Source organism: Thamnophis elegans, chromosome 13 (assembly GCF_009769535.1).
Source record: "Thamnophis elegans isolate rThaEle1 chromosome 13, rThaEle1.pri, whole genome shotgun sequence".
In the NCBI taxonomy this organism is placed as follows: Eukaryota; Metazoa; Chordata; class Lepidosauria; order Squamata; family Colubridae; genus Thamnophis; species Thamnophis elegans.
In genome coordinates, this window is record NC_045553.1 from 6,888,323 (window position 1) to 7,031,639 (window position 143,317).

A 143,317-nucleotide genomic window follows, 5' to 3' on the forward strand; every position below is an offset into this window, starting at 1 on the left:
GGTTGCACAGGCTCCAGCCCACAAGGGATGATGGGGTCGTTAAGTGATGGTGATGATTTGCAGTTCTTGTCATGGCACCATTTATATATATATATATATTCATCTAGCAAAGGACCCTTTTTTTATACATTAATCTAGCACAGTTCGACTGACTTGCCAGGTAACAGCTGCGGCTGCTCCTCCTACAATTCACAGACCACTGAAGATCCCAGAAACGAGCCATGAAGTTTAGTGATGCCAAATCCTCTTCCTGGGAAGAAGACCATCAGGTTCAATACACGCGTAGAGCTGAGATCGCCTCCTGCCCGAAGCCCCCCACTCCCAACTGTCTGCCTCTCGTCTTGTGTGACCTCAGACACAATCTTTCTCAGTGACTTCCTACATTTCAAGCCTTAGATCAGGTTTCGGACCTCAGGGACCACTAAATTCAGAATTTTAAAACCCACGGACCACTAATATGATCTGCCTAATGACCGGCTGAGTGGGCGTGGCTAGGTGGTCATGTGACTGGATAGGTGTGTCCAACTCAATGTCACTCATATCAAGGGGTGCCTCGCCAGCCTCTACTCACCCCTCCCCTCCCAGCCACTCCTTGCCTGCCAGGCTCCTTAGGGCCCCAACAGGAAGCAGTTGCTGGAGCTAAGCAGCCCCCAGGAGAAAGAGTTGGCAAAAGAGCTCAGTTCAAATTGGATCTGACCGAGAAGGAGGCTCAGCAGAAGCATCTCACTGAGAACTACCAGCATAGGCTTTCCAAGCAGAGGGAAGACCTGCGGGAGGGCAAGGCCAGGTGCCGGCGCCTGGAAGCTCAGTGGGCTGAGATGGTCAGCCAGTCCCAGGCTATGATGCAGTCCCACTGGAACGAGGCCCTCTGGCTCTTTGCCACCAACGGCGCTTCCCTCCAGCCTTGGCCCAAAGCCCCCCCCACCAGGAGGCTGAAGCAGACCCCAAGTTGGAATTTCTGCCCCCCTCCGACCCCCACAAAAAGACCCAAAAGGTGGAGACTCTCTACAGCAACACAAGCGTTCATTGCACGTATCCGTCCCAGGGGGCGTAGTTTGAGGACCCCTGATTTAGTGCAATATAAAAAATGCAAATACGTTTTCTGCAGACCACCAAAATTTTCTCGTGGACCACCAGTTGGTGACCGCTGCTCTAGAGGACACAAAGTGTTGTTAGATGCCTCAAGGAATCTGAAACTAGACAAGACAATGATACCTCCCCCAACCCACCCCAAACAGGAACTGCTGTGATGCTTCCTCCCCTGAAAAAGACCCTAAGAGCTTTGACTCCTATTAAGAGTTCTATCCAAAGAGAATCTAAGCTGGGAACGGGAGGGGGAGATCCAGGACCAGCTGGGAAATCTCTCCCTGCCCCTCCAGCTCTTCCGCTGGGCCGCAAGCCTTTTTCTCCACGGAAAATTGTCCCCGCAATGCTTCTTCCTCCGGTTCCGAAAAAGCCACTCCATACTTTATCCTCGTCCTACGTCACAAATGTTGTTTCAGATTCCGCAGGGCACACAGCTCAGCCGAGCCGCAGCAGCACGGGAAGGAATACAAGGAAAAGCAAAAAAGATGGGGATAATGTTGCAGGAATCCTTTGTGGCCCAGTTCCGGCCGCTCTGCGAGACACACTTCCGTTTCTTAGTACATAAAGCATAAAGGAAGAGATGATCCGCTCTACGACGTGGGTTGGGACCTCTGGATTTCCTCCAGGGAGATGGACGTTCCTGGAAATGAGCCTGAAAAACATGAACCTAAATTTAAAACCGGAGCAAGGTATGGTTAGTGATGTGGCCCAGCAGGAGCCGTTGGAGCTGCCGATGGACTCCGATGGCGAGGAATCCTATGAGTCTGCTATGGAAGATGTGGAGGACCGTGGGTAGGGTTCAGACTCAGAGCGGGGACCAGAGAGGCGGGTTGGCCACCAGGAAGCACCTGAGGCTTGGAGCAGTGGGGAAGATCAAAGGGAGTTTGCCCCTGGCGCCAGGCAACGAAGGGCAGAAAAAAGGAGGCAGCAGTTATGGAGACAGACTCATAAGAGATAATCAAACCCAGGTGGTTGAGGCTTGGCCCTTCCCAAGAGAGTATATAAGAAGAGACTTTGGGAGGAGTCTTTTTGCAGGACACAACCGTTCATAACAATCTGGAGAAGCTCTTGTTTGTATTGTATCTCTTGTCTGTGGGAGTCTGGGTTGCTGCCAACGTCTTGCCTGTGAGTCGTGTGTGGGCTTTCAGCCAATAGGATTGTAATTGCTGTGGATAAAGCGTGGCTAACAGTAAGCCTGTGTCGGCGTTAATCACCGGGGGTCAGAACAGGTTAGCATCTTAGGCATGAAATCTGATGCTAACCAACTTAACACAAGAAGTCTATTTCTCCTCGAAATAGGTCTAAGAAATGCACAGAAGTATTTTTTTTAAAAAAAATGGTAAAGATGTCCTTCCCTTTTGGGATTCAGCCCTGGAAACTGTGGGGACAAAAGGAAACCGAATAATTACTGCCTCAACCTCACTCAGCTTACTTTCAGTTGATCTGGTAGAACATCCGTTCCCTATCCCTTCCGTCTGATGTAACGTTGGTTCGCTGGTGGACTCCAAATACAGGTCTTCTTCGTCTGAGTCTATAAGTTCAAGGATGTCCCCTTCGTCTTGATTCCTGCAATGAAGACAACTATGATTAGAAGGAAGGAAGGAAGGGACTACTACTACTACTACTACTACTACTACTACTACTACTACTACTACTACTACTTCTTCTCCTCCTCCTCCTCCTCCTCCTCCTCCTCCTCCTCCTCCTCCTCCTCCTCCTTGCTTGAAGGACCATCCCAGCCACATCATGTTCAATAAAGAGCACCTCGACCTGTGACCCAACTTGGCAGGCAGGTGACATTTTCCAGATGGAAACCATGGGAGATATTATCAAGGATCCTTGATATTCTCCAAGCTTGTTTGTCTTCTTGCAGATGTGTCATTACCCAATTAGGTCTAGCATTGATGATGTTACCTAGTTGGGAAATGAAACATCTGCAAGAAAACAACCAAGCTCAGGGAGCACCAAGGATCTCACAGACCTCCTCCTTCTCCTCCAATTCTTGCTAGAGGTGTATTGTAATGGAGGTAAAAGAGCAAGAATGTGAAGCATTATGGTATGAATCATTAAAAAAGGGTGGGATGAATCTTCTAAATATTAGAAATTATTGGGTAGCTGATCAATTAAAGGTGGTCCCAGATATTATAGTAGTAACTAGAAATTTAATATGGAGGGATATAGAGTTGAAAGAATTAAGGGAAATAGATGGTCCTTATAGAAACATATTGGTTTAAAAAGGATATTAAAAAATAGTTAGGAGGATTCAAAATCCCCTTTTTTAAAAAAATGATAGAATAATGGAATAGTTGGAGATATCGGCTAATGCCAGGAATTTCTCCTTTAACACCGGTGGTAGAAATGGAGAAATTCTCTACGATTGAATTGAAAGAATGGATTAGTAAACTAAAAGAAAATCAGATATATAAATGGGAAGACTGGAAGAACAAGGTAAATAATATAACACAACTAAAGAACATTTTAGCAGATATTAAATTAAATTCGTGACATAGAATCTAAAGTATTATACTCAAAAATACTTATAAGTGGCAAATTTCTTTTTTGCCCAACCCTAACCCTGATGAAATTGTTGGGTTTTATTCCCTGGGTGAAGTTTTATACAAATTCATGCACTGTCTTGTTTTAAGAGAGTCACGCTACCACTAGGTTTGACAATCCCTTCTCCAAATGACGGTTTCTATAGATGAAACAGGTTGAGAGTTAAGAAATAAAGAGACTTACCGAAGCACGTTCACTGGAAACATGAAAGAGAGAAAAGGAGAAAAGTACTTTTATTAAAGTTACTCATTTGCTTTCTGTTCATACAGTAAGCATCAAATGCAATGTCAAAACTCTGTAATCGATCTACGTACAGTATCTATCTATCCATCATATCTCTCTCTCTCTCATCTCCTCATCTATATCATCCTTCCATCCATGTAGTCTGCCTGCCTGCCTGCCTATCATATCCATCCATCTACCTCCCTACTTCCCTACCTCCCTACCTCCCTACCTCCCTACATACATACATACATACATACATACATACATACATACATACATACATATATATTCCAACCAACCAATCCATACATCCATATCATCTGTCTGTCTGTCTAACATCTATAACTATCATCTATATATCTTTCTAACATCTATATCTATCTATCAGTCTGTCAATGTCTTTGCCTGCCTGCCTATTATCTATGTCTGTCTGTCTGTCTATGTCAGTTTGCCTGCCTGCCTGCCTACCTACCTAACATATCTATCTATCTATCTATCTATCTATCTATCTATCTATCTATCTATCTATCTATCTATCTATCATCTATCTATCATCTATCATCTATCTATCTATCTATCTATCTCTATCTATCTATCTATCTATCTATCTATCTATCTATCTATCGTATCTATCTATCTATCTTATCTATCTTATCTATCTATCTAAAGTATCTATCTATCTATCTATCTATCTATCTATCTATCTAAAGTATCTATCTATCTATCTATCTATCTATCTATCTATCTATCTATCTATCTATCTATCTAAAGTATCTATCTATCTACAGTATCTATCTATCTATCTATCTATCTATCTATCTATCTACCTACCTACCTACCTACCTACCTACCTACCTACCTACCTACCTATCTATCTATCTATCTATCCTCTCTCTCATCTATCTATCTATCTATCTATCTATCTATCTATCTATCTATCTATCATCTATCTATCTATCTATCTATCTATCTATCTATCTATCTATCTATCTATCCTCTCTCTCTTCTATCTATCTATCTATCTATCTATCTATCTATCTATCTATCTATCTATCTATCTATCTATCTATCTATCTATCAACCTACCTACCTACCTACCTACCCACCCATCCACCCATCTATCCATCCATCCATCCATCTATCCATCATCTACCTACCTACCTACCTACCTACCTACCTACTTACCTACCTTCCTATCATCGAATATATTGGCCGCCTATCTTAGCAACACACATATCACATTTAGAAACCTTTGGTTATCTTTTATTTAATGATTGGAAGGGTGTGCCAATATATTCAAAATATTTTCTTTTTCAAAGTTCTTACAAGATTACCTAAGGCTCAATCCAAGAAAGACACATTTTGAAAACCCAAATGCATTCCGTTGGTTCGATTACTCTGATGAGCATTTTTTCTCCTCTCTCACCTTTGAGGCACACCTGAGGTCCTGCGTAGAGAAGGATTCCAGAAAAGACCAAAACTCCCAACAATAAAAGGACTACAACAGATCCCACAATTCCAGCAATGTTCACAGGCTCTGCAGGGAAAATTGGAAAGAAAAAAGTGTTGAGGTGGGAAAAGACACACAGAAAGAGAGAGATGGAAATGCTAAGAACCAACTTCTCCTCTTCCTCCAATGGAGCTATCACCATTTTTCATACTTATGACTGTTGCAGCATCCCTGAGTGGTCATAAGATCAAAATTTGGATGCTTGGCAACTGGTTTATATTTATGACGGGTGTTGAACTTCTGACAAAGTCAATGGAAGAGCCAGATTCACTTTACAACCATATGATTCCCTTAACAGTAGCAGGTAGGACAACACTCCAGAGTCATTGCCCAGAGGATCACGGGTTGCCCTCTCCCCTCTTTGGAAGAGCTTTATAGCTCCCACTGGCTTAAGAAAGCTCAAAACGTTCTTAAAGATCCATCTCATCCCGGGCACCTTTTTTTTTTTGAACTATTACCATCTGGCAGCCGGTACAGGGCAATAAAAACAAGGAGAAATAGGCTGAAAAACAGCTTCTATCCCAGGGCAGTAACCATATTGAATTCTACTGTAGAGTGCAACATCGGGTTTTCAGTTTCAATTATATAGCATGTGAAGAAGGTGTGTTTGTGTTTTTATTTTTATAGATATAATGTACACTGAAGACGGCATTTAATTTCGTCATTGTACCATGTGCAATGACAATAAACTCAACTCAACTCAACAACTGCAGTGACTCCCTTAACCCCTGCGGCGAGGGGAAGTAAGAGTAGGCAAGAGGGGAAGAAGGAGGAGAAGAGAGGAGGAGTGGGGGCAAGAGAGGGGAAGAAGAAAAGAGGAAGGAGAGGAGGAAAGAAGAAAGGAGACAAGGGAGGTTGAGAAAGAGGAAGGAGTAGGGTTGTTGCAAATCAAGATGGAGGTACGGGGAGGCAAGAAAGTGACCCCAACTGTGCTTTCTATATTTTTTTACAAATGATGATAAATGATACAGTGATAAACGTTAATAGTTATTAGATAAATGTTAATAATATTTACAAGTGTATATTTGTAAATGTATATGAAAGGGGGAAAAAAACTTTATACCAAATATGTAAGTTAAGGATTGCCAGTACTTCCAACAGGCCAAAGTGCCACTGTTTCGTTTCAGTGGTTACTTACCTGTCACCTTCAGGTGGACGAACACTTCCCGCAGGCCTAGGGGGTTCTTTGCCTTGCAGATGTAGTACCCTTGGTCTCTGCTGGTGGAGCAGTTCTGGATGACAAGGGTGGAGACCTTGTCCTTTTGGCTGACGAGAAACCTCCCACCCGACCGGATCTCTACCTCCGCCTTGGAGAGGTTGCGCAGCCAGGTGATCCTCGCAAGTGGGTTGCCAGCGGTCAGTTCACAAGTCATCTCTACGGATCTCCCCACAAAGCAGCTCTTCATTGGGTTGGACATGACCATGGGCCTCTCTGACGCAGGAGGGAAGCAAAGTGGAGTTGGAACAGGGCTGGGTTCCTGCCAGTCCTAACCTCTTCTATAGAAGAGGTTCCACAAATCTACCGTGCCGTTTAGAACCGGTTCCAGCTCCCTCCCCCCGCCCGTCCGCACATCATCAAGATGAAGGAGGCATTCCAGAGGAGGAATTCTGGGAGCTGAAGTCTTAAAGCTGTCAAGTTTGAACACCCCTGGTTTTTTTTCTAAAGGGTTAGGGGTGCAAGGGTCTTGTAACTTGACAGCTTTAAGACTTGTGTGCTTCAAATGCCAGAGTTTCTGAGCCAACATTTTGGTTGCTAAGCCATTTTACAAGTTGGCCACACCCACTCAGTCACATGGCCAGTAAGCCACTCCCACCCAGTCACATGGCCGGCAAGCCACTCCCACAAAGCAGGCCACACCTACAGAAGAGGTTCTAAAAATTTTGAAACCCACCACTGAGTTGGAAGGACAGGAAGGGCATCTTTGAACAGATGAACAGAGTTGGAAGAGACCTTAGAGGTCATTTAGGCCAACACCCCACCCAAGCAGGAGACCCTACACCATTTCTGACTGATGGTGGTCCAGTCTCTCCTTGAAAGCTTCCAGTGATGAAGCTCCCACAACTTCTCAAGGCTCAAGAAGGAAAAATCAAACTTTAGCCAGATTGCTTTCAGATAATCCAATATCCTTGTCTGACAGCTTTATTAAGAGGAGGCGGAGGAAAGAGGAGGAAGAGGAGGAGGAGAAAGAAGAGGAGGAGGAAGCGAAAGAAAAGGAGGAGGAGGAGGAAGGAGAAGGAAGAGGAGGAGGAGGTGAAGGCAAAAAATCAAACTTTGGCCAGATTGCTTCAGATAATCCAATATCCTTGTCTGACTGCTTTATTGAGAGGAAGAGGAGGAAGGAGGAAGAAGGGGAGGAGAAAGAAGAGGAGGAGGAAGGAGAAGGAAGAGGGGGAAGAGGGAGAAGGAAGAAAAGGAGGTGAAGGTAAAAAATCAAACTTTGGCCAGATTGTTTTCAGATAATCCAATATCCTTGTCTGACAGCTTTATTAAGAGGAGGTGGAGGAAAGAGGAGGAAGAGGCGGAGGAGAAAGAAGAGGAGGAGGAAGCGAAAGAAAAGGAGGAGGAGGAGGAAGGAGAAGGAAGAGGAGGAGGAGGTGAAGGTGAAAAATCAAACTTTGGCCAGATTGCTTTCAGATAATCCAATATCCTTGTCTGACTGCTTTATTGAGAGGAGGCGGAGGAAAGTGGAGGAAGAGGAGGAGGAGAAAGAAGAGGAGGAGGAAGCGAAAGAAAAAGAGGAGGAGGAGGAAGGAGAAGGAAGAGGAGGAGGAGGTGAAGGTGAAAAATCAAACTTTGGCCAGATTGCTTTCAGATAATCCAATATCCTTGTCTGACTGCTTTATTGAGAGGAGGCGGAGGAAAGTGGAGGAAGAGGAGGAGGAGAAAGAAGAGGAGGAGGAAGCGAAAGAAAAAGAGGAGGAGGAGGAAGGAGAAGGAAGAGGAGGAGGAGGTGAAGGTGAAAAATCAAACTTTGGCCAGATTGCTTTCAGATAATCCAATATCCTTGTCTGACTGCTTTGTTAAGAGGAGGAGGAGGAGGAAGTGAAAGAAAAGGTGGAGGAGGAGGAAGGAGAAGGAAGAGAAGGAGGAGAAGGAGGAAGAGGAGGAAGTGAAAAATCAAACTTTGCCCAGACTGCTTTCAGATAATCCAATATCCTTGCCTGACTGCTTTATTAAGTGGAGGAGGAAGAAGGAGGAGGAACTGTTTGGAGAAGTATAGGGAAAAAGAACCTCAAATGGAAGGCAAAAGAACAAGGCTCCAAAGAGTAAAACAAGAACTTAAAATCAGCCATCCCTTACATCCGGAGCATGGAAAGAGAGGAAGGGAGAAGGCAGAGAAATCCCTCCCAGTTCTTTAACATTCGGAGTCTTGGAATGTACCATGAAATGGTGCAATTCAGGAGTCTCATCCTTCACTCACCCAAGCGCAAGCTGCAGTTCCGGTTGTCCATCTCATTGGCAATATGGTTCCCACGACAGATAAAATCCTTGCCCCAAAGCTGGCGGGATCCTTGCAGAGACACCACAGTAGCGTTGGCTGGATGGGTAGTGTTGGAATCCATGACTAGATCCTCTGGGTTGATCCACTGGAGCGTAGGGAGTGGGTAGCCCCCGGGCCAACTGCAGGACAGTTGAACCTCCTGAGAATTTTCCATGGAAGTCTTGGCCCAGCATTTCGGTGACAATGGTGGGGGATCTGAAGAGAGAAGCTTGCAAAAGGACTGGGAAGTAGCTAGGGTCTTATTTATTTACATTTTTATGGCCTACGATCCGATAACTCAGCGTTGACCGGGTTTTTATTTATAGGGGGGAAAATGTCTGGACCAAACGTAATTTCTAATGTTGGATTTTCCCCCTTACCAGAAGGAGCCCCCTTGTGGAGTACTGTGAAGCCGTTACCGTGACAACTCCACTGCTGTACAGTAGAAGCCATTGTAAGGCACGACAGGCTGTATCTTAACAGAACACACACCCCCCGATGGGTGTCTTACCCCTCACAGTACTTGTTTCCAGAGAGTAAGTCATCTGTGTACCAAGATTGGTTGAAATTGCTTGAGGCGTTCCAAAGTTATGCTGGAATACACACACACACACACACACACACACACACATGATAGATATATAGATAGATAGATAGATAGATAGATAGATAGATAGATAGGAGATAGGTAGAAAGAAAGAAAGAAAGAAAGAAAGATAGATAGACAGACAGACAGACAGACAGACAGACAGACAGATAGACAGACAGACAGACAGACGGACAGACAGATGATGGATCTTTAAGCACTGGAGACAAATATTAAAAGTAGGGATCTAGGATCAATTCTGACCATGACAGAAAACGGACTTCTAGTGGCCAGAGGACAAGAGATTGAGGAGAGAAAGCAGAAACAGAATCTCGTGAAAAGCAAACTCAGACAATAAGGAACGTTTGGGAGAGAAGAGGAGGTTGGATTTAGACTTTAGGAAAGTTAATAGTTGGGGATGATAGACTTTGTAGTTCAGAACACCTTCTGCTAACTATTCCACTGATCTTTGTGGAACCACCAAGTAGATTAGGAGGAGATCCCACCTCATCCTGGTTGTGCTTGGGTCCTTTTTATCTACAGAATAACAGAGTTTGAAGGGACCTTGGAGGTCTTCTTCCAACCTTCTGCTGAAGCAGGAGACCCTATAATATCTCCAACAAATGGTTGTTCCATCTCTCTTTGAAACCCCTCCCCCCAATGATGGAGCACCCAAAACTGGAGACAAGTCTTTCTACTGATTAATCATTCTCATTATTGTTAAAATATTCATGACTGGCAGAGACATGGGAACAAGGTCAGCCAATGAATAGGCATAGCAACAAGGTCCGCCAATGGGAGCTGAAACAGCTAGGGGCCAGGGCGTGGTTTAGCCTGCAACCTTCTGAGTCTGTGCAAAGAATGGAAACAGAAACTTAAGCAGTCTGCTGCTCTGAGAAGTAAACTAGCAGTCTGTCTGGGCTTGTCTGCTGAAAATGAAGCTAACTGCTTGTGTTTGCCTGTAACTCTCCTGCCTCGTGCTTACTTGGAAGAAGCAGCTGTTGGTATTGTACATTTATTCACCTATTCTTATGTATATAAAGAAGTTAATGGACCCAGCTGAATCAGTTATCTGTCTGTGCTTTCTGGATTTGAATTTATGCAACAAACTTTGACAATTATCAGGAAATCTCTCCTTGGTTCTAGGTTGGCTCTTTGGTAAGCTTCCATCCGTTATCATTTCATTCTTGCTGACTTCAAAAGCTTTAATTCCTCATGCTGGGTGCCCTTAATCTTTTTTAAATGCTTCAAGGAAATAACTCCTTAAGAGAAAGGCACAGAGCCAACAATTCTGTGCATTTCCAGAAATGCAACATTTCCCTGGGAAAAACGACACCCTGCCACTATTTTCCGTCATACGTACAGTAGACCAGGAGTTCGCGGACGACGGACTTCTGACGTTGGCTCAACAAGTTGGTGGCCAGGCACGAGTAATTCCCTTGGTAGTTGGGCGCAATGTTCTCTAGCACGAAATAACTCTGCGAGCTGTTAACCTTGGTGAAGGGTTCCTGCGCAGAGCCAAGGGGGTTAAAATCCCACTTAGTGGCCGAATCAGGCCTGGAGTCACTGCTGCAGGTGAAGTTCAAGATGTCGTATCTTCGGGCGTAAAGCGTGCCATTTGGCAATGTCCCGGTGGGTGATATGCTGACCTCCATCCGGTCTGGTCCACCTGAAAGCAAAATAAAAGTGTTATTGATCACGTTGATGTAAAAAAAAAGATTTTTGGAGCTTGAATGACGGAAGTTGGATCTTAGGCATCTGCAAGGCTCAAAGGTCCTGCAATCCTCATCCGCATTCTTGCAGTCACAATTTAACACAGACATTAAGATCGGAAGGTTGGAAAGGACCTTGGAGGTCTTCTAGTCCAACCCCCTGCTCAAGGTTCGGTTCAGGGTGCTAATTATTACTTATAAAGCCCTACATGGTATTGGACCTGGGTACTTGAGAGACCGTCTGCCGATTACCTCCCACAGACCCATTCGATCCCACAGATTAGGCCTCCTCCGTATTCCATCTGCCAGCCAATATCGACTGGCGACTACTCGGAGGAGGGCCTTCTCTGTGGCTGCCCCGGCCCTTTGGAACGAGCTCCCCGTGGAGATTCAGACCCTCTCCACCCTTCAGGCCTTCTGGACGGCCGTTAAGACCTGGCTGTCCCAGCAAGCCTGGGGTTGAGTTCCCCCCCCCCCACTCGAAATTGCTGTGTCTGTTGTGCTTTTAAACTGTTCGTATTGTCTGATTGTCTTTGTCTTACTTTTTGTAATTTCCCCTCCCTTGGTTTTGTTCAGCTGCCCTGAGTCCCTTCGGGGAATAGGGTGGCCTACAAATTGAATAAACTCCAACTCCAACTCCAACCTTATACCGAGGGGCCCATTAGGGTTGTGTTTGACCTTGGTGTGTGTGTGTGTGTGTGGACATGGCCAGGGTGGGTATGGCCAGCTCAACATTACTTGGCATCTTTGGCGGCCAAATGCTAAGGCAGGACTTCCCTCAGTCTCCCCCCGCCCCCTCATTCTAATCTCCTTCCTTCCTTTCTTCCTTCCTTCCTTCCCTCCCTCCCTCCCTCCCTCCCTCCCTCCTTCTCTTCTTTTCCCTTCCATCTTACTTCTCCTTTCTTCTTCCTTCCCCTCTTTCCTTTTTCCTTCCTCGCTCTCTTCCCGTCTTCCCTTCTTTTTTTTGCCTTTCCTCTTTCCCTTTCTCCTTTCCTGTCCCTTCTCAAATGCAAAAGGAGAAACGTTTCTCCTTTTCTATTGTTCTGCTTTTTAGTTTGCTTTGCTAGCCCTTTGCCAGTTAAAACGGAGCTCGGAGTGGGGGGAAGCTCCATTTTCGCTGACAGAGGCACCGTGGGCCGGTTGTTTGCTATTTCCACGGGGGGGGGGAGAGATCTAAGCACCCCCAGCCATATCCAGCCCTCAGGCCTTGATTTTGACACCCCTGCCTTATACCATCCCTATCAAACAGTTGTAACAAGTGAGCAGAGAGAAATTGGAGAAAGTGGTTTCCCCCCCAGGTAATCAGGTATGCCACAGAAAGCTTTCCAGGTAACAACCAACAACTTGAATTGCACCGGAAGGCCAGCTGGCAGCCAACACAATTGTTGTGACACACGGGCAGAACCACAATCACCCGCTACAGGTGATCCTCAACTTCCAACCATTTATTTAGTGACGTTTGAAGTTACAACCGCAGAGACGAGTTGCTCCCGGATTGGCCCGGATCGGGCGAACCAGTAGTAGCGGCGGCGGGAGGCTCTGCCCACCTGCCCGTACGCTTCTGGGCAGAACCGTCGTGCACCTGGACCGGTAGTGAAAAAAATTGGCAACCCACCACTGTACAACGGCACTGAAAATGTGACTTAGGGTTGTTTTTCACACTTACGACCGTTTCAGCATCCCCATGGTCACGTGATCAAAATGGCAACTGACTCATATTTACGACGGTTGCAGCATCCCCATGGTCACGTGATCAAAATGGCAACTGACTCATATTTACGACGGTTGCAGCATCCTGGGGTTACGTGCTCCCCTTGACAAGCAAAGTCCATGGGGAAGCCGGATTCACTTAACAACTGGGATACTGACTTAACAATGGCAGGGATTCACTTAGCCACAGCGGCAAGAAAGGTCGCAAAATGGGGCAAAGCTCCCTTAACAGCTGTCTCGTTTAGCAAGGGAAATGTTGGGCTCGGTGGTGGTCGAAGACAACCAGGGTTGCGTTTTGAACTAGTGAAGCGGGCATAACCTCAGCATGGCAAGCAAAGCTTTTCTCCACAACCACAACAGCAGGCGGAGCTGCCAGGAGCAGGTGGCTGTGGCCAACTAGGATCTGAGCCAAGGACAAATCCTGGCAATGCAATTCCCCCGTGGGAATTGAGGCGGCTGCAGACATTTTCCGATACACCCCTTAAACTTCCTGCCCTGTTTTCTTATCTGAATCGAAAAATCTAAACCTGGCATCATGCCACAAACCAAAACCCCACCTTGGTCAGCCCCTTCCTCTTTCCTCTGTTCAAGGGAGCCCCAGAGATGCTCTCCTGGTGTTCAGAAGATATAAGATGAGATAGATAAGAAAACCTTTGTTGTCATTTTTTGGCACAAATTAAAAATGACACACACAAATATACACACAGAGTGAGATACATAGATAGAGATATAAAGATATAAAGATATAAAGATATAAAGATATAAAGATATAAAGATATAAAGATATAAAGATATAAAGATAGATAGATAGATAGATAGATAGATAGATAGATAGATAGATAGATAGATAGATAGACAGACAGACAGACAGACAGACAGACATTAGATAAAATAGAGAGAGGGAGAGAGAGAGAGAGAGAGAGAGAGAGAGAGAGGGAGGGAGAGAAAGAAGATGATAGATAGATAGATAGATAGATAGATAGATAGATAGATAGATAGATAGATAGATAGACAGACAGACAGACAGACAGACAGACATTAGATAAAATAGAGAGAGGGAGAGAGAGAGAGAGAGAGAGAGAGAGGGAGGGAGAGAAAGAAGATGATGATAGATAGATAGATAGATAGATAGATAGATAGATAGATAGATAGATAGATAGATAGATATAGAGAAAGATAAGATAGATAGACAGATAGATAGCTAGACAGATAGCTAGATAGAGATAGATAGATAGACAGACAGACAGACAGATATAGATTAGATAGATAGATAGATTAGATAGATAGATAGATCAATAGAGTGACAGACAGAAAGCTAAGATAGATAGATAAGAGATAGATTAGATAAGATAAATATAGATAGATAGATGATAGATAGATAGATAGATAAGATAGATAAGATAAAATAAGATGATAGAAAGAAAGATAGAAAGGAAGAAATAAAGATAGATAGATAGACAGAAAGCTAAGATAGATAGATAAGATAGATAGACAGATAAGATAAGATAAATAGATATAGATAGATGGATGGATGGATGGATGGATGGATAGATAGATGATAGATAGATAGATAGATAGATAGATAGATAGATAGATAGATAGGATAGATAGAGATAGATAGATATTAATCATTGTCCATTTTGAATCCATAGCGGAAAGAGGAAATTTGAGAATTCACAAGGTCGATGCTATATGGAATCTGCATGTTCTGCTTCGGATGCCACAAAGCCCCCTCCCAGAAGGTAACAAAGAAAATACATCGTGAAAAGGATGTGTAGCAATCCCAGACAATACAGAATAACTGACTAACAAGAGCTGAAAGGGACCTTGGAGGTCTTCTAGTCCAACCCCTTCCTCAGGCAGGAAACCCTATACCATTTCAGGCACATGGTTGCCCAATCTAAAGATTTGTTGGAGAAACATTGGGATGGAGAAAAAACAAACCCTTATCTTTCTGATGCTGGAAAAAATAATAATTCCATGTACAGGTAGTCCTCGACTTATGACCATAATGGAGTCCAGAATTTCCTTTGCTAAGTAAGGAATAATGGCTGATTTTATGACCTTTTTGTGCCCCAGTTGTTAAGCAAATCACTGCACCATGCAGTTGACGATTGCTTTAACAATTAAAACGATTTGCGTAATAACTGTAACATGGGGGGTGTGATTCACCTTTCTAAGCAAGTGATCTTCTGATCTCAATTGTTGTCGCAAGTCAATGATTACCTGCCTCGCACACCTATAAATCTGCCCAGTTTGGTCGCCGCTGTTGTGCACCAGTCAAAATGGGTGCGGCTCTCACATTCCATAAGCAAACAGCAGGACTACTGCCCAGCCACACCTTGAAAGAAAACAAGAAGTTGAAACAGGGGTTGTATCTGGCAACTGCAGGAAAGGTTTATTGTGCGCACAACGCTGGGAGAATGCGGAAATCTCGTGGAAGGAGATGGTGTAAGTGTCGGTGTAAGTAAGTTCGGAGAAATGGCAAACTTGGCTTGTTTGATTTGAGGAGAGAAACAATAGAATAACAGAGTTGGAAGGGACCTTGGAGGTCTTCTAGGCCAACCCCCTGCTCAAGCTGGGGACTCCATACCATCTTGGACAAATGGCTGTCCAGTCTTGAAATCCTCCAGCGAGGGAGCACCCACTCCAATTTATCATAGTTTTTGTTAATTTACCCAGGTTATAATAGAACATAGAACAATAAGGTTGAAAGGGACATTGGAGATCTCCTAGTCCAACCCCCTGGTCCACCAGGAGACCCCATATCATGTCCAGTCTCTTCTTGAAAACCTCCATGGATGGAGCTTTCCCCACCACTTCTGGAGGCTAGTCATTTCACTGATTAATTGCTCTCACTGTCGGGGAATTTCTCCTTAGTTCTAGGTTGGATCTCTCTTTGATAAGCTTCCATCTGTTACTTCCCGTCCTGCCCTCAGGTGCTTTGGAGAACAGGTTGACCTCCTCTTCTTCGTGACAGCTGCTCAGGTATTGGAGGACTGCTAGCATATCACCCTACAGGTGGCTCAGTGGCTAAGACACTGAGCTTGTTGATCAGAAAGGTCGGCAGTTTGGCGGTTCGAATCCTTAACGGAGTGAACTCCTGTTACTTGTCCCAGCTTCTGCCAACCTAGCAGTTCGAAAGCAGGTAAAAAATGCAAGTAGACAAATAGGAACCACCTTTGGTGGGAAGGGAACAGCACTCCGTGCGCCTTCGGCGTTTAATCATGCCGGCCACATGACCACGGAGACACCTTCGGACAGCGCTGGCTTCTTCGGCTTTGAAACGGAGATGAGCACCGCCCCCTAGAGCCGGGAATGACTAGCATGTATGTGCGAGGGGAACCTTTACCTTATCATCTCACCCTAACCCTTCTCTTTGTTAGACTGGACACACACACAAAATGTTTTTCCAAAGCATTTGCATGAATTTCCATGGCAATCTTTACGGGCTTATCCGGCTAATATTTTCACTCCGATTGCCAAAGTGGAATTTTCCCTTTCTTCTCCCAGCAGACTGCTTCCTTATCTAGCCTCCTTTCGCCCTTACTTGCTCCACCTGGAAACCTAACACTGAAAATAAAGAACCAATTTCCCAGCCTTTCTTCATTTTCGGAGCTCAGCTTCCTGCTACCTTTTCAGAAAGGTTCGATGGGGCCAGCCGCTTGTTTATCCTCCTTCTCAGCTTGCACAGCAATAACATATGGAAGCTTGATGTAGACTCATCCAGGTCACAGTTGTCCCAAAGGTGCTTTTTTAATGGGGCTTTCTTGGTTTTTCTTCGAAGGCGTTTCACTTCTCATCCAAGAAGCTTCTTCAGTTCTAACTGCATGGTGGAGGTGGGAAGGATTTATGTTCCTTAGCAGCCCTCTGGTCGTTAGCACTCTTTCTGAGCATTGTTGAGGCCCCTTGGGGGTTTATCTGTGCCCTCAGGGGTCACCTGGATAGTGCAAATGTGTGCAGAGACTTTTTGGAACTGTTTTTTTGCACTATTCAGGTGAGCAAATCACCCAGCCAGCTTTCATGCCTAAGGCGGGACTAGAACTCACCATCTCCTGGTGATTGGCCCAAAGGGACCCAGCCAGCTTTCATGTCTTAGGCGGGACTAGAACTCACCATCTCCTGGTGATTGGCCCATAGAGACCCAGCCAGCTTTCATGCCTTAGGCGGGACTAGAACTCACCATCTCCTGGTGATTGGCTGAAAGGGACCCAGCCAGCTTTCATGCCTAAGGCAGGACTAGAACTCACCATCTCCTATTGATTGGCCCAAAGTCACCTAGCCAGCTCTGATGCTGAAGGTGGAAGTAGAATTCTTAGTTTCCTGGTGACAGCTTCAAAATCACCCTGCCGCCTTTCATGTCTAAGACAGGACTAGAACTTACCGCCTCCTGGTGATTGGCTCAAAGTCACCTAACTAGCTTTCATGCCCAAGGCAGGATGAGAACTCAAGCATCTCCTGGTAACTGGTTGCTAGGCCAGGACTTTAACTACAAGAAAAGCTTTATAATAAAACTAGCCCTGACCAATATCGCAGTGAGCTGTTGGTTCCCCACCCCGCATATGACCTAACTTGTTGGGTTGGCAATTGTGGACTTAATGCAACATCTGTACTCACATACATCTCTCTATATAAAAACAGCTCTGTCTATGTGTGTGTTCCAGCATAACTCTGGAACGCCTCAGGCAATTTCAACCAAACTTGGTACACTGATGACTTACTCCCTGGAAACAAATAACTGTTGGGGATAAGACACCCTTAAAATCCCTCGGGGTGTGTGTATACTGTTAAGATGCAGCCTGTTGTTTCTTAAAATGGCTCGTACTGTACTGCTGTAAAATGACTTCTACTGTACAGCGCAGTGGAGTTGCCATGCTAACGGCTTCACAGTGCTCCACAAGGGCGCTCCCTCGGGTAAGGGGGAAAACCCAACATTAGAAATTACATTTGGTCCTGACATTCCCCCCCTATAAATAAATACCCAGGCAATGCTGAGTTATCGGCTAGTTGTTTACATTTTCCCCTGTTTATATTTGCCGAACATCCACACCACAACCCTTTAAACAAAGTGAAGCAAGACTTACTGGCCATCCGTAACTGGATCCTGTGGGTATGGTTGGACTCAGCGAGGATCTCCCTGCACACGTAATGACCTTCATCTTCCCAACGCAGCCCCGAAATATGCAGGGAGCTGTTTTCCACCAGGGAAAAGCGACTGTCTGAAGGCAACTTTCCATCCGAGGAGAAGAGCATGGGAACTTTACCCGGCTGGCCTTGAAACCACTGGACCACCAAGACTTGAGAAGAGGCATTCCAGCATCGTAGGGACACTTCCCCATCCAGTTCGCCAACGGCCACTTCTTCGGTTTCTGGGGGAGACAAAAGTTTTGTTTATGTACATTTTCTAATTTCTGGAAGCAGAAGTCCTACATGCCTTAAAGGTTGCCAAGGTGGCAGAACAGGGAGCTAGGATTTCCGTCCATCTAGGCCAGTGTTTTTCAACCTTTTTTGTGCAAAGGCACACTTTTTTCATGAAAAAAATCACGAGGCACACCACCATTAGAAAATGTTAAAAATTTTTAACTCTGTGCCTATATTGACTATATATAAAGTAATTCTCCCATGGCACACCTTATACTATGTCACGGCACACTAGTGTGCCGCGGCACAGTGGTTGAAAAACACTGATCTAGGCTGCCAATGAGGGCCAGTTTGGTCCAGTGGTTAAGGTAGCAGGCTAGAAACCAGGAGGCTGTGAGTTCTAATCCTGCCTTAGCCATGAAAGCCAGCTGGGTAACCTTTGGACCAACCAGCAGGAGACTGTGAGTTCTAGTCTCGTTTTAGGCATGAAAGTCAATTGGTGACTTTGGGCCAATCAACAGGGAGACTGTGAGTTCTAGTCCTGCTTTAGCCATGATAGCCAGCTGGGTGACTTTTGGACCAATCAGTAGATGCCTGGGAGTCATAGTCCTGCCTTAGCCATGAAAGCCAGCTTGGGGGGGGGGACTTTGGTCCCCTCCCTCCCTCTCAGCCCAACCCACCTCACAGGGTTGTTGTTGTGGGGAAAACAGGACGAAGAAAGTGTGCTGGGTATGTTCGCCAAGTTATATGTACAATAAAGACGGGATATAAACACAAAATAGATTGGGCATGCCATCCTAAGCCACGATTTAGACACCCTGGAGTGAATCAAATAGGGTGTGCTAAGTTTTAACAAAGTGCACCGAAATCCTAGCAACTCTTGGAAGCTGATATGAGAGAAGAGCAGAGCATTCACAGTTGCACTAAAAGCATCGCCTGGGCTTTTATCCTTGCCAAGCAGAATGCAGACTCATCCTGCACTGTTAAGTCTGCCTCCAACAGTCCCATTCCAGCCTCAGAACTCTGCGTACAAAAGAGCAAATTTTTCATTCTGTCAGGCTGCTTAGCTTGGTTGAATGGGTCAGGCTGAAAAGCATTGAGAAATTGCCTATACATTCATAGTCACCTGGTTATTTTTTGTAATTCTACCTGTCTTCTATTCACAGGTCCTTCCTTCCTTCCTTCCTTCCTTCCTTCCTTCCTTCCTTCCTTCCCTTTCTCTTTCCTTCCTTCCTACTACCTACCTACCTACCTTTCTTTTTCTTTCTTTTTTTCCTTCTTTCTTTCTTCTTTCTTTCTCTTTCCTTCCTACTAATTACCTCTTTCTTTCTTTTTTGTTCTTTCTCTTCCTTCCTATTTTCTTTCATTTTCCTTCCTCTTTCTTTCTTTGTTTTTCTTTGTTTTTCTTTCTCTTTCTTCTTTCTTTCTCTCTCTCTCTTCCTTTCTCTCCCTTTTTCTTTTTCTTTCCTTTTTTGCTTGCATTCTCTCTGTCTCTCTCTCTGTCTCTCTCTCTCTGTGTCAGTCTCTCTCTTTCTGTCAATCTCTCTCTATCTATGTGTGTGTGTCTGCCTCTCCCTCCCTCCCTCCCTCCCTCCCTCCCTCCCTCCCCCTCTCTCTCCTTTTCCTTTCTCACCAAAGTGTTTTGCTTCTTGTGTCCTTTCCTAACCGAAACAGGGCAAACCTATCAATTGCCCCCCTCCCCGCTTCACCCTAACCCAACAGTTAGAAACACAACTATAAAACAATCGTAGAAAAACTATCCATCCGACAGCCCCCCCCCCCTTCTTCTCCTCCCCAACTTTAGACTTCAGAAGAAGAGAGCAGGCAGTTGTGACCGGAAGCGGTTTTGAAGATTAGGGAAACAAAAAACAAACAAACAACAACCAAGCATCCAGTATTCCTGAAAATTTTGGAGCTGTGGGTCGGGAGGGAAAAAAGAGACGAAGGACGTCATAAATCCGACTAAATCCCGACTGGTCTAAAAGTCGGCGGAACGAGCGATCTCTTTACGCAAAACGGTTCCCCCGATCGTTGCCAATCAATCCCGCGCGTTCGGTCGGATTTTATGCAGGCAGGCGAAGGCGAAAGGGACGCGGGAGCGGGGGACCGGAGGGTCGCGGGGAGAGGGGCGGCGGCGGCGATCCCGTCCCGCAGAAACTTCGGAAGGGAGGCGAGAGTGATATCCTTGTTTGGGCAGAAAAACTAAAGTTGAAGGCGATCTCTCCTTCGTCCGTAGTGGAGACGAAGGAAGGATTCTGGCGAGGCGTTAAGATGCTTTCGAGGGGTCTCCTTCTAGTTTACCCCCTCATCCCGGAGAATCTCCTCGTGGTCTCCTATCCAAATGGGACACCCACCCTCCCGTCGACCTCTCTTCGCCTCTTCCCGGCTCAACTGCCATCTCCAACCTTGCCATCTGCTTTGCCCACTCGCCCTGCCCTCTCCCGCCCCGCTCATCGCCCCGGCCGAGGGGTACCTGCAGCGCCGCTGCCCCCGGAGAGAGCCAGCACCAAAAGAACGCAGACGGCCACCCCGCTCGCCATGGCAGCAGCTCCGACTGAGGGAACCGAAGCCAGCCGGCTCAGCTCCGCGGATTTACGGCTGGGAGGGCGGGCAGCCTGGATGGAGAGGCGGGGAAACTTTCCCCGCGGGAGGCGGAGCGGCTGCGGGCGACGCGCTTCGCTCCCGCTTGCTCTACCTGGCGCCGGCAGGTAACTGGGAAGTTCCCAGCCACCCAGTGCAGGTAGTCCTCGACTTACGGCCAGAATCGAGCCCGACCATCGATGTGGCTGTGTGTGTGAGACCTTTCTTGAGTGAGTTTAGCTTTTATGGCCGCCGTTGTTAAGGGAATCCTCGCCGTTGTTAAGCGAGTAGCCCGGTTGTTAAGTGAATCTGGCTTCTCCCTTGGACTTGGCTTGTCAGAAAGTGGAGAAAGGGGATCTCGCGACCTCCGTAAATATGAAGCAGTTGCCAAGCAGCTGAATTTTGATCACATAGCAATGGGGACCCAATGAACAGTCCGCAATTGTGAAAACGGTCAGAAGTCACTTTTTTCAATGCGGCTCTAACTTTGAACGGTCAGTAAATGAACGGGTTGTAAGTCAGGGAATACCTGTAGGACCAAGGACGCAGCCGTGAACCTCATTGAGTTACAAATAGAGAATGACAGAATTGGAAGGGGCCTTGGAGGTCTTCTAGTCCAACCCCCTGCTCGAGCGGAAGAACCTGGCCTATGCCATTCTAAGACTGTCCAATCTCTTCTTGAAAACCTGAACCAGTGATGGAGGAGCCACAATTTCTGGAAGTTATGCTGATTAATTGTTCTCACGGATAGGAAATTTCTCCTCCATTCTAGGTTAATGCTGATGCCGTTTTAATTTGGCTGGGAAGGTGGTTTAAGTCCCTAATCTGTTTAGGAACCTCACTTTGGATTGCTGGCAGTGGTGAAATTCATTTTTTTTTGTTCCAAAGGTTTTATTTCTTTTAAAAAACACAAATATTTCATCATTCGTCAATCATTAAAACATTGAAGTACAATTTTTTTGTATGCCCCTCCCTCCCTCCCCCCCAACCCCCCTCCTCCTCCCCCCCCCCGACTTCCCAGAACCCGTACACGGTATGGATTTTTAACTAACACAGTCTTAAACTTTATCCTTCTTTTAAAGATATTTTGCATAACCCACCATATTTTTATCTAGAATGCCTTAACCTTTTGGCAGGTCCACCATATATGATAATATGTAGCATCGAGAGAACCACACCTCCAACATTTAGGCTGTACATTCGGATACATAGAAGCCAACTTTTTAGGATCTAAATGCCATCTATAGAACATCTTGTAAAATTTTTCTCTCAGATTTTGAGCTTGTGTAAATTTCACATTTCTTACCCAGATTCTTTCCCATGTCTCCAACATTATTGGTTCTTCAATATTTTGAGCCCATTTTATCATACAATCTTTAACTAATTCTGTTTCCGAATCCATCTGTATTAATACATTATATATCCTCTTTATATGCATTAAGCATTTTTTTTTTTACTACTGGTCTGTAGGCGTGGTGTGGCTTGGTGGGCGTGACTTGGTGGGTGTGGCAAGGGGAAGGATATTGCAAAATCCCCATTCACTCCCGATCAGCTGGGACTTGGAAGGCAGAGAATAGATGGGGGCGAGGCCAGCCAGAGGCGGTATTTGCCGGTTTTCCGAACTACTCAAAATTTCTGCTACCGGTTCTCCAGAACCTCTCAGAACCCGCTGGATTTCACCCCTGGTTGCTGGGGTGTAAGGCTGGAAGTGGGTTTGTTAGCACCTGTATTATAGAAGCATCACTGGAAGTTTTCCAAAATTGAGCCTGACTAGGTGGCTCAGTGGCTAAGACATTGAGCTTGTCGGTCAGAAAGGTTGGCAGTTCGGTGGTTCAAATCCCTAGTACAGGTCTCCCTTCCAATTCTGTTACTGTTACTGACTGGAAAAATCAGTTGACAGGGATGCAATAAGCACTCCTGCCTTGGGCAGGGGTACCGTGTGTGTGTGTGTGTGTGTGTGTGTGTGTGTGTGTGTGTGTGTGTGTGTGTGTGGACCTCCAAGGTCCCTTCCAGCCATATGATTTTGTGGTCCTGAGCCTAGTGAATCCATGACAGGGCAGGGCCAGGCTCTGAATCCATCAGGATTGACTCTCCTTGCTTATTCTGGAGTCATCCCTCCTGAGTCATTCACCTTTGGCACAGTGTGCCAAGCAAGAAACGTGTGTTGACTCTTGACTCTGCAGGCATGGCTGCTAATGGTGGGTGAGCATGTGAAGAGAGATGCCAGGGTGTAGTGCCTGGGGTCTGGAGGGAACCCACAGTCTTGGGTCTCCGCCTGCTGATGTTAACTAGCTAGGTAGTGAAACGTCTTGAAGAAGACAACCGACCTTAGACAGCACCCAAACCTCTTCCTCCTCTTCACACACTCAACTCCCTTCCACCACTGATGATGTTACATAGTTGGGTAATAAAATATCTACAAGAAAACAACCAACGTCAGACCGCACCATGGATCCCACAGCCTTGCCCCTGTTCCTCCACATCTTCCCTTCCTCCTCCTCTCTGTAAACCCCACTCCTTTTTGGATTGATGATGTTACCTAATTGGGTAATAAAATATCTACAAGAAAACAACCAACTTCAGACAGCACCATGGATCCCACAGTCCTCCTCCTCCTCTTCCCTGCAAACCCCAATCCTAGGACTGATGATGTTACCTAGTTTGGTAATAAAACTTCTGCAAGAAAACAACCAAGCTCAGAGAGCACCAAGGACCCCATAAAACACAACCTGATAAGATTTATTAACATCTTCTGTAAACAGGGTTTCGTTGACAGAACTCAATGAGATTCGGGACATTTATTTGAAAGAAAGCCCTTGAAGAAGCTAAATTATACTATCAAATCCCAAAGTGTGCAAAGACTTTAGAAAAAATATTTCATCATTTTTCCCCCTTTTGCTATCATTAATGGAGGAAGGTTTCACAGGTGAATTATCATCATAGTTTGCTAAAATTGGCAATGCCCGTATGCTTTTAATCTTACGAAAACAGCTTCTCAACTTCAGTACCTTGAAAGTTTCTGGGTTTCAACTCCCAGACTACCCTAGAAACCATTGCGGGACTTCAACTCCCAGAGTTCCCTTCTCCCGACAGGGCCGAGCCTCTGTCCCCCCCCACCTCGGCCAATAGGAGCAAAGAAGGAGATGTTCCGCTGCTTCGGATTGGCGGAGCAACCTGCCACTCGGAAAGCGCCCCCCTCCCCCGCATGAGTCTGGATGAGTCTCGCGCGCTGCGTTTGCTGGCTGCAGCGAGCTGGGAAGAAGATCTTGGGGACTCGTCACTTTGGTGCAATCATGCCGGTAGACTTGAGCGGCTGGGGAGGCTCCTTAAGCCTCCCGGAGGTGGAAGACAAGCCGGCGCAACCTCTGCGGGTCCGCTACGGGTCGGTGGAAATTGAGGAGCTCGGTCAAATACTTACACCGACCCAGGTAGTAAGGGCCGCCTGCGCTGGGGACGTCCCGTTGTCGTCCTTTTGGGCGGGAGCTGGGGCTTTTGCACAACCCCTCTTAAAATTAGGGGACCCCCGCCCAATAAAGGAGCTCGGAAACGCTCCTCTTTGCAGGATTCAATTCATGGGCTGATCTGCATGTGGATCATTTCGGGGCATTATAGATTTTCTCTCCCCCCCCTCCAAATTTGCAATTCCGTTATATAGGATCCCACAGTCTCCCTTGTTGCAAATTTGCCAACGTGCCACAATTGCAACCGGGAGGCAAGTCCCGTTTGGATGCCCTCTCGGGGACTCGGGTTATTTGCAAGGGAACCCCCAATAAATAAATTTTAAAAAAAGCATGCATCTGAACGTATATAAATCCAATTAACCTAACCTAATCTAACGTGCATTATGGTCTCCAGCTTGGCCGCATGACCCCTTAGGAGGCCCGAGAATCCTGCATGGCCTTTTGGGGAAGAAAAAAAAAAGGCACGCGATCGTTTTTTAATGCAAACGATTCGTTGCAAAATTGTTTTTGTTTTAGCCTGGCCTTAAAAATAGAAGAGAGAAGAGAGCAAAGTGCAATTTGGAAAGAAAAAAAAAGGCCACCCTAAAAATACAAAGGCGGCCATGGCCAAGTTGGCATCTTCCCAAAGAGAGGCGGAGACCAGCAAGCAAAGCGGCTGGGGGTGGGGGCTCAGTTCTCCCCGTTCCCTCGTTTGCAAGGCCGGTGCAAGGCTCGGGAGCGCGTGCCCGCTGGGAGGTGAAGGCCGCGCGCGTTGCAACATTCGTGGAGGCGGATCTGGATGAGAGTTGACACCACAGTTTAATTTCTAACCCAAAAGGTGGCTTGTTTTTCTTTTTTTAATCCAACCGGCTTCCACACTTGCAGATGTCCAGCTCTCCCATGTTTTATCAAATCGATTGCCTTTCAATATAATTGTGATGATGTAAGGTTTGAGAATAAGTTTTAGACCCATAGAAGTTTGAGCATACATCCAAGTCACAATGAGAATAGAATAGGAATCGAATTTAGAATGGAATAGAATATGAATAAATAAGAATTAGAATAATTATCAGGATTAGAAATTGGAAATAGAAATAGAATAAGAAATAGAAATGAATAGAATTGGAGTAGAATATAAATAGAATAAAAGAGAATGGAATAGAATATGGAATAGGAATAGAATAAGGAATAGGAGTAGAATAGAATACGGAATAGGAGTAGAATAGAATACGGAATAGGAATAGAATAAGAAATAGGAATAGAATAAGGAATAGGAGTAGAATAGAATACGGAATAGGAGTAGAATACGGAATAGGAATAGAATAAGGAATAGGAGTAGAATAGAATATGGAATAGGAGTAGAATAGAATACGGAATAGGAATAGAATAAGAAATAGGAATAGAATAAGGAATAGGAGTAGAATAGAATACGGAATAGGAGTAGAATACGGAATAGGAATAGAATACGGAATAGGAGTAGAATAGAATATGGAATAGGAATAGAATACGGAATAGGAAAGAATAAGGAATAGGAGTAGAATGGAATAGGAATAGAATAAGGAATAGAATAGAATTATTTATTGGACAAGTGTGATTGGATGATTGAATGAGCCAAAAATGAAACCTTAGACCAGGGGTTCTCAAGTTTTTGATCAGGGGGGTTGTCTCTTACACTGTTGGGGGGGGGGGAACTAGCTGGGTGGGCGTGGCTAAGTGGTCATGTAACTGGGGGGGCATCACCAATTTAGCAGTCCATTTTGCCTTTGTCCTTGCTGCACTTGCTCAAACCAAGGAATCTTTACTTAAGAACACCCCCCCCCCGCCCCCAAAGGGAAAAAGAGTGCAAACTCCTCTCCGCACACACCCCACTCCCTTTAGCACTGATGTTACCTCGTTTAGGTAATGAAACGCCTGCAAGAAAACCACCAAGCTCAGAGAGACCACCACAGTTCAACCCTGAGCTAACCAATATTCTCTTTTATCAATTGGGGAATTCTGGGAGCAAAAGTCCAAATACCTTAAAAGTGGCTGAGATTGAGAAACGGTGCTTTAAGCATCAGTTTCCACCTTCTGGAATAGAAAATGCTTAAAAAAAAATTTTTTTTTTTGCCTGTTTGTCGTTTGCTGAAAATGCAGAGGGAGAAAAAAAATTAGCAATTCTTAACTAGAGAGCTGACTTAGTCCATGGATATTTCTTCTCCCCTGTCTTTCTTTTGTTTTGTTTTTTCCTGTTTTAAAGAGGAGCAAAATGGTTATTCTTGTTTATTTGGGCAGGTCAAGAATCGGCCCACCCTGATCGAGTGGGAGAATTGCAACCCGGATAAATTCTACACTTTGGCTCTTACGGATCCTGATGCTCCCAGTAGGAAAACCCCCAAATTCAGGTGGGTTGAATTGGGCGTGCTTGGAAAATGATCCCCGCGAAGAGGAACATTCCTTCGCAGGTTGCAAGATGGGATTTGCAAGCATGAAAACCCAATTCTCTTCTTCTTTTTTTAGGGAGTGGCACCACTTTTTGGTGACCAACATGAGAGGCAATGATATCAGCAGTGGGCAGGTTTTGTCTGACTATGTTGGAGCTGGGCCACCCAAAGGAACAGGTAAATGGCCAGAGATAATCTTTCAAGGCAAAGTGGCTTTATCTTTCAAAAAGTGGCTGCTGAACCAAATATCTCAACTAGATAGATAGATAGATAGATAGATAGATAGATAGATAGATAGATAGATAGATAGATAGATAGATAGATAGATAGATGCATGATAGGAGATGCATGGATGGATGATAGATCCATCATCTTCCTCTCATCTATCCATACTATCTATCCATCCATCCAATTCACATCCATCCCTCCATGCAATCTTCCATCCCTCCCATCTTCCCATCCATCCTCCTCCTCTTATCCTTCCTACCATTCATCCATCCTCCCACACATCCATCCAATTCCAGCCCATCCCTCTATGCAATCTTCCATCCCTCCTCCCATCCTCCTCCTCTTATCCCTCCTCTCATCCATCCATCCATCTTCCCACCCACCCACCCAATTCCAATCCATCCCTCCATGCAATCTTCCATCCCTCCATCCATCAGCATCCTTTTATTCTTCCTCACATCCATCAATCCACCCATCCATCTCTCCATCCATCGTCATCCTCTTATCCATCCTCCCACCCATCCATCCAATTCCAGTCCATCCCTCCATGCAATCTTCCATCCCTCCTCCCATCCTCCTCCTCTTATCCTTCCTCTCATCCATCCATCCATCTTCCCACCCACCCACCCAATTCCAATCCATCCCTCCATGCAATCTTCCATCCCTCCATCCATCAGCATCCTTTTATCCTTCCTCCCACCCATCCATCCATCATCTTTCCATCTCTCCATGCAATCTTGTCCTTCCTTCCTTCCATCCATCCATCCATCCATCCATCCATCCATCCATCCATCCATCCTCCATCTTCTTATCCATTCTCCTATCTATCCATCCCTCCATCCATCAGCATCCTCTTATCCTTCCTCCCACCCACCCACCCATCCACCTATCCATAATCTATCAATCTCTCCATGCAATCTTCCATCCATCCATCCTCTCATCCATTCTTCCATTCCTCCCATCCATCCATCCCTTCCTCACTCCCTGCCTCCATTGTCCCGTCCCCTCCATCCAATCCATCCTCAGATTTGCATGCTGCTTGAGTCCCGAACAGCTCTGAGGAGGTGGGCAGAGGGCTGGATTGAACCCTCCTTAAAAAGGGTTTCTGCTTCTTATTTTGCTCCTGTGCATTTTCAGGCCTTCACCGCTACGTCTGGTTGGTTTACGAGCAGTCCCAGCAGCTGACCTGCAACGAGCCCACCCTGAGCAACCGTTCGGGGGACAAACGTGGAAACTTCAAAATATTGGCCTTCCGCAAGAAATACAAGCTGCCTTCCCCCGTCGCGGGCACCTGCTTCCAAGCCGAGTGGGACGACTACGTCCCCAAACTCTACGAGCAGCTGTCTGGGAAATAAAATCACCTCCGTTTTAGTGCCCTAGTTCCTCTTTCTTGGAAATCCTTCCCTTAGGATAAATGGCCTGGTTGACTCCGGATGCATTAGTGAAAATGAATTGCCATTGAATCTGTAACACGAATTAATCTAGGTTAATTTGTGACGGGGCCCTTTAATCAGCAGTCTTTATGGTTTAAGAAGTTTTTTTCTTTTAAAACCTGCAGTTGAATTGTACCTCACATTTGCTACTTTTCAGAAGTTTTGATCCTGAGAATAGAAAACACCTCTATTTCCTATAACCATCTTAAATATTATCAGAGCAACTTAGCTTGTTGTGAAGGTGAATTGCATGTCTACCTTACCTTAAAAAAAGGGGGGGGGGGGTTTGCACAAGTGTCAAACATTTTATGTAGAACACTCCAACCTGCACTCCCATAGAGTCAGTAGTAACTGCAGTATTTCTAGCCAGCAATGGGATTATGGAGCCCGATGCATCTGGAAGATGCCAGAGAAATCAAGAATCTCATAAAATTGGAATATAAGCATCTCTTACCGTAAGTTAAGAGGGGCAGAGCTGGTTCAGCGTGGTTTGCAACCAAAGCATCCTGTAATCTCCCTGATTTTTCCATTAAAGAGGAATGTGGCTACCGATCCCACAACTTGACCTTTAGAGTTTGTTTAGAGATTTTGGTTATCTCGAACTCCTGCTGTTACTGGATATTTCAAGTTCTCGTGTCTGTTTTAGAAGGCCGGTTATTGTTCCAAGTTGGATTTCTCTCGTTTTGCAGATAATAAGTTCTGGATATCATTGTTACTGTCTCTCCTGTAAATTGCGGTTAAATGGAGTATATAGCAACCCTTGGATGTTTTCCCATTTCCACATTTAGTATACATATTCACTAATACTGGCAAGCGAAAGCTTCTGTCTTTATGGATTTGCTTTGCTCTTGTTGAGAAATTTTCAATTAAAAATGAAGGTTGCCTTCACTTTTTATGCTGTTCCTTTATAGAGAACCTAGGCTGGATTAACTCAGAATAGGTCCATTCTAAAACCTGGCTCATTAGGGACGTGGTGGCTCAGTGGCTAAGACGCTGAGCTTGTCGATCAGAAAGGTCGGCAGTTCGGTGGTTCGAATCCCCAGCGCTGCATAATGGAGTGAGCTCCCGTGACTTGTCCCAGCTTCTGCCAATCTAGCAGTTCAAAAGCATGTAAAAATGCAAGTAGAAAAATAGGAACCACCTTTGGTGGGAAGGTAACAACGTTCTGTGCCCCTTTGATATTGAGTCATGCCAGCCACATGACCACGGAGACGTCTTCGGACAGCGCTGGCTCTTTGGCTTTGAAACGGAGGTGAGCAATGCCCCCTAGAGTCGGGAACGACTAGCACATGTGTGCGAGGGGAACTTTTACCTTTATCTTAAAGCTTGGCTCATTAACCTTAGTTAGGCTTTTGATGGCTTAATCATTCCCATAAACCCAGTTCCTTCTGGTAGCTAGGTGACTCTACAGGTAGTCCTCAACCTATCACCACAATTGAGCCCCAAATTTTTGTTAAGTGAAACATTTGTTAAGTGAGTTTTGCCCCATTTTACGACCATTCTTGCCGCAGTTGTCAAATGAGCCAGTGCCGCTGTTTAGTAACAGGACTGTTAAGTGAATCAGGCTACCCCTTTGCTTGTCAAAAGGTCACCAAAGGTCATCATGTGAGCCCCCCCCCCCAAGGACACTGCAACCGTCATAAATACGAGTCTCTTGCCAAGGATCTGGATTTTGATCACATGAGCAATAGCTGTGAGGGTGAAAAACTCATTAAGTCACTTTTCAGTGCCATTGTAACTTCGAATGGTCACTAAGTGAACTGTTTTAAGTTGAGGACTTCCTGTATTGTGTGATATCAGAGAATTGGTTCGTTTGGTAACCAAGTTAACTTAGTTATGAGGTGTGAGGGATCTATTCCAAACTCTGGTCTTTAAAACTCCTCGTCCTGAACAGGTTTTATTTTGATAATTGTTTCAATTATTGTTTGGGAAATCCCCCCCAATTTGCTATAAGGTGGGAGGTTGTATAAATGTTTGAAATGAAAGGAAGAAGTGATTGTCCATCCTTGCCAAAAAAAACTTGTGTGAAGAAGAGTAGAACACTATTTTTAATTGTTGAGTGACTTTCAAAGAAAAAACATTTGTCCTTCCTGCCAGCTTGGAAAGTAGAAAACATCTTTTTTTTCCTTACAAATCTACAAAAGACTATTTCTCCTCGCATCCCCTCTCCCCAATCTTGGTTGACACCCCTGAGCAAAAATTAGGTATTCAGGCCATTACTTGTCAAAGTGAAATGTTAAAGAGTTAGCCACAACTGTGGCAAGTGAGGTCGAAAACAGGGCAAAACTCACTGAACAAATATCCCACTTAGCAACAGAAATTTTGGCCTCCCCTGTGGAGTGTAAGGAAAGGATAGGCAGTACACAATAACAGAGTTGGAAGGGATCTTGGAGGTCATCTAGTCCAACCCCCTGCTTAGGCAGCAAACACTATAACATTTCAGACAAATGGATAGCCAGTCTCTTCTTAAGAACTTCCATTGTTGGAGCATTCACAACTTCTGGAGCATTCACAACTTCTGGTGGCAAGCTGTTCCACTGGTTAATTGTCACGGTCAGGAAATTTCTCCTCAGTTCTAGGACCGTTGCTTCTCTCCTTGGTTAATTTCCACCCATTGTTTCTTGTCCTGCCCTCAGGTGGTTTGGAGAATAGGTTGACCCCCTCTTAACAGAATAACAGGGTTGGGAGGGACCTTGGCGGTCCTCTAGTCGAACCCCCTGCTTAGGCAGGAAACCCTTCACCTCTTCAGGCAAATGGTTATCCAACATTTCCTTAAAAACTTCCAGTGTTGGAGCATTCACAACTTCTGGAGGCCAGTTGTTCCACTGATTAATTGTTCTCACTGTCAGGAAATTTCTCCTCAGTCCTAAATTGCTTCTCTCCTTGATTAGTTTCCACCCATTGCTTCTTGTCCTGCCCTCAGGTGCTTTGGAGAATAGTTTGACTCCCCCTTTGTTTGTGGCAGCCCCTCAAATATCAGAAGTAGTTGTGTTCAGGCCTTCTATTTCCCAATGAGGCCAGGACTCTGGTGCCCAGTTTTAAAAAAAGCCCCCATTAAATGACAGTTTTGTGCTAGGCCTCAGACCAGAAAATGCAAAAGGAGCCATAGAAACACAAAGAGGGAAGAGTGGACACTTCTCAGTTCCTCTGAAGTAGGGAGTCAGAATGCTGGATCCCCTATTTAAATTCCCTTCCTTACTAATTTCCTTCCATTTCCCTTTTTCCCTTCCATCCTCCCTGCCATCTTCCTTCCATCCATCCATCCCCCCGTTTTCCTTTTTGCCTTCCATTCTCTCGCGTTTTCCTTCCTTCCATCCAACCATCCTCCCATTTTCCTTCCTCCTATTTTCCTTCTTTCCTTCCTTCTCTCATTTTTCTTCCATCCAACCATCCTCCCATTTTTCTTCCTTCCACTCTACTTCCTGTTTTCCTTCCATCCATCTCTCCCATTTTCCTCCCTCCCATTTTCCTTTTTCCTTCCATCCTCCCATTTTCCTTCCTCCCATTTTCCTTCTTCCATTATCCCTCCTGTTTTCCTTTTTCCTTCCATTCTCTCTCATTTTTCTTCCTTCCATCTAACCATCCTCCCATTTTCCTTCCTCCCATTTTCCTTCTTTCCTTCCATTATCCCTCCTGTTTTCCTTATTTCCTTCCTTCTCTCATTTTTCCATCCATCCAACCATCCTCCCATTTTTCTTCCTTCCATTCTAATTCCTGTTTTCCTTCCATCCATCTCTCCCATTTTCCTCCCTCCCATTTTCCTTTTTCCTTCCATCCTCCCATTTTCCTTCCTCCTATTTTCCTTCTTCCATTATCCCTCCTGTTTTCCTTTTTCCTTCCATTCTCTCATTTTTCTTCCTTCCATCCAACCATCCTCCCATGTTCCTTCCTCCCATTTTCCTTCTTTCCTTCCATTATCCCTCCTATTTTCCTTTTTCCTTCCATTCTCTCTCATTTTTCTTCCTTCCATCCAACCATCCTCCCATTTTCCTTCCATTCTACTTCCTGTTTTCCTTCCATCCATCCCCTCCCATTTTCCTCCCTCCCATTTTCCTCTTTTTCCATCCTCCCATTTTCCTTCCTCCTATTTTCCTTCTTTCCTTCCTTCCTTCCATTTACCCTCCTGTATTCCTTCCATCCAACCATCCTCCCATTTTCCTCCCTCCCATTTTCCTCCTTCCTCTCGGCTTCTTTTTTATTGCATTGCAAAATTTCAATGGCGTTGTTGTTTTTATTTAAAAAAAAAAAACGTTAAGAAAGAAAAGATGCCGGAGGTATATTCTCCACTTAAAAAAAAAAAAAAAGTCCCGTGAGAATGCGTACGTCGTTTGGTCACCACTCTAACTTTTCCTAGCTCTCTGCGTCCGGGACGGGGGAGGGTGTGGGGGACGGAGGGGAGGAGCTCCTGTCATGCGCCTGCGCAGAAGAGCCTTCCCGACTTCTCTTTGAACCACGTGTGTGGGGGGTGTGTGTTCCAGAACGCGATTGCGTCACAGCGAGTTTCAAGGAGATTCCGGGCGTCTCTTTCGCAGCGACTGCCGGAGCGAAGCCGGTGCAATCGCAGCAGCCAGCGACCTCACCATGCCCAGGGGCAGCCGGAGCGTGCCGTCTCGCTCGACCAGGTAGGCGTGGGAGAGGTAGCCCACCCACCCAACTCTCGAAGCCCCCTCCTCAAAAAAGGACACGAGCTTTGCTCCTGCCACTCTTTCGCCTTCTTCCTCCCATCGGGTTAGAAGCCCAACGACTCCTGTCCAAGGTCAGAAGGCAGGAGAAGCACTCTGTGCATGCTCAGGAGAGCCCCGTCTTGGGGAGGACAAGGGGGTCCTTGTGTTTAAAAGAGTCTCGGCCAATTCCAAACGTTTTGGGGTTTTTTCTCTTGGACTCTTGCCTTCCGTGACGGGGAAGCGCTCTGTGCATGCTCAGGAGCCCCGTCTTGGGGAGGACAAGGGGCGGGCGGGGTTTAAAAAGCCACGGGTAGGGGGTCTCAGCCGATTTCAAAAGTTTTTGGGTCCCCCCCCTCGGACTTTTTCCTCCGAGGAAGGGAGATGGGGAGCGCTCTGTACATGCTCAGGAGAGCCCCGTCTTGGGGAGGACAAGGGGGTCCTTGTGTTTAAAAGGGTCTCGGCCAATTCCAAACGTTTTGGGGTTTTTTCTCTTGGACTCTTCCCTTCCGTGACGGGGAAGAGCTCTGTGCATGCTCAGGAGCCCCGTCTTGGGGAGGACAAGAGGCGGGCGGGGTTTAAAAAGCCACGGGTGGGGTTCTCAGCCGATTTCAAAAGTTTTTGGGTTCCCCCCACTCTCTCTCGAACTCTTTCCACCGAGGAAGGGAGACGGGGAGCGCTCTGTGCATGCTCAGGAGCCCCGTCTTGGGTAGAACAGGGGGGGGGGTATGTTTAAAAGGCCACGAGTGGGGTCTCAACCAATTTCAAAAGCTTTGGGGGTTTTCCCTCTCTCTCTCCTGGACTCTTTCCTCCGAGGAAGGGAGACGGGGAGCGCTCTGTGCATGCTCAGGAGCATTATCTTGGGGAGGATGGAGATTGTTTGTGTTTAAAAAGCCACAGGTGGGGTTTCAGCCAGTTTCAAAAGCTTTTGGGTTTCTTGGCCTCTTCCCTCCGAGGGAGGAAGACTTGGAGTGCTCTGTGCATGCTCAGGAGCCCTGTCTTTGGGAGGACAGGGTTGCCTGTATTTAAAAGGCCTCCGGTGGTTCTCAGCCAACTTCAAAAGCCTTTGGGGGTCCCCCCTCTCTCTTGGTCTCTTTCCTCTGAGGAGCGGAGTGGGGGAGCACTCCGTGCATGCTCAGGAGTATCAATTTTGGGGGGATTTTAGCTTGCTTTATTAAAAAAAGAGAGTAGAGATTGTACAAAATTTAGGATTGTAAAAAAACAAAAGTTGCAGAGACTTGGTGAAAATGGAAGGTAGGAATATTGAGGACATTCTCTGCCTTGAGTTGATCAAATAGTTTTTAAAATTGGGATAAAACAAGGAGGTTGATTCTCCCTCTTTCCCTGGGAAAAAAGGCCCTAGTGATTTTATTTTCCAAAGAAAGATCAAAAGGAAAGCATCTTATGCAGGTTCAAGAGCACTTCGATGCTTCAATTATATCTTGCTTTAATTAGAGCTTTTTGGGATTCAAACTTTGTAGTATCATGTTCTCTTCTTCCTCTCCTCCACCCAGCCATAAATCTCACAGTATTTAAACTCCTGGTAAACCTGCTCATCCCTACCCTGAATGAATGGCATCTCAAGGTCTTAATATCTTTGGTATTATTATCACCTGTATTTTTCCCTTGGCGCACACAGTATGTCCTTTTTCTCTTTCCCTCCGTAACAACAATCGAGGTAGGTTAGGCTTGAGATGAGAGCATCTGTGGCCAGGGGAGGGGAGAGAGAGTGTGGAACATATTTCTCCTTGTTCTTAGTGATAAAAATAAGGTGGCAAAGTCTACTTAAAGTTTCCTAAATAAGCTTCCAAGCAGACGGATCAGCTTAGAGCTGTCCGTCTTATTTAAATAATAAGACACTAGGGATTTGAACCTCTGAACTGCCAACCTTTCGGATGGTTGCGTCTGTGTGTGACACATACTTATTGTGGGAAGAAAAGGCCAAGCCTTAGCATGTGGGCGATCAAAGATTTTAAGAGATTGCAAAGTCTCGGGTGGAAAGATTAAAAACATGTGGTTTTGGGGGGTCAATTTACCTGTTGAAAAAGACGAGAAGAGCGGCTGTGTTGTGTAGGACTTATTTTGTGAAAAAGTTTGGAAAAGAACGCCTGCGTGGAGAATTCGCATCCCAAGGTCACACTTGCTCTTCCAAGGTTGCTTTTCCAAAAGGCAAACTGGACTTTCTTGTTTGTTTTGTTTTTTTCCTCCCTTGAAAACATTTCTCTTCTCATCCAAGAAGTTTATATGCTATATCGGGGTTTCAGTTCAATTGCATAAGACCCTGATGGCGAACTGATGACACGCCTGGCAGAAGTGGCACGCAGAGCCCTCTCTGTGGCCACGTGCACTGTAGCCAGCTGGTCTTCTGGATTCTGGCGTGCCAGCCAGCTGGTCTCCGCGGGCGCCGGAACACCAGAAAACTGCCCCAAAAATGGCCTGAAAATGGCCCGAAAAACAGCCAAAAAAACCCAGGCATTTTTCAGGCTATTTTCAGGCCGGTTTTGGGGCTGTTTGATAGGCTAAGAACGGCACAAAAACAGCCTGGTAACAGTCTGAAAAATGGCCTGAAAACGGCCCCAAAACAGGCAATTTTGGGGCTGTTTTCAGGCCATTTTTTCAGGCCATTTTCAGGCTGGGTTTTGGGCTGTTTTTTAGGCTGAAAACTGCGCAAAAACGGCCTGAAAAATGGTCCGAAGAATGGCCTGAAAATGGCCCCAAAATGGCCAAAACCCAGGCAATTTTTCACACCATTTTTCAGGAGGTTTTATGGGCCATTTTCAGGCCAGTTTGGGGGCTTTTTTTAGGCCGAAAAGAGCCTGAAAACGGCCCAGAAGAACAGCTCAAAAATGGCCCCCAAACCAGTCAATTTTTCAGGCCATTTTCAGGCCATTTTTGGAGCCATTTTCAGGCTGGGTTTTGGGCTGTTTTTTTAGGCCAAAACCGGCCTGAAAACAGCCCCCAAAACAGGCATGCGCACTCCGGCCAGCTTGTGTTTGCGTTTCTGGCACTCTAGTTGCGCGCAAATGCATGTGCATGCACGGACCTTCCGATTTGGGCACTCAGTGCCGAAAAGGTTCAGAATATGAAGGAGGTGTGTTTGTGTTTTTATTTTTATAATGTACCCTGGAGATGGCCTTTGGTTTCGTTGTACGAGGTGCAGTGGCTACCAAGTTAAACTAAATTAAAGCTCCTTCAATTCCATAGAACAGAAAGCGAAATGTTTTCAGTAGGGGGGGGGGGGAACAAACAGACAAGAAACTCCAGTTGCCTTTTGGAAAATTACCTTTGAGGCCTCTGGAATAAAGCAGGATGACCTGGGCGGATTATGAGTGAATAGAAAAGGAGATTTGTTCGTCCTGACTGACTGCCTTCTGGATGATTCAGCTAAAAAGGAATTGAGAGGAGAGGTCAGGGAATATAAGCTGTTAGACCAAAAGCCACATTGGGGAAAGAGGCTCCAGGGAGATTTAGTTTTAGTGCCTGCTCAGCCATGGAGACTTTCTGGGAGGTTTTCGGGAGCAGCCAAAAAAGCGAATGGATGTATAAACAAGAGGCATAGAATCAAAACCACATGAAATCTTAGTAGCGCTTTATAAAGCCTTAGTAAGGCCACATTTGGAATGTTGTTGTTAGTTGCGAAGTATCCAGGACCATCGCAACCCCATGGGCACCGTTTCTCCAGGCCTTCCTGTCCTCTACCATCCTCTGGAGTCCATTGAAGCTCACGCCGGCTGCTTCAGTGACTCCATCCAGCCACCTCCTTCTCTGCCGTCCCCTTCTTCTTTTGCCCTCCATCGTTCCCAGCATGAGGCTCTTCTCCAGGGAACCCTTCCTTCTCATTAGGTGGCCAAAGGATTTGAGTTTCCTCTTCAGGATCTGGCCTTCTAAAGAGCAGTCAGGGTTGATCTCCTCGGTTCCACCACAAAACCGCGGTCAACTAAAGCGCGCTCGACGAAACCGCGTACCTGACGTCATCACAGCGCGACGAAAAAAGCACGCTGTGAGCGGTAAAGCTAAAATTAACGCGTAAACCTAAACCTAACCCCCCGAAACCTAACCCTAAACCTAACCCTAAACCTAACCCTTAACCTAACCCTAAACCTAACGCTAACCCTAAACCTAACCCTAACACTTAACCTAACCCTAAACCTAACCCTAACCCTTAACCTAACCCTAACCCTAACCCTTACCTTAACGTGAATCGGCTTGCTTTAAAAGCGCTTTTTAAAGTGCCCTTTTTTCTCCGCGGTCGTATTTGTCGCGCTGCTGATGACGTCAGGTACGTGCTTTAATCGGGCGCGCTTTAGTGGACCGCGGTTTTGTCATGCCACGGATCTCCTCTAGGATTGACCGGTTGGATGGCCTTGCAGTCCAAGGGACTCTCAGGAGTCTTCTCCAGCACCAGAGTTCAAAGGCCTCCATTCTTTGGCGCTCAGCCTTCCTTATGGTCCAACTTTCACAGCCATCCATTGCAACTGGGAAAACCACAGCCTTGACTATATGCACTTTTGATTGGCAGGGTGATGTCTCTGCTTTTTAGTCTGCTGTCTAGATTTGCCATCGCTTTCCTCCCCGGGAGCAAGCCTCTTTTAATTCCTTGGCTGCAGTCCACATCTGTGGTGATCTTGGAGCCCAGAAACATAAAATCTGTCACTACCTCCATTTCTTCCCCATCTATTTGCCAGGAATTGAGAGGGCCAGATGCTGTGATCTTAGTTTTCTTAATGTTGAGGAAGTCTTGGTAGCACTTTATCAATCCTTAGTAAGGCCACACCTGGAATACTGCATACAGTTTTGGTCACCACATTATAAAAAAAGACGTTGAGACTTTGGAAAAAATCTCAGAGAAGAGCAATTAAGATGATTAAAGGCCTGGAGACCAAAAGCACACACACACACATACATGCAGAGATTGGGCATGTCTAGTTTAATGCAGAGAAAAGAGTAGGAGTGACATGATAGCAGTATTCCAGTATTTGAGGGGCTGCCACAAAGAAGGGGGGGTGTTCAACTTATTTTCCAAAACACCAGAAGGCAGGTCAAGAAAACAGTGGGTGGAAACTACTCAAGGAGAGAAGCAACTTGGAATGAAGGAGAAACAGAGAGGACAATTGTCCCAAAGGTGCTTTTTCCATGACCTGGATGACTGGGAATCTCTACAGACATTTAGTGAGGACAATTAACCAGTGGAACAGCTTGCTACCAGAAGTTGTGCATGCTGCATCACTCAAAGTTTTTAAAGAAGAGACTGGGCATCTGTTTGTCTGAAATGGTGTAGGGTCTCCTGCTTGAGCAGGGGGCTGGACTAGAAGACCTCCCAAGGTCCCTTCCAGCTCTATTCTGATCCAATCAGCAGGGAGATGGTGAGTTCTAGTCCTGCCTTAGGCATGAAAACTGATTGGGTGACTATTGTGGCCCAGCAGGAGCCGTTGGAGCTGCCACCAGACTCCGACAGCGAGGGGCCCTATGAGTCGGCTCTGGAGGATGTGGAGGACCCTGGACAGGGTTCCGACTCCAAGCAGGGCGCAGAGAGACTAGTTAGCCACCAGGAGGCACCTGAGCCTTGGACCAGTGGGGAGGAGACAAGGGGGAGAGATCCGGATGCCAGTAGTGAGTTGTTCCTGGATGCACGCCATCGAAGAGCTACTAGGCATCAGGAACAGTTGCGAAGTTACAGGAGGTAATTGCACTCAGCTGGTGATCATTAGGTTCCTCTCCAGACTATAAAAAGGCTACTTGTGCACACGCCCCTCTTTGCAGAAGTCAACACAGAATCGAATGTCGGAGAACTTTGTATGAGCTTGGCAGGCTGGATTGCTGCCAAGCCTTGTCTGTGTTTATTGCTCCCCAAGCTTATCTGTGCTGGGTTGCTGCCAAGGACCTGTTTGTCTGTTAATTAAATGCTGTAATTTATCTCTGGCTCAGAGTGTGCTTTGGTGTGGAATGAGGGGGGTCAGAACAGGTGACCATGGGCCAATCACCAGGAGACTGTGAATTCTAATTTCTGCTTTAGCCCTCAAAGCCAACTGGGCGATTTTTGGACCAATCGGTTAGGAGACGGTAAATTCTAGTTCTGCCTTAGGCATGGAAGCTGATTGGGTGACCTTGGGCCAATCAGCAGGAGGCTGTGAATTCTAGTTTATACCTTAGCCATGAAAGCCAGCTGGGCGACTTCGGGCCAGTTTTTTCTCTCTCTTTCAGTTGAACCCACAGGGTTATTGTTGTGGGGAAAACAGGAGGAGAAATGCCTGTTGGATATGTTTTCTCCCTTGAGTTATTTGTCAAAACAATCCAAAGAAGGATACGAATGAATGAATGAATGCTACAAAAACTCACCTTCTCCCTTTTTTTTCTCTCTCTCTCTCTTTCCATCCCAGCAATGCGGTAGCTTCCCATGCCCCGCCTCCTGCTCATCCGCCTCCTTCCGCCATGACTGCCCCGACTCAGCCTCAACAACCAGGCTTGATGGCCCAGATGGCTACCACGGCAGCAGGGGTGGCCGTGGGCTCCGCCGTGGGCCACGTGGTGGGAGGCGCTCTCACAGGAGCGTTCAGTGGCGACAGCAGCTCCTCCCAGCCGGCCAAAGTGGCTAGCAGCCCTGTCCAGGTGAGACTCACGTTGGAGGAACCCACAACATGTGGTAAATGGAGTCAGGTCCATCAGAAAGGTCGGCAGTTCAGAGGTTCGAATCCCTAGCGCCCGCGTAACGGGGTGAGCTCCTGTTACTTGTCCCAGCTTCTGCCAACTTTGCAGTTCGAAATCACGTATAAAAATAGGAACCACCTTTGGTAGGAAGGGAACAGCGTTCTGTGTGCCTTCGGTGTTGAGTCATGCCAGCCACATGACCACGGAGATGCCTTTGGACAGTGCTGGCTCTTCGGCTTTGAAACGGAGATGAGCACTGCCCCCTAGAGTCAGGAACGATGAACAGATATGTGCGAAGGAAACTTTTACCTTTAATAAAGTTCTCCAGTTTCTATTTTCCCCCTCTATTATCCAGCCTTTGATAAATAGCAATAGCAGTTAGACTTATATACCGCTTCATAGGGCTTTCAGCCCTCTCTAAGCGGTTTACAGAGTCAGCACATTGCCCCCACAGTCTGGGTCCTCATTTCCCCCACCTTGGAAGGATAGAAGGCTGAGTCAACCTTGAGCCGGTGAGATTAGAACCGCTGAACTGTAGATAACAGTCAGCTGAAGTGGCCTGCAGTACTGCACCCTAACCACTGCGCCACCTGGGCTCTCAAATCCCATATTAAAAAACATTCCGTATCTTCTTTATCTTTAATGTCAATTTATCCATTTCTGCACAATCTGGTATTTTTTTTTTAAATTGCATTTTCTTCCGTCTCTTCCTTGGCTGCCTCTAGGAATCCCGGCAGATACCAACCCACCAGCCATCCCAGTATGGACCTTGCCTCTACGAGATGAGGCAGTTCCTGGATTGTGCTACTAACCAGAGTGACCTGACCTTGTGCGAGGGCTTCAACGAAGCCTTGAAGCAATGCAAGCAAGCCAGTGGTGAGTATTACCATGGTGGAGGAGAAAGGAGATATCTTGGCGAAGGTTGGAAGGAGTCTGGTTGCTGTTGTGGCCCGCCAGTGGAGCTGGTGGCAGATTCGGACAGTGAGGAGGGTTGGGGAGGAACCTGGGCCAGTCCTGGAGTCTGGGGAAGGCTCTGATGAAGGCTCTGTGTCGGAGGCAGAGGGGGGGGGGCAGAGCCCTATGCCAGTTATCAGCTGCCTTCGGAGCCAGACATCAGTGGGGCAGACGAACAGCTGGAGCCTGTTCCCAGTGTGTGCATGCGCAGAGTTGCCAGACGAAGGGAGCAGCTAAAGAACAGGTGTCGACTTGGGAGTAAGGCCACAGGTGGACTGTGCATGGCTCCTCCCAGAGGAAATAAAAGAGGAGCGAAAGGGGAGTGGAGTTTGCAGGAGACCATTAGTTCGTTTCATTGGTTCGTGACTCTCCGAGACTCCTTGCCAAGTTTTGCAGGGATCGGCCTGGCAGTTTTCCAAGCCAGAGAAGGTCAGTGACTGTAAATCCTCCCTTGAAAGACTTTGCTGGAGGTGAATGAGCAGAATTCACAGCAAATTAATAAAAGGGTTTTTTGTCAGGATGAGGAGTTTGCTTCAGGCTCTTGGGAAGCCTCGGTCAGAACAGTTGCCCCACAATTTATGAAAAAGGTGTTAGCTTTTGTGAGCTGCATCTCAACTTCCTCAGATGCTTGATTAATGGTGGATTCAAATTTGGTGCGTGGGTGGGCAGTCAGGTGGTTTAGAAATCAGCAGACTACGTCGGAGAGGCATCACAAGGACCTGATTGTCTACTAACTCTTGTTTCCCCCAAAATAAGACCTCTCTGGAAAATAAGCCCGATCGGGACTTTGGAGCGCATGCACTAAAATAAGCCCTCCCTGAAAATATTGCAACACAGCAGCAGCCATGAGGTGACCACGCTCACCGCCTCCTGCACCTCAAAGATAATAAGACCTTCCCGAAAACAAGGCCAAGCGCTTATTTCGTGTGTGTGTGTCAAAAGAAAATAAGATTCTATCTTATTTTCAGGGAAACACAGTAATTTTTTTAGAAGGCCATTCTGTTTCTGGAGACCTTTTTTAAAAAAAAATTTTAAAATTTTTTTTATTCTCTTATGTAGAGTTACAAATATACATTCACATAGTTATTGTTCTTATTTCTCACTTTTGCATATTTATATGGAATTAATATCTATGTTCAAGAATGAGATAGAGAAAAACATAGCTAGGACATGATAATGAAGAAAAGGGAATAAGAAAGGATAAGCATAAAATTATAAGCATTTAAAAAATATTATAACAGGGTTTGCGGGAATACCATCCCCGAAAATACACCAGTTCAGAGTTGAAAAGCGATAACCACATTAACAGGAAAGGAAGAGAGGAGAAGAGAGGGAGAGAAGGAAGAAAGAGGAAAGGAGAGGAAGGTGGGAAGGGAGAGAAAGAGAAGGAGAGAGGGTAGGAGGGGGAAGAGGAATAGAGGAGTAGGGGAGAGGTAAGGGAATAAGAAATGATACTAAACTATATCGGAGTTTGCAGAAATTTCATCCCAAGAAAACAAACTGAGATTTGAAAGAGACACCTATAACAACAGAAAGAGAAAGGGAGAGAGGTGGAGAGAATGAGAGGAAGAGGAGGGAAAAAAGAAAGAGGTAAGAAGAGAAGTGTAGAAGGGAGAGAAGGGTGGAAGGGAGAGAAAGAGAAGGAGAGAGTATAGGAAGGGGAAGAGGAAGAGAGGAGTAGGGGAGAGGCAAGGGAAGAAGGAAAGGGTAAGGAGAGGAGGAAGGAAATAAATAGAGAAGGTGAAAAGAAAAGAATAAGGTGGTGACAATACAAAATAGGTATACGAGATGATAAGCAAAGCAACCCAGAATGTATGTTTATGGAGATCTTTTGTGGTAGGGGGGAATCCTTGAACTTTAGCTCTTTCGATGGTGCTTTTAAAGTCGCTCTTCCACCCAAATGGTCCCTTTTAGCTCTGTGGTGGAGGTCGAAATCCTCTGATACAATCCTTGTTTTGAATCCCAAGGGCAAACATGAGCCCATTAATTCTTGAGTTCAAAATTCGGACCTCTTTGGCCTATGTAGGAACCAAAGGGCCATTGCTATCAGGTCATATGAGAGCAGTGTTTCTCAACCTTCGCAGCTTGAACATGGGTGGACTTCAACTCCCAGATAATTCCTTGTTGGTTGGGGGATTTGGAGAGTTGAAGTCAACCCATTTTCCAACCGCCAAGGTTGAGAAACACCTTTGGAGGATGAGCGCACGAAGGCACCACAAATCTTATCTATATCTTAGACTTACATATCCACTGTGCTTTCCAGCCCTCTCTCTAAGCGGTTTACAGAGTCAGCCTCTTGCCCCCAACAATCTGGGTCCTCATTTTACCCACCACGGAAGGATGGAAGGCTGAGTCACCCTTGAGCCTGCCTTATTCTCGTAAGGTCCCCAAGGGAATGGGGCTTGGTGATTTATAGTCTGCTCCAGATATGACTCTGTTTGATTCTTAAGACAAATGGGGACGATTGTTTGCTGAAATGCAATCCTCTTTAGAACGAGCACTGGTTTTTATTGATCCAGCCCCTCTGGGCTCTGTACCAGCTACTGCCACTATTTTGAGGAGGAGAAAGTATGTACGGAATGAAATAATGTCACAGCACGCAATGAACAGGAGATGGCTAGGTAAGCGCTACTGAGAGGCTCCAGGAGTGAAAATAATGGTTCCAGGAGCTCACTGGCTAAGAATCTCAACAGAGTAAGCTCATCCTCAAAATAAGTCAGTAAGATTGATAGATGATTAGATAGATAGATAGATAGATAGATAGATAGATAGATAGATAATATAGATGATAAATGATAGATAGATAGATAGATAGATAGATAGATAGATAGATAGATAGATACAAAGATAGAGAGACAGAGAGAGAGAGACAGACAGGTAGACAGACACGAGACAGAGACAGATATATAGATATACATTTTCCTCCTGTTGATGGCAAAGCAGCAATGGGTTAGATCAGGGGTAGTCAACCTTTTTATACCTACCGCCCACTTTTGTCTCTCTGTTAGTAGTAAAAATTTCTAACCACCCACCAGTTCCAGAGTAATGGTGATTTATAAAGTAGGGAAGTAACTTTATAAAATTTATAAAGCAGAGTTACAGCAAACCCCTACTGTCCACCATGAAAGCTTGAACGCCCACTAGTGAGCGGTATGGACCAGTTTGACTACCACTGGGTTAGATTGTCATCACCAGCCACTCAGCTTTAATCCTTCTTTCCTTTCCTTTCCTTTCCTTTCCTTTCCTTTCCTTTCCTTTCCTTTCCTTTCCTTTCCTTTCCTTTCCTGCCTTCCTTCCTGCCTTCCTTCCTTCCCTTGGGTGGTTTAGGGGTGTGGAATTTTTGGTGTGTGTGGGTGTGTGTGGGGATTGTCATGTGTGTTGGGCCTGGTCTCTGGTGTTATGTGAATTTTGTTGTATGGGTATACTGTGTATATACGTACAATAACAATAAAGTATTCTTCTCCCTTCCTTCCTTCCTTCCTTCCTTCCTTCCTTCCTTCCTTCCTTCCTTCCTTCCTTCCTTCCTTCCTTCCTTCCTTCCTCCCTCCCTCCCTCCCTCCCTCCCTCCCTCCCTCCCTCCCTTCCCTTCCCTTCCCTCCCCCTCCCTTCCCCTCCCTTCCCCTCCCATTCACTTTCCCAAATAAAAGATCTGAAATGTTAGAACTCTGCTTGATGGGGGGGTGGCGGGACAGAAATCCCATTCGCATTCCCTGTCCATCCTTGGGTGCAATTCAGAGCCCTGTGCCGCCGGGGTCTCTCCATCGCTTGGATGAAAACCGTCTTGCAAGTTGAGGCCAACTTCTCCTGTCTCTCTTTTGCAGGTGTGGCTTCCCTTCTCTGAAGAAACGAGGAAGGTCAACACGGGGACACAGGAGAATTAGCAGAGAACCTGGCCAGCTCAACCTGGTTTTCTCAGTTGTAGATTTATAAGCAAGGAAAGGTTTTCAAATGCAAGGACAAAATTGATTTTTGTACAGAGGGAAGTCAAATAAAAGCAGGTGGTTTATTTAAAGCTAGCATCTGAGTGCCGGCTCCTGTTTGTTTACGTCCGTGTGAATTGGGGGTTTAAAAGAGGGATATACAGGTAGTCCTTGATTTACAATGGTTCACTTGTAGCTCAAAGTTACAACAGCACTGGAAGAAAGCAACTTACAACTGTTTTTTCACACATCATAACTCTTGCAGCATCAAAACCCAGCAGCTGACTCGTATTTACGACCATTGCGGTGTCCTGGTGAGCAAAATCAACGGGGAATCCAGGTTCACTCAACGACTGGGTTACTCGCTTAACAACTGCAGTGATTCACTTAACAAATGTGGCAAGAAAAGTTGTAAAATGGGGCGAAACTCACTTCACTCGCTTAGCAGTGGAAATTTTGGGAACCATTGTGGTCGTAACTCGGGGATTACCTGTAGAATTAGCCAAACAAGTCTGTCCGGGAATTGAATGTGAAGATTTTTGAAGGATGGCATCTAACAGATCTTTCTCCAAATTTGGACCTGGCAGGGTTACAATGCTCGTAATTCCAGCAGAAGGCATCATGTTTAGGAAGGGAAAGGATGATGGTTGATCTTGGGCATTGGGGTTTGATTTGGAATGGCTGCCTACTGAAATTTTGGTGGACACGTTGGACTAGGTCATGGGTGTCAAACTCGCGCAGTCACGCTGACGTCATGTGACGTAACATGATGCTTTCCCCCTTTGTGGAGCTGGGGTGGGCGTGGCCTGTGCATGACGCACCCGGCCCATGGGCCACCAGTCACACACCCCTGGGCTTGGCAAATTCAGGTCCAAAATCCCCGCACTGTGTACAAGCAAGCCATATGATGTTTTAGCACAAGGGTGTCAAACTCGATTTCATTGAGGGCTGCATCAGAGTTGGGGGGGGAATGACACACAGAGTGGGCATGGCCAGCTTGATGTCACTCATATCATGGGCGTCCGTGGGGGCCCGAATGCTCTGCTGGCGGAAATGGGTTCCTGAGCTCCGTTTTCGGCCACGATGGCGTCCTGCAACCCTCTGCCAGTGAAAACAGAGCTTGGGAGTGCTGCGTCCAGGTTGCACTCTGGTCCGTGCCTGACACAAGAGCTGCTGAGCCCTGATTGGCTGAGGAGAAACTGGTGCCAACATATAAGGAGTTGTCAAAAGGCTGACAGCTGCTGTTCCTGTTAGCTGAGCAGTTGATACCCAACTCTCAGCTGATACCCGACTCTCAGCTGATACCCGACTCTCAGCTGTTGTTCGGATTCAGAGCATGTACACTGAGCTGCGCTTAGCATCTGTGCATGGGACAAGCCTCCATTCCAGTTAAGCCTGCAGGAGCTGTTGGGGGTGTGTGCCAAGGGGGTGGGGAGGAGCCGTGGTATCACTTAAACAGAGGGGAGCACTCAGCAGTAGCTCTGAATTCAATTCACTCTGGAGAACAATACAATCCACACTTTGAACGACCTGTTGGTTTGTTTATTCCTTGTTTGCCAACCCCGGAACCTGGCACAAGAGTGGGCCATAACGGAACTTAAAAGAGAGGAGTGACCCACTTTGACCCATGGGCTGGAGGTTCTCCACTTGTCCACTTCATATTTTCTGTTGTGGAAGAGAATGTTGGTAGGACCAAGAGGAACCAACGGTTGGACTCATTCCAACTACAGGGCCTCGCATTGTTATTTTCCGGTTAGTAAATGCTGGACTTTCTTCAGATGTGGGAGATAACAGTGCGCAGGCAGACGGGAGGGGACAGAGGTGGAAAAAGGTTCAGCTTAACCGCGTGGCCCTTTGCTGGGTCTTAATTTAGATCTTAGCATATTGCATAAAGCTCGCAAGGGCAGTAGTGTCAGGTTAAGTCTGGCAATGCAGATCTGGACCTTGGAGATTAACGCTCCCAGCCTGCCAAGGATGAGGCAACCTTGGGAGGGAAAAAAAAAGACATCCTAATAATTCAACACAAGGTCTGTCCCTTCGTTCTCCAAATGGGGGTTTGGCCAAAACCTGATTGGTCGAGGGGTCGTTTGGCTAATGCAGAGAACCAGAAATGCCTTCCCTCTTCTTTGGTGATCGCACAAGCTATGTTTGCCCCCCCCCCACTTCTATAAGCAAACATTTGAAGGCTTTCGTTTTCAGAAGTAGACCGTGTCACTTTGGGTTTTTAAACATTTTGTACCGGGACTGGCCAGCTCTCTAGCTGCTTCTGAATTCCAAGCTTTCCAGAGAGAGGGAGAGAGAGAGAGAGAGAGGGAGAGGGAGAGGAGAGGAGAGAGAGAGGGGAGAGAGGAGAGGAGAGAGGGAGAGAGGGGAGGGAGAGAGAGAGGAGAGAGAGGAGAGAGAGAGGAAGAGAGAGGGAGGAGAGAGAGAGAGGAGAGAGATGGGAGGGAGAGAGAGAGAGGAGAGAGGGAGAGAGGGGGGAGGAAGAGAAAGAGGAGAGAGAGGGGAGAGAGAGGGGGGAGGGAGGGAGAGAGAAGAGAGAGAGGAGAGGGAGAGAGAGGAGAGAGGAGAGGAGAGAGAGGAGAGAGACAGGAGGGAGAGAGAGAGGAGAGAGAGGGAGAGAGGGGAGGGAGAGAGAGAGAGGAGAGAGGGAGGGAGAGAGGGGGGAGGAAGAGAGAGAGAGGAGAGAGAGGAAAGGAGAGTGAGGAGAGAGAGGGGAGGGAGAGAAGAGAGAGAGGAGAGAGAGAGGAGAGAGAGGAGAGAGAGAGACGGAGAGAGGGAGGAGGAGAGAGAGGAGAGGAGAGAGAGACAGGGGAGGGAGAGAGAGAGAAGAGAAAGGTGAGAGAGAGAGAGAGAAAGAGGGAGAGAGAAGGAAAGAAAAAAAACAAAAATAGGAAAGAAAAAATAGAAGGAAAGAAAAGAAAAATAGAAGGGGAAGGAAAAATGGAAAGAAAAAGTAAAAAGAGGGAAGGAAAGATGGATGGAAGAATGGAAGGAAGGAAGGAAAGAGAAAAAGAAAGAAAAAACAAAAAGAAAGGAAAGAAAAAGAAAGAAAGAAAGAAAAAGAAAGAAAGAAAGAAAGAAAGAAAGAAAAGGTTTCCTTACAGTTGTAACTGAAGCAGTATCACCAGTGATGTGCTGGTAAACTTTTAACAAGAGGCTCTACCCACTGTGCTTCATTGCCAGCTGCCAAACAGCTAATGGGTGCTACAGCTGCAGAGGGCCAACTTTGCTTTCAGCTGCCTATCAAACATCCCCCAAAATTAACAACGGACTGTCACAAACCAGCATAAGCTGGCTATACAACACTGCTGGTAACTCTCCTTATTAATGCTTCCCTACAGTTTGGGGAACTTATATGCAAATATCCCAAGGGGTGGGAGTTCATTTGCATTCTTTTTTTGGGGGGGGCTGGTCTATAATTAGTTGTATTTTCAACATTTCTCTGCCATTGCCATCAAATCAACATTTTTATCAGAGATAGTTCTTTTTCCTTTAAAAAAAAAAATAGAGATTGCAAAACTTTGCAAAACTGATTTCTAATATGTCCCTGCTAGCTTCTTTATTCTTGCTTTTGGCGCTCCTGACTGCAAACACTTGGGGTAATATTTTATGCCCAAACTTTGACTGCAAATTGCTCCATTATTGGATGATATGACGGAAAGGGGAATAAATGCATGTTTAAATGAATTGTGGGAGATATTATGTGGGAGTGGGTGGGGGATAAATGCAGGTTAAATTAATTGCACTTGGATCTTATGGAACTGGTAGAGTTTAAGCTACGATCAGTTGGTCCCATTAGGGATCGATGGGCGGAGAGAACCTTTTCATTCAGAGGGTGATTTAGGGAAAATAGATCTGGTAAGGAGCTTACGGCGCTAAGAAACATAACAAGGAAAGGCTAGAAAAGAGAATATAGAATCATGGGTGGAGAGTGGACCTGTTTGTCCTTCAAATTGGCCAGATGAGAAAAAGGGAATCCACGAATTTGATACCTCTACTTTGTTGATGTAGGTTAACACAATCTTGAAAAGCTGACTGTTTTGTCTTCCTGGGGAGCGAGTGAGAACTGAGTTCCAGCTTCTTAATGTTGTCCATGTTTCCAAGGGTCCATGGATTTGAAGTCCATGCTTCAAGCATGCTTGGGCTTCTGCAGACCTTCTCTGAGGTCATCTCTGGTTCTCTACGAGAGCAGCTACCACCCTTCTTTTAACCAACGGGTCTCGGTTGAGCAGAATACTTGGATGACCCAAATGTTAGCTAGACAAAGTGAGTTTTTGAGGAAGGACTGAAGGTTGGAGGTTTCACAGAAGAATTTGGAGTGGCAATTCTAGGTGTAATGGGCAGCGAGAGGAAACGGAGGCAGGTGGAAACAGGATAGCTTTCATCTCAAGGAGATCAAAGAGCAACGTGCTGTCTTCTGCTGCTTGTCCAACCGAAGGATGGATTCCAGGATTCCTGGTATCACAGCATCATCTCAAGAACTTCCAGAAAGGAGCACCTTATCCTGATCGGTGTGTGCTTGTGTCTTCCAACTTGCAGGAGATGCAACGATCTCATTCGCCCAGCCTGTCTCCGTCTCGGCATCCCTGGGGAAAGCCGTTCAGATCTCTTGCACCCTTTCCAGTGGCACCATGGCAACCCACACCGTAAGCTGGCTTCAGCACCAACTGCCAAACCCTCCCAAATACCTTCTGTATTATAAAGATGAATCCAATCAAAGAAGGAAAACCGGAGTCTCAGATAGATTTGCGGCTTCCAAAGATGCCAGCCTTAACTCCTGCTATCTAACCATCTCTGAGGTCCAAGCAGCAGATGAAGCCACCTATTATTGCCTATCATCCACAGGTTCAGAATACCACTGTGCTACACATTATGGAGAAATGAACACAAAAGCCCTACCCCTCGGGGAATTCATTCACGACAGCTGGTAAGAGAGGGCCACCTGGCTGACGGATTCAACTTAAGGTCTGAAGATGTTCTCTAGCTCTGATCAATCATGGAGTTCAATTGGGAAGACAGTTGGCAGAATGTTGCGATATACGTGCAGGTATGCATTCTGCCATACTGTAACACGTATAGAACAGAAGCAATAATTAACCATATGATTAAATCAGTAAACTAAAAGCAATAATTGGCCATATGATTAGATCAGTAAGACAAACTGTCCAACTCCAAGCGTTGATTAAATCAGTACCCTTAACACTAAACAGATCAGCAACCACAGACTTGTAACTAAGCGTTGATAAAATCAGGGGTTACAACTGTTTAACTCTCAAACATTAATTAAGCATTGGATGTTTGCATGATGATAAAAGGTTTATTGACTATGAGTGTTCTTCGAGTCTACATGAGAGTAAATGAGTTACCATATACTGTAAGCTTGCACAATCATGATTGGTCCGCATTGGCTATGTGAATCCACCCCTCCCTTGTGTATGATCAATAAAAGAAGCCCCCAGACTTCGTTCTGGGTCGGTTTCGTCCCGAAGGAAATTCGTGTCCGAGTCTTCTTTCCTCATTGGCTTCATGAACCACCCGCGGAGAAATCGCATCTGGTGACCCCGACGTGATGATCCATGCTGCCCATCTCATCTCACCCTCGGCTGGGAAAAGCCTCGCACCCAGGGCTGGCCGTCTGCGAACGGAGCACCCTCTCAATTCGTGAGTATGGGATCGGGTTTCTCGAAAGAACAGGAAGCGCACCTTCATGAGCTTCGGGATATCTAGGTTTTCTAGTGTAATTATTCAAGCGATGGGCAAGTCGCTTCCCGTTTCCCCCTCAAAAGCATTTAATTGACTTATTGACTGATGTCTAAAATCATTGTCCAATCTACCCGGATAAAGGGGTCTTTAAAGCTCTCCTTATGGATAAAATTGGGCACCTACTTCCATGAGGAACCCCGAGCCCCTCTGGGCGTTTTAACAACATGGCGTTTACTTATCAAAAAGGCCTAGCAAGCCCCTTCCTCTTCCCTTCTCTCTTCTTCTCCATCAACATTGAAACATGTGATCACCTTTTCTGGTCAGGGCTCAAGCCATGTGGCCCTGTCCAACAGTAAACCATCTTTCCAAGCAGCCTCCATGTCTCCAGTGTCTTCTTCCCCACTTGGAGCTGAACCCAGAAGGATATTTCTCTCAACAATTGGCGACCCACAGATGGGACTCCAAGCTAGCCTAACAAATGGATATGGCCCAGGTAAGCCTCCCATGCCGGCACAGACCCCATTGAGTCTGAGGGTGGACTTTATCTTGGCCTTAACCATTGGATCTAGGTTTTAAAGGGGTTTTGAGTTTGAGCTCAAAGGCTGCCTGGAAAGAAGGTGAGTACCTTTAAATTTTAATTCTCTAAAGTTTAAATTTTTGTTGTTGTTTCTGTTGTTCTGTGATAATACAGGAAAACTAATTTGGCTACATAAAGGTACTTAAAAGAAAAGGGAAAAATGTTGAGGTTTCTTTTTTTCTCCTGTCTCTTTGTCTCTTTGTCTTCTATGTAACCACGTGGTTTGTTTGTTAAGATTTGTGCCTTCCCTAATTTGACAGATTTGTGCTAGGAATGTAGGATGTGAAAACCTGAGAGTTCTGTTTTTCCCCTTCTTATTTTCTCCTTGTTCTTGTGTAAATGTGTGCCTAAGTCTTTGTGCACCCTCAAGGTCTAAACTGGCAGAAATTGCCTTTGCTCAGTTTGTTTCCTCCCCCCCCCCCAAAAAAAGAGTACAGATAAGGTTTTTTTTCCTTCCTTCCATCCCTTTGCCTTAAAGTAACAACCCAGGAAATGTTTTAAGTTCATTTACAGGAAAAGTTTCATCCTTGCTTCTATCGTGTGTTTAAATGATTTTACCTGTTTATTTCCTTCCTGAAGCATGTGAATCCAGACCCCATTTTGCATCTGTGATATCCCCATAAATGTTACCAGTTTATCTGTTTAGTAACTGATGATTTTACCTTTTTTTTACTCTGCCTGCAAGCTTTCTACCCACCCAGCCCCAAGCCCCTCCCTTACCCTTAATCCCCCAACAATGCCTTTTCTGTGGGGGAGGGAACCTTGTTTTCATGTTTTTCAGGCCTGGAAGATTTACTCTTCAGGTGAGTAAAATTTTTTTCCTTTTGGGGGAAGGAGAGTGTAGCCTTGTGTGTGTATGTACAAGATGAAGGAAATTCCTACTAAAGGTTTGCCTTCACCCTGAGTAAAAACCCTCTGCACATTTATCTGGCAAACCTACTCGAAACCTGGCCTCTAGAAGACAGTTTTCATTTAGATTTTGTAACAAATTTGCTGATTTTCTGGCCACCATCAGATGAACTGAAGAGAAATTCTAACTGAGTTTCTTCCCCAAAGCGATTAAAGCCTGACTGAATGGGAAGACCTAGGTAATTGGACTTGATTACTTTGATGTAATGTCTGTTAAAAAAAATTCTTAGGTGTGCATCTAATAACATGTAGAATTGAATTGAATTGATGTTTGATCAGCTAGCTAAATAAAGACATTTGAAGATTTAAAGTGACAGAACCTCCCCCAGGCCTGAAAATGTTATTTCATGGTATGTGTGCATGTGTGTGTGTAATCATTTTCAGACCTGGAGGGAAGTTGAAATTTCTTAATAATAGAAAATGGAGCTCATTGGCTTATGTACAGCTCCCTGAAATAATTGTAATAACTGCTTTGTATGAAAGAAGAATGAAATGGGATATTTTGTGTGTGAAATTAATTTACACAAGCAGTCTGATTGCAGTGCAAATGTATGTCAATGGTAAAAAGTTGGTATGAATGTACTTTAATTCCTTTCATATAAAGAAACAGTAAGTTGCAAGGTTGTTTAATGGTATGTGTGTGTATGCTTGTGTGTTATGATTGGTTGGCATGAGCAAGCATAATTGCAGTATGAATGTATATGTCCCCGAAAGTGATAACTGAAGAGATCCAAAAACCTGTGATTGCCTGCGTGAAACCCCCCCCCCCCTTTTTCCCTCTGGGTCATTCTTTGGAGGGAAGCAGGAGAAATGAGGAGAGTGTGTGTCTGCTCATTTTTACAATGAACGTGTGTATGAAATGCCCCTAGAGATACTTGTGAATGCCTCTGTGCATTACCCCCCCTTCTTTCCCTCATTCTTTTTGGGTCATTGAAGGGCGGCTGAAGTTTTCTGCTCATTTTAACTATTTTTTTTCCTCTCTCTTCTGAAAATTTGGAGTAAATGGGTGACTTACTCCTTCACCTTTACCTTTTACTGTTATCTTTTCATCTATAAAAGTTATGCAATTACATTTCCTTTTCTGCTCTGAATGCAATTTTGACTTTTTCTCTTTTCCTTCTGGAAATTTTTGAGGTTTAAAATGCTTAATTAAACCTATAAACAGAAATGATTTTGAGATATTTTGCTTACATTTGTAAATGTTTTAACATACTTGATGAGGATTTGCTTCCATCTGAATGGAATCTAATATTTTGGAGTGTTGCCTCAAAGTACCTCTTTTTTTAATTGCACTTTTTAAAAAAAGCTATTTTTCTTCCCTTTCTCTTCTACACCTGAGTGCATTTTTAAAAGCTTGTGAGTCAAGGTACTCTACCCTATGTTATTTTGTTTGTTTGTTTGCAACACAAGTTGTTGTCTCTTTTGAAAATTTACTCATCTTACTGCAAAAGTGTTTCAATCATAGAAGCAGTGGGAATGTCCTGTTCCATGAAATTTACATCATTTACATTGTCTGCCTTCTGGAATAATGTTTGGATTTCCACATTTGGACAGAATGGGTGAGATTCCACAACATGGGACTAAAGATATGTCTGTAAAGAACTGTATATTTGGCCTCTCTTTTTCTTCACCTAAGACACAAAGGACTGCTAACTCTTGAATTGGCTGCTGGCGATTGCATTCTGATAAAACCTGACATGAGGAGAAAAAACTTACCCAAGCCTGGGACCGACTCTACCAAACCTGACTGACCACTCTTATCAGCAAGCTAAGCCTAATGCCATCCAGCAGATATGAAAGAATGGACCCTGAGATGGAGAAGTAAAGACCAAAAGACTTTCTTCTATCCCCAGAAGACTATTGGGGAGGGTGAAAATTGATCCTAAAGTTCTCTTTCTTTGCTTTCTTCACAGAAATTCATTGTTAGGTTTCTTTCTTTTCTCATTTATATTGTAATCAGTTTAATGTATTCATGTAAGAATTGTATTTTGAGAATGATAGCACAGCAATTCTGAACACCTTGGATTTATGTCTAGTGGGAGGGAAAGTTTGTCTAAAATGTCTGTATTTTCTATATTGTAGAAGCAGCTACACACACACACACACACGCACACACACACCAGGAAAGAGAGAGAGAGAGAGAGAGAGAAGAGCCCATTCAGAATTAGATTGAAACTATCTCCTCTACACACAGTTTTTGCACATTAGCTAAACTCAATTTGGCCTCACTAAAATAAAAAGCCAGGGCAGGTTGAAGAACCATCCCTTTTAATTTTTGGGATTTCTGCTTGTTTAAAAAACCTGTCTGGAAGCTCATATAAAGTGATATCTAATACTAATTGGCATGGAAAATTGGATACTGTAAATTTCTTTCCAGAAATTTGTACCCTCGTTGCTAGACCTTCATGGTTGAAAGCTAAACACATGTGCATTCCACTCACATGTTTTGAAGAAAAAACAAAAGGAAGGGGGAGTATGTGGGAAATTTAATCTTACAAATTGCTGTCTTCAAATTGATGAAACTGGCAAGGTAGTGGCCAATCTCAGTTGCAGAAATTGGTACACGTACCCGTGCAAAAGTGGACAGGATTAATGGATGATGCAGGCTTCCTGGGAGGAATTTTTCGCAATTGGAAACAAGCCACCTTCATGGCAGGCATGGCGCTCCTAGGGTTTCTCCTTTTACCCTGTTTAATCCCAGTGCTCCGAATCATCATTCAATCCACAGTAGAAAGTATGACACAGGGCAAAAACATTAACACAGCAATCTTTGATTCGCAACACAAAGCCCTACTGACAGCATTCTCTGATGAAGACCCAGAGAAAAACGATACTCCCTTCCTACTCCTCAAAATTTAAAACAAAAGTAGGAGATGTTGCGATATACGTGCAGGTATGCATTCTGCCATACTGTAACACGTATAGAACAGAAGCAATAATTAACCATATGATTAAATCAGTAAACTAAAAGCAATAATTGGCCATATGATTAGATCAGTAAGACAAACTGTCCAACTCCAAGCGTTGATTAAATCAGTACCCTTAACACTAAACAGATCAGCAACCACAGACTTGTAACTAAGCGTTGATAAAATCAGGGGTTACAACTGTTTAACTCTCAAACATTAATTAAGCATTGGATGTTTGCATGATGATAAAAGGTTTATTGACTATGAGTGTTCTTCGAGTCTACATGAGAGTAAATGAGTTACCATATACTGTAAGCTTGCACAATCATGATTGGTCCGCATTGGCTATGTGAATCCACCCCTCCCTTGTGTATGATCAATAAAAGAAGCCCCCAGACTTCGTTCTGGGTCGGTTTCGTCCCGAAGGAAATTCGTGTCCGAGTCTTCTTTCCTCATTGGCTTCATGAACCACCCGCGGAGAAATCGCAGCAGAACTTGGGATTCAGATGTGAGGTTGAACAACCCAGTTGCATTCTGAATCCTTCCCCTTCCTCTGTGAATGGACATTTAAAATGCGCAACCAAGAATGTTCTTTTTGTGCCAAATCAGAAAGCTCAAACTACCCAAAGAGCTGCTGATTCTGTTCTATAGATGAATGATTCAGTCTGTCATCTGCACCTTTATAACTGTCTGGTTTGGCTCTGCAACCCAACAAGACAGACAGAGACTTCAGAGGATAATCAGAACTTCAGAAAAAACAATTGCTGCCAACCTGCCTTCCATTGAGGACCTGCACACTGCACGAGTCAAAAAGAGGGTCGTGAAAATATCTACAAACCCCTCGCACCCTGGACACAAATTGTTTCAACTTCTACCCTCAAAACGATGCTATATAGGGCACTGCACACCAGAACAACTAGACACGAGGACAGTTTTCCCCCGAACGCCATCACTCTGCTAAACAACTAATTCCCACAACACTGTCAATAATTTACTAAGACTGTAGTTACTCTTCTCTTCCTTCCTAGTATCTATCTCTCCCCACTTATGACTATAACCATGTTGCTTGCATCTTTCAATTTCTATTGTTTTTATTTGTTTCCTAGTACGATTTGATAGTCTATTAGTAACCTTGATTATCACTAAGTGTTGTATCTTTTTATTCTTGATGAATGCATTTTATTCTCCTTATGAATACTAAGAGCATATGCCCCAAAGACATTCCTTGTGTTTCCAATCACACATGGCCAATAAAGAATTCTATTCTATTCTATTCTATTCTCCCCTCCCCTCCCCTCCCTTCCCTTCCCTTCCCTTAATTCTATTCTATTCTATTCCATTCCAATGTTGTTCCTATGGAATTCTCGGTCTGTATCCAAACTGGGTTTAATTAGACAGGGTCCCTGTTGAAACGCACAGGGGTGGGTTGAGTTGATCAATTAGACCATCAATTTCCAGGGAGAGGAGCCTGAAAGAGAAAGTCATGTGGTCACTTTGAAGATGAGTATACATGCAAAAAGATAACTGCAAGTATCTCGACCAACTTCAGCCAACAGGAAACTATTTGTGTGTGAGGGTTGCGTTTATCTCACCATACTTATTATTTGTGGTTAACGGTCATTCAGATTCCGGAAACCACAGATATTTTTGCTGCATCTGTCACCACCTCCCATGGGAGGAAACCCTTTGTTGGTCTGAACGTCTGTTTGATTCATTCAAGCTGAAGAACCTTCTGACCAAACTGAATCCAAGGTAGTGATTCAAAAGCTTTGCCACCAGGAGGAGCTCTAAGATCAAAAAAGAAATCCCTGCTCTTGAGGTTCTTAAGCTTTGAAAAGATCTACAGGAACGGTGGAAATGGATCCATTGTCCTTTTCCTGCTGGGGAAGGTAGTATCTGCTGAATATCATGGAACTATTATTAACATAACTATATCTATAAAAATGGCTGTATGTCAGCATAAGTCTGAAATGCCTTGAGCAATTTCAACCAAACTTGGTACACAGATGACTTACTCTCTGGAGACAAATACTGTGGGGGTAAGAGACCGCTAAAACCTCTCGGGATGTGTGTTCTGTTAAGATATAGCCTGTTGTGCCTTAAAATGGTTTCTACTGTATTGTCGTAAAATAGCTTCTACTGTACAGTGCAATGGAGTTGCCATGCTAACGGTACTCCACAAGGGGGCTCCCTCTGGTAAGGGGGAAAAGAGAAGAGCAACAAAGATGATTAGTGGACTGGAAGCTAAAACATATGAAGAACAGTTGCAGGAACTGAGTATGTCTTTTTCCTCCTCTTCCACCATCTTTATTATGAAAAAGTGTCTTCTCTTCTTCCTTTTTCTCCTTTTCTTCTTCTCCTCATCTCCTCCTCCTCTTCTTCTCCTTCTCCTCCTTTTTTTTCTCCTCCTCCTCCACCATCTTTATTATGAAAAATGTCTTCAAAAATGGCCTCTGGGATTCCCGACCGATACAGAGAGAGAGAGAGGGAGGGAGGGAGGGAGGGAGGGAGGGAGGGAGGGAGAGAGAGAGAGAGTCTTGACAAAAACCCCTTTTATTAATTGACTGTGAATCCTGCTCATTCACCTCCAGCAAAGTCTTTCAAGGGAGGATTTGCAGTCAGAGACCTTGAGTGAACCCTGTCGTCGTTAAGTGAATCCCATTGACTTCGCTTGTTGGGAGCCGAGAAGGTCACAAAGGGGGATTGCGCGAGACAGTGCAACCGTCATAAATACATGCCCCAAATTTGGATCACCTGACCGTGAGGATGCTTCAATCGTCATATGTGTGAGGACTGTTTGTAAGTCACCTTTTTCAGTGCCTTTGTAACTTCAAGCAGTCACTAAATTAGTTCGTTTACCTGTCATTGCACCTCGTACAACGGAATTAAAGGCCATCTTCAGTGTACATTATAACCATAAAAAATAAATTGCAAACACGCATCCTTCACATTCTATGCAATTGAATTGAAAACCCCTGATATTGCATTCATATTGCACTCTACTGTAGAATTCAACATAGTTACTGCCCTGGGATAGAAGCTGTTTTTCAGCCTCTTTGTCCTTGTTTTATTGCCCTGTACTGGCTGCCAAATGGTAATAGCTGAAAAAACAGATAAAATACAAACCCGAAATCTTTCTACTGGGAATAATCAAAGGGAAATATACAAAGAAAATTAAGTACATATTAACACATCTGCTAACTGCAACTAGAATAGCATTTGCCCAATGCTGGAAACAAAATAATACCCCTTCGGACGAATTAGTGATTAAAAAAAACCTTGGATTGTGCAGAGATGGGCAAATTAACACTGAAATTAAAAGATAAAGAAGAGTCGGAATATTATGAAATTTGGAACAATTGGTACAAATGGATGCAAAACAAGAATAAAATTAATTCAGCCAAAAAACTATTTACAAATATATATAGAACTGTGTATAAAGGTGTGTAAATATAGAAGCGAAATATTATATACCTGTACAGGTATGATGACATAACAATGTTGATTTAATGACTGTAAGATGTTGTAGAAGGGAAAAAATAATAAAAAAAATCTGCTAAATAAAAGGAAAAAAAGGGTGTCCAGGATGAGATGGATCTTTAAGAAGGTTTTGGGCTTTCTTCAGCCAGTGGGAGCTATAAAGCTCTTCCAAAGAGAGGAGAGGGCAACCCTTGATCCTCTGGGCAATGACGTTGACCCTCTGGAGTGATGTCCTATCTGGCCACGGTGCAATTGCCAAACCAGACGCATAAATGAACGGCTTGTAAGTTGAGGACCTCCTCCTGCATGTCCATCTCGGAATCCCTGAGTGGTTTTACGGTTCCGCTGACTCTTTCTTCCCTTTGGTCCATCTGCAACCTTCAAGCCAGGCTGATAATAGCAATTTATCTTGTGAAGACAAGAGAGCTGAGCACATCGGTCCGACCCAATGTGAGAACTGGGACGAAACCTTCCTCCTCAGTGCCAACAAGCCTCACTTAGTTGCAGGTGGCTGAGCACAGAAGTCACCATACAGAACAATCTTCAGTAAAAAAATAATAATAACCCAAAATAAAAATAAAATTAAAAAAAATCACATGTGTCTTGAAATAGAAAGTAAGTCGAACCATAATGCAATCCATGTGCGACAGCCCCCGCTTGCCCCGTCCACCTGTGCATGCAGCCACCCTCCTGCCCTCCTGTCCCCACATGCGCAGGGGACCCTCCCATGCCCCATTTTGGGCCTAGTAGGCCTTCTGCAGCTTCCTGGGAGCAAAGACGGGCCATGAGGGGGTGGGTGAGACTCCCTTGTGCCCCGTTTTGGGCCTAGTAGGCCTCACTGCAGCCTCTTGGGAGCAAAAACAGATGGCAATGGTGGGGGGCGAGACTCCCCTGTGCCCCGTTTTGGGCCTAGAAGGCCTCCCTGAAGCTGCCTGGAAGCAAAAAATGGGCCACAAGTAGGGGAGACAATCACATTCAGAAAGCACAGTAACTGATTCAGTAGGATTCAAAATAATAATAATATACAATACATTGCCAAAAGCAGGTTTTCCAAGGCAGCCGTAAATACAAGCAAAACACAAGCAGTTTCACTTTCAGTTCTCGGCTAAGCCAGGCTCCTTCCTGTCTCCTTGTTGCTCACACGGCAAGGACTTTTTCAGAGTCCAAATAGCCCTCCTTGGCTGACTTGGTTGCTATGCCTATTCACTGACTGACCTTGTTATCATGTGTCATGTGAATACCATGGATGCTAGTAGGCAGAAGCAGAATTTTTCTTCTTATTATTTCCCTCCCCAAAAACCAAGCTGCGTCTTATACTCTGGAGTGTCTTATACTCCGAAAAATATGGTAGTTGAAAAGGTATCAGTAGCCCAGGTCACACCTTTGCCTCCTGAGCTACCCTAACTCCCAATATGCTTTTGGTGATGCTTTAATAGCTTTCATGGCATGGGGGCATCTTAACGGGGAGACCAGCTCTTTCCAGGGGTCTACCTGTCCATCCGCTCCTTTGCTTAGGTTCCAGCAACACTGAAATGTGAGAATAGAAAAGGCAGATCAATTCCGGATGTTCTAGAAAGAGAAGTGGAGTTGGATCTTCAATCCATTCACCAAGGAGGGAATGAAATCTCCTGCCAGCCACTTTAGTTGAAAAGTTGTCTGTTAATCCAGTTATAGCTGTACTTCCGGAGCTGCACTGACTCCCAATACACTTCTGGGTGTCATTTAAGTTTCTAGTCCTCCTTCTAAAGCTTTCGTGGCATTGGGGGGGGGGCAGCGGACTGCAGGGACCACCTCTTTCCAATGGTCCACCTGCCCATCAGATCCTTTGCTTAGGTTCCCATGCTGAAATCTGGGAATCCTAAAGACAGATCAGTTCAGGAAGTTATGGGAAGAGAGATGGAGTTGGAATCTCTACCCTTCCTCCTTCCTCTTTCCTCCTTCAGTGAGACTCACCAATGAAATCTCTTGCCAATCACCTCCTGCCCTTGTCCTGGAAATAGATCTAGAGGCTTTAAAGGGGAGAAAGAGGAAGGGTATTTGCATGCCTTTGCAGCCTCTCTTCCTTGCAGCTCAACTTAAGCGTGAGGAGAAGAGGTCCACCTAGAAGGAACTTTGGTTTCAGAAGATCAGTCCTTGCCCATTTCTCTGCCATGGCCCAACGGTATCTCTTCCTGCTCTTCCTCCTCACCTTCTTCACTGGTAAAATATCCTTTTGGCTGGCAAAGATCAAGCATCTTCTCCTCTTCCTTGGAACATTTCTACTTTGCTGGAATTATTCCCTTCCTTTCAGTTGAATTAAAACTTTTTCCTCTTGTTGTATCTCAGTTTCATTTCATCCATTTTCTCCCCCCTGCAGTTTCCTTGGCCCAGTTCACCATGACTCAACCAGCTTCTCAGTCGGTATCCCCAGGAGGGACAGTCAGGATCACCTGTACCAGGACAGGGGGTAGTTTTTCTGACAAATATGTGCACTGGTATCAGCAGAAACCTGGCACTAAACCCCTAGCAGTGATCTATGAAGATAGTAAGAGGCCGTCTGGAATCCCTGAGCGATTTTCTGGTTCTGTTGATGTTTCCTCTAACACAGCCACTTTGACCATCACCAACGTTCAACCAGAAGATGAGGCTGACTATTACTGTTTGTCTAGTGATGGCAATATTCAGTGCACAGTGATTCCACCTTATGGGGAACTGTGACAAAAACCAGAAGGTGCCTCAGCCTTCCTTGAAAGCTTCACTCAACACAGGTTGCAGGTGGTTTGACAGAAGAATTGCACACAGCAAGGGAATATATTTTCAACATTTTTTGGCATCCTCTTTTCAAGTGCCCCCCCCCCCCCCCTTTATGACCTTCCCAGCCAGCTTCCGAGAAGCAAATTTAATAAGAGAATTCGGATTGGCTTCAAAACTGGTTTCACAAAAGAATTGCACACAGCCACGGAATTCTAGGAGTCTAGCCTTTATTATCATTGAACAAAATAAATACAATGAAATTGGTTCGAATATATTTTTGACAGTTTGAGAATCCTCTTCTCATGTGACCCCCCTTCTATGACCATCACAGCTTGCAATCTACACACACAGCCAATGAGGGGGAACCAGATTCCCTTAACGACTGCATGATTCACTTAACAACTGCGGTGCTTTTCTTAACAACCGTGACGAAGACGTTGTAAAAGTGAATGGGACTCATGGAACAACCTCCTTGCTTAGCCACAGAAATTATGACATTAATGGTGGTCGTAAATCGGGGACCCGCTGTACAGAAGGTGTATGTTCAGCTACCTGATTCATTTCCCTTAATGGCAATGACAATAAGCTGAATTGCATTTGGGGAGGGGGTTAAGTGTGTTTTGGGGTAAGCCCACCCCTTTGCTTTTAGCACATCCCACACCAACCTCAAAATCAGGCCACTTCCCTGAATTGGGAAGGTAAACTTTGGGTGACCTCCCAAATGGACCACTGCAATGTTCATCCAATGGGGTTGCCCTTGAAGAGTATCCATAAGCTGGAAATAATCGAAAAGGTGTCTGTTAATCCAGGTCACACCTCTGTTTCCTGAGTTGCACTGGCTCCCAATACACTTCTGGGCGTCATTTAAGTTTCTAGTCCTCCTTCTAAAGCTTCCATGTCATGGTAGTAGCTGACTGCATGGACAACCTCTTTGCAATGGTCCATCTGCCCAGGAGATCCTTTGCTTAGGTTCTAGTAAACTGAAATCTGGGAATCCCAAAGACAGATCAATTCTGGATACTAAGGGAAGAGAGATGGAGTTGGACTCCCTACCCTTCCTCCTTCATCCTTCAGTGGAGACTCACCAATGAAATCTCCTGCCAATCACCTCCTGCCCTTGTCCTGGAAATAGATCTAGAGGCTTTAAAAGGGAGAAAGAGGAAGGGTATTTGCATGTCTTTGCAGCCTCTCTTTCTTGCAGCTCAATTTAAGCATGACTAGAAGAGGTCCACCTAGGAGGAACGTTGGCTTCAGAAGATCAGTCCTTGCCCATTTCTCTGCCATGGCTCAACCTTTTTTCTTCCTCCTCTTCCTCCCCACCTGCTTCATTGGTAAGGTATCCTGTTGATTGGCAAAGATCAAGCATCTTCTCTTCTTCCTTGGAACAGTTCTACTTTCCTGGAATTATTCCCTTCTCCTCACCCCTATTCTCCCTTTTCTTTCATCTGAATTAAGACATTTCCCTCTGATTGCATCTCAATTGCATTTTATCCCCTTTTCTTCCCCCTGCAGGCGCATTGGCCCAGTTCACTATGACTCAACCAGCTTCTCTGTCGGTATCCTATGGAGGAACAGTCAGGATCCCCTGCGCCAGGGCAGGTGGTAGTATTACCAGCTACACTTTGTGCTGGTATCAACAGAAACTGGCTCTCAACCCTTACCAATAATCTATAAACATTCCATGAGACCTTCTGGAATCCCTCAGCGATTTTCGGGTTCTTATGATTCTGCCTCCAATTCGGCCACGTTGACCATCTCCAACGTTCTACCAGAAGATGAGGCTGTTTATTACTGTACAACTCACGATGGCAATATTCAGTGCACAGTGATTCCACCTTATGGGGAACTGTGACAAAAACCAGAAGGTGCCTCAGCCTTCCTTGAAGGCTTCGCTCAACACAGGTTGCAGGTGGTTTTACAAAAGAATTGCACACAGTCAGGACACTTATTTTGGACGGTTCTAGCATCCTGGAGTCATGTGATCAGCCCCTGCGTCCTTCCCCACTGGCTTCCAACAAATCAAGTCAATGGTGGAAAACCAGCTTCATTCTCACAACCATGAGATTAAAGCAACATCTGCAGAAATTCATTTAACAACTATGGCAAAGAAGGCCCAAAGATTCAGGGCAACCCACTTATCAATTCGCCTCTTAACAATTGCAATTGTTAAATGAGTTGCACTGGAACCACTAAGGTTGAGAAGGACAAGCGCACAGAAGCACAATATTCCAGATGTGTAGATAATTCCTACCTAAACTTCTTTTTTCAAACCAAAGTATTAAAATCAGCAGGCGATTCTTGGTGTCATCCTCTGTAGGAGAAGTAATAAAGAAGGCACATTTGTCCCCTCCTTGTCCTTTTTTCATCTCATTCTTTTCTTTTTTAAAAAAATAGAATTTATTTTTATTTTCAAAACACAACACATAAAATCTTCCTTCTTTACATATTGTAGAAAGTGTATCAGTTGGTCACAAAAGGTTTTTGTGCATCTCTTCCACAGTCATTGCATAATTCATATTAACTCAAGTATTTTTAGTCAAATATTTATACATGTTACCCTTATACCTCCATTTTTATTTGACTATAATTATTTAAATGTCCTTCATCATAAAATATACCAAGGTGGATGGTTACTTCACATTAATACATAACCACATACTGGCATTTCATTTAATATTTCTAAAATCTTCCAATAACACTGAATCCTTATGTCTTATTCTAGCTAAACATCCATAATATTTAATAACAAACTTTTTAAATCCTCCTTTCCAAATCACTCTTGGTAATTTTCATCAAGTTTCCTTATATTATACTCATACATATATATATAGTTTGTCATCATTATCCCTCCTTTATTTGACTATATCCTGTATCATAACATTTTCCCCCTAATAATCAAAACTTAACTGTATCTAATTTAATTCTTTTTTATTAACTTTTGTATATAATCCAAAAGGATTTCTAATCTTCATTTCATGGGTACCATTCAATATTTATATCCGGTTATTACTTATCATAACTACATCATTCTTTTCTTTTGTCTGCCCTACCTCTCATGTTTGAAGAGGACGACACAATGGTTCTTGAAGGACCATAAATGCTGCATTTCTTCAGCCCAGATGGGGATACTGCAGATGTTGCAACATCAGTGGCCAGTAGGGGCTGCTGGTGCCCTTTCATGTTTTTTCCAAAACAACAACAATAACTTAAGCAAAAGGATAACAGATGAGGCCCCTTCAAAGTCCAGACTTTTCCTCTAGAGTAAGGGAGGGAGGAGGGCATGATCCATCACAGAATTGAAGCTGGCAATGAAGTTGGACAGTGAGGAGGTTGGGGAGGAACAGGGACTAGTCCAGGAGTCTGGGGAAGGCTTGGACAAGGGCTCTGTGTGAGAGGCAGAGGGGGGGGGGGCGGAGCAGAGAGGGGGCCAGGGCCATCTGTGAGTTATGTGCCTCCAGAGCCTCCAGAATCCTCCGAGTCAGACAGCAACGAGGCAGAGGAACAGGGGGAACCTGTTCCCAGTGCACACATGAACAGAGCTGCCAGAAGGAAAGAACATTTAAAACAAAAGGGACGACTTGGGAGTAAGGCTTGGAGGTGATTGGCCCTTCCCATAGGCCATAAAGGATGAGCAAAGGCACGTGAGCCTTTGCAGGAAGCAACTTGGTTCATGCTGGTTTAATTCTGAAGCTCTGTTTTGACTCTTTGCTCTGTGTGGCCCTGCCAAGCAAATTGCCAGCTAGGTCTTTGGAAGTGTTTCAAGGAAGATAAAGGTGGGTGCTTATCAGCCTTATCCTGAAAGACTTTGGCAGAGCACTGTCGAACTCTTTACAATTTGTGACTCACTACGGGCTGTGAATGAACATAATACACAGCCTTTGAAATAAAAAGAGGGTTTGGGGGACTAAGGGTGTGCTTTTTACTGTATCAGGAAGCCCAGGTCAGAACAAAAACATGAGAAATAGGCAGGATAAAAGAAAATGTTTAGTCCCAACAATTCTGCTCCTGGTGACACATTTCAAAACATTTCAAAAACCAGTAAGAGGATTGTTTGTGAACTGCCCTGCTTTATATGTCCAATTGGAGGGTGGTTCCCCTCTTTTTCCTATTTTTGAGCCGTACGTGGTTAGAATTAATCAAGGAGCTTGCTGTTGGTTCTCCCAATCCATCCCACGTATGCACCGAAGAATTGCTTTCTGCGTTATCATTTTATTAACTCCTGCATATCAAAAGAGATTCACGGGACGCCCTCCAGAAATCCTTCAAGGTATTAAAAGACTAAGTTTTGCCTCGTCCTCCGCTCCTTACTACCAGAAATATTGCTTTTCAACAAGTCATATCTTAGCAGCTTCTTCCTTTCCTCTCTAATCAGCCTCCCAAAGGGTTGGGTTGATAGTTGAAGAGAAAGACATTTGCATGAGGAGGTCCTCTCTTGTCCCTTGGGGGTTTAAGAGAGGCAGAGAGGAGCCAAGGAGAAAATCCATTCACTTTAGAGAAGAGATTGTCCCATTGAGTTGTCCCACCATGACCCAGGCGCTTTTTCTCTCCATCATCCTATTCTCTGTTGGTAAGGAGAATCCCTTTGGAAGGAGGCACAACACTTTCTAGAACTTGGAAGAACCTCCTTGATAGATAACTGCCATTCTTAATGGTCCTCTTGACCCTCTGTTGAACAAGCAATGTCTTGCTCTCTTTCAGGCCCCAGCCTTCAACAACTGCAGAACCTGAAGGACCCAGAATTTGTGACCCCTGGGGGCACAGTCACCATATCTTGTCGATACGATGGTGAAAGTCTTGGGGATGGCAACCAGCCTTGGTGGTCACAGCAGATACCTAGGCAACAACCTCGATCTTTGATCTATGGAACCAGTTCCAGACCATCGGGGGTTCCAGCCCGTTTCTCCGGGTCCAGATCAGGGAATGTGATGTCCTTGACTATCACTGGGGCTCTGGTTGAAGATGAAGCCACCTACTATTGTTGTGTCTTGATGGGTAGTCAGTTCCACAGCAATTGATTCAGGTGGGGAAGTGAGACAAGAACCCTTCTCTTCAGTTCATTTCCTTTATTTTGTTTTTGTCCTGGGTGCATCAGTGAAATTTGACAAGAAGGGACAAATGTGTAATTTTGGTTGATATAAGGCAAGAGGGAAAGATCATCCTATCCAAGTAATCTTCATTCAGAAAGACTAGATCCTCATCATATTTATGGTTTTATTTTTTTCCCTGCTCTTTACTTAAGGACTCATAACTAGTTTGATGGAAACTAATCAAGGAGAGAAGCAACCTAGAACTAAGGAGAAACTCCCTAACAGTGAGGACAATTAACCAGTGGAACGACTTGTCTCCAGAAGTTGTGGAAGGCTCCATCACTGGAGGTTTTTAAGAATAGATTCGACAACCATCTATATGAAATGGTACAGGATTTCCTACTTGAGCAGGGGGTTGGACTGGAAGACCTCCAAGGTCCCTTCGAGCTTGTTATTTTTGTTATTCTGGGATTAACTAGCTTTGGGCATTATGAGAAGAGGCTTCCTCCACCATCCTCAGAGGATCAGAACAAACCATATAATTTGATCTTTGTTCCGTACGAATCCAAGAAACAGAAATCCTAGACAGATCCTGCTTCATTTGCCAAACGAGGCCATTTGTCTAGCAACCTCTACCTGGTTTGGGTGAAATAGACAAAGATGAAACCAATACTATGAGCTTCTTTCAGGACTGACACCTTCTGAAAGCAGGGTAGCTGAACTCTTTGGAGAGTGCAGGAGGAGGAAGATGACGGTCCTCAAAGGGTGGCAAATGTCCTCAATCCAGGTGGAGATAATGCAGATGGTGCAATATCAGTAGCCCGTAGAGGCTGCTGCTTTCATGATTCTCCAAAAATGGAGACAAAAGGGAGACAAAATTTAAACAAAAGGGTGGGGAGATGTGGCTCCTGCAAAGTCTGGTCTCTTCCTCCAGAGTAATGGAGGAGGAAGGCACTGATCCCCATAGAGCAGGTGAAATATGTAGGATGAAAGGGTTAGTTTTATGTCCACCAGCCCTTCTTCCAGTGCCTTGTTCCAAAAATTAAGAAATCCGAATATGAGGATTGCTTATGACCTGTCTTAGCTCTTATGTCCAACTGAAGTCCAGCTCTCCTCTTTTTCCTTAGGCTGGTGGTCTTGAAGAGAGATTTCCTCTCCCTTGAACCATGAGAATGAATCAATGAAGTGTGAGATACATTCCTCCAACACATCTCATATTTTTCCAAATTCAGATATCTTTTTGTGGAATATGGGTTCGTAAACTCAAAAACAGGTTCATGGAATGAATGCCGGACAGTCTTCAATCTATCAAATAGCTCATTCTTGACTTTTCCTTTCCTCCCGCTTCAAGAAATTATTAATTTTAGACCAGATACATCCTAGCAGTTGCCCATCCTCTCAGACACTCAGTCATATCTTAGCAGATTCTTCCTTTCCTCTCTAATCAGCCTCCCAGAGGGTTGGGTTGGTAGTTGAAGAGCAAAGACATTTGTATGAGGAGGTCCTCTCTTGTCCTTTGGGGATTTAGGAGAGGTGGAGAGGAGGGGAGTGGGAAATCCACTTGGTTTAGAGAAGGGCTTCATCCATTGAGTTCTCCCACCATGATCCAGGTACTTCTCTCCATCGTCCTGATCTCTGTTGGTAAGAGAAATCCCTTTGGCTTTCAACCCTTTCTAGAACTAAACTTGGAAGAACCTCCATGCTGGACAGTTGAGTTGGCCATTCTTGACCTTCCATTGAACATGCAATGTCTTCCTCTCTTTCAGGTCCCAGCCTTCAACAACTGCAGACCCTGAAGGACGCAGAATTTGTCGCAGCTGGGGGCACAGTCACCATATTTTGTCAATACGATGGTGGGAATCTTGGGGATGGCCACTACCCTTTGTGGACCCAGGAGATAGCTGGGCATCAACATCGAGGAGTGATCTCTTATACCATTTCCAGACCACCAGGAGTTCCAGAATGTTTCTCCGGGTCCAGATCAGGAAACATGATGTCCTTGACTATCACTGGAGCTCTAGTTGAAGATAAAGCCACCTGTTATTGTTGTGTCTGGTCAGGCGATCAGTTCCACAGTGGTTTGTTCAGAAGAGGAAGTGAGACAAAAACCCTTCATCCCTCCCCTTTTTTTGTTCTGCCTGCCTCAGTGAAATGTGATGCGAGGACAAATGTAGAATTGTGGTGGACATAAGGCAAGAGGAGAAGACCATCTTATCCAAACGATCTTCCCTCAAAAAGTCCTGCTCCACTTACATTTTGGCTTTTATTCTTTGCTTGTTCCTTACTGAAATCTTAGGGTAGTTTGATAATGTCAGCGTGCGCACAGTATGATTGTATGAGACAACCCAGGAGCAAATAGAGTAAACAGAGGTTTGTATTTAAATAATGGTTTTATCAAAGAATACATACATACACATACTGGGCAAAGGTCAAACAATCAATCAGCAGATACATCAGGGAAGAATACATGGAACTAGAGATATGCCCCAACAGGGCCTTTCTTATAATACAGACTCTTGAAGTGGTAACAGTCAAATAACCCTGCTGATTCATTCCTACCGTTGCATCATCATTACAGCATTACAGTATCTGGTCAGCTATTAAATCATCATTACCCTGACATTCCTCCCATTTGAAGCTGAACAGCTGTTAATCCTCTCCAATATTCATGATGCTTTCTATCTCTATTATGTCCTCGCCTCCTGCTTCGGCTTCTACTCTCACTGCTACAAACGCTACTAGCCCTGTTACTATTACTACTGCTGGAAATGCTCCTAATTTCATTTTATAATAACTCTGTATACTGTCTCCTTCTCCTCCTTCTCTTTCTTCTTGGAAAAACAGTCCAGCTGCCTTTTGAAAAAACACCTTTGAGACAACTATGACCCGGATGACTTAGAATCCCCACAGACATTTTCCCCCTCCCTGGCTCCAAATCTGACGTATGGAAATCTCTCCGGTGTTCATTGACTTAACTAGAAAACAACACCATGCTTTTGGGGAATAAAATAGTCCAGTAGAACCAATGAATGAAGATCTCATTTGCATGAAAGGCGAAAGCAAGGGGCATTTAAGGAAAGGAAAGGAGAAGCTCTGAAGAAGGTTATACTTTTCTTTCCTAAAAGGACATTCCTTGCCAACTGTTGACCATGGGTCGGGCTGTGGTCTTCCTTGCATTCCTCACTTACAGCACAGGTAAAGTTTTCCTGGTCTGAGAGAGAATCTGGTTGTAATTTTCAGGACTTGATCCTTTGGAAATGATCAAGGCAAAGGAAGATGCATCAGTTTAACAGTAGCCCTTCCTTGTTCTCCCCTCTCTCCCCCTCTCCCCCTTTAAAGGCATTAATGGTCAAATAGGTTGGACTCAACTTCCGACAAATTCTGTATCTCCAGATGGAACAGTTACACTCTCCTGCACAGCTGAGCAGACTTCTTACTGCATTGGCTGGTACCAACAGAAACCAGGAGAAGCACCTCACTATGTCCAATGTAGTGGAAGCAGCAGGGGAGAAGGGATCCCAGATCGGTTCACTGCCACCACATCTGGGAGTACAGGAACTTTGACCATCACCAATGTGCAGGCTGGAGATGAGGCAGATTATTTCTGTGGTCGCTGGGACAATGCTGGTACTCCTCTTCAGCCTGAAACAAGAAGCAACAATCCTTGACTTGTGACCAGAGACATTCGAATTGAGGAGAAGACACAAGCCAAATTCTTGCAGGTTCATCTCCATCTGCAGAGAAGTCTTGCAATGGACAGCAAGAAGGATGATGGAGACATCAGTGTGGATGAGAAGGGTGCGGGGAAGCCCATAGATCCATGCTCTCAACCCTCCACAAATTGTGAATGAAGAAGAAGTGAACTTGGAGGAGCTAGAGGTGACTTTTAGCTGGGTCAAGCTAGATTGGAAATGGAGAAAAGAGATTGTTGTCTGAGGTCAGAGCACTAAGAAGTAATTCCTGGGTCAGTTTTGCACTATAGATTGTGGAAGTACAGATGAACTTTTAGTAAAGATTGGAATAATCATGCATGGTTCTCCCACATTAGAGGTAAAACTGAGAAGACCATGCGCCAAAGCTTTGCTTCTTAGGAGAAATGAATAAGCCACTAAAAACATGAAACTCTTCTGATGGAAGCTGCTGTAGAATAGATGCTTCACCTCAACCTCAATCATACCACTAAAGTGAAGGAAAAGCACAGAGAAGCATGATGACAAAACATAGATATAATATTGAGTGTCATTTTAGGTATTATAGCATTAAAATGTTCCATTCTTATTTTCTTTCAGCTCCTCCTTATTTTTCTGTCTAAAAAGAAAAAGAGGGAGAAGGATGGAAGAAGGATGAGGATGTTTGAAGAAACATTGAAGATTCCCTGATCCCCAATCATGTGCTCAGGTTTAACTGGGAGCTTTTAGGTCTCCCCAATATTCAGATCTTTATGCAAATCTGTCCTCTGCTCATTGGCTAAGCTAGAAGACCTCAGAATGCTTTGGGGGAATAAAATATTCTAGTAGAACCAATTGGTGCAGATCTCATTTGCATGAAGAGGCCAAGCAGAGGCATTTAAGGAAAGGAAAGAAGAACAAGAAGGTTAGAATTGTCTCCCCTAGAAGGACATTTGTTGCCAAAGGGGACTATGGTTTGGGCTGTGGTCTCCCTTGCATTCCTCACTTACTGCACAGGTAAAGAGAGGATTTGGTTATCATTCTCTTAAGAATTTGGTCCCATGGAAATGTCTAAGAGCAAAGGAATCAGAGTCAGAATATTTCTGTCTTTTTCTCTCCTAAAGGCATTGATGGTCAATTAAGTTGGACTCAGCCTCCTTCGAGCTCCGTGTCCCCAGGTGGAACAACTGCGGTTTCCTGCACAACCCCAAGTACTAACAGTGTTAGATGGTATCAACAGAAAGCAGGAAAAGATCCTCGGTATGTCCACTGTAAAGGCTGCAATAGGGGAGAAGGGATCCCTGATCGGTTCACTGCCACCCAGTCTGGGACCACAGTAACTTTGACCATCACCAATGCAGAGGCTGGAGACGAGGCCAATTATTACTGTGGCAGCTGGAACACTGGTGGCACTCTGTTCCACGGTGGTGAATTCATAGGGGGAAGGGTGACAAAATCATCCTCTCTTCCTCTTCAGCCTGAAACAAGAAGCAACAGACCATGTCCTGTGGCCGTGGACATTTGAATTGAGAAGACCTGGTGGAGAGGATGCAGATGTTGCAATACCAGTGGCCGGCAGGGGGTGGTGGTGCCCTTTCCTGTTTGAGCAAAAGCATGGCCAGATGTGGCTCCTGAATGGTCTCATCTCCTTCTTGAGGGTAAGGGAGGGAGGAGGACACTGAGCATTCACAGAATAAGTACGGTGGTGCCGGATGAAAGTAAATGGTTATGTCCAACCATTCTGCTTCCAAGGGTATGTTTCAGAAATGAAATAAAATGAATGCATGGATTACTGATGACCTGCCCTAGTCCACATGCCCAAATGGAATAAGACCCTCCTCTGTTTTTAGAAATGATAGACAGGCTTGCCACCATGTGATATATTCATGTGCTATCATTTGCTACAAATGTAAATTTGTAGCAAATTTAGTAGCTGCGCTGGCTACCTGTCGATCTCCGGGTGCGCTTCAAGGTGCTACTAGTCACCCACAAAGCCCTCCATGGTAGTGGATCTGCGTACTTGAGAGACCGCCTTCTGCCAATTACCGCCCTGCGACCAATAAGATCCCATAGATTAGGCCTCCTCCGTATTCCATCGGCCAGCCAGTGCCGGCTGGCAACTACAAGGAGGAGGGCCTTCTCAGTAGTAGCCCCGACCCTTTGGAACGAGCTCCCCGTGGAGATTCGTACCCTCTCCACCGTCCAGGCCTTCCGCATAGCCCTTAAGAACTGGCTAGCCCGTCAGGCCTGGGGACAAGGATAGCTGCCCCTCCCGAATGATGAATGTATGTTGCTGACTATTTTATTATATGTCTCTTTGTCAATGTTTGTCTTCCCCTCCCCTGATTTTATGTGAGCCGCCCTGAGTCCCCTCAGGGAAAAGGGCGGCCTACAAATATTAATAAATCAAAATCAAATCAAATAAATCAAAATATTTGCATGAGGGGATCCTCTCTTGTCCCTTGGGGGTTTAAGAGAGGGGGAGAGGAGGGAAGGGGGAAATCCATTGGCTTGAGAGAAGAGATTGGCCCATTGAATTGTTCCACCATGTCCCGGGCATTTCTTCTCTCCATCATTCTGATCTCCATTGGTAAGAGGAATCCCTTTGGAAGGAGGCACAATTCTGTCTAGAACTAATCCCAGAAAACCTTCCTTGCTCCATTGTTGAGTTTTCCATTTGTGGTGCTCCTCTTGACTCTCTGTTGAACAAGCAACATCTTGCTCTCTTTCAGGCCCCAGCCTTCAACAACTGCAGAACCTGAAGGATCCAGAATTTGTGACTCCTGGGGGCACAGTCACCATATCTTGTCGATACGATGGTGGGAATCTTGGGGATGGCAACTACCCTTGGTGGTCCCAGCAGTTCCCTGGGGATAAACCTCGACTTTTGATCTATGCAACCAGTACTAGACCATCGGGGGTTCCAGCCCGTTTCTCCGGGTCCAGATCAGGGAATGTGATGTCCTTGACTATCACTGGGGCTCTGGTTGAAGACGAAGCCACCTACTATTGTTGTGTCTGGACGGGTAGTCAGTTCCACAGTGATTGATTCAGGTAGGGAAGTGAGACAAAAACCTTCTCCTGGGTTCATTTCTCTTTTTATAAATTGCTCTGTTTGCAGAAGTGACATTTGACAAAGAGAAAGAAATGTAGACTTTGGGTTGATAGAAGACCAGCAGACAACAGCATTCCATCCAGGTGATCTCCATTTAGAAAGTCCAGCTGTTGTTCATGTCTTTTCTTTCTATTTTTCTTACACTCCTCAATTGGAGTCTACAGGTGATTTCTTGGCCTCGTGTCACTCTGGGAGTCCAGAAAACTCCTGGCATTTGAAGGGTGTTGTCATTGCATTTATAGAAATGGCATTAGGGCTCAAACTCAGTGTTGGTTTTGGTCCTTCTACAGTGTGACTTATCTTCCAATCCAAGAAACATCCAATTTTGGTTGATTTAAGACCAGTGGATATGTCTCTCACATCCATTTCTCCTTCATTGAGAAGGACCAGCTCTACCTGGTGTTTATGCTTTCACCCTTTCCCTCTTCCTCCTTTATAACCTAGGGATGTTTGATATGAATCCAAATTTGTATAGATATTACAAAATTCTTGAAAATGGGTCCTCTACATAGTGTTTTGCTAGAATTTCAAAACACAATCATCATAGATATTGGTCATTCAAGAGTGTCCCTTAACATCCAAACCATCACGAGTAATTTGGTGTGTTTTCCCCAACATCTTTATTTATTGCTTTTAAAATGTCTGTCTGTCTGTCTGTCTGTCTGTCTGTCTGTCTGTCTAACTAGCCCCAGATGCTCTATAATTGTGTTATATCCCTTACATGTTATGTAGATGAATAGAATTTCATAATTACATTTCCATGGAAGCATTTCCATGTCCCATTCATGTAAAAAGTAGCATGTTTGATAAAACATGGAAGGTTCCCTGATCCCCAATAATGCGGTCATGTTTAATTGGGAGCTTTTAAGTCACCCCAATTTTCAGATCTTTATGCAAATCTGTCCTCTGGTCATTGGCTAAGCTAGAAGACCTCAGAATGCTTTGGGGGGAATAAAATATTCTAGTAGAACCAATTGGTGCAGATCTCATTTGCATGAAGAGGCCAAGCAGAGGCATTTAAGGAAAGGAAAGGAAAGGAAAGGAGAAGAAGGTGGTTAGAATTCTCTTCCCTAGAAGGACATTCCTTGCCAAAGGTGACCATATGTTGGACCGTGGTCTTCCTTGTGCTTCTCACTTACTGCACAGGTAAAGTTTTCCTGGGTGAAGAGAGAATTTGACTGTGATTCTCCTAAGAACTTGGTTCCTTGGAAATGTCTAAGAGCAAAGGAATCAGAGTCAGAGTATTTCTGTCTTTTTCTCTCCTAAAGGCATTGATGGTCAATTAAGTTGGACTCAGCCTCCTTCGAGCTCCGTGTCCCCAGGTGGAACGATTGCGATTTCCTACACAACTCCGAGTACTAACAGCATTAGATGGTTTCAAAAAAAGCAGGAAAAGGCCCTTGGTATGTCCACTGTAAAGGCTGCAATAGGGGAGAAGGGATCCGCAATCGGTTCACTGCCACCCAGTCTGGGACCACAGGAACTTTGACCATCACCAACGCAGAGGCTGGAGACGAGGCCAATTATTACTGTGGCAGCTGGAACACCAGTGGCACTCTGTTCCATGGGGGTTAATTCATAGGGGAAGGGTGACAAAAACCTCCTCTCTTCCTCTTCAGCCTGAAACAAGAAGCAACAGACCATGTCCTGTGACTGGGGACATTCGAATTGAGGAGAAGACCTGGTGGAGAGGATGCAGATGTTGCAATACCAGGGTCCAGCAGGGGGGTTTGGTGCCCTTTCATGTTTGAGCCAAAGCATGGCCAGAGCAAAGTCCGGCAGAAAGTGTCACCTAGCCTGATGATGGAATGTCAATGTCAATATGTCAATAGCTCTTCTTTTGCCTTAGACTGCTGGTCTTGAAGGGACATTTCCTCTCCTTGAACCATGTGAATTAATCAATGAAGATGAGATTCATTCCATCAATCCATCCAATGTTTGTCCAAAGCCAAATACATTTTTTTTTGTAATATGGCTTTGTAGTTTCAAGCAGATCAAAACAGGTTTTTGGAATGAGCCCCAGATAGACTTCAGTCTGCTAAACCACTAATTCTTGTTTCTTCCTTTTCTCCCAGTGCAGGGAAATAATAGTTTTAGACCAGACACATCTTAGCAGTTGCTCATCCCTCTCTAATCTGACACCCAGAGGGCTGGGTTGGTAGTTGAAGAGGAAAATATTTGCATGAGGGGATCCTCTCTTGTCCTTTAGGGGGTTAAGAGAGGAGTAGAGGAGGCAAGGAGGAAATCCATTGGCTTGAGAGAAGAGATTGGCACATTGAATTGTCCCACCATGTCCCGAGCATTTCTTCTCTCCATCATCCTGATCTCCGTTGGTAAGAGAAATCCATTTGGAAAGAGGCACAATTCTGTCTAGAACTAATCCCAGAAAACCTTCCTTGCTCCATTGTTGAGTTTTGCAGTTCCCTGGGGATAAACCTCGAGCTTTGATCTATGCAACCAGTTCCAGACCATCGGGGATTCCAGCCCGTTTCTCTGGATCCAGATCAGGGAATATGATGTCCTTGACTATCACTGGGGCTCTGGTTGAAGATGAAGCGACCTACTATTGTTGTGTCTGGACGGGTAGTCAGTCCCACAGTGATTGATTCAGGTGGGGAAGTGAGACAAAAACCTTCTCCTGGATTCATTTCTCTTTTTTAAAATTGCTCTGTTTGCAGAAGTGACATTTGACAGAGAGAAAGAAAAGTGGACTTTGGGTTGATAGAAGACCAGCTGACAAGAGCATCCCATCCAGGTGATCTTCATTTAGAAAGTCCAGCTGTTGTTCATGTCTTTTCTTTCTATTTTTCTTACACTCCTCAATTGGAGTCTACAGGTGATTTCTTGGCCTCATGTCTCTCTGGGAGTCCAGAAAACTCCTGGCATTTGAAGGGTGTTGTCATTGCATTTAGAGAAATGGCATTAGAGCTCAAACCCAGTGTTGGTTTTGGTCCTTCTACATCATCCAATCCAAGAACCACCCAATTTTGGTTGATTTAAGACAAATGGATACATCTATCACATCCATTTGTCCTTCATTAAGAAGGACCAGCTCTACCCGGTGTTTATGCTTTCACCCTTTCCCTCTTCCTCCTTTATAACGTAGGGATGTTTGATATGAATCCATGTTTGTGCAGATACTATGAAATTCCTGAAATCTGTCCTTTACATAATGCTGTCTGCTAGTATTTGGAAAAATAATTATCATATCTATTGGTCATTCAAGAGTGTCCCTTATCATCCAAAATATCGCTTGTAATTTGGTGTGTTTTGCACAACAACTTTTTTGTTTTTTGAATATCCGTCCGTCCGTCCATCCATCTTTCCTTCCATCCATCCATCCATCCATCCATCCATCCATCCATCCATCCATCCATCCATCCATCTATCTATCTATCTATCTATCGATCTGTCTAGTCAGTAACTTATCTAGCTAGCTAGCTAGCTCATCCCAGATGCTATAGTAATTGTGTTTTAGCCCTTACATGTTATGCAGATGAATACAATTTCATAATCACATTTCTATATAAACATTTGCATTTCCCATTCATGTAAAAAGTAGGATATTTGAAGAAACATGGAAGGTTCCCTGATCCCCAATAATGCAGTCAGGTTTAACTGGGAGCTTTAAAGTCTCCCCAATTTTCAAATGTTTTATGCAAATGTGTTTTCTGGTCATTGGCTAAATTAGACGACCTCAGAATGCTTTGGGGGAATAAAATATTGTAGCGGAACCAATGAGTGCAGACCTCATTTGCATGAAGCAGCCAAGGACAGACATTTAAGGAAAGGAACGGAGAAGAAGAAGGTTAGAATTGTCTCCCCTAGAAGGACATTCCTTGCCAAAGGTGACCATGGGTTGGGCTGTGGTCTTCCTTGCACTTCTCACTTACTGCACAGGTAACGTTTTCCTGGGTCAAGAGAGTATTTGGCTGTGATTCTCATAAGAACTTCGTCCCTTGGAAATATCTAAGAGCACAAAGCAAATTCCTCCAGTCTAACAGTCTTCCTTCCTTCTTCTCCCCTCTTTCTCCCTCTCCTCCTTTAAGGTGTTGATGGTCAATTAAGTTGGACTCAACCTCCGACAAGTTCCGTATCCCCAGGTGGAACTATTAGGATCTCTTGCACAACTACTCAGAGTTCTTACTGTATTGGTTGGTATCAACAGAAAGCAGGAGAAGCACCTTGCTATGTCCAATGTACCGGATATGGCAGGGGAGAAGGGATCCCAGATCGGTTCACTGCCACCACATCTGGGAGTACAGGAACTTTGACCATCACCAATGTGCAGGCTGGGGACGAGGCAGATTATTTCTGTGGTAACTGGGACAGTACAGGCAACCTGTTCCACAGTGGTGAATTCTTATGGGGAAGCATGACAAAAACCTCCTCTCTGTCTCTTCAACCTGAAACAAGGAGCAACAGACCTTGACTTGTGACTGGGGACATTGGAATTGAGGAGAAGACACAAGCCAAACTCTTGCAGGTTCATCTCCATCTGCAGAGAACTCTCTCAATGCCCAGCAAGTGGGGCGATGGAGACAGGAGTGTGGATGAGAAGGGAGCAGGGAAGCCCACAGACCCATGGTCTTAACCCTCCGTGGTATAAGTACTAATTGTGAATGTAAAGAAGTAAACTTGCAGAAGCTAGACGTGATTTTTAGCTGGGTCAACCTGAGTTTGGAAATGGTATAAGAGTGATTGTATGTCGACAGAGTCCCAAAAAGTAATTCCTAGGTTAGATTTGGTCCATGGATTGTGGAAGCATGGATGAACTCTTAGTAAAGATTGGGATAATCATGTGTGGTTCTCCCACATTAGATGTTGAACCAGGGAGACCATGTGCTAAAGCTTTGCTTCTTAGGAGAAATGAATCAGCCACTATAAAAATGAAACTGTTCTGATGGAAGATGCTGTAGATCCTTCACCTCAACCTCCAGCATGCCGTGAAGGTGAAGAAGGACAAGCACAGAGAAGCATGATGACAAATCAAAGATATAGTATTGACCTAAAATGTCGTTTTTGGTGTTGTAGTATTAAAATGTTCCATTCTTGTTCTCTTTCTGCTCCTCCTAATTTTTCTGTCTATCTTCCGGGAACAGACAAAGAAAGAGGGGAGAAGGATGGAAGAAGGATGAGGATGGAGCACAAAGGATGGCAAAAGCTGCATTTCTTCTGCCCAGGAGGGGATAACACAGATGCTGCCATATTAGTGGCCAATAGGGGTTGCTGTTGTCCTTTCTTGTTTGTGCAACAAATGACTTCAGCAAAAGGATGGGCAGATGTTGGCGCCTGCAACGTTTCATCTCTTCTTCTAGTGTAAGAGAGGGAGGAAGGCATTGAGTCCTCACCCAGCAGGTGAAATAAGAAAATAAAGTATAGGACACCCAACTCTACTCCCAGTCACTTTTTAAAACAATTAAAAAGAGTATGAAAATTGCTTATGACATGCTCTAGTGTATAGGTCCAGTTGGAAGACGCTTCTCTTTCTTTTCCCTAGACTGGTGTTCTTGAAGGGATAAATCCTTTCCTTGAACTCTAACAATTAATCCGTGAGTTTGGGGCACAATCCAACAATCCATCCCACATTTGTCAAAGCAAATAATAAAATAAAAGGACCAAATGCAAAATTCTGGTTTGTTTTGCACAATGGCTTCTTTTATTTTATTTCTTGCTTTTTGAACAATGTACTGTACATCTATTAGGCCTCAGATACTGTAGGAATTGCATATGAGTCCTTACGTGCCATGGAGATAAATAGAATTTCATAATTACATTTACATATAAACATTTCCATGTTCCATTCATTTAAATGCAGGGTGTTTGAAGAAACATTGAAGGTTCCCTGATCCCCAATAATGAGGTCAGAGTTATGTGGGTGCTTTTAAGTCTCCCCAATTTTCAAATATCTATGCAAACATGGCCTCTTGTCATTGGCTAAAGTAGAAGACCTCAGCATGCTTTGGGGGAATAAAATATTCTAGCAGAACCAATGAGTGCAGACCTCATTTGCATGAAGCGGCCAAGCAGAGGCATTTAAGGAAAGGAATGGAGAAGAAGAAGAAGGTTAGAATTGTCTTCCCTAGAAGGACATTCCTTGCCAAAGGTGACCATGGGTTGGGCTGTGGTCTTCTTTGCATTCCTCACTTACTGCACAGGTAAAGTTTTCCTGGGCCAAGACAGGATTTGGCTGTGATTCTCATAAGAAGTTGGCAATGGCTGATGCTTGAAAATGCATCAGTTTAACAGTTTTTCTTTATTTTTCTCTCCCTCCATCCCCTCTTTATTTAAAGGCATTAATGGTCAATCCGCTTTGACTCAGCCTCCCTCCAGCTCCGTGTCCCCAGGTGGAACCATAACAATCTCCTGCACAACCCAGAGTACTAACACCATCTACTGGTATCAGCAGAAAGCAGGAGAAGCCCCCCGTTTTGTCCACTGTAACGGCTGCAGCAGGGGAGAAGGGATCCCAAATCGATTCATTGCCACCCAGTCTGGGACTACAGGATCCTTGACCATCAGCAATGCAGAGGCTGGAGACGAGGCAGATTATTACTGCTGTAACTGGGACAGTGCTGGTACTAGGCTGCACGGTGGTAAATTCTTATGGGGAAGTGTGACAAAAACCTCCTCTCTGCCTCTTCAGCCTGAAACAAGAAGCAACTACTTTGACCAGTGACCGTGGAAACGGTTGAAGAAGTTGAAGAAACAGGAGAGAAACTTCTGCAGGTTCATTTCCCTCTGCAAAAAAATCTCTGTGTCCCTATGAAGAGGGATGAGGAATACAGGAATTAGAAGGAGAAAGCCCACAGACCCACAATCTCAGTCCCCCATGGTTTGAGTAAAAACTATCAAAAGATTAGAGGTAAAATTGGAGAGAAACTACAGGTGATTTTCAGGTGCATCAACACTTGACTGGAGATGGGATAAAAGGGACTTTAGGAAGGCTAAAAAGTGGCCACTGGGGCAAGTTTGGGTCAAGGTTAGAGGATGTAAGGATGAACACTTAGTAAGGATTGGCACCCTCACATCTTCCGTAAGAGAATGAATAAAGATGACCTGCTTTGTTCTATTCTTGTTTTCTTCCAACACATTCTTTTATTTTTGTCCTTCCTCTAATATTTTAGGAGAACTATGACAATTAATCAATGTGTTTTGGTACAATCCGTCAATCCAATCAATTTGTCAAAGCGAATAATAAAATAAATGGACCAAATGCAAAATTCTGGTTTGTTTTGTACAATGGCTTCTTGGATTTTATTTCTTGCTTTTTGAACAATATACTGTACATGTATTAGGCTTCAGATTCTGTAGGAATTGCATATTAATCCTTATGTGCCTTGGAGATAAATAGAATATCATAATTACATTTACATATAGACATTCCCATGAGCCATTTAAGTAACATGCAGGGTGTTTGAAGAAACATTGAAGGTTCCCTGATCCCCAATAATTTGGTCAGATTTAACTGGGTGCTTTCAAGTCTCCCCAATTTTCAAATATCTATGCAAATCTGTCCTCTGGTCATTGGCTAAACTAAAAGACCTCAGAATGCTTTGGGGGAATAAAATATTCTAGCGGAACCAATGAGTGCAGACCTCATTTGCATGAAGTGGCCAAGCAGAGGCATTTAAGGAAAGGAAAGGAGCAGAAGTAGAAGGTTAGAATTGTCTCCGCTAGAAGGACATTCCTTGCCAAAGTTGACCATGGGTTGGGCTGTGGTCTTCCTTGCACTTCTCACTTACTGCACAGGTAAAGTTTTCCTGGGCCAAGAAAGGATTTGGCTGTGATTCTCATAAGAGTTTGGAAATAGCTCAGCGTGAACTATCAGTTGAACAGTATTTCTTTCTTTTCCTCCCCTCACTCTTTACCTCCCTCCATCCCCCCTTTATCTAAAGGCATCAATGATCAGTCTGCTTGGACTCAGCCTCCCTCCAGCTCTGTGTCCCCAGGTGGAACCGTTACAATCTCCTGCACAACCCAGCGTACTAATAACATCCACTGGTATCAACAGAAAGCAGGAGAAACCCCCCGTTTTGTCCACTGTAATGGCTGGAGCAGGGGAGAAGGGATCCCAAATCGGTTCACTGCCACCCAGTCTGGGACTACAGGATCTTTGGCCATCACCAATGCAGAGGCTGGAGACGAGGCAGATTATTACTGATGAATCAGACCCTTGGCAGCTTCATTTCCATCTGCAAAAGTCTCGTCCCTATGAAGAGCGATGTAAAATACACAGATATATGGAAGAGAAAAGTGCAGGGAAAGCCCACAGAAACATGGTCTCACTTCCCCATGCTTTGAGTGAAAACTATCAAATGATAAGATGTAAACTTGGAGAAACTACAGATGGTTTTCAGGTGCCTCTAGACTTGAGATGGGATAAAAGGGATTGTATGAAGACGCAGGCTAAAACGTGGCCACTGGTGCAAGTTTGGGTCAAGGTTAGAGGATGTAAGGATGAACATTTCATAACGATTGGCTCATATGTGCTTCTCCTAGATTAGATGTTGAGCTTTACAAATGTTAGTTTAGTTACCGTATTTTCACGACCCAAAGCCGCACCGGATTATAAGCCGCAGTATCAATTAACGTTAATTTTTCAAACTTTTTCCACATATAAAGCGCACCGGGTTATAAGCCGCACGTTTCCCGACGCTTCTGGACATCTGTTGCAGTCACGAGGAGGAGCGGAGAAGAGCGCGAAGGTTCTTGGCGCTCCAGGAAGCCGCGAAAGCAGCTGGGGGAGGTGCACGGCTTGGTTTATCCTCCCTGGACGTCGCAGCAGCAGCCCCAAGCGCACCGATCTCTGTGTTTTTCGCATCAGGGCATGCTCTTGCAGCACACCCCGATGCGAAAAACACTGAGATCGGTGAGTTTGGGGCTGCTACTGCGACATCCAGGGAGGAGAAACCAAACCGCTCGCCTCCCCCAGCTGCTTTCGCGGCTTCCTGGAGCGCCAAGAACCTTCGCGCTCTTCTCCGCTCCTCACGACTGCAATAGATGTCCAGAAGCGGCTTTTGGGGCTAATGGGGATTGGATTTCCAGCTCGATAGCCCCTGCCGCTTCTGGACGTCTATTGCAGTTGTGAGGAGCCGAGGAGAGTGTGGAGAAGAGCGCGAAGGTCCAGGCCCGGAATATGGCGTGGATATCATCGGTGCGATCAGGGAACGAGTGGATTCTCTCCGCTGTTGGGTGATAGAAGCTCCCTGTGCGCGGCTGACAGGAGCGTAATCGGGTTGGTCGAAGACCCCCTCCCGTTAAAACAGTTGGATATGCGCGGAAGCCCGATTGTCTACTTACGGTCGTGTGGGGGGGGTGGTGGAGTGGGATTTGCATTGGTTCCGTTGCCCATTGTACGCGCTAAGGACGCGGGTTGAAACTCGAGTTACCTCGGGGTAGGTAGACGCGTATTTAGACTGGTGTTTTTAATTCGCTGTGTCCGCGCGTGGTGTGTTTTGCCCGCGCCCCACCGCGGTTAAAATAATTCGCGTGGGCTGGATACATTACGTTAGGTTTTCTTCCCCATCTGTGTGGGAGACTGCCCTCGTTGGGTGTACACACACATAGGTAGTTGGAGAATATGTTTGTGCACGCCCTTCCGATAGGCTGCCTGGATCAAAGGAGTGTATTTTTGTCGCTTCTTCGGTGGTGTGGGTTCCATTCATCGATTTCCCTCCGGGTCGCCCGTTCAGTTTCCGAGGCGACTGATGATCCCTGCCGATCATTCCACCACCGCCCCGCCGTGCTCTTCACCCTCTTTACACTGCCCAGTGAATCATGTTTGCCTTCATGCCGCACAAGCCATCGTGAAAAGCCCCACACGGCGACGGCTTTGCTCCCAAGCCTTGCTTGCCTTCCCAGGTCCGCGCACGAGTAAGCGGTTGTCTGTCTGGCTTCTTAGCTCCAAGACTGACATCCGCCAGGCAGGGATTTGACGTGACTGTTCCCTTCACTGAATTCCTTTCGCTAGCCAGATTTTGCTTTTCTGACTGACCATTTGGGGCTTTGGGGATCTTTGGTTTGCCTGTGTGTGCATGTGGGTAAACAAGGCACATGGAAGAAGAGAGGTTGCTTATGAAACGTGGATACGGAATCTGAATGTGAATCTACAGGATTTCCAGCTCGATAGCCCCTGCCACAGAGAAAAACTCTGTGTTTTTCGCATCGGGGCATGCTCTTGCAGCACACCCCGATGCGAAAAACACTGAGATCGGTGAGTTTGGGGCTGCTGCTGCGACGTCCAGGGAGGAGAAACCAAGCCGTGCGCCTCTCCCAACTGCTTTCGCGGCTTCCTGGAGCGCCAAGAACCTTCGCGCTCTTCTCCATACTCTCCTCGGCTCCTCACAACTGCAATAGACGTCCAGAAGCGGCAGGGGCTATTGAGCTGGAAATCCAATCCCCATTAGCCCCAAAAGCCACTTCTGGACATCTATTGCAGTCGCGAGGAGCGGAGAAGAGCGCGAAGGTTCTTGGCGCTCCAGGAAGCCACGAAAGCAGCTGGGAGATCTTTTTCCACATATAAAGCGCACCGGGTTATAAGCCGCACTGCCGGTTTTGGATCAAATTTTAGGATTTTCAGTGCGGCTTATAGTCGTGAAAATACGGTAGTTTAGTTTATTTGTCTTGTATGCTGCCCACTCCCGAAGGACTCCGTGCGGCTCACAATAAACAACACTTTAAATGATGTGCTTACAGGGAGAAATGAATGGGCTACTGAAAAGAATGAAGCGGCCAAGCACAGGCATTTAAAGAAAGGAAAGGAGGAGAAGGTGGTTAGAATTGTCTCCCCTAGAAGGACATCCCTTGCCAAAGGTGACCATAGTTTGGGCTCTGGTCTTCTTTGCATTCCTCACTGCACAGGTAATGTTTTCCTGGGCCAAGAGAGGATTTGACTGTGATTCTCATACGAGTTTTCAAATGGCTTCAAGTGAACAAAGGTGCATCCGTTTAACAGTATTTCTTTCTTTTTCTCTCCTCACTCTTCCTCTCCCTCCATCCCTCCTTTACTAAAAGGCATCAATGGTGAGTCCACTTAGACTCAGCCTCCCTCCAGCTCTGTGTCCCTGGGTGGAAACGTTACAATCTCCTGCACAGCCCAGAGTTTTGCTGCCATTGCCTGGAACCAATAGAAAACAGGAGAAGCCCCACGTTTTGTCCACTGTAGCACCTGCGGTAGCAGGGGAGAAGGGATCCCAAATCAGTTCACTGCCATCCAGTCTGGGAGTACAGGATCTTTGACCATCACCAATGCAGAGGCTGGAGACGAGGGAGATTATTATTGTGTTAGCTGGTGCGGTACAGTCAATGGGTTGCACGGTGGTGAATTCTTATGGGGAGGTGAGACAAAAGCCTCCTCTCTGCCTCTTCAGCCTGAAACCAGAAGCAACTACTTTGACCAGTGACCGTGGAAACTAGAGTTGAAGAAACAGGAGAGAAACTTCTGCAGGTTCATTTCCCTTTGCAAAGAAATCTCTGTGTCCCTATGAAGAGGGATGAGGAATACAGGAACTGGAAAGAGAAAGCCCACAGACCCACAATCCCAGTCCCCCATGGTTTGAGTAAAAACTATCAAAAGATAAGAGGTTAAATTGGAGAGAAGCTACAGGGGATTTGCAGGTCCATAAACACTTGACTGGAGATGGGATAAAAGGGACTTTAGGAAGACACAGGCTAAAAATTGGCCACAGGGAAAAGTTTGGGTGAAGTTTAGAGGATGTAAGGATGAACGTTTCATAATGATTGGCACCTTCACATGTGGTTCTACTACATTAGATGTTGAACTTTACTGAACCTCTGCTAAATGTTCTTACCAGGAGAAAGGAATGAGCCAGTGAACCCATGGAATTATTCTAATGAGCCTCCTTTACCTCAACCTCAACCAGAGGTTGAGCCAAGTCAAGAAGGACAAATGTCCATGGAGGTTCTCTGTCATCCAGGTCATAGTTGTCCCCAAAGTGCTTTTTCCAAGAGGCAACTTGACTTTCTGGCTTTTCTGAACCATCTGACTGGATGGTGTGGAATGGATGGATCATTCAGTCAGAGCTGAAGAAGCTTCTCGGTTGAGAAGTGAAATGTCTTCAAAGAAAAACCTGAAAGTCCACTTTGGGTCAAGAAGGACAAGCACAGACAAGCAGGATGTCCCAGAATTATATCCCATTCTTGTATTCTTTCAACCCATCCTTTTTTTGGTCCTTCTTCTGATCGTTCAAGAGAAGGACTATGATGGTTCTCAAAGGATAGCCAATGTGGTATTTCTTCAGCCCAGGTGGGGATAAGGCAGATGTTGTTGTGGCCAGTAGTGGGTGCAGCTGCCCATTCATGTTTTGTGCAAACAACATCAGCAAAATCATGGCCAGATGTGGCTTCTGAAATGTCTCATCTCCTCCTTGAAAGTAAGGGAAGGAGGATGACACTGCTCATTCGCAGAATAGGTGAATAGTGCTGGATTAAAGGCAACGATTATGTCCACACCTTCTGCTTCCAGTGGTATTTTCCAGAAATTAAGAAAAATGAATATGAGGATTACTTATGACCTGCCCTTGCCTTAATATTCAAATGGAGTATGGCCCTCCTCTTTTTCTCTAGTCTAATATCTTTCATGGGACATTTGAGAATTAATCAATGAGTTGGGCTGCATTCCATCTATATATATTTTGCCAAAGGCAAATATGTTTTTGGTAATATGGCTTTGTAAAGTCAAGGTCACAACAGGTTCTTGGAATGAACTCCAGTCAGTCTTCATCTGTTAAATGCCTAATTCTCATCTCTTCCTTTCCTCTCACTGCAGCAAAATAATAGTTTGAGACCAGACACATCTTAGCAGTTGCCCATCGCCTCTCTAATCAGACATGTAGAGGGCTCAGTTGGGAGTTGAAGAAGAAAATATTTGCATGAGGAGGTCCTCTCTTGTCCTTTGGGGATTTAAGAGTGATGGAGAGGAGGCAAGGGGGAAATCCATTAGAGAAGAGATGGTCCCATTGAGCTGTGCCACCATGTCCTGGGCATTTCTTTTCACCATCAACTTGATCTCTGTTGGTGAGAGACATCCCTTCGGAAGGAGGCACAACACTTTCTAGAATTAACCCCAGAAAAGCTTCCTTGCTCAACAGTTGAGTTTTCCATTTGTGGTGCTCCTCTTGACCCTCTCTTGAACAAGCAACATCTTGCTCTCTTTCAGGCCCCAGCCTTCAACAACTGCAGAATATTTTTAAAAGAAGGATAAAGTTTACTCCTCAGTTATTTTTATTAGGTATATGTACTGAATTTACAGCAGTAGAGACTAATTTGGTTCTGCACTTAATAACGGCAGCAAGACTGTTGGTGGCGCAATACTGGAAGAAGGAAGATTTGCCTACAACTCAAGAGTAGACATTGAAAGTCACAAACTTAGCCGAGATGGCTAAAATATTGGCATATCTTAAAGACCATTCAAATGGGAGATACAAATGAGACTGGAAAAAGTGGACTGACTATATACAAAACAAATACGGGACTAAGAAATTACAGATAGCCTATGCTTAAGATTAGGAATAATCTAAACTGCTTAAAGTTAGTGCAACAGGAAGAAGCTGAGTTTAATGCAGAGATGTTATTAACTTCTTTTTTTTATTTCCTTTGTCTTAATATATTTTAGACTGTATTTGTTAAAAACCTATACCGTGTACGGGCTCTGGGAAGTCGGGGGGGGGGGGAAGGGAGGTGGGGTGTTAGGGGGGAGGAGGGATATATAGTATGTGTTAGATTTTATAGTAACGCGATTGCACTTGTATACTGTTGCTCTTTAATTTCACTGTAAAAATAGGACAAGCTGAATATATTAATAGATAGTAGAAATACACCAAAGGGAGGAGTAGAGTAATAGCAATAGCAGTAGACTTATATACCGCTTCATAGGCCTTTCAGGCCTCTCTAAGCGGTTTACAGAGAGTCAGCATATTGCCCCCAACAATCTGGGTCCTCATTTTACCCACCTCGGAAGGATGGAAGGCTGAGTCAACCCTGAGCCGGTGAGATTTGAACCGCTGACCTGCTGATCTAGCAGTAGCCTGCAGTGCTGCATTTAACCACTGCGCCACCTTGGCTCTTTCATGTAGAGTGCTAGAAGAAAGAGGGGTAGAGAGGGTGGGAGAGAGGACGGGAGGGAGGGTGAGAACGAAAGGAGGGAGTGTACTGGGAGAGAGGAGTGATAGAGGGGGAGGGGAAGTAGGGTAGAGGGGAATGTTGGAGGGAAGAAGGAAAGTTGGAGGGGGGCGAAAGAAAGGGTGTATGGAGGGTCAAAGAGGTACAATGGATTTGTATTTTTGGGGGTATTGTTGACAAGAGGAATGGCTGTGTTTATTGTTTAATGTTATATGGCCCCGGTTATGCACAGTATATATGTGACTGTACGAATTGAAAATGGAAAATAAAAACACATTTACTCAAAAAGAAATCCAAAGGATAAAAAAAAACAACTGCAGACCCTGAAGGACCCAGAATTTGTGGCCCCTGGAGGCACAGTCACCATATCCTATCGATATGATGGTGGAACCCTTGGGAATGGCAACCACCCCTGGTGGTCCCAGAAGGTACATGGGAAGAAACCTCAAACTTTGATCTTTGCAACCAGTACCAGAGCATCAGGGGTTCCAGCCCGTTTCTCTGTTTCCAGATCAGGGAATGTGTTGTCCTTGACTATCACTGGGGCTCTGCTTGAAGACGAAGCCACCTACTATTCTTGCATCTGGACGGGTAGTCAGTTACACAGCGATTGATTCGGTTGGGGAAGTGAGACAAAAACATTTCCTTTCATAGGCAGGAAACCCTACATCTTCTTAAAAACATGTGGTGTTGTAGCATTCACAACATCTGGAGGAAAGTCGTTCCATTGATTAATTGTGTTCACTGTCAGGAAATTTCTCCTTAGTTTTAAGTTGCTTCTCTCCTTGATTAGTTTCGGAAGCATTTCATGACTGTGTACAACCACGTTCTGGTAACTCCTGCAACACAGCTGGAACCAATTGTATTGGCTCTGCCATTCCATTGGACTCTCTTGGTGGAGAGGGGGGATCTGCTGCTTGGGTAACAGCCTATCCTCCATATTAATCTATGCAGGCCCCGTGCTTTGGAGAGATCATTCCAGCTTTGACCACTTCCCAGAGCAGGATACCACAGTCTTTTGAGACTGAAGGATGTCAATGCAATATAAAGTAGGATGTTGGAAGAAATATAGAAGGCTCCATCAGAAACAACAGGGTGGTTAGGATTTCATTGGGAGCTTTTAAGTCTCCTCCAATGTTCAAAATCTCCTGTATGCAAATGTGCCCTGGTACATGGCGAGGCTTCATGGGAATAAAAAATTATGGTAGAATCAATGGGTGCAGATCTCATTTGCATGAAGGGGCACTTAAGGAGGATATTTAAGGAAAAGAATGGAGAAGATCCGAGGAAGGTTGTTATTTTTCTCCCAAGAAGGATAATCCTTGCCAAAGTTGACCATGGGCTGGACTTTAATTTTCTTAGGAGTTCTCACTTACTGCACAGGTAAAGTAATTGGCCAAGAGAGAATCTCCTAAGAACAGGGTCCCTGGGGAATGGCGGAGAGCCAAGAAAAGTACATTAGATTCACAGTATTTCTTTCTTTTTCTCTCCCCACTCTTTCTCTCCCCGTCCCACTTCCTGAAAGGCATCGATAGACAGTCCGCTTGGACTCAGCCTCCCTCCAGCTGTTTGTCTCCAGGTGGAACCGTTACTCTCTCCTGCACAACGACTCAGAGTTCCTACAGCATTGACTGGTATCAACAGAAAGCAGGAGAAGGCCCCCATTTTGTCCACTGTGATGGCTGCAGCAGGGGAGAAGGGATCCCAAATTGGTTCACTGCCATCAGATCTGGGAATTCAGGATCTTTGACGATCACCAATGCAGAGACTGGAGACGAGGCAGATTACTACTGTGGTAGATGGAACAGTGGAGCTACCCTGTTGCATGGTGGTGAATTCTTATGGGGAAGTGTGTCAAAAACCTTCACTCTTCCTCTTCAGCCTGAAACACCCAACAACACACCTTGATCTGTGACTTGAGACTCTTGAGCTTAAGAGACATGAGAGAAAGTTTTGCTAGTTCATCTCCATCTACAAAGAAGTCTCGCAGTGCCCAGCTCAGGGGATGATGGGCACGGGAGTGTGGATGATTAGTGTGGATATGTGTGTGGATATTTACATCTTGGACATCAATTGTTTCAACTCCTACCTTCAAAACAACCCTATAGGGCACCACACACAAGAACATGTAGGCACAGAGACAGTTTTTCCCCTGAATGCCATCACTCTGCTAAACAACTAATCCCCACAACGCTGTCAAAGACTGGATTACTATTCTTCCTTCCTAGTACCTCACTGATCATTAGAACCAGTTTGTGCCAAGGCTAGGGGATATAAGGACGAACACTTCACAAAGATTTCCACACTTAGGTGTGGTTCTCCTACATTAGATGTTATCCTGAATAGATCATGTGCTAAATGTTTTCTCATCGGGAGAAATGAATCATCCACTGAAAACATGAAACTTTCTTGATGGCAATGGCAATAGGAATAGACTCACATACAGCTTTCACGGTGCTTAACAGCCCTCTCTGAGTAGTTTAGAGTCAGCCTATGGCCCCCAACAATCTGGAACCTCATTTTACCGACCTCGGAAGGGTGAGAGGCTGAGTCCACCTTGAGCTGGTCAGGATCGAACTCCTGGCAGTTGGCAGAGTTAGTCTGCAATACTTTCTGATAGATCAATAGACTAGATAAAGAGATGAGAAGAAAGAGAGAGGGAGGAAGGAGGGAGAGAAGCAGAGATAGCAATAGCATTTAGACTTATATACCACTTCACAGTGCTTTACAGTCCTCTCTAAGTGGTTTACAGAGTCATCCTCTTGCCCCCAACAATCTGGGTCCTCGTTTTACCAACTTTGGAAGGATGGAAAGCTGAGTCAACCTTGAGCCTGGTGAAAATTGAACTGCTGGCAGTTGGCCAATTTATCCTGCAATATTGCTTTCTAACTACTGTGCACCATGGATGGATGGATGGATGGATGGATGGATGGATGGATGGAAGGCAGGAAGGAGACAAGGAAGAGTAATAGCTCTCACACTTCACAGTGCTTCACAACCCTCTGTAAGTGGTATAGAGAATCAGCCTCTTGCCCCCAACATTCTGAATCCTTGTTGTACCGATCTCGGAAGGATGGAAGGCTGAGTCAACCTTGAGCCGGTCAGGATCGAACTCCTGGCAGTGGGAATGCCAATAGTGGTTGCTGCTGCTTTTTCACGGTTCTCCAAAAAACAACTTAAACCAAAGGACAGTCAGATGTGATTCCTGCAAAGTCCAGTCTCTTCCTCTACTGTAAAGGAGAGAGGAGGGCACCGATCCTTCACATAAGAGGTGAAGTAGGGAAAGATAAAAGGAAATAGTTCAGTCCCAAAAATCTGCTTCTGGTGACCTGTTCCAAAAATTTAAACACTAAATAAAAGAATATGAGGATATCTTAAACTCCTTGTTAGCCCATGTGGTCCACCTCCTTTTCCCGAGATGGGTGGTTTTACATGCTATGGAGGTTGAGTTAAATAATTACACTTTATCATGTCCAAGTCAAATTCACATAGACGAAATTGACAAGTTTTCATGTCCCACAAGCAGCAGGGTTTTTATTTGAGACCTTATAATTCCTCCCGGTTCCCAAATCTCCTCAATGCAAATGTTTCCTCTGGTCATTGGTTAAACCAGAAGACCTTATAATGCTTTTGGGGAAGAAAGTTTTCTAGTAAAACCAATGAGTGCAGATCTCATTTGCATGAAAGGAGAAAAGGGGGCATTTAAGGAAAGGAAAAGGGGAAGATCTGAAGAAGGAGATAATTCTCTTTCCTAAAAGGACATTCCTTGCCAAAGTTGACCATGAGTTGGGCTATGATTTACTTAGCACTCCTGTCCACCTTCTCAGGTAAAGTTTTCCTGAGCCAAGAGAGGATTTGGCTGTGATTCTCATAAGAAGTTGGAAATGGTTCAGAGGGAATGAAGGTGCATCAGAGTAATAGTATTTCTTTCTTTTTCTTTCCTCACTCTTTCCCTCCCTCCATCCCCCCTTTATCTAAAGGCATCAATGGTCAGTCTGCTTGGACTCAGCCTCCCTCCAGTTCCGTGTTCTCAGGTGAAACTGTTACAATCTCCTGCAAAACCCAGAGTACTAATAGCATCCAGTGGTATCAACAGAAAGCAGGAGAAGCCCCCCATTTTGTCCACTGTAGCGGCTGCAGTAGCAGGGGAGAAGGGATCCCATATCGGTTCACGGCCACCAGATCTGGGACTACAGGATCTTTGGCCATCACCAATGCAGAGGCTGGAGACGAGGCAGATTATTACTGTGGTAGCTGGAACAGTGGAAGCGACAGGCTGCACAGTGGTACATTCAAATGGGGAAGTGTGACAAAAACCTCCTCACTGCCTCTTCAGCCTGAAACCACAAGCCACAGCCCTTGATCTGTGACTGGGGACACTTGAACGGAAGATGCCGGAGAGAAAGACTTGTGAGTTTATTTTCTCCCCCGCTTTTCTTTGAAATATACATTTTTATTGTTTAAAAAGAAAACGTCGGACATGGGGAAACTGTCTTGGCGACTTCTCCACCATACAGAGCATAACACAGGTCTCTTGCATATTCAATACACATTACTACCTACTAATTATATATGCACATTTAACCTCTTCTACACAATTGCAATTGCCCAGAGGGTTCGACACTTGATGGGAGATGGGGAAAAAGGGAATTGTATGAAGACACAAGCTAAAAAAAATGGTTCCATGGGGCATGTTTGTCCCAATGCCTGTAGGATGTAAGGATGAAGAGTTAATAAGGATTGACACTCGAGTGTGGTTCTCCTACGTTAGATTTTGAGCTGAACCAACCACATACTAAATGAAATGAATCAGCCACCAAAACCATGAAATTCATCTGAGCAGCATGGACCTCCCTTTCCTCAAACTCAAGGACACCACTAAAATCAAGAAGGAGAAGCCCAGAGAAGGACAACGCCACAGATGTATATATAATGTCTACAGAAAATGTCGTTCTTCAAATCAAAGCATGAAAAACAAGGGAGGCCTTGTGAAATCTTCTGTAAGAGAATTAGAGAAGAAGGAACGTTCTTCCTCTCCTTCCCCTTATCTTTTCTCTCTCTTCTTTTTCTGATATTTAAACAGAAGGAAGAGATGGTCCTCTTGGGACATAAAATTGCTGCATTTCTTCAGTCCAGGTGGAGATAACACAGATGTCACAATATTATCGGCCAGTAGGGGCTGCTGATCCCCTTTCGTAGATCTCCAAAGAATGACTTCAGCCAAAGCCTGGTCAGATGTGGCTCCTGAAATGTCTCCTCTCTTCTTTACAGTGAGGAAGGTGCTGATCCCTCCCAGAACACCTGAAATAGGCAGGATAAAAGGAAAAGGTTGGGATCATCAACTCTGCTTCTGGCGGCTTCTTCCAAATATTAATAAAAAACAGAATATGGGGATTTCTTCTGACCACCTTAGCCCATTTGTCCAAGTGGAGGATGGTGCTCCTCTTTTTCCCTAGTCTGGTGGTTCTACAAACTGTTGAGATTAAGTAGAGTTGCCGAATTTCATGTATCCTTTCCATGTCAATTTCACATATAAAGAAATGTGTTTGAAGATATTGGGAAGTTTTCCTGTTCCACAAGCAGCACACTTTCATTTTTAATTGAGACCTTTAAATTCCTCCCAGTTTCCAAATCTCCTCTATGCAAATGTGTCCTCTGCTGATTGGTTAAACCAGAGGACCTCAAAATGCTTTTGGGGAAGGAAGTTTTCTAGGAGGACCAATGAGGGCAGATCTCATTTGCATGGAAGGAGAAAGCAAGGGCCATTTAAGGAAAGGAAAGGAGAAGATCTGAAGAAGCATATAGCTCTCTTTCCTAAAAGGACATTCCTTGCCAAAGTTGACCATGGGTTGGGCTGTGATTTTCTTGGCTTTCCTCACTTACTGCACAGGTAAAGTTTTCCTCGGCCAAGAGAGGATTTGGCTGTGATTCTCATAAGAAAAGGGTCACATGGAAATGGTTCAGAGCAAACGAAGGTGCATCAGTTTAACAGTATTTCTTTCTTTTTCTCCCCATGCTCTTTCTCTCTCTTCCTTCCTCCCACCATTATTTAAAGGGATTGATGGTCAGTCCACTTGGACTCAGCCTCCCTCCAGCTCTGTGTCCCCAGGCGAAACCGTTACACTCTCCTGCACAACCACTCAGAGTTCCTACAGCATTGGCTGGTATCAACAGAAAGCAGGAGAAGGCTCCCGTTTTCTCCACTGTGATGGCTGCAGCAGGGGAGAAGGGATCCCAGATCGATTCACAGCAACCAGATCTGGGGGTACAGGATCTTTGGCCATCACCAATGCAGAGGCTGGAGACGAGGCCGTTTATTACTGTGGTAGCTTTAACACTGGTTGGACTGCGTTACACGGTGGTACATTCTTATGGGGAAGTGTGACAAAAACCTTCACTCTTCCTCTTGAGACTGAAACCACAAGCAACGTACCTTCATCTATGACTGGGGACTCCTGAGCTGATGAAGCAGGAGAAAAATTCCTGCCAGTTCATCACCTTCTGCAGAGAAGTCCCTCAATGCCCTGGACGGAGGATGATGGGCACAGGAGTAGGGAGGAGAAGGGTGCAGGGAAGCCCAGAGATTCTTGGCCTCAGTTCCTTCTGTGTTATAAATGTTGGAAGAGGAAGACGTGACATTGGAGAAACTGGAGATGATTTGCAGGTGCTTCAACACTTGTTTGGAATTGGGATTCAAGGGAGGATATGAGGACAGTGGTTAAAAAGGGATCACTGGGACTTGTTTGTGCCACCATATAGGATGTCGGGATGAACACTTGGTAAAGATTTCCACACTCATGTGTGGTTCTCCTACAGTAGATGTTGAACTTTACTGAACATCTGCTCAATGTTCATACCAGGAGATATAGCTCAGCCACTGAAAGTATGAACCCCACCTGATGAACAGGTGTCTCCATTACCTCAACCTCAAGCACACTGATAAAGTTGGGAAGGAGAAGCTCAGAGAAGCTCCATGCTCCAGACTTAAATATAATCTCTACATAACATATATTTTTTCAAATCAAAAGGTTGAAAATATTAAGGGGGGCTTTGTAACATCTTATGTAAGGAAATTAATGAAGGAAGGCACATTCTCATTCTCTTTCTACTTGTTTTTTCCCTGTTCCTTTTCTGGTATATGAGGAGAAGGGGGATGCTAGTCCTCAAGGGCACACAAGTGCTACATGTATTCGGTGCAGGTGGGGATGACACAGATGTTGCACAATCAGTGGCCAGTAGGGGCCGCTGTTGCAGTGGGCAGTAAGGGCAGCTTGAAGGAGAGAATGGGAGAGAGGGAAAAGAGAGGGAAACAAATTAGAGAGAGAAGAGGGAGAGGGAGAGAGAAAGAGAGCTAAAGGGAGAGAATGGGAGAGAGGGAAAAGAGAGGGAAAAGAGAGGGAAACAAATTAGAGAGAGAAGAGGTAGAGGGAGAGAGAAAGAGAGCTAAAGGGAGAGAATGAGAGAGAGAGAGAAAAGAGAGGGAAACAAATCCGCGCTAAAAGCCACCCCCATCCTCCCTCCCTCCCTCTCCATCTTCCCCCGAAAGCTTTTTCCCAAATAATACCGCCAGCCATTTCATCCCCACCAAAGTAGATACATACACACGCATCACACACACACGCACCAAATAATAAAATAAAATAAAAAATGGCAGAAATGGAGAAAGAAGTGAGACTTCCAGACAATAAAAGAAGCAGGAAACTGGCTCATTCTGTAAAAAGGGAAATCAATGAGGAGATGAAGGTACATCTCTGCGCTCCCCCTTTATTGTCACTGTAGTGCAAGCGAGAAGGGAAGAAAAAGGGAAGAGGGGTAGCGTTGAGTCCCAGGAAGAACGAACGCCCTCTACTGTGAGGCAGAAGAACTGCGTGCCTCACCTACTTGGGATTTTTTTAGGCTTTTAACCCTCGCTTAACTCTGCTCGAGCGATCATAAAACGCCTTAGAAGTCAGACTAAACTAGATGAGGCACACAGTTCTCCTGCCTCATAGTAGACGGTGCTTTTAGAGGGTTTTTTTTAAAACAGTTAGGCAGTCATTCACGGTGAGGCAGCAGCTAGCTAGCCTCACCTCAGCACTCGCCTTTTCCCTTTTACATTTTCTTTCCTTTTCATTGTTGTAGAAAAAACAGGAAACGCAAGCCAGATCTTCAGGGAAGGAATAGTTTATTTGTGCAGGTTCATGGCAATGAATAATTGGCCTGAACATTGAATGAAATTCAGGAACTTCCTTATATAGTTTATCACTTTCAGCTAAAGCCGTCTGTTAGTTTTGGAAACACCCCTCAAGATTTGCCCTTGAGTTACAGGAAGTTACAGGAAGTATACATGGGTCAGCTAGCTCGTATTTTGAGGAACTGACAATAAATGTCTACCAAACAGATTTACAGTCAAGCCAGCAGATAGATTAAAATAAATACTTTGCTTCAGCAGATTTTATGTGCAGACTTCCTTCTAACCCGTGTCAACCCATGTTTTAAAAGCAGACTTTGCAATTTCTATATATGAACAGTTAAAGCTTATATCATGAAATCCTAGTTTGGGTCAGCCTGCCATCTCATCATTATGACAGTGGTGAGGCTGTGCCTCCCCTGCCTCCCCTGACTGCACGTCACTGCAAGTGCTACGTGTCTTCAGTGCAGGTGGGGATGACACAGATGTTGCACAATCAGTGGCTGGTAGGAGCTGCTGTTGCACTTTCGTGATTCTGCAAATAATAACAGACCAAAGGATGGCCAGATGTGGCTCCTGAAATGCCTGGTCTCTTCCTTGAGAGGAAGGGAAGGAGGAGGTCGCTGATCCCTTAAAGAACAGGTGAAAGATGCAGGAGAAAAAGAAATAGTTTTGTCCACCAATTCTACTTCTGCTGGATTGTTGCAAACATTAAAAGAGAAAGAGAGAGGAGTGCTTGTGATCTGCCTTAGCCCATATGGTTCTCTCCTTTCCCCTTCAAATTGTGGTTTCTCCTTTGTTTTTCCACTTTGAAAAAAATATTACGCTCTTAATTCCATTGCATTTGTAAATTAGCTTTTACACGTTGTTGAGATTAAGTAGAGTCAGCAAATTTCCTCTATCATTTCGATGTCAGTTTGAAGTATGGCGTGTTTGAAGAAGTTCAGAAATTTCACTCTTCCTCAAGCAGTTTGGTTTTTAATTGAGACCTTTTAATTTGTCCGGTTTCAAAATCTCCTCTATTCAAATGTATCCTCTGATCATTGGCTAAACTGGAAAACCTCATTATGTTTATAGGAGAATAAAATATTCTAATAGAACCAATGAGTGCTGATCTCATTTGCATTAAAAGGTAACGCAAGAGGCTTTTAAGGAAAGGAAAGGAGAAGATCTGAAGAAGGTGATAATTTTCTTTCCTAGAAGGACATTCCTTGGCCAAAGTTGACCATGGTCTGGTCAGTGTTCTTCCTTGCACTCCTCACTTACTGCACAGGTAACATTTTTCCTGGTCCGAGAGAGGATTTGGTTGATGGATTCTCAGAATTTGGTCAATGCAAAGGAAGACGCATCAGTTTAACAATGTTTCTTTCCTTTTCTCTCTCCACTCTTTCTCTCCCTGCCCCCAACCCTTGAAAGGCATTGATGGTCAGTCCACTTGGACTCAGCCTCCCTCCAGCTCCGTGTCTCTCGGTGGAACCGTTACTCTCACTTGTTCAACAACTCACAATTCCCACTCGATTAATTGGTATCAACAGAAAGCAGGAGAAGGCCCTCGTTTTGTCCATTGTGATGGCTGCATTAGAAGGGGAGAAGGGATCCCAGATCGATTCACCGCCACCAGATCTGGGATCACAGGATCTTTGACCATCACCAATGCAGAGGCTGGAGATGAGGCAGATTATTACTGTGGCAACTGGAACCATGCTGGTATTATGTTGCACATAGTGTGACAAAATGGGGAAGTGTGACAAAAACCTCCTCTCTGCCTCTTCTGCCTGAAACCACAAGCAACAACTGTTAACCTGCAACCGAGGACACTTGAACTGAAGATGCAGGCGAGAAGACCTGTAAGTTGATTTCCATCTTGAGAGGATTCGCTCAGACTCTTCCATGGAGGTAAAGGGCACCGGAGAGAAGTTCATGGGAAGCAAACAGCCCCATGGCTCTTGTTTTCTGAGCAGAAGTTATGAAAGGAACCGATGAAAAATTGGAGAAGGAAGAGATAATTTTCAGCTCTCTAGTACTGAACAGGGACAAGGATAAACGGAATGGTAGAAGGACACAGCATGGAAAAGAGGTCCCTGGAGCAGGTTTGTGTCATGAGGAATTGTGGCAAAGACCATCACTCTTCCCTTTCGGCCAGAACCAAGAAGCAATCCAACTTGATCTATGACTGGAGACCCTTAAACTGGGAAGACAGAAGCAGAACCCCTGAAGGTTCATCCCAGTTTGCAAAGATGTCTCAAAATGCCCAGCATTGGGGAAGGATGGGCACAGGAGTGTGGCCGAGAAGGCTACAGGGGAGCTCATGGACTCATTGTCTCAGCCCTTCACCCTGGGCTGTGAGTTCTAATTTTGAAAGAAGAAGATATCAAATTGTAGAAGCTAGAGATGATGGTCAGATGGTTCAACACTAGATGGGAGATGGGAAATAAGGAATTGTATGAAGACACAGGCTAAAAAAAATGGCCCATGGGACAAGAGTCCCCCATGCCTGTAGGATGTAAGGATGAAGAGTTCATAAATATTGACACTCGAGTATGGTTCTCCTCTGTTGGGTGTCAAGTTGAACCAACCACATATTAAATGAAATGAATCAGCCACCCAAAACATGAATTTCATCTGAGCAGCATGGACCTCGTTTTCCTCAAACTCAAGGACACCACTAAAATCAAGAAGGAGAAGCCCAGAGAAGGACAATGCCACAGATCTATATGTAATCTCTACAGAAAATGTCTTTCTTCAAATCTAAGTATGAAAAACAAGGTAGAGATGCTAGAGATGATAGTTGGATGGTTCGACACTAGATGGGAGATGGGGAATAAGGAATTGTATGAAGACCCAGACTAAAGAGTGGACGTTAGGGCAAGTTAGCCCCTTGTCTTCAGGATGTAAGGATGAAGAGTTCATAAAGATTGACACTCATGTGTGGTCTTCTATATTAGATGTTGAACTCAACCAACTGACATACTAAATGTTCTTACTGAGAAAAATATAAAATTGGAGAAGCTACAATGCTACTAGACTTGATGGTCCGATACTAGATGAGAGATGAGGAAAAGGGGAATTGTATGAAGACACAGGCTAAAATCATGGTTCCATGGGGCATGTTTGTCCCATGCCTGTAGGATGTATGGATGAAGAATTCATAGAGATTGACACTCATGTGTGGGTCTCCTAGGTTAGATGTTGAACTCAACCAACTGCATACTAAATGAAATGAATCAGCCACCCAAAACATGAAATTCATCTGAGCAGCATGGACCTCCCTTTCCTCAAACTCAAGGACACCACTAAAATCAAGAAGGAGAAACCCATAGAAGGACAATGCCACAGATCTATATGTAATCTCTACAGAAAATGTCTTTCTTCAAATCTAAGTATGAAAAACAAGGTAGAGATGCTAGAGATGATAGTTGGATGGTTCGACACTAGATGGGAGATGGGGAAAAAGGAATTGTATGAAGACCCAGACTAGAGTGGACGTTAGGGCAAGTTAGCCCCTTGTCTTCAGGATGTAAGGATGAAGAGTTCATAAAGATTGACACTCATGTGTGGTCTTCTATATTAGATGTTGAACTCAACCAACTGACATACTAAATGTTCTTACTGAGAAAAATATAAAATTGGAGAAGCTACAATGCTACTAGACTTGATGGTCCGATACTAGATGAGAGATGAGGAGAAGGGGAATTGTATGAAGACACAGGCTAAAAACATGGTTCCATGGGGCATGTTTGTCCCATGCCTGTAGGATGTATGGATGAAGAATTCATAGAGATTGACACTCATGTGTGGGTCTCCTACGTTAGATGTTGAACTCAACCAACTGCATACTAAATGAAATGAATCAGCCACCCAAAACATGAAATTCATCTGAGCAGCATGGACCTCCCTTTCCTCAAACTCAAGGACACCACTAAAATCAAGAAGGAGAAACCCATAGAAGGACAATGCCACAGATGTATCTATAATGTCTACAGAAAATGTCTTTCTTCAAATCAAAGTATGAAAAACAGGGGAGGCTTTGTGAAATCTTCTGTAAGAGAATTAGGAAAGAAGGCAGGTTCTTCTTCTCCTTCCCCTTATCTTTTTTCACTCTTCTTTTAATGATATTTAAACAGAAGGAAGAGATGATCCTCTTGGGACAGAAAACTGCTGCATTTCTTGAGCCCAGGTGGGGATAACAGAGATGTCACAATATCAGCGGCCAGTAGGGGCTGCTGATGCCCTTTCGTAGATCTCCAAAGAAGGACTTCAGCAAAAGCCTGGTCAGATGTGGCTCCTGAAATGTCTCCTCTCTTCTTTACAGTGAGGAAGGTGCTGATCCCTCCCAGAACACCTGAAATAGGCAGGATAAAAGTAAAAAGTTTGGACTACCAATTCCGCTTCTGGCGGCTTCTTAAAAATATTAAAAAAATAAAGAATATGGAGATTTCTTCTGACCACCTTAGCCCATATGTCCAAGTGGAGGATGGTGCTCCTCTTTTTCCCTAGTCTGGTGCTTCTACACACTGTTGAGATTAAGTAGAGTTGCCCAATTTCATGTATCCTTCCATGTCAATTTCACATATAAGGAAGTGTCTTTGAAGAAATTGACAAGTTTTTCTGTTCTACAAGCAGCACACTTTCATTTTTAATTGAGACCTTTTAATTCATCCCGGTTTCCAACTCAACTCTATACAAATGTTTCCTCTGCTGATTGGTTAAACAAGAAGACCTCAAAATGCTTTTGGGGAAGAAAGTTTTCTTTTAGGACCAATGAGAGCAGATCTCATTTGCATGAAAGGGGAATGCCAGGGCATTTAAGGAAGGAGAAGATCTGAAGAAGGTTATAATTTTCCTCTAGAGAGGGACATTCCTTTCCAAAGTTGACCATGGGTTGGATTGTGATTTTCCTGGCAGTCCTCACTTACTTCTCAGGTAAAGGTTTTTGGGGCCAAGACAAGATTTGACTGTGATTCTCATAAGAAGTTGGAAACGGCTGAGAGCGAATGAAGGTTCATCAGTTTAACAATATTTCTTTCTTTTTCTCCCCATGCTCTTTCTCTCTCTCCCTTCCTCCCACCATTATTTAAAGGGATTGATGGTCAGTCCACTTGGACTCAGCCTCCCTCCAGCTCTGTGTCCCCAGGTGGGACTGTTACAATCTCCTGCATAACCCAGAGTACAAGAGGCAACATTGGCTGGTATCAACAGAAAGCAGGAGAAGGCCCCCATTTTGTCCACTGTGATGGCTGCAGTAGCAGGGGAGAAGGGATCCCAAATCGGTTCACGGCCACCAGATCGGGGACTACAGGAACTTTGACCATCACCAATGCAGAGGCTGAAGACGAGGCAGATTATTACTGTAGTAGGTTGAACAGTGAAGGCAATGGGATCCACAGTGGTGAATTCTTATGGGGAAGTGTGACAAAAACCTTTTCTCTTTCTCTTTAGACTGAAACCACAAGCTGCCTCCCTTGTCCTGACACTGGGGACCTTCATCTGAAGATGCAGGAGAGAAAGAGTTGTACGTTTATTTCCAACTTAAAAGGGGCCTCTCAGGAACAAATGGAGGGGAAATAAGAGCTGGAGAGAAGGTAGGGAAGGGAAGTAAAGAGGAGGAGTGGGCGAGAAGAAAGGGAAGAAGCGGAGGAAAAGGAGAGGAGGAAAGAAGACAGTAGAGAAGGAGAGAAGAAGGGAGAGAAGGAGAAAAGGGGATGGAAGGAGAAGTAGGGTTGTTGCAAAGAAAGATGGGTGTATGGGAGGGCAGGAAAGCAATCTCGATTATACTTTTAATTTTAGGAGGAGGAAACAATTGTTCTAAATGTCAAAAGAGAACACATATTATTAATAATGGTAATGAGATAATATATTTGTGAATGTGTGTATGAGAAATACAAATAAGAACCTTTTCAAAAATAAAGAGAAATGGGTCTCTCAGACTCTCCACAGAGGTGATAGGCACAGGAGAGAGGAGTTCAAGGGAAGCAAACTGCCTCCTGGTCACAGGGTCTTGTGGTCTGAACAGAAACTCTGAAAGATGAAAATTGGAGAAGGTAGAGATGGTTTTCAGCTGCTTCAGTACTGAACAGGAAGATGGATAAAGGCAATTGTCAAAGGAGACAGCATGGAAAAGTGGCCCCCGGGGCAGGTTTGTGGCATGAGGAAGTATGGCAAAAAACTTCACTCTTCCTCTTCGGCCTGAACCAAGAAGAAACCCAACTTGATCTACGGCTGGAGACTCTTGAATTGGGGAGACACAAGCAGAATCCCTGCAGAGTAAAGGCATCTCAAAATGCCCAGCATTGGGGAAGGATGGGCACAGGAGTGTGGAAGAGAAGGGCTCAGGGGAGCTCACAGACTCATTGTCTCAGCCCTTCACCCTGAGCTGTGAGTTCTAATTTTGAAAGAAGAAAATATCAAATTGTAGAAGCTAGAGATGATGGTCAGATGGTTCGACACTAGATGGGAGATGGGAAATTAGGAATTGTATGAAGACACAGGCTACAAAAAATGGTGCATGGGACAAGAGTCCCCCATGCCTGTAGGATGGAAGGATGAAGGGTTCATAAAGATCGACACTCGAGTGTGGTTCTCCTATGTTGGGTGTTGAGTTGAACCAACCACATACTAAATGAAATGAATCAGCCACCCAAAACATGAAATTCATCTGAGCAGCATGGACCTCCTTTTCCTCAAACTCAAGGACACCACTAAAATGAAGAAGGAGAAGCCCAGAGAAGGACAATGCCACAGATGTATATATAATGTCTACAGAAAATATCTTTCTTCAGATCAAAGCATTAAAAACAAGAAAGGCTTTGTGAAATCTTCTGTAAGAGAATGAAGAAAGAAGGCAGGTTCTTCTTCTCCTTCCCCTTATCTTTTCTCTCTCTTCTTTTTCTGATAGTTAAACAGAAGGAAGAGATGGTTCTCTTGGGACAGAAAACTGCTGAATTTCTTCAGCCCAGGTGGGGATAACACAGATGTTACAATATCAGCGACCAGTAGGGGCTGCTGATGCCCTTTCGTAGTTCTCCAAAGAAGGACTTCAGCCAAAGCCTGGTCAGATGTGGCTCCTGAAATGTCTCTTCTCTTCTTTACAGTGAGGAAGGTGCTGATCCCTCCCAGAACACCTGAAATAGGCAGGATAAAAGGAAAAGGTTGGGATCATCAACTCCGCTTCTGGCGGCTTCTTCCAAATATTAACCAAAAACAGAATATGGAGATTTCTTCTGACCACTTAGCCCATATGTCCAAGTGGAGGATGGTGCTCCTCTTTTTCCCTAGTCTGGTGGTTCTACACACTGTTGAGATTAAGTAGAGTTGCCCAATTTCATGTATCCTTTCCATGTCACTTTCACATGTAAAGAAGCATGTTTGAAGAAATTGGGAAGTTTTCCTGTTCTACAAGCAGCACACTTTCATTTTTAATTGTGATCTTTAAATTCCTCCCAGTTTCAAAATCTCTTCTATGCAACTGTGTCCTCTGCTGATTGGTTAAACCGGAGGACCTCAAAATGCTTTTGGGGAAGGAGGTTTTGTAGGACGACCAATGAGGGCAGATCTCATTTGCATGGAAGGAGAAAGAAAGCGGCATTTAAGGAAAGGAAAGGTAAAGATCTGAAGAAGGTGAAAATTCTCTTTCCTAAAAGGACATTCCTTGCCAAAGTTGACCATGGGTTGGGCTGTGATTTTCTTAGCTTTCCTCATTTACTGCACAGGTAAAGTTTTCCTGGGCCAAGAGAGGATTTGGCTGTGATTCTCATAAGAAAAGGGTCACATGGAAATGGTTCAGAGGGAACGAAGGTGCATCAGTTTAACAGTATTTCTTTCTTTTTCTCCCCTCACTCTTTCCCTTCTTACATCCCACTATTATTTAAAGGGATTGATGGTCAGTCCACTTGGACTCAGCCTCCCTCCAGCTCCGTCGCTCCAGGTGGGACCATCACGCTCTCCTGCACAACTCAGAGTACAAACTGGATTGCCTGGTATCAACAGAAAGCAGGAGAAACCCCCCATTTTGTCCACTGTGATGCCTGCAGTAGCAGGGGAGAAGGGATCCCGAATCGGTTCACTGCCACCAGATCTGGGACTACAGGATCTTTGGCCATCACCAATGCAGAGGCTGGAGACGAGGCAGTTTATTACTGTGGTAGCTGGAACAGTGGTAGTACTGCGTTACACAGTGGTACATTCTTATGGGGAAGTGTGACAAAAACCTTCTCACTGCATCTTCAGCCTGAAACAACAAGCAACAACTGTTAACCTGTGACCATTAATACTTGAACTGAAGATGAAGAAGAAAAAGACCTGTAAGTTGATTTCCATCTTGAAAGGATTCGCTCAGTCTCTTCCACAGAGGTGAAAGGCACCAGAGAGAAGTTCACAGGAAGCAAACAGCCCCATGGCTCTTGTTTTCTGAGCAGAAACTGTGAAAGGAACTGATGAAAAATTGGAGAAGAAAGAGATCATTTTCAGCTGTTTATTACTGAACAGGGAGAAGGATAAACGGAATGGTAGAAGGACACAGCATGGAAAAGTGGTCCCTGGAGCAGGTTTGTGGCATGAGGAATTGTGGCCGAGAGCCTCACGCTTCCCTTTCGGCCTGAACGAAGAAGCAACCCAACTTCATTTATGACTGGAGACCCTTAAACTGGGAAGACAGAAGAAGAACCCTGCAGGTTCATCCCAGTTGGCAAAGATTTCTCCAAATATCCAGCCTTGGGGACAGATGGGCATAAAAGTGTGGGAGAGAAGGGTTCAGGGGAACCCAGAGACTAATGGTCTCACCCCTTCACCCTGAGCTGTGATTTCTAATTTTGAAAGAAGAAGATATCAAATTGCAGAAGCTAGAGATAATGTTCAGATTGTAAGACATTAGATGGGAGATGGGGAAATAAGGAATTGTACGAAGACCCAAGATAAAATGTGGTCTTTGGGGCAAGTTAGCCGCATGTCTTCAGGATGTAAGGATGGAGAGTTCATAAAGATTGATAGTCGAGTGTGGTTCTCCTATTTTGGGTGTCGAGTTGAACCAACCACATACTAAATGAAATGAATCAGTAACCCAAAACATGACATTCATCTGAGCAGCATGGACCTTTTTTCCCTCAAACTCAAGGACACCACTAAAATCAAGAAGGAGAAGCCCAGAGAAGGACAATGCCACAGATGTATATATAATGTCTACAGAAAATGTCTTTCTTCAAATCAAAGTATGAAAAACAAGGGAGTTTTTGTGAAATCTTCAGTAAGAGAATTAGGAAAAAAGGCATTTTCTTGTTCTCCTTCCCCTTATCTTTTCTCTTTCTTGTTTTTCTGATATTTAAACAGAAGGAAGAGATGGTCCTCTAGGGACAGAAAACAGCTGCATTTCTTCAGCCCAGGTGGAGATAACACAGATGTCACAATATCAGCGGCCAGTAGAGGCTGCTGATGCCCTTTCATAGATCTCCAAAGAAGGACTTCAGCCAAAGCCTGGTCAGATGTGGCTCCTGAAATGTCTCCTCTCTTCTTTACAGTGAGGAGGGCGCTGATCCCTCCCAGAACACCTGAAAGAGGCAGGATAAAAGGAAGAGGTTGGGATCATCAACTCCGCTTCTGGTGGCTTCTTCCAAATATTAATCAAAAACAGAATATGGGGATTTCTTCTGACCACCTTAGCCCATATGTCCAAGTGGAGGATGGGGCTCCTCCTTTTCCCTAGTCTGGTGGTTCTACACACTGTTGAGATTAAGTAGAGTTGCCGAATTTCATGTATCCTTTCCATGCCACTTTCACATGTAAAGAAGCCTGTTTGAAGAAATTGGGAAGTTTTCCTGTTCTACAAGCAGCACACTTTCATTTTTAATTGTGATCTTTAAATTCCTCCCAGTTTCCAAATCTGTTCTATGCAAATGTTTCCTCTGCTGATTGGTTAAATCAGAGGACCTCAAAATGCTTTTGGGGAAGGAAGTTTTCTAGGAGGAGCAATGAGGGCAGATCTCATTTGCATGGAAGGAGAAAGCAAGTGGCATTTAAGGAAAGGAAAGGAGAAGATCTGAAGAAGCACATAATTCTCTTTCCTAAAAGGACATTCCTTGCCAAAGTTGACCATGGGTTGGGCTGTGATTTTCTTGGCTTTCCTCACTTACTGCGTAGGTAAAGTTTTCCTGGGCCAAGAGAGTATCTGGCTGTGATTCTCATAAGAAAAGGGTCATATGGAAATGGTTCAGAGGGAACGAAGGTGCATCAGTTTAACAGTATTTCTTTATTCTTCTCTCCCCACTCTTTCCTCCCTCCCTCCTTTATTTAAAGGCATCAATGGTCAGTCTGCTTGGGCTCAGCCTCCCTCCAGCTCCGTATCCCCGGGTGGAACTGTTACAATCTCCTGCACAACCCAGAGTACTAACACCATCTACTGGTATCAACAGAAAGCAGGAGAAGGCCCCCGTTTTGTCCACTTCAACAGCTGCAATAGGGGAGAAGGGATCCCAAATCGATTCACTGCCACCGGATGTGGGACTACAGGATCTTTGGCCATCACCAATGCAGAGGCTGGAGACGAGGCAGTATATTACTGTGCTAGCTGGAATAGTGCTTGGACTGTGTTACACAGTGGTACATTCTTTTTTTTTTTAATAAATGTTTTTTAATTTTAATTGAAACAAGTACAGCATCTTTCTTTACATCTGTAGAAAATGTATCAATCGATTACAGATCCTCCACGGTCAACAAACATAACTCATATTAACTTAAGCATTATTATATATCCATTTTCATTTGACTGTAATTATTATTTAAAAATATTAATACAAGTAATAATCTTGAACAATACCTGCCCACACCAGTGGGAAAAGAAAAAATCAAAAAGAAAAGGCAAAAAAAAAAAAATAGAACAAAAAAAAAGACAAAAACGACAAAGGACAAGGCAGGAAAAAAGAACAAAACACAGGTATCTATTATAAAAACGAAGAAGTATATCAACTGGTTACAACATGCTTTGGTGCTTCTCTTCCATTAACTCATATTAATTCAAATATCTTAACTCAAATGTTTACCATATTAGCATCATTATACCTCCAGTTTTAATTACCTATAGTTATTTAAACATCCTTCATCCTTAGCTAAGCCAAAGAATTAATCCATAACACATGCTGACATTTCATTTACTTACTTATAAAGTCCTCTATTTACATCAAATCCTCATATCCTATTTTAGCTGAACATCCATAATATTTAGTTATATCATATATCATAACATTTTTCCAGTATTGATTAACATTTGATTGTATGTATTTTATTTAGTTTTTATAATAGTGATAATTATTGTAATTAATACTCTTTATGTATAATCCAAAAATGTTTTCTCATATCCAATTGTTATTTATCATATCGACTCCACATTATATACATTACTATCAATATCAATTATTATTCAGCTATATCTGTTACAAAGAGAGCAATTAGGTTAGCTAGATTTCAATTGTATTCTTAAATCTATCAGCCAATTCCACATTATATACATTACCATCAATATCAATTATTATTCAGCTATATCTATTACAAATTAAAGTAATCAGATTTAGCTAATTTTAAGTTATATTCTTGCATCTGTCAGCCTGTGTCCCTCCAACAGCAAAATTTTCTCAATCCAATTGCCATTCGTTGAATAAATTTACCAAATGTTTTTATAAGCAAGTCCAGACAAAAATATCTTCGCACCTTTTGGCTCTGAATGTCAGTGATGAAATAATAATGTTGTCCCGGGCTTGTAAAACTTTTCAAATTGACTTTAATTCTCCAGGGTGGAGTTTCCATTTCTCCTGCACTCTGTCTCTTTAAATAAATCTTCTTTATAGCTCCCCCCCTCCTTTCTTCCTCTGAGATAGACCAGACGCCATTTCTCACATTTTCCATTTGTATTTCAGGAACATTCAAACATTCAACGATCTCAGTTTTTCCTTCATGTTTTAAAATCAGATGATCCAATTTTCTTTCCAATCTCTGAAAAGTCAAAAAGCTCTCGACATGCGGAAAAAAGAATCTGGAATGAAACCTTAGAAGTATTTTCAGACGCCATGATGTGTCGCAGTTAAAAATTGCAAATAGAAACACGCTGGAAACTGTGCAATCTTATCTGATTGTAAACACAGTCAAGTAATAAAAATGTCAGATCGTGAAGGGCTAATTAGTAGAAAGTTGACTTTACAATCCACTTAAAAAGAGTCAGTGAGGGGGGCTGCCGAAGCGTTCCTTGAAGCGTTTAAGAAATAAAGTAGCCACCAGCCATAAATCCATTAAAAAAAAGACCAATTCGCCGCTAGATTCTTCTATTTTTTGGTTTCAATTAGCTTAAGCTTTTAGTGCGGACAGTCTCTCTTGAGTAATAAAATCAACTTACCAGATGACATCACTTCTGCCATTCTTAGGGGCAACCTGCAGTTTCAGTTAGCACGCAGCTAAACCAGAAAGGAATTGGCACGAGGAGTTAATACCCGCCCCCCCCCCCGAGACTTTGCGAGTGTCTCTGAGGTCCTGGGTCTCTCCTCACCTTCACTGTCGTCTCCGGGACAGCTAGGGTCCAAAGAACCCGTCCAAAAATCCTTCGGAATAGAGGAATTTCAGGAATAGCCTGAAACTCCGTCTTCTCACTGCTAAGCCCCGCCTTCTTTCACAGTGGTACATTCTTATGGGGAAGTGTGACAAAAACCTTCACTCTTCCTCTTGAGACTGAAACCACAAGCAACGTACCTTCATCTATGACTGGGGACTCCTGAGCTGATGAAGCAGGAGAGAAATTCCTGCCAGTTCATCACCTTCTGCAGAGAAGTCCCTCAATGCCCAGGACAGAGGCTGATGGGCACAGGAGAATGGAGGAGAAGGGTGCAGGGAAGCCCAGAGATTCTTGGCCTCAGTTCTTTCTGTGTTATAAGTACAAATGTTGGAAGAGGAAGACCTGACATTGGAGAAGCTGGAGATGATCTGCAGGTGCTTCAACACTTGTTTGGAATTGGGATTCAAGGGAGTATATGAGGACACTAGTTAAAAAGGGATCACTGGGACATGTTTGGTCCACTATATAGGATGTCGGGATGAACACTTGGTAAAGATTTGCATACCTAACTTGATCTATGACTGGAGACCCTTAAACTGGGAAGACAGAAGAAGAATCCCTGCAGGCTCATCCCAGTTTGCAAAGATGTCTCAAAATGCCGAGCCTTGGGGACAGATAAGCACAAAAGTGTGGGAGAGAAGGGTTAAGGGGAACCCACAGACTAATGGTCTCAGCCTTTCACCCTGAGCTGTGAGTTCTAATTTTGAAAGAGGAAGATATCAAATTGTAGAAGCTAGAGATGATAGTTGGATGGTTCAACACTAGATGGGAGATGGGGAAATAAGGAATTGTATGAAGTCCCAGGCTAAAAAGTGGACGTTGGGGCAAGTTAGCTTCTACTTGCATTTTTTACCTGCTTTGGAAGTGGTGGATTGGCAGAAGCTGGGACAAGTAACGGGAGCTCACTCCATTACGCAGCACTAGGAATTTGAACCTCTGAACTGCTCACCTCTCTAATAGATGAGCTCAGCATCTTAGCCATTTAACCCCTTAACTCTACTTACCACTTACTAAACATTCTTACCAGGAGAAAGAAGTCATTAAATGCAAACATGCATCTTTTCTGAAGAACAGGTGACGCCTTTAGCTCAACCATGAAAGTGGAGATGTAGAAGGAGAGAAACCACACAAACCTATATGAAATCACTGCCTAAAACATCTCTCTTCACATCAAAGTGTTAAATGCAACAAGGGAGGCTTTGTGACATCTTCTGTGAGAGAGAGTTAAGAATGAAGACAATTTTTGTCTCATTCCTGTTCTCTTTCAACTCATTTTTCCCCCTCTTTCTTCTGGTATTTGAGGAGAAGGAAGATGATGGTTTTTAAAGGATGGCAAATGCTGCATTTCTTCAGCCCAGGTGTGGATAGCACAGGTGCTGCCATATCTGTGCCCAATAGGGGTTGCAGCTGCTCTTTGACGGTCCTCTAAACCAAAGGACAGTCAGAAGTAGCTCCTGCAAAGTCCGGTCACTTCCTCTGCTGTAAGGGAGAGATGAGGACACTGATCCTGCAGATAAGAAGTGAGATATGGAAAGATAAAAGGAAATACTTCTGTCCAACAAAAATACTTCAGGTGGCCTGTTCCAAATTTTAAAAAAGAAAGAATATGAGGATATTTTAAGACCTGGTTAGCCCATGTATCCAAAAGGACTATTGGTCCTCCTCCATTCCCTAGATGGGTGGTTTTACTAGCTACTGAGGTTGAGTTACATAATCACATGGATCGTTACTCTGCCAAAGTCACCTATAAGATAGTTTCTTTGATGAAATTCCCCTCGTCCTCAAGAAGTTTGGTATTTAATTGAGACCTTTTAATCCATCCCGGTTTCCAAATCTCCTCTATGCAAATGTGTCCTCTGGTTATTGGCTAAACTAGAAAACCTCATCATGCTTATAGGAGAATAAAATAATCTAGTGGAACCAATGAGTGCTGATCTCATTTGCATTAAAAGGTAACGCAAGAGGCTTTTAAGGAAAGGAAAGGAGACGATCTGAAGAAGGTGATAATTTTCTTTCCTAGAAGGACATTCCTTGGCCAAAGTTGACCATGGTCTGGTCTGTGTTCTTCCTTGCACTCCTCACTTACTGCACAGGTAACAATTTTCCTGATCTGAGAGGATTTGGTTGATGGATTCTCAGAACTTAGTCAATGCAAAGGAAGACGGATCAGTTTAACAATGTTTCTTTCCTTTTCTCTCTCCACTCTTTCTCTCCCTGCCCCCAACTCTTGGAAGGTATTGATGGTCAGTCCACTTGGACTCAGCCTCCCTCCAGCTCCGTGTCTCCAGGTGGAAGCGTTACGCTCTCTTGTTCAACAACTCACAGTAAATTTATGATTAGCTGGTATCAACAGAAAGCAGGTGAAGGCCTTCGTTTTGTCCACTGTAGCGGCTGCAGTAGCAGGGGAGAAGGGATCCCAGATCGGTTCACTGCCACCAGATCTGGGAATAGAGTATCTTTGACCATCACCAATGCAGAGGCTGGAGATGAGGCAGATTATTACTGTGGTAACTGGAACAGTGAAAATACCGCATTACACGGTGGTACATTCTTATGGGGAAGTGTGACAAAAACCTTCACTCTGCCTCTTCTGCCTGAAACCACAAGCAACAACTGTTAACCTGTGACCGTGGACAAGTGAACTGAAGATGCAGGCAAGAAAGACCAATAAATTGATTTCCATCTTGAAAGTATTCGCTCGGGTTCTTCCATGGAGGTAAAAGGCACCAGAGAGAAGTTCACGGGAAGCAAACAGCCCCATGGCTCTTGTTTTCTGAGCAGAAACTGTGAAAGGAACCGATGAAAAATTGGAGAAGGAAGAGATCATTTTCAGCTCTTTAGTACTGAACAGGGAGAAGGATAAATGGAATGGTAGAAGGACACAGCATAGAAAAGAGGTCCCTGGAGCAGGTTTGTGTCATGAGGAATTGTGGCCAAGACCCTCACTCTTCCCTTTCGGCCTGAACCAAGAAGCAACCCAACTTGATCTATGACTGGAGACCCTTAAACTGGGGAGACAGAAGCAGAACCCCTGCAGGTTCATCCCACTTTCAATGTCACTTTCCCATGTAAAGAAGCGTGTTTGAAGAAATTGGGAAGTTTTCCTGTTCTACATGCAGCACATTTTCATTTTTCATTGAGACCTTTAAATTCCTCCCAGTTTCCAAATCTCCTTTATGCAAATGTTTCCTCTGCTGATTGGTTAAACCGGAGGACCTCAAAATGCTTTTGGGGAAGGAAGTTTTCTAGGAGGACCAATGAGGGCAGATCTCATTTGCATGGAAGGAGAAAGCAAGGGGCATTTAAGGAAAGGAAAGGAGAAGATCTGAAGAAGCACACAGTTCTCTTCCCTAAAGGGACATTCCTTGCCAAAGTTGACCATGGGTTGGGCTGTGATTTCCTTAGCTTTCCTCACTTACTGCACAGGTAAAGTTTTCCTGGGCCAAGAGAGGATTTGGCTGTGATTCTCATAAGAAAAGGGTCACATGGAAATGGTTGAGAGGGAACGAAGGTGCATCAGTTTAACAGTATTTCTTTATTCTTCTCCCCTCACTCTTTCCCTCTTTACGTCCCACCATTATTTAAAGGGACTGATGGTCAGGCCACTTGGACTCAGCCTCCCTCCAGCTCCGTGTCTCCAGGTGGAACCATCATGCTCTCCTGCACAACTCAGAGTACCTACAGGATTGGCTGGTATCAACAGAAAGCAGGAAAAGGTCCACATTTTGTCCACTGTGATGGCTGCAGCAGCAGGGGAGAAGGGATCCCAAATCGGTTCACTGCCACCAGGTCTGGGACTGCAGGATCTTTGGCCATCACCAATGCAGAGGCTGGAGACGAGGCAGTTTATTACTGTGGTAGCTTGGAGAGTGCTGGTATTGCGTTTCACAGTAGTGAATTCTTATGGGGAAGTGTGACAAAAACCTTCACTCTTCCTCTTGAGACTGAAACCACAAGCAACGTACCTTCATTTATGACTGGGACGCTTGAGCTGATGAAGCAGGAGAGAAATTCCTGCAAGTTCATCACCTTCTGCAGAGAAGTCCCTCAATGCCCAGGATGGAGGATGATGGGTACAGGAGTAGGGAGGAGAAGGATGCAGGGAAGCCCAGAGATTCTTGGCCTCAGTTCCTTCTGTGTTACAAGTACAAATGTTGGAAGAGGAAGACATGACACTGGAGAAGCTGGAGATGATTTGCAGGTGCTTCAACACTTGTTTGGGGGTGGGATTAAAGGGAGGATATGAGGACATTGGTTAAAAAGGGATCACTGTTTGTGCCAATATATAGGATGTCGGGATGAACCCTTGGTAAAGATTTCCACAGTCATGTGTGGTTCTCCTACAGTAGATGTTGAACTTTACCGAACATCTGCTCAATGTCCTTACCAGGAGATATAGCTCAGCCACCGAAAGAATAAAACCCACCTAATGAACAGGTATCCCCTTTATCTCATCCTCAAGCACGCCGATAAATTTGTGAGGGAGAAGCTCAGAGAAGCTCCATGCTCCAGACTTACATATAATCTCTACATAACATGTTCTTCTTCAAATCAAAAGGTTAAAAATATTAAGGGGGGCTTTGTAACATCTTATGTAAGGAAATTAATGAAGGAAGGCACATTCTCATTCTCTTTCAACTTGTTTTTTTCCCTGTTCCTTTTCTGGTATATGAGAAGAAGGGGGATGCTAGTCCTCAAGGGAACACAAGTGCTACATGTCTTCGGTGCAGGTGGGGATGACACAGATGTTGCACAATCAGTGGCCGGTAGGAGCTGCTGTTGCACTTTCGTGATTCTGCAAATAATAGGAGGCCGAAGGGTGGCCAGTGTGGCTCCTGAAACGCCTGGTCTCTTCCTTGAGAGGAAGGGAAGGAGGAGGTCGCTGATCCCCCACAGAACAGATGAAAGATGCAGGAGAAAAGGAAATAGTTATGTCCACCAATTCTCCTTACGGTGGATTGTTGCAAACATTAAAAGAAAAAGAGAGAGGAATGCTTGTGATCTGCCTTAGCCCATACAATTCTCTCCTTTCCCCCTCAAATTGTGGTTTCTCCTCTGTTTTTCCACTTTGAAAAAAATATTACGCTCTTAATTCTGTTGCATTTGTAAATTAGGTTTTACATGTTGTTGAGATTAAGTAGAGTCAGACAATTTCATCTATCATTTCGATGTCAGTTTGAAGTATGGCGTGTTTGAAGAAGTTCAGAAATTTCCCTCTTCCTCAAGCAGTTTGGCTTTTAATTGAGACCTTTTAATTTATCCGGGTTTCAAAATCTCCTCTGTGCAAATGTATCCACTGATCATTGGCTAAACTAGAAAACCTCATCGTGCTTATAGGAGAATAAAATATTCTAGTAGAACCAATGAGTGCTGATCTCATTTGCATCAAAAGGTAAGGCAAGAGGCTTTAAAGGAAAGGAAAGGAGAAGATCTGAAGAAGGTGATAATTTTCTTTCCTAGAAGGACATTCCTTGGCCAAAGTTGACCATGTCTTCTCTGTGTTCTTCCTTGTGCTCCTCACTTACTGCACAGGTAACATTTTTCCTGATCCGAGAAGATTTGGTTGATGGATTCTCAGAGCTTGGTCAATGCAAAGGAAGACGCATCAGTTTAACAATGTTTCTTTCCTTTTCTCTCTCCACTCTTTCTCTCCCTGCCCCCAACTCTTGAAACGCATTGATGGTCAGTCCACTTGGACTCAGCCTCCCTCCAGCTCCGTGTCTCTGGGTGGAACCGTTACTCTCTCCTGTTCAACCACTCACAGTTCCTACTACATTAGCTGGTATCAACAAAAAGCAGGAGAAGGCCCTCGTTTTGTCCATTGTGATGGCTGCAGTAGCAGGGGAGAAGGGATCCCAGATCGGTTCACCGCCACCAGATCTGGGGATACAGGATCTTTGACCATCACCAATGCAGAGGCTGGAGACGAGGCAGATTATTACTGTGGTAACTGGAACAGTGCTGGTATTGTGTCGCACAGTAATGAATTCTTATGGGGAAGTGTGACAAAAACCTTCACTCTTCCTCTTGAGACTGAAACCACAAGCAACGTACCTTCATCTATGACTGGGGACTCCTGAGCTGATGAAGCAGGAGAGAAATTCCTGCCAGTTCATCACTTTCTGCAGAGAAGTCCCTCAATGCCCAGGACGGAGGATGATGGGCACAGGAGTAGGGAGGAGAAGGATGCAGGGAAGCCAAGAGATTCTTGGCCTCAGTTCCTTCTGTGTTATAAATACAAATGTTGGAAGAGGAAGACATGACATTGGAGAAGCTGGAGATGATCTGCAGGTGCTTCAACACTTGTTTGGGGGTGGGATTCAAGGGAGGATATGAGGACACTGGTTAAAAAGGTACCACTGGGACTTGTTTGTGCCACTATATAGGATGTTGGGATGAACTCTTGGTAAAGATTTGCACACTCATGTGTGGTTCTCCTACAGTAGATGTTGAACATTACCGAACATCTGCTCAATGTCTTTACCAGGAGATATAGCTCAGCCACCAAAGTATGAACCCCACCTGATGAACAGGTGTCTCCATTACCTCAACCTCAAGCACACTGATAAAGTAGGGAAGGAGAAGCTCAGAGAAGCTCCATGCTGCAGACTTACATATAATCTCTACTTAACATGTTCTTCTTCAAATCAAAAGGTTGAAAATATTAAGGGGGGCTTTTTGACGTCTTCTGTAAGGGAATGAAGGAAGGAAAGCACATTCTCATTCTCTTTCACTTGTTATTTTCCTGTTCCTTTTCTGGTAGAAGGGGGATTCTAGTCCTCAAGTGCTCAGCGACGTGCAGTGAGGTTTATGGCTGGTGAGGCACTGACGTCATCACCATTTTTTTTATTAAAATGCCTTTGTAATACAGGGTGTTTTAATAAATGGATCCGTGCTGTTTCGTCCCATCCTTGAGCATTTCGAAGGGGTGACGGGCAAGAGTGTATCACCGAGGACCATTTGTGCCTTCTGGCAAACTACAGTTTTCTTGGCAAGAGATCTAACTTGCCATTGCTTTCACCATAGGTCTGAGAAAGTTTCTTTCTTTCTTTCATTCTTTCTTTCATTCTTTCTTTCTTTTTCTTTCTTTCTCTCTCCCTCCCTCTGTCTGTCTCTCTTTCTTTTCTCTTCCTTTCTTTCCCCCTGATTTATTTCCCTCTCTTTTTTCTCTCTCTCTCATTCTCTCCCTTCATCTCTCTTTCATTTTTCTCTCCCTCTCCCCTTCTCTATCTAATTTGTTTCCCCCACTTTTCCCTCTCTCCCATTCTCTCCTTCCAGCTCTCTTTCATTGCTCTCTCTCTCCTTCTCTCTCTCTTTCTCCCCTTTTCTTTTCATCTCTTCCTTGTGCGTGCAAGCAAAATACTTTTCTGGGCTGGGATCATGGTGGCAGGGACAGCCACTCCTTCCGCTACCACCACTGAGAAGTGAACACCTGGCTGTGCTGCAGAGAAGAGCCACACTGTGCAGGAGACTCCTTAGCGCTAGACTCCGGTCAGCGTGAACGACGGTCCTATTCCTCTCCTTCCTGAGCTAACATGAAGGCGACCGCGGCCCTCGCGCTGACCTGAGTCTAGCATTGAGGAGTCTCCTGCACAGCGTGGCTCTTCTCCGCAGCACAGCAGAAGGAGTTGCTGTCCTCACCACTGTGATCCTGGTGTATTTTGCTTGCACGCGCAAGAAAGTGATGAAAGAGAAAAGGGGAGAAAGAGAGAGAGATAGAGAGAAATGAAAGAGAGCTGGAAGGAGAGAATGGGAGAGAGGGAAAAGAGAGGGAAAAAATTAGAGAGAGAAGAGGGAGAGGGAGAGAGAAAGGGAGCTAAAGGGAGAGAATGAGAGAGAGAGAGAGAGAGGGAAACAAATCTGCGCTAAAAGACACCCCCATCCTCCCTCCCTCTCCATCTTCCCCCGAAAGCTTTTCCTCAAATAATACCAGCAGCCATTTCATCCCCACCAAAGTAGATATATACACACACGCCAAACACACAAACACACACATGCACACCAAATAATAAAATAAAATAAAATAAAAAATGGCAGAAATGGAGAAAGAAGTGAGACCTCCAGACAATAAAAGAAGCAGGAAGCTGGCTCATCCTGTAAAAAGGGAAATCAATGAGGAGATGAAGGTACATCTCTGCGCTCCCCCTTTATTGTCACTGTATTGCAAGCGAGAAGGGAAGAAAAAGGTAAGAGGGGCAGCGTTGAGTCACAGGAAGAACGAACGCCCTCTACTGTGAGGCAGAAGAACTGCGTGCCTCACCTTCCTCCGGATTTTTTAGGCTTTTAACCCTCGCTTAACTCTGCTCGAGCGATCATAAAATGCCTTAGAAGTCAGACTAGACTAGATGAGGCACACAGTTCTCCTGCCTCATAGTAGATGGTGCTTTTTAGAGGCTTTTTTAAACAGTTAGGCAGTCATTCATGGTGAGGCAGCAGCTAACTAGCCTCACCTCAGCACTCGCCTTTTTCCTTTTCATGATGACAGTGGTGAGGCTGTGCCTCCCCTGCCTCCCCTGACTGCACGTCACTGCAAGTGCTACATGTCTTCAGTGCAGGTGGGGATGACACAGATGTTGCACAATCAGTGGCCGGTAGGAGCTGCTGTTGCACTTTCATGATTCTGCAAATAATAACAGGCCAAAAAATGGCCAAATGTGGCTCCTGAAACGCCTGGTCTCTTCCTTGAGAGGAAGGGAAGGAGGAGGTCGCTGATCCCTTAAAGAACAGGTGAAAGATGCAGGAGAAAAGGAAACAGTTATGTCCACCAATTCTCCTTCTGGTGGATTGTTGCAAACATTAAAAGAGAAAGAGAGAGAATTGATTGTGATCTGCCTTAGCCCATTTGGTTCTCTACTTTCCCCTTCAAATTGTGGTTTCTCCTTTGTTTTTCCATCTTGAAAAAATATTATGGTCTTAATTCCATTGCATTTTTAAATTTGGTTTTACATGTTGATGAGATTAAGTAGAGTCAGAAAATTTCCTCTATCATTTCGATGTCAGTTTGAAGTATGGCGTGTTTGAAGAAGTTCAGAAATTTCCCTCTTCCTCAAGCAGTTTGGTATTTAATTGAGACCTTTTAATTCGTCCCGGTTTCAAAATCTCCTCTATGCAAATGTGTCCTCTGGTCATTGGCTAAACTAGAAAACCTCATCATGCTTATAGGAGAATAGAATATTCGAGTAGAACCAATGAGTGGAGATCTCATTTGCATGGAAGGAGAAAGCAAGTGGCATTTAAGGAAAGGAAAGGAGAAGATCTGAAGAAACACATAATTATCTTTCCTAAAAGGACATTCCTTGCCACAGTTGACCATGGGTTGGGCTGTGATTTTCTTAGCTTTGCTCACTTACTGCACAGGTAAAGTTTTCCTGGGCCAAGAGAGGATTTGGCTGTGATTCTCATAAGAAAAGGGTCACATGGAAATGGTTCAGAGGGAACGAAGGTGCATCAGTTTAACAGTATTTCTTCCTTTTTCTCCCCTCACACTTTCCCTCCCTCCACCCCTCCTTTATCTAAAGGCATCAATGGTCAGTCTGCTTGGACTCAGCCTCCCTCCAGCTCCGTGTCCCCAGGTGGAACTGTTACAATCTCCTGCACCACCCAGAGTACTAGAACCATCTCCTGGTATCAACAGAAAGCAGGAGAAGCCCCCCATTTTGTCCACTGTGATGGCTGCAGTAGCAGGGGAGAAGGGATCCCAAATCGGTTCACTGCCACCAGATCTGGGACTACAGGATCTTTGACCATCACCAATGCAGAGGCTGGAGACGAGGCAGTTTATTACTGTGGTAGCTGGAACAGTGCAGCTACCGTGTTACACGGTGGTACATTCTTATGGGGAAGTGTGACAAAAACCTCCTCTCTGCCTCTTCTGCCTGAAACCACAAGCAACAACTGTTAACCTGTGACTGTGGACACTTGAACTGAAGATGAAGGCAAGAAAGACCTGTAAGTTGATTTCCATCTTGAGCGGATTCGCTCAGTCTCTTCCACGGAGGTGAAAGGCACCAGAGAGAATTTCATGGGAAGGAAACAGCCCCATGGCTCTTGTGTTGTGAGCAGAAACTGTGAAAGGAACTGATGAAAAATTGGAGAAGGAAGAGATCATTTTCAGCTCTTTAGTACTGAACAGGAGGAAGGAAAAAAAGGATCGTAGGAGGACACAGCACTAAAAAGTGGTCACTGGGGCACATTTTGGGCATGGCTGTTGGGCGCAGGGATGGACTCTTAGTAAAGATTTGCACACTCATGTCTGGTTCTCCTCCATTAGATGTGCCACTGAGGAGACCATGTGTTGAATATTTGCTTTCTAGGATAATTGTATCACCCACTGGAAATGTGACAATCATCCTTTACCACAACCCCTCCGCTTAGTCCTACATGGGAGTTCTGCATTCAGTATAAGGGCCTCATAGCAATTACAATTTATAACTTCTAATTTATCTCTTCAGACAAAGAGCCTATTCTGAAAAAAAAAGTGGCTTTTAAATATTTCCCTGTAGAAAGAGTGGATCCTGAAACCAAGTAGAGTGTTTAAATGTACAGTGGTGGCCAAAATTGTAGAAACCTTTTGGGGAAAGTGTATTTTTGAGGTTTGATGGCTACTAATACCATTTTGTTTTGGAGTCGTGCCATAAAATTATACATCAGTGGAAAGATAATTTAATTTGAAAGAAGAAGATTTCAAATTGTAGAAGCTAGAGGTGATAGTCAGATGGTTCAACACTAGATGGGAGATGGGAAGATAAGGAATTGTATGAAGACACAGGCAAAAAAATGGTTCATGTGAGAAATGTGCCCCATGCCGGTAGGATGTAAGGATGAAGAGTTCATAAAGATTGACACTCGAGTGTGGTTCTCCTACATTACATTTTGAGCTGAACCAACCACATACTAAATCAAATGAATCAGCCACCAAAACCATGAAATTCATCTGAGAAGCATGGACCTCCTTTTCCTCAAACTCAAGGACACCACTAAAATCAAGAAGGAGAAGCCCAGAGAAGGAGAATGCCACAGATGTATATGTAATCTCTACAGAAAATGTCGTTCTTCAAATCAAAGCATGAAAAACAAGGGAGGCTTTGTGAAATCTTCTTTAAGAGAATGAAGAAAGAAGTACACGTTCTTGTTCTCCTTCCCCTTATCTTTTCCCTCTCTTCATTTTCTGATATTTAAACAGAAGGAAGTGATGGTCCTCTTGGGACAGAAAACTGCTGCATTTCTTCAGCCCAGGTGGGGATAACACAGATGTCGCAATATCAGCGGCCAGTAGGGTCTGCTGATGCCCTTTCGTAGTTCTGCAAAGAAGGACTTCAGCCAAAGCCTGGTCAGATGTTGCTCCTGAAATGTCTCCTCTCTTCTTTACAGCGAGGAAGGCGCTGATCCCTCCCACAACACCTGAAATAGGCAGGATAAAAGGAAAAGGTTGGGATCATCAACTCTGCTTCTAGCGGCTTCTTCCAAATATTAATAAAAAACATAATATGGGGATTTCTTCTGACCACCTTAGCCCATATGTCCGAGTGGAGGATGGTGCTCCTATTTTTCCCTAATCTGGTGGTTCTACACACTGTTGAGATTAAGAAGAGTTGCAGAATTTCATGTATCCTTTCCATGTCACTTTCACATGTAAAGAAGCGTGTTTGAAGAAATTGGGAAGTTTTCCTGTTCTACATGCAGCACACTTTCATTTTTAATTGAGACCTTTAAATTCCTCCCAGTTTCCAAATCTCTTCTATGCAAATGTTTCCTCTGCTGATTGGTTAAACCAGAGGACCTTAAAATGCTTTTGGGGAAGGAAGTTTTCTAGGAGGACCAATGAGAGCAGATCTCATTTGCATGGAAGGAGAAAGCAAGGGGCATTTAAGGAAAGGAAAGGAGAAGATCTGAAGAAGCACATAATTCTCTTTCCTAAAAGGACATTCCTTGCCAAAGTTGACCATGGGTTGGGCTGTGATTTCCTTAGCTTTCCTCACTTACTGCACAGGTAAAGTTTTCCTGGGCCAAGAGAGGATTTGGCTGTGATTCTCATAAGAAAAGGGTCACATGGAAATGTTCAGAGGGAACGAAGGTGCATCAATTTAACAGTATTTCTTTCATTTTCTTCCCTCACTCTTTTCCTCCTTACGTCCCACCATTATTTAAAGGCATCAATGGTCAGGCCGCTTGGACTCAGCCTCCTTCCAGCTCCGTGTCCCCAGGTGGCACCATTACACTCTCCTGCACAACTCAGAGTACCAACTGGATTGCCTGGTATCAACAGAAAGCAGGAGAAGGCCCCCGTTTTGTCCACTGTGATACCTGCAGTAACAGGGGAGAAGGGATCCCAAATCGGTTCACGGCCACCAGATCTAGGACTACAGGATCTTTGGCCATCACCAATGCAGAGACTGGAGATGAGGCAGTTTATTACTGTGGTAGCTGGAACAGTGCTTGGACTGTGTTACACGGTGGTACATTCTTATGGGGAAGTGTGACAAAAACCTTCACTCTTCCTCTTGAGACTGAAACCACAAGCAATGTACCTTCATCTATGACTGGGGACTCCTGAGCTGATGAAGCAGGAGATAAATTCCTGCAAGTTCATCACCTTCTGCAGAGAAGTCCCTCAATGCCCAGGACGGAGGATGATGGGCACAGGAGTAGGGAGTAGAAGGGTGCAGGGAAGCCCAGAGATTCTTGGCCTCAGTTCCTTCTGGTTCATTTCATTTCATTTCATTTATTGAATTTCTAGGCCGCCCAATCCTTAAGGACTCCGGGCGGCTTACAGAAATGAAAAATATTAAAAAGAATTAAAACAATAAGACACAACAAAATTAAGAAGAAGCACAACATGCACTTAATCAAAGGGGGGCTGGACCTCAATCAAGAGGTCAACAGCCCCAGGCCTGCCGGAAAAGCCAGGTTTTAATAGCTTTACGGAAGGCCATGAGAGTGGGTAGGGCCTGGATCTCTAGGGGTTAGCTCATTCAATTGGGCCAGAGCAGCAACAGAGAAGGCCCTACTCCAAGGCATCGCCAGCCGGCATTGTCCCGCTGAAGGCACCCGGAGAAGGCCCATCCTGTGCGATCTTATTGGTCTTAAGGAGGTATGTGGCAGAAGACGGTCTTGTAGGTATCTGGGTCCTAGGCCATGTAGGGCTTTAAAGGTGATAACCAGCAACTTGAATTGTGCTCGGAGACCAATGGGAAGCTGTGCAGTTCGCGGAGGATAGGTGTAGTATGGGTGTACCTTGGTACACCCAATATCGCTCGCGCGACTGCATTCTGGACTAATTGTAGCCCCCGAACACTTTTCAGGGGCAGCCCCAAGTAGAGCGCATTACAGTAATCCAGTCTTGAGATGACGAGGGCGTGAGTGACTGTTTGAAGTGCCTCCCAGTCCAAATAGGGCCGCAATTCGTGCACCAGGCGAACCTGGGAAAGGCCCCCCTGATCACAGCCGGCAGGTGATGTGCCAAAGTCAGCTGTGGGTCCAGGAGGACCACCAAGTTGCGGACCCTCTCTGAGGGGTACATAAGTACAAATGCTGGAAGAGGAAGACGTGACATTGGAGAAGCAGGAGATGATTTGCAGGTGCTTCAACACTTGTTTGGAATTGGGATTCAAGGGAGGATATGAGGACACTGGTTAAAAAGGGATCACTGGAACTTGTTTGTGCCACTATATAGGATGTCGGGATGAACACTTGGTAAAGATTTCCACGCTCATGTGTGGTTCTCCTACACTAGATGTTGAACTTTACCGAACATCTGCTCAATATTCTTACCAGGAGATATAGCTCAGCCACTGAAAGCATGAAACCCACCTGATGAACAGGTGTCTCCTTTACCTCAACCTCAAGCACACTGATAAAGTTGGGAAGGAGAAGCTTAGAGAAGCTCCATGCTCCAGACTTACATATAATCTCTACATAACATTTTCTTCTTCAAATCAAAAGGTTGAAAATATTAAGGGGGGCCTTTTGACGTCTTCTGTAAGGGAATGAACGAAGGAAGGCACATTCTCATTCTCTTTCACTTGTTTTTTTCCTGTTCCTTTTCTGGTATATATGGAGAATGGGGATGCTAGTCCTCAAGGGCACACAAGTGCTCAGTGACGTGCAGTGAGGTTTATGGCTGGTGAGGCACTGACGTCATCACAATCTTTTTATTAAAATGCCTTTGTAATACAGGGCCTTTTAATAAAAGGATCCACGCCATTTCATTCCGTCCTTGAGCATTTCAAAGGGGTGGCGGGCAAGATCGTATCACCGAGGACCATATGCAGTGACCACCAGTGACCAACAACAACAAAAAAAGAGGTTTTTTGGGGGGGGGCAAGGAGCCGAGGAATTCCTTGTATTTCTACAAGGGACAACAGTCCCTCCAAGGGGGGGGGTGAGGAGAGAGAGAGAGAGAGATGATGATGATGATGATGATGATGATGATGATGATGATGATGATGACGACGACAACAATTAAGTATCAAAAACCTTTTGAGTTTGACAATATAATACGTTATCTAAAATTATAAATAATCTTATTTTCAGATGCATTTTTTTGCTATCTCTGTTATTTTCGCCACAGGTCTGAGAAAGTTTCTTTCTTTTCTTTTCTTTCTTTCTTTCTTTCTTTCTTTCTTTCTTTCTTTCTTTCTTTTCTCTTCCTTTCTTTCCCCCTGATTTGTTTCCCTCTCTTTTTTCTCTCTCTCTCATTGTCTCCTTCAGCTCTCTTTCATTTCTCTCTCCCTTTCCCCTTCTCTCTCTAATTTGTTTCTCTCTCTTTTCCCTCTCTCCCATTCTCTCCTTCCAGATCTCTTTCATTGCTCTCTCTCGCTCCTTCTTTCTCTCTTTCTCCCCTTTTCTTTTCATCTCTTCCTTGTGCGTGCAAGCAAAATACTTTTCTGGGCTGGGATCATGGCGGCAGGAACAGCCACTCCTTTCCTGCCCCCACTGAGAAGTGAATAGCTGGCTGTGCTGCAGAGAAGAGCCACGCTGTGCAAGAGACTCCTTAGCATTAGACTCAGGTCAGCGCGAACCGCGGTCCTATTTCTCTCCTTCCTGAGCCAACATGAAGGCGACCGCGGCTCTCGCGCTGACCTGAGTCTAGCACTGAGGAGTCTCCTGCACAGCGTGGCTCTTCTCCGCAGTGCAGCAGAAGGAGTTGCTGTCCTCGCCACCCTGATCCTGGTGTATTTTGCTTGCATGCGCAAGAAAGAGATGAAAGAGAAAAGGGGAGAAAGAGAGAGGGATAGAGAGAAATGAAAGAGAGCTTAAAGGAGAGAATGGGAGAGAGGGAAAGGAGAGGGAAACAAATTAGAGAGAGAAGAGGTAGCGGGAGAGAGAAATGAAAGAAAGCTAAAGGGAGAGAATGAGAGAGAGAGAAAAAAGAGGGGGAAACAAATTAGAGAGAGAAGAGGTAGAGGGAGAGAGAAATGAAAGAGAGCTTGAAGGAGAGAATGGGAGAGAGGGAGAAGAGAGGGAAACAAATTAGAGAGAGAAGAGGTAGAGGGAGAGAGAAAGAGAGCTAAAGGGAGAGAATGGGAGAGAGAGAGAAAAGAGAGGGAAACAAATCCGCGCTAAAAGCCACCCCCATCCTCCCTCCCTCCCTCTCCCTTTTCTCCCCCGAAAGCTTTTTCCCAAATAATACCAGCAGCCATTTCATCCCCACCAAATTAGACACATATACACACACTCACACATGCACACCAAATAATAAAATAAAATAAAATAAAAAATGGCAGAAATGGAGAAAGAAGTGAGACCTCCAGAAAATAAAAGAAGCAGGAAGCTGTCTCATCCTGTAAAAAGGGAAATCAATGAAGAGATGAAGTTACATCTCTGCGCTCCCCCTTTATTGTCACTGTATTGCAAGCGAGAAGGGAAGAAAAAGGGAAGAGGGGTAGCGTTGAGTCACAGGAAGAACGAACGGCCTCTACTGTGAGTCAGAAAATGTCTTTCTTCAAATCAAAGTATGAAAAACAAGGGAGGCTTTGTGAAATCTCCAGTAAGAGAATTAGGAAAGAAGGCAGGTTCTTCTTCTCCTTCCCCTTATCTTTTCTCTCTTTTCTTTTTCTGATTTTTAAACAGAAGGAAGAGATGGTCCTCTTGGGACAGAAAACTGCTGCATTTCTTCAGCCCAGGTGGGGATAATAGAGATGTCACAATATCAGTGGCCAGTAGGGGCTGCTGATGCCCTTTCGTAGTTCTCCAAAGAAGGACTTCAGCCAAAGCCTGGTCAGATGTGGCTCCTGAAATGTCTCCTCTCTTCTTTACAGTGAGGAAGGCGCTGATCCCTCCCAGAACACCTGAAATAGGCAGGATAAAAGGAAAAAGTTTGGACTACCAACTCCGCTTCTGGCAGCTTCTTAAAAATATTAAAAAAATAAAGAATATGGAGATTTCTTCTGACCACCTTAGCCCATATGTCCAAGTGGAGGATGGTGCTCCTCTTTTTCCCTAGTCTGGTGGTTCTACACACTGTTGAGATTACGTACAGTTGCCGAATTTCATGTATCCTCTCCATGTCACTTTCACATGTAAAGAAGCATGTTTGGAGAAATTGGGAAGTTTTCCTGTTCTACAAGCATCACACTTTCATTTCTAATTGAGACCTTTAAATTCCTCCCAGTTTCCAAATCTCTTCTATGCAAATGTTTCCTTGGCTGATTGGTTAAATCAGAGGACCTCAAAATGCTTTGAGGAAGGAAGTTTTCTAGGAGGATCAATGAGGGCAGATCTCATTTGCATGGAAGGAGAAAGCAAGGGGCATTTAAGGAAAGGAAAGGAGAAGACCCGAAGAAGGACATAATTCTCTTTCCTAAAAGGACATTCCTTGCCAAAGTTGACCATGGTCTGGTCTGTGTTCTTCCTTGCACTCCTCACTTACTGCACAGGTAACATTTTTCCTGGTCCGAGAGAGGATTTGGTTGATGGATTCTCAGAACTTGGTCAATGCAAAGGAAGAAGCATCAGTTTAACAATGTTTCTTTCCTTTTCTCTCCTCACTCTTTCTCTCCCTGCCCCCAACTCTTGAAAGGCATTGATGGTCAGTCCACTTGGACTCAGCCTCCCTCCAGCTCCGTGTCTCTGGGTGGAACCGTTACTCTTTCTTGTTCAACCACTCACAGTTCCCACTGGATTGCCTGGTATCAACAGAAAGCAGAAGGCCCTCATTTTGTCCACTGTGAAGGCCGCAGCAGGGAAGAAGGGATCCCAGATCAGTTCACTGCCACCACATCTGGGAATACAGGATCTTTGACCATCACCAATGCAGAGGCTGGAGACGAGGCAGTTTATTACTGTGGTAGCTGGGACAGTGAATATGCTGTGTTACACAGTGGTACATTCTTATGGGGAAACGTGACAAAAACTTCCTAACTACATCTTCAGCCTGAAACCACAAGTAACCATCCCTGAACCTGTGTCTGGGGACGCCTGAACTGAAGATGAAGGCGAGAAAGTCCTGTAAGTTGATTTCCATCTTGAGAGAATTCGCTCAGTCTCTTCCATGGAGGTGAAAGGCACCGGAGAGAAGTTCATGAGAAGCAAACAGCCCCATGGCTCTTGTTTTCTGAGCAGAAGTTGTGAAAGGAACTGATAAAAAATTGGAGAAGAGATCGTTTTCAGCTCTTTAGTACTGAACCGGAAGAAAGATAAACGGAATGGTAGAAGGACACAGCATGGAAAAGTGGTCCCTGGAGCAGGTTTGTGGCGTGAGGAATTGTGGCAAAGACCCTCACTCTTCCCTTTTGGCCTGAACCAAGAAGCAACCCAACTTGATCTATGATTGGAGACCCTTAAACTGGGAAGGCAGAAGCAGAACCCCTGCAGGTTCATCCCAGGTTGCAAAGATGTCTCAAAATGCCCAGCCTTGTGGAAAGATGGGCATAAAAGTGTGGGCGAGAAGACTTCAGGGGAACTCACAGACTAATGGTCTCAGCCCTTCACCCTGAGCTGTGAGTTCTAATTATGGAAGAAGAAGGTATCAAATTGTAGAAGCTAGAGATAATGTTCAGATGGTTTGACACTAGATGGGAGATGTGAAATAAGGAATTGTATGAAGACCCAGGCTAAAAAGTGGCCTCTGGGGCATGTTTGCCCCATTTCTGTAGGATGTAAGATGAAGACTTCATAAAGATTGACACTTATGTGTCGTTTCCTACATTAGATGTTTAACTCAACCAACCACATAGTAAATGAATTGAATTAGCCACCAAAACCATGAAGTTCATCTGAGCAGCATGGACCTCCTTTTCCTCAAACTCATGGACACCACTAAAATGAAGAAGGAGAAGCCCAGAGAAGGACAATGCCACAGATGTATATATAATGTCTACAGAAAATGTCTTTCTTCAAATCAAAGAATGAAAAACAAGGGAGGCTTTGTGAAATCTTCTGTAAGAGAATGAAGAAAGAAGGCAGGTTCTTCTTCTCCTTCCCCTTATCTTTTCTCTCTCTTGTTTTTCTGATATTTAAACAGAAGGAAGTGATGGTCCTCTAGAGACAGAAAACTGCTGCATTTCTTCAGCCCAGGTGGGGATAACACAGATGTTTCAATATCAGCAGCCAGCAGGGGCTGCTGATGCCCTTTCGTAGTTCTCCAAAGAGGGACTTCAGCCAAAGCCTGGTCAGATGTGGCTCCTGAAATGTCTCCTCTCTTCTTTACAGTGAGGAAGGCACTGATGTCTCCAAGAACACCTGAAATAGGCAGGATAAAAGGAAAAGTTTGGGACCACCAATTCTGCTTCTGGCGGCTTCTTCCAAATATTAGAAATAAAGAATATGGGGATTTCTTATGACCATCTTAGACCATATGTCGAAATAGAAGATGGTGCTCCTGTTTTTGCCGCGGCTGCTTATTCTACGCACTGTTGAGATTAAGTGGACTTGTGGAATTTCATTGTATCCTTTCCATGTCAATTTCACATATAAAGAAATGTGTTTGAAGAAATAGACAGGTTTTTCTGTTCTACAAGCAGCACACTTACATTTTTATTTGAGACCTTTTAATTCATCCCGGTTTCCAAATTTTCTCTATGCAAATATTTTCTCTGCCAATTGGTTAAACAAGAAGACCTCAAAATGCTTATGGGGAAGAAAGTTTTCTAGAAGGGCCAATGAGAGTAGATCTCATTTGCATGAAAGAGGAATGCAGGGCCATATTAAGGAAAGGAGAAGATCTGAAGAAGGTTATAATTTTCCTCTATTGAGGGACATTCTTTTCCAAAGTTGACCATGGGTTGGACTGTGATTTTCCTGGCACTCCTCACTTACCTCTCAGGTAAAGTTTTCCTGGGCCAAGAGAGGATTTGGCTGTGATTCTCATAAGAAGTTGGAAATGGCTCAGAGCGAATGAAGGTGCATCAGTTTAACAGTATTTCTTTCTTTTTCTCATCATGCTCTTTCTCTCTCTCCCTTCCTCCCACCATTATTTAAAGGGATTGATGGTCAGTTCACTTTGACTCAGCCTCCCTCCAGCTCTGTGTCCCCAGGTGGAACCATTACACTCTCCTGCACAACCACTCAGAGTTCCTACAGCATTGACTGGTATCAACAGAAAGCAGGAGAAGCCCCTCGGTTTGTCCACTGTGATGGCTGCAGTAGCAGGGGAGAAGGGATCCCAGATCGGTTCACTGCCACCGAGTCTGGGACTACAGGATCTTTGGCCATCACCAATGTGCAGGCTGAAGACGAGGCAGATTATTACTGTGGTAGCTGGAACAGTGCTGGTACTGCGTTACCAAGTGTGACCAAAACCTCCTCTATGCCTCTTCTGCCTGAAACAAGAAGCAAAATACCTTGACCACACATTGGATGTACTTGAACTGAAAAGACAGGAGAGAAATATCTACTGGTTAAATTTTCCATCTGCAAGGAAGCCTCTCTGTCCCCATCAAGGGGGATGATGGATACAGGAGTATGGAAGAGGAAGATGTGGGATGCCATCCCCCTCTGCTTTGAGTGAAAGGACGCAAAATTGGGGCATCTACAGATGATTGGAAGGCGCTCCAACAATAGACTTGATGTGGGAGAAGAGGATTGTATGAGGACACAGGCTAAAAGGCGCTCACGGGTGCAAAAAGCTTAGGTCAAGGCTAGAGGATGTAAAAATGAATATTTTGTCAAGGTTTGTACAGCCTTGTGTGGTATTCCTACATGAGATGTTGAGCTTTACAGACCAAGTGCTAAGTGTTTTATCAGCAGCAGAAATGAATCAACCACATAAAACTCTTCTGAAGAATAGGTTCCTCCTTGACCTCAAACTCAAACACACCACTCAAATCAAGAAGGAGAAGCCCAGATAAGCAAGATGCCACAGACGTCTGTATGATCTCTATGTCAAATGCCTCTCTCCGAATCAAAGTATTAAAAACAAGGGAAGCTTGTTTTTCAGGGTGGCACCTGAACTGAAAAGACATGAGAAACTTCTGCTGGCTTATTTCCATAAGAGCCGAGGTGGTGCAGTGGTGAGAGTGCAGTACTGCAGGCCACCGTTAGCTGCAGTTCGGCGGTTCAAATCTCACCGGCTCAAGGTTGACTCAGCCTTCCATCCTTCCGAGGTGGGTGAAATGAGGACCCAGACTGTGGGGGCAATATGCTGACTATGTAAACCACTTAGAGAGGGCTGAAAGCCCTATGAAGCGGTATATAAGTCTAACTGCTATTGCTATTTGCAAACAAGTATCTCTCTCTATCAAGGGGGTATGATGGATACTGGAGTATGGGAAACAAATGTGCAGGGGATGCCCAGGGTGTCAATCCCTCTGGTTTGGGATAAAAGGGAGTGTGTGAAGGCACAGATTAAAAAGTGTCCCCTGGAACAGGTTTGTGCCACAGCTAAGGGAGATTAGGATGAACTCTTTTTAAAGATTTGCACACTTATCCTGGATTAGACATTGAACTGAATTGTCCCCATGTTAAATGTTCTCACCAGGAGAAATGAATCAGACAATGGAAGCATGAAACTCACTTGATGAACAGGTAAATCTTGTCCTTCAACTCATTCTTATTTTGTGTGTGTGTGTGTGCTTCTGATATTTCAGGAGAAGGAACTTTGGTGGTCTACAAAGTATGACATATTTCTTCAGCCTTGGCAGGGATAACACAAGTGTTACAATATCTGTAGCCAGTAGATGTTGCTGCTGCCCTTTTCATGTGTCTTCAAAAAAACCGGCTTCAGCAAAAGGATGAGCAGATGTGACTCCTGCAAAGTTTAGACTGTTCTTCTAGAGTAAGGGAGGGGGAGGGCGCTGAATCCTCACCCAGCAGGTGAAATAAGGAAGGATAAAAGGAAATTGTTTAGGATCATCAACTCTGCTTCTGGTGATTTGTTCCAAAAAAACAAAATAAACCCTGATGATGAGGATGGCTTATGACTAGGCCTATCCCATATGTCTAGTTGGAGTAAGGACCTCTGGTTTTCCTAGACTGTGATCTTCAAGAGAAATGCCCTCTCTTTGAACCCTGAAAATTAATCAATGAGTGTGGGGTACATTCCGCATGGGCGAGGAAAATGGCTGCCGGGTCTTTCGCTCGGCTTCTACACTAAATTTAAAAACTAAAAAAGAGTCTGTATCCGCACTGGGGAGCCTACCCAAAGGAGGAATGAGTAGCTGAACATCTAGCGATCCAGGACTGGCAGCGAGAACGGAAAATTCGATCAATCCGGGCTGCCAGTCCGAAAAAACGCCGAGCTCCGGAGAAACACCGATCCTCGAAGAAAACGCCGAGCTCCGGAACGCCGAACTCCGGAAGGCACGGAGGCGCTGGGATACTGTTGGTCGTGGGCGCGGGGGCTGGCAGCGGTAATGGAGAATTACATCACTCCAGGCTGCTAGCCCGAGAAGTCACCGGACAGTTTGTTGAGCTCGGGAGGAAGCTTTGGAGGAAGCGGAGTTGCGGCGGAATTGCGGGAGACGCTGAGTTCTGAGGGCCGAGGGAAGTGCTTAGGGGTCTTACGGGTGTTTCTGAACATCGCCAAACACCGAATGCTACCAACATTGTTGCTTAATGGTAGGAACTGGGGAGAATTATAAGACCGCGGTGGATTATTTGAGACAACTGGTGCTGTGAGAGAGAGCCTGGGAAGCGACGCTGACGCTGGAAAGCATTTCCCTTCCCATTGACGCTGGTGCTGGCTTGCTGGCTTCCGACATTGTTGGTTAGGGAGGCTGTCTAGCGCCGATGAACATCACGTCGTAACCAAAAGAAGGGAACTGGTGAGGGAGGAAACGGCTCGAGGGGACGGAATTGAAGGAGAGTGCGATTGGTGATTAGAACATCTCCCCCCTATCTTTTTCCATCAGAGACAGATATTCTTTCCCCACCCTAGGACTTAATCTGGAAATAACATCAAGGGGATGGCTGGAATTGAACTTAACCATCAGACTTTCTTCATTATGGTTAGCCCCTTGACTCCCCCTGTTACAGCTGCTGCCCAGATCCACCTTGTCCCCCATCCTCCCCCCCCTTGGACGATATTGGTCTCCTTAGCGGAGCTCCCATTAAGGTGCTACCCTCCTCAAGAGAGGTGGAAGGCACCTCCGGACTATTACGAACTTAACACAGAGGCTGTGAACCTGCGCGACTTTTTCCTATATTTCTTTTAATCGGTATGTTGAGTGTATGGGATTGCTTGAGATGATATGAATGATCTCACTTTTTATTATTATATAGTTGTATTGGTGTTTTTAACTTTTTCAGTGAGGACTGTTTGTGTGAGAGTTTGGGTATGAGTGATTCGGAGGACCTGGCGGGGTATACGGGGGCCACCGGGGTGGTTGGGGGGGCTATATCCACGGGAGAGGGTCGGAGCATTGCGGTCATAACAGGGAGAGGCAGATATGGCGGGGACTTTAGGGCAGGCCATCATCGGGGAAGGAGGGCTCGCTGTGTCATAGAGATCCCTCCTTCTGGCCCTAGGAGTCCCACTCCAAGGTCAGATGGCGCGAGTAATCAGGACCCTGGTCTCAGGCTGCTGTCGCTAAATGCCAGGTCTGTCGTTCATAAGGCCCCCCTCATCCGGGACTTGATAACTGATGAGGGCGCAGACCTGGCATGTATTACTGAAACATGGCTGGGCACGGAGGGAGGAGTCCCCCTCGTTGAGATGTGCCCAGCCGGATTTCAGGTGCTACACCAGCCGAGAGCCCAGGGAAGGGGTGGCGGTGTGGCTATTGTAGTCCGGGAGTCTTTAGTACCTCGTAGGATCCCTGCTCCGGAGCTTGTCGGGTGTGAGTCCCTGCTGGTGAAGCTGGACCTCAAGGGTCAAGTGGGTCTGCTGCTTACCTACCTGCCTCCCAACTGCGTTGCAGCAGCCCTCCCCTCGCTCCTCGAGTTAGTAGCCGAGCTAGCAGTTGAGTTCCCTAGACTTATTGTTCTGGGGGACTTCAACTTGCCTTCGCTCGGTGAACACTCTGATGCAGCGCAGGAGTTCATGGCTTCCATGACAGCCATGGGCTTGACTCAAGTAATCCGAGGCCCAACTCACTCAGCGGGTCACACGCTCGACCTCGTATTCCTCTCGGAGCAGTGGAGTTACGATCTTGGTCTGAGGGGTAATGAGATCATACCCCTGTCGTGGTCAGACCACTACCTACTGAGGCTAGACTTCCGGAGGCCAAACCCCCACCGTAGGGAGGAGGAACCGACCAGCTGGTTCCACCCCAAGCGACTGATGGATCCTGTTAGGTTCCAGACGGAGCTTGGGGTTATTCCTGATACCCTCGCCCACAGTTCGGCGGAGACCCTCGTCACTGCCTGGCACTCGGCAGCTTCGGAGTCTCTAGACTGGATTGCGCCGCTACGGCCCCTCCGGGTCAGCGGCCCCCGGAGGCCTCTTTGGTTCACTGAGGAGCTCCGGGAGGTAAAGCGCCGGAGGAGACGCCTAGAGCACTCGTGGAGGACCGATAGGTCCGAGTCGAAACGGGCACTTTTAACAGCATGCACCAAGGAGTATATTCGGACTTTAAGAACAGCAAAAAGAACATATATTGCCTCCTTGGTAGCGTCCGCCGAGTCCCGCCCAGCCGCCCTGTTTAGGATAACCCGCTCCCTCCTAAATAGGAGGGAGACGGGGGACCCCCTACAGGGTAAGGCTGAGGAGTATGTCCAGTTCTTGGCGGACAAAGTTGCCCGGTTTCGAGCGGACCTGGACTCCACCCCAGTAGATCCAGCTGAGACACAAGGAGAAGACTTGGCAAACCATCTTTGGGTTGAGTTTCAGGAAGTTGCCTCTGGGGATGTGGACAAGGCTATGCGAGCTGTGAGTGCCTCCACCTGCATACTGGACCCGTGTCCCTCCTGGCTGGTTGCCAACAGCAGTGAGGTGACACGAGGCTGGATCCAGGCGGTTGTTACCGCCTCTCTTCGGGAGGGGTACTTTCCCACCGCGCTCAAGACAGTGGTGGTAAGACCCCTCCTGAAGAAACCGTCCTTGGATCCAGCTGTTCTTAATAACTATCGTCCAGTCTCCAACCTCCCCTTTGTAGGGAAGGTTGTTGAGAAGGTGGTGGCTCTCCAGCTTCAGCGTACCTTGGAGGAAGCTAACTATCTTGACCCCTTCCAGTCTGGCTTCAGACCCGGTTACAGCACAGAAACCGCTTTGGTCGCATTGACCGATGATCTCTGGAGAGCTAGGGATGGAGGCCATGCTTCCATCCTAGTTCTCCTGGACCTCTCAGCGGCTTTCGATACCATCGACCATGGTATCCTTCTGCGACGACTGCGGGAGATAGGGGTGGGCGGCACTGTTTTGCAGTGGTTCTCCTCCTATCTCTCGGACAGGTCGCAGTCGGTGTTGGTGGGGGGGCAGAGATCGTCCCTGAGGCCCCTAACTTATGGGGTGCCGCAGGGGTCGGTCCTATCCCCCCTACTATTTAACATTTACATGAAACCGCTAGGCGAGATCATCCGAAGGCACGGGATAAAATACCACCAATATGCGGACGATACACAGTTGTATCTGTCCGCCCCGTGCCAACTCAATGAAGCGGTGGACGTGATGAACCGGGGTCTAGAAGCCGTTAAAGACTGGATGAGAGCAAACAAGCTGATACTCAACCCAGACAAGACCGAGTGGCTGTTGTGTTTCCCTCCCAAAAATTTGACCAACATACCATCACTCAGGCTGGGGGGACAAAACTTACACCCCTCAGAAAGGCCCCGCAACTTGGGAGTCCTCCTGGACCCACAGTTGACTTTTGACCACCATCTCTCAGCTGTGACCAGGGGGGCATTCGCCCAGGTTCGCCTGGTGCGCCAGTTGCGGCCCTACCTGAATCGGGAGGCCCTCACAACAGTCACTCGAGCCCTTGTGATCTCCAGGCTGGAATACTGTAATGTGCTCTACATGGGGCTGCCCTTGAAGAGCATCCGGAGACTTCAGCTAGTCCAGAATGCGGCCGCGCGAGTGATCGTGGGCGCACCACGGTTCGCCCACATAACACCGATCCTCCGTGAGCTTCACTGGCTACCTGTCGATCTCCGGGTGCACTTCAAGGTCCTACTCACCACCTATAAAGCGCTCCATGGTAGTGGATCTGGCTACTTGAGAGACCGCCTTCTGCCAATTACCTCCCTGCGTCCCATCAGATCGCATAGAGTTGGCCTCCTCCGTACTCCATCCGCCAGTCAGTGCCGACTGGTGACTACTCGGAGGAGAGCCTTCTCTGTTGCGGCTCCGACACTATGGAACAATCTCCCCGTGGAGATTCGTACCCTCACCACCGTCTAGGCCTTCCGCACAGCCCTCAAGAACTGGCTAGCCCGTCAGGCCTGGGGATAAGTTTACTTTCGCCCTCCCGAATGCTGAGTGAATGTTGAGTTTTACTGTTTAATTTACTTTTGTTCACATTTCTTTTTGTATTGTCCTACACTCCCTTTCCCTTTTTGATTGTAAGTCGCCCTGAGTCCCCTCACGGAAAAGGGCGGCCTATAAATGTCCAATAAATACAAATAATTCCTCCAATCCATCCCATATTTCTCCAAATACAAATGCATTTTCTGAACTATGTGTCAGGGTTCCAAATAGCATCCAAAAGTAAATCAGAGTCCAAGTCAAAAGATTCCTCAAAGTTCCAATTTATTAAGAGAGCCATGTTGGCACATCTGGGAAAACCCAAATTGGAAAGCTTCCCGGTTTCCCCCACCTAGTTGAAAGTTCAAAGTCTTGCCCCCACACCCACAAGTCCATCACATAATCCAATCTCCAACAGCCATGCTGGCAGTTCCACCCATCCAGTTCCAGTCACTCTTCCTCTTGAGACTGAAACCACAAGCAACATACCTTGATCCATGAGTTGGATGCTTGAGCTGATGAAGCAGGAGAGAAATTCCTGCCAGTTCATCACCTTCTGCAGATAAGTCCCTCAATGCCCAGGACGGAGGATGATGGGCACAGGAGTATGGAGGAGAAGGATGCAGGGAAGCCCAGAGATTCTTGGCCTCAGTTCCTTCTGTGTTATAAGTACAAATGTTGGAAGAGGAAGACGTGACATTGGAGAAGCTGGAGATGATTTGGAGGTGCTTCAACACTTGTTTGGGGGTGGGAATCAAGGGAGGATATGAGGACACTGGTTAAAATGGGATCACTGGAACTTGTTTGTGCCACCATATAGGATGTCGGGATGAACACTTGGTAAAGATTTGCACACTCATGTATGGTTCTCCTACAATAGATGTTGAACTTTACCGAACATCTGCTCAATGTCCTTACCAGGAGATATAGCTCAGCCACCGAAAGTATGAAACCCACCTGATGAACAGGTGTCCCCTTTACCTCAACCTCAAGCACACCGATAAAGTCGGGAAGGAGAAGCCCAGAGAAGCTCCATGCTCCAGACTTGAATATAATCTCTACATAACATGTTCTTCTTCAAATCAAAAGGTTGAAAATATTAAGGGGGGCTTTGTGACGTCTTCTGTGAGGGAATTAAGGAAGGAAGGCACATTCTCATTCTCTTTCAACTTGTTTTTTTCCTGTTCCTTTTCTGGTATATAAGGAGAAGGGGGATGCTAGTCCTTAAGGGAACACAAGTGCTACATGTCTTCAGTGCAGGTGGGGATGACACAGATGTTGCACAATCAGTGGCCGGTAGGAGCTGCTGTTGCACTTTCGTGATTCTGCAAATAATACCAGGCCAAAGGATGGCCAGATGTGGCTCCTGGAATGCCTGGTCTCTTCCTTGGGAGGAAGGGAAGGAGGAGGTCGCTGATCTCCCACAGAACAGGTGAAAGATGCAGGAGAAAAGGAAATCGTTATCTTGACCAATTCTCCTTCAGGTGGATTGTTGCAAACATTAAAAGAAAAAGAGAGACGATTGCTTGTGACCTGCCTTAGCCCATACAATTCTCTCCTTTCCCCCTCAAATTGTGGTGTCTCCTTTGTTTTTCCATCTTGAAAAAATATTACGCTCTTAATTCTATTGCATTTGTAAATCAGGTTTTACATGTTGATGAGATTAAGAAGAGTCAGCAAATTTCCTCTATCATTTCGAAGCCAGTTTGAAGTATGGCGTGTTTGAAGAAGTTCAGAAATTTCCCTCTTCCTCAAGCAGTTTGGTTTTTAGTTGAGACCTTTTAATTCGTCCCAGTTTTGAAATCTCCTCTATGCAAATGTATCCTCTGGTCATTGGCTAAACTAGAAAACCTCATCATGCTTATAGGGGAATAAAATATTCTAGTAGAACCAATAAGTGCTGATCTCATTTCCATTAAAAGGTAAAGCAAGAGGCTTTTAAGGAAAGGAGAAGATCTGAAGAAGGTGGTACTTTTCTTTTCTAGAAGGACATTCCTTGGCCAAAGTTCACCATGGTCTGGTCTGTGTTCTTCCTTGCACTCCTCACTTACTGCACAGGTAACATTTTTCCTTGTCCGAGAGAGGATTTGGTTGATGGATTCTCAGAACTTGGTCAATGCAAAGGAAGAGGCATCAGTTTAACAATGTTTCTTTCCTTTTCTCTCTCCACTCTTTCTCTCCCTGCCCCCAACTCTTGGAAGGCATTGATGGTCAGTCCACTTGGACTCAGCCTCCCTCCAGCTCTGTGTCTCTGGGTGGAACCGTTACTCTTTCTTGTTCAACCACTCACAGTTCCTACTACATTAGCTGGTATCAACAGAAAGCAGGAGAAGGCCCCCGCTTTGTCCACTGTGAAGGCTGCAGCAGGGGAGAAGGGATCCCAGATCGGTTCACCGCCACCAGATCTGGGAATACAGGATCTTTGACCATCACCAATGCAGAGGCTGGAGACGAGGCAGTTTATTACTGTGGCAACTGGAACAGTGCTTGGACTGCGTTACACGGTGGTACATTCTTATGGGGAAGTGTGACAAAAACCTCCTCACTGCATCTTCAGCCTGAAACCACAAGTAGCAACCCTTGAATCTGTGTCTGGGGACACCTGAACTGAAGATGAAGGCGAGAAAGAGATGTAAGTTGATTTCCATCTTGAGAGGATTCGCTCCGTCTCTTCCACGGAGGTGAAGGGCACTGGAGAGGAGTTCATGGGAAGCAAACAGCCCCATGGCTCTTGTGTTCTGAGCAGAAGCTGTGAAAGGAACAGATGAAATATTAGAGAAGGAAGAGATCATTTTCAGCTCTTTAGTACTGAACAGGGAGAAGGATAAACGGAATGGTAGAAGGACGGAGCATGGAAAAGTGGTCCCTGGAGCAGGTTGCGGCATGAGGAATTGTGGCAAAGACCCTCACTCTTCCCTTTTGGCCTGAACCAAGAAGCAACGCAACTTGATCTATGACTGGAGACCCTTAAACTGGGAAGACAGAAGCAGAACCCCTGAAGGTCATCCCAGTTTGCAAAGACATCTCAAAATGCCCAGCCTTGGGGAAAGATTGGCACACAAGTGTGGGAGAGAAGAGTTCAGGGGAACCCACAGACTAATGGTCTCAGCCCTTCACCCTGAGATGTGAGTTTTAATTCTGAAAGAAGAAGATATCTAATTGTAGAAGCTAAAGATCATAATCGGATGATTCAACACTAGATGGGAGATTGGAAATAAGGCATTGTATGAAGACCCAGGCTAAAAAGGGGACGTTGGGGAAAGTTAGCCGCATGTCTTCAGGATGTAAGGATGAAGAGTTCATAAAGATTGACACTCATGTGTTGTTCTCCTCTGTTGGGTGTCGAGTTGAACCAACCACATACTAAATGAAATGAATCAGCCACCCAAAACATGAAATTCATCTGAGCAGTATGGACCTACATTTCCTCACTCAAGGACACCACTAAAATCAAGAAGGAGAAGCCCAGAGAAGGACTATGCCACAGATGTATATGTAATGTCTACAGAAAATGTCTTTCTTCAAATCAAAGTATGAAAAACAAGGGGCGCTTTGTGAAATCTTCTGGAAGAGAATTATGAAAGAAGGCAGGTTCTTCTCCTTCCCCTTATCTTTTCTCGCTCTTCTTTTTCTGATATTTAAACAGAAGAAAGAGTTGGTCCTCTTGGGATATAAAACTGCTGCATTTCTTCAGCCCAGGTGGGGATAACATAGATGTCACAATATCAGTGGCCAGTAGGGGCTGCTGATGCCCTTTCATAGATCTCCAAAGAATGACTTCATCCAAAGCCTGGTCAGATGTGGCTCCTGAAATGTCTCCTCTCTTCTTTACAGTGAGGAAGGCGCTGATATCTCTCAGAACACCTGAAATAGGCAGGATAAAAGGAAAAGGTTGGGACCACCAATTCTGCTTCTCGTGGCTTCTTCCATATATTAACTTTAAAAAAAAAGAATATGGGGATTTCTTCTGACCACCTTAGCCCATATGTCGAAGTGGAGGATGGTGCTCCTTTATTTCCCTAGTCTGGTGGTTCTACACACTGTTGAGATTAAGTAGAGTTGCAGAATTTCACGTATCCTTTCCATGTCACTTTCACATGTAAAGAAGTGTGTTTGAAGAAATTGGGAAGTTTTCCTATTCTAAAGCAGCACACTTTCATTTTTAATTGAGACCTTTAAATTCCTCCCAGTTTCCAAATCTCTTCTATGCAAAGGTTTCCTCTGATGATTGGTTAAACCAGAGGAGCTCAAAATGCTTTTGTGGAAGGAAGTTTTCTAGGAGGACCAATGAGGGCAGATCTCATTTGCATGGAAGGATAAAGCAAGGGGCATTTAAGGAAAGGAAAGGAGAAGATCTGAAGAAGCACATAATTCTCTTTCCTAAAAAAGGACATTCCTTGCCACAGTTGACCATGGGTTGGGCTGTGATTTTCTTAGCTTTGCTCACTTACTGCACAGGTAAAGTTTTCCTGGGCCAAGAGAGGATTTGGCTGTGATTCTCATAAGAAAAGGGTCACATGGAAATGGCTCAGAGGGAACAAAGGTGCATCAGTTTAACAGTATTTCTTTCTTTTTCTCCCCTCACTCTTTCCCTCCTTACGTCCCACCATTATTTAAAGGGACTGATGGTCAGGCCACTTGGACTCAGCCTCCCTCCAGCTCCGTGTCCCCAGGTGGAACCGTTACGCTCTCCTGCACAACTCAGAGTACCTACAGTATTGCCTGGTATCAACAGAAAGAAGGAAAAGGCCCCCATTTTGTCCACTGTGATGGCTGCAGTAGCAGGGGAGAAGGGATCCCAAATCGGTTCACTGCCACCAGATCTGGGACTACAGGATCTTTGGCCATCACCAATGCAGAGGCTGGAGACGAGGCAGTTTATTACTGTGGTAGCTGGAACAGTGCAGCTACTGTGTTACACGGTGGTACATTCGTATGGGGAAGTGTGACAAAAACCTCCTCACTGCATCTTCAGCCTGAAACCACAAGCAACAACCCTCGAACCTGTGTCTGGGGACTCCTGAACTGAAGATGGAAGCAAGAAAGACTTGTAAGTTGATTTCCATCTTGAGAGGATTCTCTCAGTCTCTTCCACGGAGGTGAAAGGCACCAGAGAGAAGTTCACGGGAAGCAAACAGCCCCATGGCTCTTGTTTTCTGAGCAGAAACTGTGAAAGGAACCGATGAAAAATTGGAGAAGGAAGAGATCATTTTCAGCTCTTTAGTACTGAACAGGGAGAAGGATAAATGGAATGGTAGAAGGACACAGCCTGGAAAAGTGGTCCCTGGGGCAGGTTTGTGGAATGAGGAATTGTGGCAAAGACCCTCACTCTTCCTTTTCGGCCTGAACGAAGAAGCAACCCAACTTGATCTATGACTGGAGACCCTTAAACTGGGAACACACAAGCAGAATCCCTGCAGAGCAAAGACATCTCAAAATGCCCAGCGTTGGGGAAGGATGGATACAAAAATGTGGGTGTGAAAGGTGCAGGGGAGCTCATGGACTCATTGTCACAGCCCTTCACGCCTGAACTGTGAGTTCTAATTTGGAAAGAAGAAGATATCAAATTGCAGAAACTAGATATAATGTTCAGATCATTCAACACTAGATGGGAAATAAGGAATTGTATGAAGACACAGGCTAAAAAGTGGACGGTGGTGCAAGTGTGCCCCATGTCTTCAGGAGGTAAGGATGGAGAGTTCATAAAGATTGACACTTATGTGTGGTCTCCTATATTAGATGTTGAACTCAAACAGCATCCTAAATGTTCTTACCGGGAAAAATATCAAATTGTAGAAGCTGCAATTCTATTAGAGTTGATGTTCAGATGATCTGACACTAGATGAGAGATGAGGAAACGGGGAATTTTATGAAGACACAGGTGAAAAAAATGGTCCATGGGACAAGTGTGCCCCATGCCTGTAGGATGCATGGATCAAGAGTTCATAAAGATTGACACTCATGTGTTGTTCTCCTATGTTGGATGTCAAGTTGAACCAACCACATACTAAATGAAATGAATCTGTAACCCAAAACCATGAAATTCAACTGAGCAGCATGGACCTACTTTTCCTCAAACTCAAGGACACCACTAAAATCAAGAAAGAGAAGCCCAAAGAAGGACAATGCCACAGATGTATATATAATGTCTGCATTTCTTCAGCCCAGGTGGGGATAACACAGATGTTACAATATCACTGGCCAGTAGGGGCTGCTGATGCCCTTTTGTAGTTCTCCAAAGAATGACTTCAGCCAAAGCCTGGTCAGATGTGGCTCCTGAATTGTCTCCTCTGTTCTTTACAGTGAGGAAGGTGCTGATCCCTCCCAGAACACCTGAAATAGGCAGGATAAAAGGAAAAGTTTGGGACCACCAATTCTGCTTCTGGCGGCTTCTTCCAAATATTAAAAAATAAAGAATATGAGGATTTCTTCTGACCACCTTAGCCCATATGTCCAAGTGGAAGATGGTGCTCCTCTTTTTCCCTAGTCTAGAGGTTCTACACACTGTTGAGATTAAGTAGAGTTGCCCAATTTCATGTATCCTTTCCATGTCAATTTCACATATAAAGAAGCGTGCTTGAAGAAATTGACAAATTTTTCTGTTCTACAAGCAGCACACTTGCATTTTTAATTGAGAGCTTTTAATTCATCCCGGTTTCCAAAGTTTCTCTATGCAAATATTTTCTCTGCCAATTGGTTAAACAAGAAGACCTCAAAATGCTTATGGGGAAGAAAGTTTTCTAGAAGGGCCAATGAGAGCAGATCTCATTTGCATGAAAGGGGAATGCCGGGGCATTTAAGGAAAGGAGAAGATCTGAAGAAAGTTATAATTTTCCTCTAGAGAGGGACATTCCTTTCCAAAGTTGACCATGGGTTGGATTGTGATTTTCCTGGCAGTCCTCACTTACTTCTCAGGTAAAGTTTTCTTGGGCCAAGACAGGATTTGACTGTGATTCTCATAAGAAGTTGGAAATGGCTGAGAGCGAATGAAAGTGCATCAGTTTAACAGTATTTCTTTCTTTTTCTCCCCTCGCTCTTTCCCTCCCTCCATCCCTCCTTTATTTAAAGGGATTGATGGACAGTCCGCTTGGACTCAGCCTCCCTCCAGCTCTGTGTCCCCAGGTGGAACCGTTACACTCTCCTGCACAACGACTCAGAGTTCCTACAGCATTGGCTGGTATCAACAGAAAGCAGGAGAAGGCCCCCATTTTGTCCACTGTGATGGCTGCAATAGGGGAGAAGGGATCCCAAATCGGTTCACGGCCACCAGATCTGGGAGTACAGGATCTTTGACCATCACCAATGCAGAGGCTGAAGACGAGGCAGTTTATTTCTGTGGTAGCTGGAACAGTGCAGGCAATGGGATCCACAGTGGTGAATTCTTATGGGGAAGTGTGACAAAAACCTTTTCTCTTCGTCTTTAGACTGAAACTACAAGTAACATACCTTGTCCTGACACTGGGGACCTTCATCTGGAGATGCAGGAGAGAAAGAGTTGTACGTTTATTTCCAACTTAAAAGGGGCCTCTCAGGAACAAACGGAGGGGGAATAAGAGCTGGAGAGAATTAGGGAAGGGAAGAAGAGGGGAGGAGTGGGCGAGAAGAAGGGGAAGAAGAGGAGGGAAAGGAGAGGAGGAAAGAAGACAGTAGAGAAGGAGAGAAGAAGGGAGGGAAAGATAAAAGGGGAGGGAAGGAGATGTAGGGTTGTTGCAAAGGAAGATGGGTGTATGGGATGGCAGGAAAGCAATCTTGATTATATCTTTAATTTTAGCAGGAGGAAAGAATGTTTCTAAATGTCAAAAGAGAAAACATATTATTAATAATGGTAATGAGATTGTATATTTGCGAATGTGTGTATGAGAAATACGAATGAAAACCTTTTCAAAAATAAAGAGAAATGGGTCTCTCATTCTCTCCACAGGGGTGATAGGCACAGGAGAGAGGAGTTCAAGGGAAGCAAACTGTCTCCTGGTCACAGGGTCTTGTGGTCTGAACAGAAACTCTGAAAGATGAAAAATCGGAGAAGGTTGAGATGGTTTTCAGCTGCTTCAGTACTGAACAGGAAGATGGATAAAGGCAATTGTAGAAGGACACAGCATGGAAAAGTGGCCCCCGGGGCAGGTTTGTGGCATGAGGAAGTATGACAAAAAAACCCTCACTCTTTTTCTTCGTCCTGAACCAAGAAGCAACCCAACTTCATCTACGACTGGAGACTCTTGAACTGGGAAGACACAAGAAGAATCCCTGCAGAGTAAAGGCATCTCAAAATGCCCAGCATTGGGGAAGGATGGGCACAGGAGTGTGGGCGAGAAGGGTACAGGGGAGCTCACGGACCCATTGTCTCAGCCCTTCACCCTGAGCTGTGAGTTCTAATTTTGAAAGAAGAAAATATCAAATTATAGAAGCTACAGATGATAGTCAAATGGTTTGACACTAGATGGGAGATGGGAAATAAGGAATTGTATGAAGACACAGGCTAAAAAAATGGTCCATGGGACAAGTGTTCCTCATGCCTGTAGGATGTAAGGATGAAGAGTTCATAAAGATTGACACTCGAGTGTGGTTCTCCTATGTTGGGGGTCAAGTTGAACCAACCACATACTAAATGAAATGAATCAGCCACCCAAAACATGAAATTCATCTGAGCAGCATGGACCTCCCTTTCCTCAAACTCAAGGACACCACTAAAATCAAGAAGGAGAAGCCCATAGAAGGACAATGCCACAGATGTATATATAATGTTTACAGAAAATGTCTTTCTTCAAATCAAAGTATGAAAAACACGGGAGGCTTTGTGAAATCTTCTGTAAGTGAATGAAGAAAGAAGGCAGGTTCTTGTTCTCCTTCCCCTTATCTTTTCTCTGTCTTCTTTTTCTGATATTTAAACAGAAGGAAGAGATGGTCGTCTAGGGACATAAAACTGCTTCATTTGTTCAGCCCAGGTGGGGATAACACAGATGTCACAATATCAGCGGCCAGTAGGGGCTGCTGATGCCCTTTCGTAGATCTCCAAAGAAGGACTGCAGCCAAAGCCTGGTCAGATGTGGCTCCTGAAATGTCTCCCCTGTTCTTTACAGTGAGGAAGACACTGATCCCTCCCAGAACACCTGAAATAGGCAGGATAAAAGGAAACGGTTGAGACCACCAACTCCGCTTCTGGCGGCTTCTTCCAAATATTAATCAAAAACAGAAAATGGGGATTTCTTCTGACCACTTAGCCCATATGTCCAAGTGGAGGATGGTGCTCCTCTTTTTCCCTAGTCTGGTGGTTCTACACACTGTTGAGATTAAGTAGAGTTGCAGAATTTCATTGTATCCTTTCCTTGTCAATTTCACATATAAAGAAGTGTGTTTGAAGAAATTGGGAAGTTTTCCTGTTCTACATGCAGCACACTTTCCTTTTTAATTAAGACCTTTAAATTCCTCCCAGTTTCCAAATCTCTTCTATGCAAATGTTTCCTCTGCTGATTGGTTAAACCAGAGGACCTCAAAATGCTTTTGTGGAAGGAAGTTTTCTAGGAGTACCAATGAGGACAGATCTCATTTGCATGGATGGAGAAAGCAAGGGGCATTTAAGGAAAGGAAAGGAAAGGAGAAGATCTGAAGAAGCACATAATTCTCTTTCCTAAAAGGAAATTCCTTGCCAAAGTTGACCATGGGTTGGGCTGTGATTTTCTTGGCTTTGCTCACTTACTGCACAGGTAAAGTTTTCCTGGGCCAAGAGAGGATTTGGCTGTGATTCTCATAAGAAAAGGGTCACATGTAAATGGTTCAGAGGGAATGAAGGTGCATCAGTTTAACAGTATTTATTTCTTTTTCTCCCCTCACTCTTTCCCTCCCTCCATCCCTCCTTTATTTAAAGGGATAAATGGTCAGTCTGCTTGGACTCAGCCTCCCTCCAGCTCCGTGTCCCCTGGTGGGACCATCAGACTCTCCTGCACAACTCAGAGTACCAACTGGATTGGCTGGTATCAACAGAAAGCAGGAGAAGGCCCCCGTTTTGTCC

General features: G+C 44.8%; 3 protein-coding genes and 2 gene segments (V, D, J or C); 4 read left to right on the top strand and 1 right to left on the bottom strand.

Moving 5' to 3' along the window:
- Window positions 1-1,650: 1,650 nt before the first annotated feature.
- Window positions 1,651-20,823, bottom strand: VSIG10 (V-set and immunoglobulin domain containing 10). 2 transcript variants are annotated; one of them, XM_032229786.1, is made up of 9 exons: window positions 20,702-20,823; window positions 17,952-18,236; window positions 10,809-11,114; window positions 8,800-9,075; window positions 6,516-6,809; window positions 5,294-5,404; window positions 3,826-3,838; window positions 2,519-2,652; window positions 1,651-1,738 (listed from the first exon to the last, which is right to left on the bottom strand). In XM_032229786.1, the coding sequence occupies exons 1-9, from the start codon at window positions 20,766-20,768 to the stop codon at window positions 1,677-1,679; spliced, it is 1,548 nt and encodes a 515-aa protein (XP_032085677.1). In that variant the 5' UTR covers window positions 20,769-20,823; the 3' UTR covers window positions 1,651-1,676. The 2 variants fall into 2 exon arrangements, with proteins under 2 accessions (XP_032085677.1, XP_032085678.1); XM_032229787.1 differs by lacking the exon at window positions 20,702-20,823 and adding an exon at window positions 15,107-15,208 and having other exon boundaries at window positions 17,952-18,033.
- Window positions 20,824-23,995: 3,172 nt separating this feature from the next.
- On the top strand, window positions 23,996-28,884 carry PEBP1 (phosphatidylethanolamine binding protein 1). Its single transcript, XM_032229852.1, has 4 exons — window positions 23,996-24,236; window positions 26,523-26,632; window positions 26,748-26,848; window positions 28,037-28,884. The coding sequence occupies exons 1-4, from the start codon at window positions 24,024-24,026 to the stop codon at window positions 28,252-28,254; spliced, it is 642 nt and encodes a 213-aa protein (XP_032085743.1). The 5' UTR covers window positions 23,996-24,023; the 3' UTR covers window positions 28,255-28,884.
- Window positions 28,885-32,797: 3,913 nt separating this feature from the next.
- On the top strand, window positions 32,798-44,609 carry CHCHD10 (coiled-coil-helix-coiled-coil-helix domain containing 10). Its single transcript, XM_032229848.1, has 4 exons — window positions 32,798-32,954; window positions 39,371-39,599; window positions 40,364-40,514; window positions 44,414-44,609. The coding sequence occupies exons 1-4, from the start codon at window positions 32,914-32,916 to the stop codon at window positions 44,431-44,433; spliced, it is 441 nt and encodes a 146-aa protein (XP_032085739.1). The 5' UTR covers window positions 32,798-32,913; the 3' UTR covers window positions 44,434-44,609.
- Window positions 44,610-47,976: 3,367 nt separating this feature from the next.
- Window positions 47,977-49,461, top strand: LOC116517189. The segment is given in 2 exon segments: window positions 47,977-48,114; window positions 49,055-49,461. Coding segments are annotated over 2 exon segments (450 nt in total).
- A 22,607-nt stretch (window positions 49,462-72,068) lies between these two features.
- Window positions 72,069-74,211, top strand: LOC116516725. The segment is given in 3 exon segments: window positions 72,069-72,111; window positions 72,254-72,550; window positions 74,057-74,211. Coding segments are annotated over 3 exon segments (495 nt in total).
- The last annotated feature ends 69,106 nt before the right edge of the window (window positions 74,212-143,317 follow it).

Coding starts and splice junctions, on each gene's coding strand:
- VSIG10 (XM_032229786.1), bottom strand. CDS start 20,768: ATGGCGAGCGGGGTGGCCGTCTGCGTTCTTTTGGTGCTGGCTCTCTCC. Junction 5,405..6,515: donor CGTCCACCTGAAGGTGACAG/GTAAGTAACCAC, acceptor TTTTCCCTGCAG/AGCCTGTGAACATTGCTGGA. Junction 1,739..2,518: donor TTCTACCAGATCAACTGAAA/GTAAGCTGAGTG, acceptor CATGTTTTTCAG/GCTCATTTCCAGGAACGTCC.
- PEBP1 (XM_032229852.1), top strand. CDS start 24,024: ATGAGTCTCGCGCGCTGCGTTTGCTGGCTGCAGCGAGCTGGGAAGAAG. Junction 26,633..26,747: donor AGGAAAACCCCCAAATTCAG/GTGGGTTGAATT, acceptor TTCTTTTTTTAG/GGAGTGGCACCACTTTTTGG. Junction 26,849..28,036: donor TGGGCCACCCAAAGGAACAG/GTAAATGGCCAG, acceptor GTGCATTTTCAG/GCCTTCACCGCTACGTCTGG.
- CHCHD10 (XM_032229848.1), top strand. CDS start 32,914: ATGCCCAGGGGCAGCCGGAGCGTGCCGTCTCGCTCGACCAG. Junction 39,600..40,363: donor TGGCTAGCAGCCCTGTCCAG/GTGAGACTCACG, acceptor GGCTGCCTCTAG/GAATCCCGGCAGATACCAAC. Junction 40,515..44,413: donor GCAATGCAAGCAAGCCAGTG/GTGAGTATTACC, acceptor TCTCTTTTGCAG/GTGTGGCTTCCCTTCTCTGA.